General features: G+C 35.5%; 3 protein-coding genes and 5 non-coding genes across 8 annotated transcripts; 6 read left to right on the forward strand and 2 right to left on the reverse strand.

Moving 5' to 3' along the window:
- The first annotated feature begins 23,767 nt into the window (after window positions 1-23,767).
- On the forward strand, window positions 23,768-26,270 carry LOC146163121 (choline/ethanolamine transporter FLVCR2-like). Its single transcript, XM_083382895.1, has 3 exons — window positions 23,768-23,974; window positions 24,654-24,926; window positions 25,320-26,270. The coding sequence occupies exons 1-3, from the start codon at window positions 23,768-23,770 to the stop codon at window positions 26,268-26,270; spliced, it is 1,431 nt and encodes a 476-aa protein (XP_083239021.1).
- A 1,949-nt stretch (window positions 26,271-28,219) lies between these two features.
- Window positions 28,220-48,585, forward strand: LOC146163122 (glucose-6-phosphate 1-dehydrogenase-like). The gene is made up of 12 exons (XM_083382761.1): window positions 28,220-28,386; window positions 35,891-35,928; window positions 39,052-39,160; window positions 40,447-40,664; window positions 41,230-41,388; window positions 42,237-42,362; window positions 42,779-42,872; window positions 43,585-43,801; window positions 44,997-45,205; window positions 45,668-45,744; window positions 45,968-46,060; window positions 46,544-48,585. Exons 1-12 carry the CDS (start codon window positions 28,261-28,263, stop codon window positions 46,629-46,631), a joined length of 1,554 nt encoding a protein of 517 aa, XP_083238887.1. The 5' UTR covers window positions 28,220-28,260; the 3' UTR covers window positions 46,632-48,585.
- Window positions 48,586-50,260: 1,675 nt separating this feature from the next.
- On the forward strand, window positions 50,261-97,035 carry LOC146163123 (uncharacterized). The gene is made up of 51 exons (XM_083382896.1): window positions 50,261-50,419; window positions 51,288-51,469; window positions 51,713-51,828; window positions 52,084-52,202; window positions 52,411-52,499; window positions 53,062-53,237; window positions 53,678-53,822; window positions 54,118-54,272; window positions 54,661-54,931; window positions 55,592-55,790; window positions 56,393-56,536; window positions 57,401-57,580; window positions 60,363-60,544; window positions 61,160-61,323; window positions 61,953-62,295; window positions 62,937-63,028; window positions 63,679-63,882; window positions 64,428-64,616; window positions 65,396-65,514; window positions 66,059-66,215; window positions 66,807-66,938; window positions 67,813-67,951; window positions 69,143-69,280; window positions 70,109-70,250; window positions 70,677-70,842; window positions 71,347-71,534; window positions 72,019-72,210; window positions 72,733-72,979; window positions 73,707-73,866; window positions 74,772-74,900; window positions 75,555-75,642; window positions 75,923-76,042; window positions 76,659-76,829; window positions 77,336-77,476; window positions 77,817-78,002; window positions 78,732-78,894; window positions 80,744-80,910; window positions 82,312-82,532; window positions 83,956-84,110; window positions 84,831-84,961; window positions 85,643-85,826; window positions 86,559-86,686; window positions 87,615-87,723; window positions 87,861-87,992; window positions 88,904-88,977; window positions 90,138-90,323; window positions 90,730-90,813; window positions 91,314-91,493; window positions 92,006-92,190; window positions 93,491-93,629; window positions 96,082-97,035. Exons 1-51 carry the CDS (start codon window positions 50,291-50,293, stop codon window positions 96,304-96,306), a joined length of 8,157 nt encoding a protein of 2,718 aa, XP_083239022.1. The 5' UTR covers window positions 50,261-50,290; the 3' UTR covers window positions 96,307-97,035.
- Trnap-agg (transfer RNA proline (anticodon AGG)) lies at window positions 58,743-58,814 on the reverse strand. Its single transcript has one exon. It is a non-coding gene; the product is annotated as a tRNA-Pro (tRNA).
- Window positions 59,519-59,590, reverse strand: Trnap-ugg (transfer RNA proline (anticodon UGG)). The gene has a single exon. It is a non-coding gene; the product is annotated as a tRNA-Pro (tRNA).
- Window positions 60,004-60,075, forward strand: Trnap-cgg (transfer RNA proline (anticodon CGG)). Its single transcript has one exon. It is a non-coding gene; the product is annotated as a tRNA-Pro (tRNA).
- Trnap-cgg (transfer RNA proline (anticodon CGG)) lies at window positions 63,169-63,240 on the forward strand. The gene has a single exon. It is a non-coding gene; the product is annotated as a tRNA-Pro (tRNA).
- Window positions 64,964-65,035, forward strand: Trnap-cgg (transfer RNA proline (anticodon CGG)). Its single transcript has one exon. It is a non-coding gene; the product is annotated as a tRNA-Pro (tRNA).
- Window positions 97,036-144,179: the final 47,144 nt, after the last annotated feature.

Here is a 144,179-nt window from a genome sequence, read left to right on the forward strand (position 1 = left end):
TTGAAAACAAATATGTCGGAATAAAACACAAACTATCTGGCACTGTACGTATACTGCTGTGGGCTGTTGTCGAACACAAAATATGCCCACGGTCGAGTTTTTTTCGCAGAATATTCAACGTATAAACAAAGGTGCGGTTGACTGTACGACCGCTCGGGTTTATGTAAAAATACGGTTCGAATTATTGCAATCGCTTAGTAAATTCTAGTTCCCTGATAATAATGAATTTTAACACATTTGAAATTTTACTTAAAATGGCGTATTGAACGTTTGAGAAAAAATTTAATTTGTCCATAAACCGCGCTCCCAATGCGAGTGCTATTCGTTCGGACGAGTGCTGATTGACACCTGTCATCTGACGAGTGCAAAAATTGTTGTGCAATTACAGAATAAAACAGGCGTATGGAAACATGTTGTGAAGTCCTACATTTCGATAGGTCGGTGAACAATCGAGGTCGATCATATGATAAATGAGGTAACGAACCAAAATAGAAAGTCAGGTTAAATTATTAGTGAAAAGCAATTATTTTGAAAAAATTCGCAGACCAACATTTTTGGCAAGTGTTATTTCTTTTATGATTGATAAACACAGGCCAAATTTTAATTTAATAGCAACCCTAAAAAGACTTTAAAGGCATCCAAAGTGCTCAAAAAATATTAATATATAATATATATAAACTGGCTAAATTTAATACCACAGGATTTAATGTGTTTCTTGTAATATGTGACATAGAATGTTTCTTTGTATGGGAGGCAATTTTTTTTATGAAAACTTTGTTCGAACTTTTGTAATGTATGGTTACTAAAACTGATATACTGTTGCTGCCGGGCATTAAATAAAACATAATATGGTTCTTGTGACAAGATTATTATTAGGCTAAGGCGTTCCAAAGACCTACAGGGGTAGGTTAAAAATATTCTTTGGGGCAAGAAAAATGCAGCTTGCAAAGTTGTATAAACACTACAGCCAAACAACAACAAAATAATGAAACGAGGCAGCAATATGATACGCCTTCAACCGTATAGGTCAGGGATGTCCAACCTGCGGCTTTTCCGGACCGTGTTAAGGAAATATATCAGCCAAACATGTAAAAACTCAAATTTTCGCGCTTCGCCATAATAAAAATAATAAATAAGGTCGAGACTACTTTCATATTTGCGCGTGAGTTCTCTCTCGAAGAGCGGGGGTTTATAAGTTGGTTATTTTATGATGTCACGATATGACGTAACTTATGACGTCACCCCATTAAATTTAGAAGTTTTGCGGCCCATCGAAATTTTTAAAGTGACAATGCGGCTGCTAAAAGTTGGACATCCCTGGTATTGGTAATCGAAACGTCGGCATAAAGTCGCAATTTTTATGTGATAATAGTAACCGCGAAATTATTTTAGTAGTTCAGGTGGCGAGAGACGTGCTTTTAATCTAGCGCTAGTTCCGTGCATGGAACTTAGTAAACTGCGCTGCTGATAGTCCAAGCATTATTCTACAAAAATCAATCACATTTATTTTACCTATACTTGGTTCAGTTTTCGCCTGAACTTAACGATTGCACACTAAGCGGTTTCGCAGCTGCTGGACAATAATTGGCTGTTTCTGATTTTCAAGAGCTATGACCGACCAGTTTTTGAGAATGAAAGTATCAGTTTTAAATGACAATTTTCATCGTTTTGGTTTAAATAGTTGCAAAAATTCAACAACTTAGCTTGTTGTGGTTATCAATCACAAATTTGTTAAAAGTTGCCACAATCCATTTCTCCAACTAACCCAAGAGTTCTCTCATAAATCACGGTTTACTTAAACATATAAAACATTAAAAAATTACAAAAATAGCTTTTTAAAACCACCTTTTCCTGTGTTGAAGTTAAATACCCATGGATGAAATGCTGAAATTCATTTAACATCTGATCGGCACCGTACTACCCTATCATTGGACAAATACCGATACAACAAACTCATGTTGGTGATATGCTCACAAATCCTAATCATTAAACAACGCTGACAGCAAATTGGGTGTAAGAAAACATGCATGGAAGCAAATTACCTCGTCTACGTGGTTTTGATCTCCCAACATTTCCTTTTGAAGTGCTTTGATGTTTGACGTCATCACTCTTAGACGAAGCTTAACATTAAACACAACAATTAGTGACACAATTATGTTTAAAACTGAAGTGCTTAACCTAATCAGAGAGCTGCAAACTTTCTGCCACTGCATTAAGTTAGGTATGAGCCGGTTATGTTAGCACCTATTTACTAAACCTTCCCGAAAAAGATGTGGCGCCGGAAATACGTATTGGTTAGGGCCGACCATGGCTTTCGCTCAATTTTGATAGGGTTGCCACTGCAACAATGGCTGTATCCTTAAAAGGTTTTATTTTAAATGTGTATTTCGACGACCTATTTTGGACACGATACAGAACATTACCTTTCGGTTACATGTGACATTGCCACAACTTATTTTAAATCATCTGTTATAAAGCGAGATATGAGCACACTGACACGTTATGGGTCAACATAATATGTAATGGGGATTAACAGGGAACAACTTGATGGCCACCCAAGAACGATTTGGCACCGGGATTACACATTTTCCTTAAATTATGCCAATCGATTAATTGCTGCTTTCACACAGGCCGTTTCCATATAAGGTTTTACTGGTGTTGTGGGAAATATTTTGTATTTCGCAGCCAATCAGCGGCTAAAAGCATAGGGACGACCAGCTGCCAGTGCCATTGCTGTTTTACTATTTTAAGCTACTAAAAAAACACGTAATATGACATTTATTTTAGCGAACGTGTAGCTCCACGTAGTGCAACGATTAGGGAAATTAAAATGTTTAACCATTTTACGCACTATTTAGCACTCTAACCAGGATATTACGCTATCCGTAACATTATTATTTTGTGACATATTAAATTTCCTTTTTAAATTATCAGCAATAACACGCGGTTACGTTTGTTCATAATTCAGGACCGATAAATGTCACGGGTTTTCGTCACTTAAAAGTTGTATGATACGCTTAGCAAAGTGTTGTGTGCTATAGTCGAGTGTTTTGTCGTACCATTACAGAAACAACACAACGCCGCACTTTGTTTGCATCCCAATCTGTTTAAACAATCGACTGAACAGGCGGCTTCAGCAAACTTTAATACCACGCCAGTCAAGAAAGCATTTAGTTAAACACTTTCATTCACAATCAGTGGTCAATAGTCAAGGGACAATCATCGCATTTTCTGTTTTACAATGTACTTTTTCCATCACAGCAAAATAAAAAAAACACACTTCAAACATGATATGAAATTTATATTTACCGAACGTGTAGCTCTACGTAGTGCAACGTTTAGGCAAAAGTGAAACTGTTATGCGAATTTCAAACATATTTACATATTTATTAGCCCTCTGACGTTACTTGTGAATTGCCACATTCATTTTTCATAGACATGTTCTATCCACGAGGCAAACACATTTAAAAAAATCATCATTATGATTTATTTATGTGTAGGCCTAACCACGCAAAATTGAGATAAATTTCGCAAAATTTTGCGTTTTTTTATGCCCTGCTTTAACGCAGTAAACATCACGCCACTTTTGGCGCAGTAAACATCACGCCACTTTTGGGCATTGTGAGAAGTTAACGCTCACAAAAAATAATGTTGAATACAGCCGTTACGAACTGCCAATATGTGCAACCAATTAGCTAGTTGTGATGTAATAATAATGTTTGCGTTTGTTATCTCAGTTTGAACAATAAGAAGTTTATTTCAAACGGTTTACGGTGTTGTCTGACGTTGGACGCAGCCTTTTTCGTAACGGTAAAACTAAATTCATGCCATCACTTAGCTGTTTTTACTTTTAAACATGGATGTTTTTACAGTGTACGCCATTTGGCACCGGGATTACGTGTTTGCTTAATTATTACACAATTGGCAACAAATACTGCTACCAGTATTGACTCTGGTGACTTTGCGGCCCACTGTTGTTTGCATTTTCTTGTAATGACTCTTACATTAAACAATTTGCGCGACCCTTACACAGATAAACAGCTCAAAACTCACATGTTTCTTCCATTGTTACTGTGGGGGAATTTGGGGCTTCCCTAAATGGTGAAAGGAAACTTGACAGGCTTGTCAGTGGATCAGCTGTTTTGTGAGGTCGCCTTAACTTCTTCGAAAGTGCCCTTTTTTCTCTCTCCAATCGAGAATCATTTTCATTTAGGCTTTCCAAAGATTTTCCAACTAAAATGTTTAATACAGAAAGCATAATATAGTTACCGACTGTTACTATACAGATTGCAAAATACCTTCTATGGCAGTTGGTCTTTTTTTTGGGTTTCCATTCCAGCATTTCTTCATCAGTTTAGTCATAAGAGAGACGATGTTTCGATCTCTGTCGTTTGTCAAACAGGCTTCAACCTCTTCTACTTTGGCAAGATCTGGTTTGATGCCGGCTAAAATTTTAGGACCAATGATTGACAGCTTGGTTCCCGAATAGACTTTTGTTCTGGTCGTCAATTCATACAAGATCATGCCCAAACTGCCAATAACAATAGGAATGGGGTTACAACATTTCCTAATATGGGTATTTTTTAAACAAATTTATAATGTAATCAGGAGAAATAGATCTCTTAACGGGCACACGTCATGTAGGAATATGCAATTATGTTTTAACCGGGTATATGAAAAATTTCTTATAAAAATCTTACATGTTGATTCTTTATAACAAAATATAATTTATTCACTATTCAGTGTAGGATACACATACACTGTATAATGTATTCCACTATTTTGCAGACTTGTAAATATTTTATAGTACGCAATAATGATTTGTCAGATTGAAAGTACCGGAAAAAGCCTGTTTTAAATGATAGTCTCACCAAGAGTGTCCACGCTCGGACTGTTTATATGTAATATAGTCCACTCAAAACCCCTCCACCTGTGACTAACACACACTTAACAACCTGCCAACCTGTATATATCAGCAGGAGGTCCAGTGTTTCCACCTTTTATCACTTCAGGGGCTGAATAGCTCAAGGTATGTTGTGTTGTTGCTGCCACATCTAAAGTGGTTGATTGCCACCCACTAGCTGTGACCACATTTACAGAACCGAAGTCAGCTAATTTTACATTTAAGCGCTTGTCAAGAAGCACATTAGCTGGCTTGATATCTCCATGGTAAAAACTTTTACCATCTGGATGGTTGTGAAGGTATGTAAGAGCTGAGATAATTTGCGAGGCAATTAGGCGTCGTTGATCCCAACTTATCTCCTCACTTGATTGGAGTAAACCATCAAGATTTCCACACTCAATATACTCCAGGATAATGGCAAATAGGTTAAACCTCCAGTTTGTGGTGCCATATATTTTTACAATATGATGATGAGTCATTCGAACCAACACATCTGCTTCTCTTTTAAACGCTAACCAAAAAAAAAATGATTTTGACGAAAAAATAGAGGGTTTGCATTTTAGTAAAAAAATATACAAGGTATACACGGCAAGGCATTAAATGTGGAAAATAAACAACGGTCTTACTCATTGCGGTGTTTGTTCATAACGTCTTTTGTTCCTGTGATTTCGAAACACTTTGCCACAACTTTCCCGAGCTTTGGATGTTCACACATTCGAACGTTAGCAAAACCTCCGCAGCCAATGTAGTGAGTTTCATCTTTGCTGGTTAAAAACTCACTTGGGTCAAGTGCTGCAAGTTTGGAAGAGAATGATACGTTCTGCAAATATTAAAGTTATATCAGTACCAAACTAATACATAACGTAAGACTTAAAATAACAAATTTTAGATTACCACCGAAATAATAAATTGAAAAAAAAAATGAATTCAAAAGATAATGCATTAATCACACGGTAACGCTAAATTAAACACAAAATTTGGACACTTACTAAATTTTCCATGTTGAAATTATTCCGTCAAGCTTTTATAAACTTTTTCCAGCTTCTTAAAACTCATATTTTTATGTTGTTGTTAATCTAACACATAAGCACAAAGCAATAGTCGGCCCTTTACTTAAAACAAACTTATCGGTTAGTTACGCATTTAACCCAAAAAATGTTTCACTCAGTAAAACACTTCTGATTTCCATTAAAACTGCGGAGAGCCTAACGTTGTAAAGTTCGCCGTAACGCCCTCAACCTGTGTTCAGGCTGGCGAGCAAACTACAGACATATAGTGTTTGTTTTGCTATCAAACCATGGACGTCAATTATTAATAAATTGGGTGGATGGCACTAAGAACCCGGAAGCTATAGCCCAGGGGTCGGTAACATTTTGCTACTTGCGGGCCTGACCCAAACATAGAAAGTTCTCGACGCACTAAATGTTAACTTATACCTTTGTTACAATGTGTTGTTTTAGGCATTTAGTTTTAAGAACCGTGAATTAAGGGCTGACCTAGGATTTTTCTGTATTTAAAAATTGGTCTAATCACATGAAAAGTGTGACTTAAAAATCTCTACAAAAATGCAACGAATGATAAGGTTTCGTTTAAAAGTGAAGTATTTCGAACTAAGGGAAATATTTAATAAATTGAAAACAACAAGTCCTGGTGTATTTTGTACCATCCTGTAACACATGTAAATAACATGTAAGTGGCGCGAAGCAAGGTCACACCAAGGACAATAGTAAACAAAGTTTTGCTTAACAGATTAAACTCCAGTATTCCAGCAAATGAAGCTGTATGAGCGGAAATATTCTCGCAAGTTAGTGATTGTCTTTGTAACGACTAGCCCTACTATTAGAGGTTGTAGATTAAACCTTTAAATTCCTATGCACAAATATAACCACGTAACCTGATTCTGGTGTTTGTTCTTCAAAACCACCTGTTAATCACGCGAAGTGTCGCAATCTAAGCTCCCAACAAAACTGACAAGCTAATCGATTGCACTCAACAGTCCAAACTCCAGTATTCAAGGACGACTAAAGCTGTTTGCTTGAAGCATTCACGCAATGGAGTAACTTCCTTTGCAACCAATAATTAGTGATTTTGCTATTCTCAGTTTTTAGATTTGTAAATTGGCAAAGATCAAACCTAAGTACAGACAAAGTACATTCACGATTTTATTACCAATTTGATAAAAATGGTAGATACCAGCATTTGAAGAGTTTGACCTTTTATTACAATTACATTTAAGTATCTGTGGACAAAGATGTATTGACAACAATTTTTCAGTGCACTTTATGAGGCTTGTATGTATGAGATATCTACAAAAACTAATAAGGCATTTACCTAATTGTAAAGACTGTAAAGTAATACAGTTTTATTCGATTTTTAATAAAAAAAATTTGACAAATTTTGACCTAACGTGTAAATTTTGACAAAATTTTTACTTTTTTTTAAGTATTACTATTAAATACAGAATATAATAATACTTGACCCACCCACACCCAAACGCTAACCCGCACCCCGAAGCACGTAACAGGGCAGCGAAGTACTTTCATGTGTCACATTGCCAGAAGCACGGTTTCTAAACAAGAAACTCAACTGCTGAACAACGAACATAAACGTATTTACAGAGTAAATTAAACTTACCAATTATTTTTACGACGCAGGTCTATGCGATTGCATTCGTTTTTTTACATATGCTTATTTGTCTAAATTTCGTCAAACACAATTCCAACTATAAGTTACTTAACAAGGTACAGCACAGCTTACTTCTCAAACTTATTTAGTAAATGAGCGGCAAACATAGGAATTGAGATAACAAAGCCAATTCCAAAACCATTGTTACGTCGGGTTACTGTTACGTAGGCTACTAAACAACAACACTGGTATACCGTGAACGTGGAGATGTAACACTTGTTTACTTCAGGGCGCACTTTAATTGCTTGAAATTTTTTATTACATATAGTCTTCATAGTTACATATCTTAAAAGGCCCTCGCCCAGCCACCAGGACCGAATTTAGAACAACATCAACGTTGAAATAAAACCCAATTGGGAATAGGCCTAATAAGGTGTTGTCGTTATAGCTCTAAATCGAAATAAGACCTAAATCCGTCCGAATGACCTATAGAATAAGGTCTATATACCTTATTCAGACAATGTTAGATCTAATTCTGTTGTGGTTTTTACTGCGAATTTAGCTTTTCTATGTCGGTGATATTAATACCATGGATCGTATTATAGATTATTCTGGTTTTGATATTAATATTTTTGCTTTGTAGGTCTTATTATGTGTTCCCATTAAAAGTGTGAAATCGATGAGCTAAGCCTAATAGTAAAGTACACAATACATGTTTTATATATTCAAATATTTTTTCTCATTTTACCTTTTTTATTATTTACCTGCAACCCACCTGGCAGTCTTCCATAGCGCATCGGTGATGAATCGCTGTTGTATAATAGCAAAACTATTTTAACTTCCTAGGTTTAGTGCTTCTTTTGATCAGTTTTTAACGTTTGTCCTGCGATAGAGCATATAGTATCAGACGTTATAAACCGAATTTTCAACTATAGAATTCCCCTATCTTCCGTCTAACGTGAATTAATAATGACGTCATAAAATAGTGATTTTATTGATGTTATAAATAGGAAACAACTAATCAGAAAGAGACAATTGACGTCCAGCAAAAGCAAATCGTAAGACGCAAAGCGAACACGTGCCACGTCGACACTCCTGCCAGGCGCCAGCTGCGAAACCGCTTGATGAGTGTGCAATCGTTAACTTCAGGCAACAAACTAAACCAAGACGGCGAAACATGTGTGATTGATATGGGTAGAATCATAATTTGACTATCAGCAGCGCAGTTTTTCTGTTGTACAGGGATATACGCTAAATTGCAAGTAGGCTTTTGTCACGTGCAATACTAAACGAAAGTTGTTTTTAAACGAAGATCGGTGTTATTATGTAACGATGAGCGCAACATCTGCGCCGAGCCGTGTGGCAAGTCAGCAAAATACAAGCTGCTGTTGTGGGAAAATAAGTTGTGTCAATTAAACACTAAACACGTGGCCTTAGAATTTGCTTATAGAGAATAATTTTGCGGTAACACCATTACATAAAAATGGCGACTTTATACGCGCTCGACAGTTGACCTTCTTTAAAACAATTTGCTCAGACAGCGAACAACGAGAAACATTAGCTGCGCCCAACTCGACATTTTTAGAGAGAAAATAAGAAGGCTTGACTCAGCGTTTCGAACGCACACTTGTTAATCAGCCGACCTACGGCCGACCCTTGCGCAAACAAGAGACGAAAAACGAGCGTTTTGCGTTTGATTTTGGTTTTGCATTAGCTTAAGACGCGCGACCCAATTACATTAAAAACATGACCTGCCATTACTTTGACCAAAAAAAGAAAAAATGACAAATTATACGTTCAAAGTTAATATTTTGCCTTATTCAAAAGAAAGTTGAAGTAGGTCGTAACTTCAAACCTCACCACAGAGTAGTTTTACAAACCGGATGCTGTTGGTAACGGTGCTATGGTTGTTTCTCGACTCGCTCGCTCCTCTTTGAGCCTGTGTAGCTCAGTTGGTAGAACGACGGTCCCGGTATGACCGAGGTTGTGAGTTCGAACCTCGCTGCGGGCTAGTTGTTTTCCTAGCCTGCATTGCTTACATCAGTGGTCGTCAAATTTGGGCCGCAGAGCCTTTTTTTAATATTTTAGTGTTATCATAGAATTATGGGCCGCGTGATAGCCGTACAATACATTCATTGCACATAGCCGTACATTCATTTGCATTTCATTTGTTATAAATGTACATGTGGCTTAAAACTTTTATATTGTCTCAGCGTGGTTAGGCTCATCGCGCCAAATGTGGTCCTGAGCAGCCTACCTGTCGAACTATATTTCTTTACAACGCCAATTTTTAGCGCTTCGCTTCGGGCGTATAATGTTTGTTTCATACTATGTTTTACATTATGGCATGTTACTGTTTTGGCAATCGAGGCGCCACGTACTTTACCTTAAAAACAAATATCCTCAATCCGCCACTGTTTTCGTAGTGGTTTTACGTAGTGGGCCTTTAATAGCTCTAAAAAGAGTACTTTTGGCCGCGACAAAAAAGTTTGCCGACCACTGGCTTACATCAATGATCGACTGGTTCGGGTTAGTCTGCCATAGGCCATAGCTTCCGGCGTTTGGCTTTATTAGTGTTAATTTTGCACTGAATGTAAGACATATGAAATATCTTTGACCCATGCAAACAAAAGTCGACCATATCTTCTGATAAGTGACAGCATTGTTTTAGCAATGCTAGTAATTAAGGGTAGATATTTTATGTAGATGCCTGATCTTGATGCAAGTGTATAAAACTATACCGGTAAACAGAATTTTTTTGCCAGAACAATTCACAACAAATAAACGCCTCCGCTCCAATATATTTAATCAATTAATGCATTTACAATTAAATTGTGACAGAGCTTTTAAAATCTGTATACTGGACGTGTATTTGGTTATTTAAAGACCTTACTAGAACTTTGTGACTGGGAACATTTGAGGTTAAGTTATGTACTTGGTTTATTGTGTTGTAATACTACGCATTGTGACGCACAATGAAACTCGTCTGACTTAAACCTCCCACTTGGTTTGCTTCAATAATAATACGTGGGAGGTTCATCACAAGTCACTCTGAAAACATGAAAGAATTTATTTATTGTTGCAGGCAATATTAACAACACTTTTAATAGTTGCTAATTAACAACAACGTTAAACATTACTTAGATTAGGAACACATTTTATGTTTTCCATTAATTTATTGAAATAACGCGGATTTTAATCGTACAAGGCTTTACACTTTAATTAAACAAAAAGCACAAAAACAATTTTCGATTTAAACAGAAACAAAAGTTTTATTTAGTCATTATTAGATGTATCTAGTTTTTACTTATTTGGAAAAAAGGAAAAGTTGTAATTTATAGTACATGTTATATTTTATAATAAAAAAAGTGTCGATACTGCAGGATAAACACATAGTAAACCAGTGCGGTTGAACAAATGTTCCGTTGCAAGCCAATGACAAACAAAGCTCAGTGCATCTCAATACAGGCCGTGTGGATATCAGCAATCAATTAACGGCCTTACTGGAACTTTGCGACTGGAAACACACGAGGTTAGTAAAGTACTGGGTTTATTGTGTTGTAATACTACGCATTGTGACGCACAATACAACTCGTCTGACTTAAACCTCCAACTCAATAAATAACAAGTCAAGTCCCAGTCAAGTCATAATTAGAGCAAGTCAACAAAGTTTAAGATAAATAACCCAATTTAGACTAAAATTGCTTAATGAAAAAACTTCATTCATTTGTCCGAAAGACTTAAGTCAAGTCAATTAATTTGCTAAAAATACTTAAGTCAAATCAAGTCGTTTAAAAATAGTGACTTAAGTGATTACAACACTGCGAGTCACTCGTTTAGAATCGTAAATAATGCCTTTATTGTGGCAGGTAGATGATCACATTACATTTTGTTTGTATTTCTAGTTAGCAAAACGTTAACATTTTCCTAATCCTTAGCATGTGAAAACATTTGCATTTTTCAATAAAGTAATTGAAATAACGCTGATGTTAATCATACAAGGCTTAAAATGCTCAAAAAGCACAAAGAACATTTAGGAGACGAAAAACATAATATAGGTTTAAATAAACATTATTATCACTTTCCCCACTTTTACCAAGTGTTGTTAACACATAAATTTTTTTTTTATGACTTAACCGATTGCGCAATATTCGCGACTGTGACGTTTTTCTTGGCCCACCAAATCAACGTTGACGTATTGTACAGTCGTTTGATTTCCTGATGGTAAAAATATTGGTTTACAGATTGAGGGGCGTCGACAGTTTTGGAATGGAGGCAACATTAAAATATAATATGATGCGGGTTACATTTGTGGTTTTATGAGAAACAATTTTGTTATTTAGTTGTAATCTCCATAAACTACGCTATAAACAAGTAGCAGATAATCAGCTGCAAAATGCTAATATATGTGTTGCACCCACACCACATATTACGAATATGCACAATGTAAATTTCTAAGGATACCATAAATATTTTCCAAAGGAAACAACAAAATATGGTAAAAAGGTTACATGGACTACTTGACAAAGGTTGTTGGGGCTATACAAATTGTTCAATTATACGTAATTTCCTTAATTTTGTTCACCCCTGTTAAGTTTTAAAATGCATGTTTTTTTGCTGTCGCTTTCTTTTACTTTTGTTACGCCCTATAGGCCAACATACCCATCAACCAAGGTAATTATGTATTAGAGTACCCGGTACAGATAATGAAGTTTGTTGCAATAAATCACCTTTATTACTGTCTTTAGTCGGTTGGTTGCGAAGCGCTTTCAAATACTTCCTGGAACAAATTTTTTTTTTTAACTTAAATTAAATAAAGTGGAGATAAGCAGACTTTAATCCAAGGTTAGGGGCGAAATTTAGTTTTGCTTATTTTAACTTTTTTGCTTATTTTTTTAAAGTTTTGGCAACTTAAACGATTTAAATTCCGGTTAATGAAGGAGAAAGCGAGACTCGATGTAGATATTATTCCCAACAAAGGACCACTTACTTACTTTCTGTTATTACTATACTTCCCAACAAAACATAATTTACTTACTTTCTATAAAATAGAACAGCTGCAGATTGAAGACAGTTGATGAAAAGTGCCAGAATAAAAACAGCGATCCAAACGACGGAATCTAAAAATGTAAAGTATACCGACGTTTCTTGGGCAGATATATCAAACCAGTGGTGAAACGGCGTTCTGCTAAAATAATAATTGCCAGTACGTAACTAAGTGACGTCATCGCTAAAATATTCCTTGCGTTACAGTGAAATACTTTTATCGTATGAAATTAATCTACTTTCGCACCTACTTCCAGCATGTCGTTTTACATTTGAAAACTAATACTATCGCAAAACCAATTAAAGTTAACCCTTTAAACATATAGTGGTAAACCCTGTATTCACATATCTGTATACGCGTATTGAAAGATTCACTTAATCTCACTTGTTGATAAGAAATGTGTTTGTGTAGGTTGCTTTGTCTCATCCGGTTTAGTGTTCTTTGTCTCATCCGTTTTGACATCAATGGGTGTTGCGTTGGTTGGCATGACGGCTGCAGGGATTGCGCCAGTAGATGACGTCATCATAGAGGTTGTAATGTAATTGGATGACGTAGCACTCGACTGAGCTTTCATTACTCCAGTGGTAGTTGGTATTACTGTAGAAATGTAATGGAGATAAATTTAGGCCTTTTTTATTGGTTTGATCTAATACAATTTTATAAATGAGTGTTATTGGTTGAAATGGAAAAAAATAGTCCAATCTTACAATTAAATTTATTTAGTATAAAGTACATCATCTTTTTTGGGGTTAAACTGTTTTTTAACTCATATAATAAACTGATTCAAAGTCATTTCGATAAGCTAAAACAAACTAAACGATTTTTCGGCGCTCTTTCACTATTGTACGTAAAAATTAATAAAAAATTTTTTTTCTTCAAATGCCGCATACCACAACACATATTGTTTGGGTTAGGGTGCGGGTTAGCGTTTGGTTGAGGGTGGGTCAAGTTATTATTAATAATAAACATAATATTACTTGACCCACCCTCACCCAAACGCTAACCCGCACCCTAACCCAAACAATATGCGTTGTGGTATGCGGTATTATTATTTTTTTTTTGCATAACTTTTCACGTACAATAGTGAAAGAGCGCCTATTTTCCTTTAATAATAATTTATTCTTTCTCATAAAGTCACTCACCAACGCTTCTCTGACAAATGTAGGCGAATGTTATTCGACAAGGAATGTCATACCATAGGTTGCTACGCCAGTAAAGCCCAAAGGTGGCACAATCCTTACTACCACGATAGTTGTTTGGTTCACCCTCTTCCCACGCCCTATACACCAAAGCTGATCCATCCAACTATCGAAACTCACTACTATTTCCCACCCGCTTCAAGCCAATGTAGAACCCCTTGCGTGGAACTGGAAACAAAGATACGCATAGAATAAATATTATTACTTACAACTATTTGATCGGGTTCAAACCTAAGTCTGTGACAACCTAGTGGTGCCAAAACTTTTTACCTTCGCTTTCCTTTTGGAGGTTTTCCATATTTACACACCATCACTGGAAAACCAAGAAAATGTACAATAAACAAATGTAACGAATATCAACAGGGGTATTCATAGCCTATTGAGTTTGTCCAGCGAAAAGTTCACAAATAACATTTGCCGACTATGCTCGCAATATTTTAGACAATCCTGATCAAAACAATTATTGCAAGATCATACCTGTGAAGTTTGTTAGAAACATCTGAATCTTTGATGAGTCGACTTTAGCAAGAGTCGCATTCATTCCAGCACAAACAGAACGTGATCCATCAAAGTTCTTGGAATCATTAAGAGCAACGTAATATTCCAAGTTGTCCAACTTATGCCAAGTAACAGCAGCAGTTTCACCAGTTAGACCAGTCAGTAATAATACGATTAACAACATTTTTCTTTTCTAAAACCCAAAAGTTCAAGGCCATCCTTAATTGTTACTTTCTACCAAATTTTAGATCACTCAATTTGCATGATTGAAATAGTTCGAATGGTATGCTAATAATTATAAATCTAATCTGATTGTATACAACTAGTGGGAGCGAATTTTAGTTCCGATGTAAAAACAAGCAAATTTTAGTCATAGAAGTTAATTAAGAAGCCCGAAAACGCCAATTTTCGCCATTTACACTGCTTTGAGAAAATTTGCGACTAATTTCGGTTGATTCTTTAGTTTACTTGTAGTTTTAGTGAATTTGGTAATTAAAATTCGCATCTAATTTGGGAAACTTATTTTATTTCGAATCTAATTAGAAATGTAGAAAAAATGAAGTATTCTTACGTTCTCCTTGATGGATGACAGTCACTGATTAAACAAATTGGGTTTAAACGCTTTATTAAGTGCGTTGCAGGGTTTCTTTACGTATAGTTGCTTCCTTACCTTACAATACGTGGGACGTGGGTGAATAAAAATCTTTGCAGCAAAAATGGCCGCAATGTTGTGCTAAACTGTATTGAAAACAAATCTTTGTTTATCTTTACTTGGTACGTGTGGGATGAACAAACAAACCGTAGTCAGTCTTACTCGGAGATCTGCTAACTTTTATCACATGAGGCACAATGTTGGAGTTTAAATTCTTGCCAGCACATAAACAAAAATATATTTGAAACGACGATAAACGCATGGACCAATATCTAATGCAACTAAAGGCTAAGATACTTGCAATGCTCCTTTTATCATTACACCTGTGGGAGGAGAAACTGAATATGTAGTGATTCTGTAGGTCCGTTTATAACTACAGAGTTTATTCCTGTTGTGTCGTTTCAATTGCCTTTTTCTTATGACTTCTTATATGCTTTGTATCTAGTTTTCTCGTAAGAAACCGGCCTAGTCTCTCGCTAAGGCCAGAACACTTTCTCTGGCCTTTCTTGCTTCACCCCAAATCGACCTTCTGGATGAAATATACAACACAAGCAGACAACACTCGTGGTCGTCTATCTTACGCTTAAGATATGCCCTACAATTACATGCAACACAGCACATTCCTAGTTTTTAAGTTTGCCGTTTCATCGTCTTCCTGAAAAGTGGCTACGTGCTCTCAATGACTTTCACCACGCTTTAGCGATCACATGGTGGAAATTTCCACGCTATAAATCTCATACTATTGGTATTGGTGGAAAATTCCACGATTAGGTGTTTTATTTCTACCTTTTTTCGCATAATGGTGAAACTAACACCATTTTTTTTGCAAATTTCCACCCCAAGTGGATTATTACAACCTCCAAATTTTACAGTGTAAGTCTCATACGAGTTTACTCTGTTCCAGATTAGATAATACCAACCAAAATAAATCAAATTACAGTGCAAACGGAGGCCAGTAATTTAAAAAAATTGTTTATAGGTTTTCAGCATATTGAAAACGTTTCATGGCGTTCTATATACAATTTTACGGCCAAAGACTTGCCAGTTGCTTTTACTCACGCTTATGAGTTACGTTGCGGTGACAGTGCACCTGGGCGATAACGTTGTCCTATTCGTAATTATGGCACGAAAATATGCCGGGGCATGCCATGGAGTTAAAGGTGGATTTAAAGCCAGCTGAAACCAATGTTTTTAATATTATTATTATACTTTATGTCAGTGATATTTTTACGGCGAGCAATAACAGCAACACTTTTGTGACCCAATTTGCTTTCCGTAAGCTTCATAAAACTGTTTTTCAGTGAACTCAAAATATTGAGATAAATTCAGTTTAATCTAGAGAAGCACAAATAAAATTACGTTTGTTTTACATTTTCAAAACGTTTAATTTAAAAGGAGACTTGATGCATTAGGCTCATAATAAAATCCGCATATTGTTTGAAATCACAGCATTTATTGTATAATTCAACAAAAATTACACTTTGCAGAGTTTATGAGAAACATGCAGGAAAAGTAGAAAGGGCGATACGAAACAAGACTTGCAAATATATACAGGACGGTTATCAAACCGTTAATTTTTGTGTATATAGAGAGGTTAATACAATAACAGCACGATTGTGGTATCGAGGCATTTTTAAAAGCAAAGTCTTAGATTGCATCCAAAATTTTAACTAAAATAGGTTTAACGGAATATATAATAAGTAGGCTACGTTGTAAATGGATTCAAACAAGTCTCAGTTATTTTTATAGAAATTGCTTGGGATTCTCAAATAACCGGGTAAATTGCAGGAATGTGAAATGCGAAAGTTCACTTTAAATCCAATTTTTATTTTTATTTTTAGTGTAAAACATTTAAACTTTTTATGAAGTTATTCTATTTCTTTATGGAATTTTCTATTAGGTGAACATATTTTTAGTGCACACTATGCGACGTCTTCTCATAAAACAAAATTATTTTTGAACTGACATGTTTAATTGAAAGGGATTATATAAACAGATCTTTCAGGTGGTGGAATGACGCAATATTCTGCTGTTTGAAAATTTTGGCCACCCTCCAACTCAACGTCGATGTAATGTGGCGATATCTGAAGCTCTGTGGATTAACATTACGCGAATTGAATCAAGATAAACAAACAAGCAATTCTTTGAAAACATGCTTGAATTGACGTTGATTTTACCCTATCCAAGAGCTACATTTATTCTCAATGTCATACAAAAGTAGGTATCATGTTCAACGTTTCGATAAACTCTTTAAAAATGATTACAAATTTATTTTACATTTATTCAAAACGTGTAAAATGATATCTACTTTTGTATGAGCTTTATATTCTTGTTACAACCTCCAACCATTATGCTTCAAAATATTCACAATGGCATTCACCCTAAAAGAGGCGATCTAAACAGGTTAAACGTTGTTTAAAAACCGTAATTACCAGAGAAAATGTTTCTGGCTAATTTGTTCTTTAATTTTTTGTTAATATTACTCTCTACGTCTAAATCATTGTTTTACAACATTTTTACTCTAGCACACTAACTAAATTTAATAGAATATTTTTACAACCACAAAAATATTCCAAAAATAAAAACAGACCATCACACAATTTTTCTACCAACAAGACAAGTTGTGAAAGATTGCGCGCCTATTTTATACATGTTATAACGGTATTAAAAAATATAAAAAAATACTCCATTTTATCAAACCTTGGTGCTTTTCTCGTGCTACTTTGGAGCGCATTTCTTTTCTGCAACAAGTATATATGAAACAATTAGTTGTTTAAAAAAGTTTATTGCGGGTAATCAAGGAACATACTTTAAATTTTATTCCGATACAAATATCTTAAAAAAATGTACGATTAACCGATCGGGTTCCAAATAAGGTCATTACTATAATCAAATAGACAAATAGTTTAATTTGAAACACGCAAAACTATAATGACTGGTTTGTAAAACCTGGGTTTGCTTTGTCGTTAATGATTTAGTTATATTTTTTAGAGTATGGTAGAAATGCTTAGTTCAATGGAAAAACGTGGCTGAAACAACTACATTATTTTTATCAAATAAACAACATTGAAATTGTGAAAACTAGGAAACTTCAAACCACTAAGCGAGGGGATTCCCCGCGTACGTGCTACGGTGAAGAACCCCGGTGAATTCCCGCGCTATTTTGGGGGTGGTGACCACGGCCGCCATTGGGAACCCGTTCCCTATCCCCTTGGCCATTATGACGATGTCGGGGGTGACCCCGTGTGCCTGGAACCCCCAGGTGTGGGTCCCGGTGCGCCCGAACCCCGTCTGGACCTCGTCAGCAATGCAAAGACCCCCTCGGCCACGGATCTTTTGGAAAGCTCCTTTCAGGTAAAACTTCAAACTTTAAAGCACTAAGGCAGCACTAATACCACCCCATAATCAGACGATACAATCACTTTGTAACAGGTTAAAGATTAAATGAAGTACAGAACTTAATAAAGCGAAAATCAGTTTGTTTGGATGTCACGTGATAAATATATTTCTCTCTGAAAGCATCATCAATATCTTAATTCGAAAGAATGCTTATTTTAGTTCTGGAGACTTCTTGCTTAGTCTTTATCATTGATTTGCAACCAGAATCGTTTGTTTCACCATTCGGATTCAGGGAGAGTGTTATTCAAAGAAAAATTTCTGATTATTATCTGTTTCGGGTTATTTGATAAGATCGGACACCCGTCCTAGCTTAGCATAAACTACTCACATTCTATAAATGATGAAAACAACCAGTTGGATGCAGTTAATGACGAGGGATACGATCAGTAGAATGATTGGAAGGCTGATTTGTTCAGTTGTGACGCAATCACCTGAACAACGTAAAAAGTCACAAATGTTGTTGAATAATGCTAAACTTATGGATTTCTAAATTTTGCATTGATAAAATACTGTCGTACTTTATTCGCTAAAAAGAAAACAACGACCGAAAGAAATTTGTAAACCTAAAACTTGTCAATAGAATGGGAAAATATAATCCGACATCTAATAATGAAAGATATACACACATGTACAACAACTGTGATCTAGCCCTTCTGAAGCTTGCTTTTTGACCAAACGTTTACGGCTTACGTATTGTACACTAAAAATCCATATAACCAAACCTGTCGATCAAGAAGGCAGGCTAGAAAAACAAAATTTAAATATCTAAGATAAAAAAAACTTATTTGAACCAATCGCATTAAAAAACGAAAAACAGCTGAAATAGACTCGTATTACTAATAAATCAAATAAATGTATTTTTTTGGTAAATCCGTAAGTTATAAAATAACCAAAAATATATGAAAACCTCTTCACAAATAACTTTGAGCGAGCGACAGGAATCGTTTGAGTGGACATGAAGATTTATTGAGGGGATGACGTCACAAATATATGTCAAAATGCGACGTCATAAAGACATAACCTCAAGAACGCCCGTAGCCTACACTTGGATAAAGTTTAAGGCTGGAGAGGAATTACTTTCAATACAAAAGCTACGAAAAAGGGAGTGAGGTTCCAACTCACGACTTCGGGCAATATCGGGGCCGTACCTGTGTTAGCCTGTGTAGCTCACATCTAACAATTACAGTATGTTTATATTTAGGCTTTGTTAAACAACTTTTGTTTGGTTGGGTTTACTAGTCACATCCACAATAGCCTGTGTTGCTTTGTAAAGCCCTTGTTAAGAGTTCTTTTTACTGTGTGCAAGTAGCATGACGAGTTTCTGACAGTGTCGCCACTTTTATCAACGTCCTATTTATTCCACTGCTGCAATGAATGTGTTAAAAAGCACAAACTAAGGAAGATTTAACACCGATCAGATTTAAAAAAATAAATTGCATAGCTCAAACTTCCGAACAATTATTATTCATAATTTAGAGTTCAAAAAACATTTACTTTTTGTTTTTTGTAGTTACAATTGTTAACTATGTTGGTTTTTAAAGCACCTTTTGTTGGCATTGCAGAAGTTGATGACATCATCACAGAATCTGTGGGATAAGACGATGAAGCAGAAGTGGATATGGGCGTTTATTGCTTTGGTGGGTGCAGCGGTTTCTGTAGATGAGTCTAGGATTGACAGATAACAATTTATGTAGTTTTCTTTGTACGTTTCATAAGCCAATAAAAAATCTTCTTAAAACTTTAACAAAAAATCTCTGATTGTCGTTTTAAAAATGTAGTTTGCAGGGCTTATATTAAACAAAAAACGACGGTCATATTACAATTAAACAACATTGCAACCTTATTTCCTGGTTTCGTTTTTCAGTTCTTTAGTTCTCTTTCCTTGTATCATAAATGCTGAAGGCTGTACTTAAACGTCGAACGTAGAAATATACTTAAACGTATATTTGCCCGTTCATAAGTAGGTAGCATTCGACTAACTCAGACGTCCTAACCTTATTTGTAACCTGAAAGTTAGTAAAAACCTACTTTTCCACCGTGTGTCCTCGTGCAACTGCCCACGTATAGTTCTTAGTAAACATTCTAAAGCACCACTTTTTTTCTATCTAGATATAGCTGAAAAAAGTCGGCACAATCAAATCTGACTCTTTGTTGAAACTTTGTTGACTCTATACTGGTGCAAACGTCACGGTGCTTTTCGAACAGAAATCCCCGTTAAATATTTACATAAGTTTTCGTATTTACTTTACAACCGATCCGTTTTTACGAGAAACCCGTGATTCTTTAACCCCCGATCCTTTAGGTCTCCTGTAAAAGAATTGCCAGTATGGCATAGTGCTAAGGACTTAGCGTCTACGTCGGCCAAATCAGCCAGAAAAACCTAACAAATTGCTGCAAAATAAATTACAAAATTATTGCTAAACGCGTTCTTTGGTGCAAAAAAAAAAAACGCAGTGCCATAGACATGTTGATTGTTGAATGCTCATTATTTTACCACTACAAAAATTGGTAGACGGCTGTTTTCATTTTTTGCCTTGTAAATTTTATTCAAATATTTTAATTCTTAAGGTGACTATCGCTTGATAATTCAATTGTTTATCGCCTAAACATGGAAATGTAAATGCAATTGATATTGTATATTTCAACAAGGGGACATTGACTCCACTAAATCGAAACTATAACAAACTGCCATTGCATTTAAAAGTGCATATTGGCAGGTCGCTTATAGGTTTATTGTACATTCAAAAGTTCAGCATCATCCCGCTTTTAATAAAACAGCTTACTTCGCAGTAAAATGCATCTCGCAAGTAACGCATAATTTGGTGGCAAAGTTGGCAGTAGTGTAAAGACAGGTTGTCGATTTGTATTCAACAAAACAGTTGATGATGTGCTGATTAGCAAATTGTTGCCAAAAGCTCTGCTATTTAAACAGGAACGACTGTTTGCAGGGCAGTGATGTCAATATCAATTGCACCATCAAATACCTAAATACGCCAGTAATCACTATGGTGTATTGATAAGTACTCTTAATATAAATTGTTGTGATATGGTTTCTTGTGAAACTTTGTCTTTGCAATTACATAAACCTTCAGTGTGTTTAAAATCCACACCTCACGAAAAAATATCTAAAATGCTGCTAGTTTATAAAAAGTGTTCCAATAAAAACCCATCGTAAAGAAAACGGCGACATTATGCCTGGCATTTAAGTCGATGCTATTGCCTTAAAGGCCTTTTTAAAGTAACGAGTTTGCTCACATAAATGCATTCTTTAGTATATATTAGCATATCCCACTAACAAGTAGTTGTACATCTCGGCGGCTTTGGTTGTTTATTGAGGTCGATTGAGTTTAAAACACCAAATTTAAAAGTTGAATAGCGAGGAAGGATTGAAAGTGAATCGTTAAAAGCTCAACTCCACTTAATACTTCCGAGAAAAATAAAGTCGAATGGCAAATTGCGAATCACATGCACCAGCGTCCAGCGAATACTCTATCATTCTCTTTAATTTAACAGTTTAAGCTCAATGTACAAGCGCTAAACAAGTTCATAATCTAGATATAAATTGTAGTTCAGGAGTGCTTATTGTTGAAATATTAAAAACGAGTTATATTCGTCTGTGTAGACTGTATAGTGTAGTTTGGGGTAGATTAAAGTGTTTATGTTACTGTCAAATCTAATTTGGTTTTAAAAACGTTTGAAGAAGTGCGCTTAAAGTATAGCTAAGTGTGCTCAATTTTTTTTTAAATGTACATTGACACCACTAGCACTCTAAAATATATTTATAGTATTTTAGCGACAGTATTTTGAAGGTCGTTAAATTAGTTCAGACAATGATAACAAAATGCCACACACTTGTAAAATTCAGGTCGCTGACCCATTTAAAGCAAAGGGAAATATAAACAAGAGAAACGCAGCAATTTGTTAGATTTTAGTTACTGATAAAACTATAGAACAAGCTGCAATCACTAGTCAGTAGACACGAAAATGAGAAGCAAATGATTCAAAGGGACAATAAAGTTATTTTGTAAGCAAATTTACGACGTCAAACAAAATTTCAGGTTTGGAGCATAATAGTTGGAGGTTGTAGTAAGACGTAGTGAGAATATAAAAGCCCATACGGAAGTATTAAGCATTTTGAACGTTTTGAATAACTCTTTATTCATATTCAACATAGTCATCTCAGGTTTCCAATAATATTACTTGGTTCAGACATCCCGTTATGACGTAATTTTGTAACGTCATCTCTCAAAATTCCATGCCGTTCCGCTAAGAAAAATATTTAGCTTCTCAGCTAAAAGACGTACTTTTTTCGATATGTAGACCGAAAAAAAGACTACTGTAGTTAAGAGGGGACGTGCAGTGTGTTGGTATAAGTTTTAATTGTTTTCTGAAGTGCTAAAAGCTGTGTAACTGGGCGGTGAAGTTGTAATTGTACCGTGTCCATCACAGGGCACTCCTTATATGGTCTTACACCGACAACCCAAATCACTTGTTTAAACAAGATGAAGTCTTGGTTGTGCAACACGTTGAGAGAGTGGGTCAGCTCATGGGAAACCAAACCGTGCTGTGCTAGAAATGCAAAAAGCGTAAAAACGGCAAGACGAGAAAACGAGGTTTACTGTGCAATGCTGAGATTCTGTGTTTTCTGAGGGTTAGTAGTTAAACCAGACATGTTGATGAAGGTTTAGATGGCAGTTAATAGCGTTTTCACTTTGATTGTATGTTTTTATTTAGTCATTTTTCTTCGTATAAACTTAAATTTGATCTGGTTTGTTTGGTTTAAAGTTTATAAATAATATAAATAAAGAATTAAACTTAAATCGTCGTCCAATATATAAATAAACACAATAATAAATAATTTGTTATAATTTATACGTATAGCTCAACTACTTTATATGTTAGACTTTTCTAGTTTATTTGTTTGCATGTTTTTAGTTATTTTTATTCGTATAAACTTAATTTCGCTTGAATATTTTGGTTTGTTTGGTTTTAAGTTAAATTTTGCAACATAGCTTCGGTATATCTGTAGGTTCGTGTAACCGACTCTAAAACGTCTAGTTAAACAGATAAAAGTTACAAATAAGCATAACGTAAGAAATAAAAACAAAAGTATTTATTGCCTTACAAATGTTCATATAATATCATTAAATAAATAATCCTAAATGATCATATACAAATAAATACTTTATTAGCAATAATTTATTATGTGTAGCTTAATTATTTAAATGTTAACTTTTCTAGATAATAAGTTTAAATCCTAGTTAAAAATGAGTGATGATTTAATTGGAATGTTAAAAAAATGCCACCTACTTCTCTATGGGTTTTTATATTCATTCTACGTCTACCTACGACCTCAATTCATTATGGTCCAAACTTAAACTCCTTTTATTTATAGAAATATAAAGTAGGAAAATCGCGTTCGATTTGCTGCTTGAAGCGGCGGAATGACAACGGAAACCGGCAAATATGACGGAATGAACGGAAACGACCCAGGCCTACCTTTATTGGGGGGTTCCCCCAAGCTGTACAAGCGTCGCTGGGGTCTACTTCTTGCAGTTTTCGTTCTTCAGTTCTTCGGAGGCATTTCGTATGGAAGTTATGGGCAGATCAGCGACTTTTACGTCAGTTTCTTCCGCGTTTCGCATTCACAGGTGAATGACTGTAAAAATGCTCGTGATTATCAAAGTGTTTTTCTTGCGTCACATTATGAGTTATATAAAATCACGGCATATTTTTTTACAACAAGTGGTTAGTAAAGTTACACTATCCACTTATCTGTAATGTTGCTTTAATATGAATAACAAATCCAAATAAATCGACATTATCTTAAGAGAGACGTTTCGAGAACTTGTATCATCATCAGTTAGAATTGACTGTAATTTATGAAATGCACACTTATAAAAGATGTTTACTAAATAACTCACACTTGTTCAAAACACCACAATTTACTCGCAGGAGGATTGGAACATAAACTTGAATAATAAAACACAAGTTTTGCACCAACACCAACAATAAGAAATTTTCATAGCTTTTAATGGTAGTACTCCTATCCAAGTTCAAATACAAGTTTCCAGGGAGCAGCGAAAGACTGTTAGGTCATCAAAGTGAGCGAAATATCATCAGAATTGTAGGTAGCCTACACGGTTAAGAGTAGAATAAATAATTTGAGAACAAAGGAAAGGACAATAAAACAACAAAAATTTAAAACATAACATTTGCTCACAGGAGAATTCGATTGAAAAACAAGTTTTGAACCAGCACCAATAATTACATTTTTACGGCACTGCTATCCGAGTTCAAATATCATACTTGTTCCAAATTTACTCACAGGAGGATTGGATCACCAACGCTCGCAACATCAGCGCCATCTTCATCACTGCTCCCCTGGCCTGGCTCATTTTCCGTGGCTCTGTGCGTCTCAGGGGTCTCACCCTCATAGTGGCCGTCACATCGACCATAGGCCTGGCCCTGGTCACCCTGGCCCACGCGGACCGGCGCCTGATGGCCCTGATCGTCCTTGGCCAGGTTTTCTGCGGAATGGCTGAAACTGTGGGAGTGGCTCTGCCGTCTACTATGGCCGTTTTGTGGTTTCCCGAGAATCAGGTATAAGATTGACATTTCTTTTAATGTTTTTTTTTCGTTTTTTTACTTGTTTAAGTATATTTGTTCTTTTTACTTTTTTTTATTTTGTAGTGTGTTGTACCCGTATTTTTTGTCTCGTTCAAGTATTTTTTGACTTATTAAAGGTTTTTTTCACTTGTTCAAGTATTTCATTTTACTTTTTTAAATCTTTTTAAGCGTTTTAGGTGAGTTATGGATTGGGTCAACTTATTTTTAAATGAGTCAATTTTCTGCAATTTTTTTATTTAATTTTCACGCAATAATTTAAAAAAAAGCAGTGCTTTTTAGTTTAATATCGTTTAGTGTTCCCACTGTTTAAACAAATTTAATTTTAATAAAAACATTAAATTTCTTCCAAACTAAACTTTTTTCCAGGTCGGCACAGCCATCGCCCTCAACGTGCTCGGCATGTACCTCGGTAACGGGGTGGGAAACGTCGTTCCCGCGCACCTCATCTACTCCAACACAAGCGTCAACGCCGTAACACTCGATGACGTCACTCTACAAACTGGAAGCACGTCATTGATGACGATGTACGGCGGTTTTCTGGCCGTTTCGGCCGGCGCCTGCCTTTTTCTCTTTTTCTTTATGACGGACAGACCCCCTAGCGCCCCCACGCGGGCGCAAAAGATTAAGTCCGGAGCGGTAGAGGATCTCTCGGATCGAAGTTTCTTGCGAGAGTCCCTTCTTCTTTTAAAGAACCGCTCTTATGTTTTCAGCGTTCTTGCGCTGGGTCTTGTCTTCCAAATGGTGTTGCTTGATAATATGATGATGCCTGAGATAATTGGGCACGCGCGTATCACAACAAGCAGTTTAAGCAATGTGCGTTCCGATGTTCTAAGCGGGTATGTAGTGAGCCTGTACAGTTTGGGGGGCATTGTAGGCTTACTGGTCAGTGGACGCGTAGTTGACATGTGTAAGAAGTACAAGGAGCTAGCCTTGGGTACTATGAGCGCTGTACTGGTCTCTACAGTTGGATTAACCCTCGGGGTTTTGTTTAACGTCAACTGGTTGCTGTTCACAAGCATGGCTTTCTTCGGTCTTTTTAGCGCAACTGTTGAAATCGTGCTCATGGAGATTGTGACTCAGCAAACCTACCCAGTTGATGAGTCATTGGTCAACACTTGGCTCACCGGAGTGCAGACTGTGATTGGTTTGTGTCTTGGAGTCACAGGTCGCCTTATGTACCAGAGCTTCGGCAGATACGGGGTGCTTATATTTCAGAGTGTAGGCATCGCTATTAGCATTGTGCTGATTGCTTTTACTTCTGGGAGAAACCGTCGTTTAGAAGTTGAAAACCGTCTCGAGGGTTACTCTGAGATCTGATAGCGATTTGTTCATTTTAGGGTACGTGCCATAAAAAAGTCTAACCGTAGGCTGTTTAGAAGATTTGCGTTTTTGCCATTTATAGTCTTTAGGAAATTGTCCACTGATTGCAGTAACTCGGTCGTTTTTTTGCGATAGATGCTCAAACGTTTGCCTTACGTGTGCGTATATATCCGCTACATTGATATTTACTGCCAATAAAGTTTAACAGTGTTTTGAAAATATTACAAGTTTTTCTTACATTTGCTTTTTTAAAACGTGATTTTGTTTGTTTGTTATATTTCGTATAAAAGTGATCGTTTATTTGTATTAGTTTTTCCAACGTGTTAAGAAACGTGTATCTGTAAAAGGTAACACAGGTGGGGGCTATGATTCTTCTATGGATGATTTCTAATTAAAATTTTATTAAAACTACAGATCCATGTAAAGCTTATGGCAATAGATTGCAGACTCTTCAGAAAACTCATTTCGAAAAGCTAACACTAGCAGTACGAACGAGCAATTAGACCATTTTTAACGTTTGTAAACAACGTATGACAACACTCAAGATAAGGCCAACGGATTAAGGTGTGGCGTTATTTGTAACGGGACAGTTTATTGACTAAGTTTGTTCGCAGATCATAAGTTTATCCGCAGCGTGGCGCTGTTAATGTTTTTTAAATTGTTCCAAACTTTTAAATAGCGACTGTAAACTTAAATAACAGTCTATTTTGCCAAAATATGATTATGATTTTACATTTGAACATGTAGAGTAAAGACCTACACAAAAAAACAACTTAGTTAATGCCTAAATGTGATACAAGTTTGTATCAACAGACAAAACAAATTTTCCCGTGTCATTATGATGATACTGAAATAGCGTAGCGGAAACTGCTGTGTAATGATTAATAGAGTCGCCGGTTTAGCCGCAACAAAATACAACGCCTTATTCTTAGCAGTAAAACAGCAAAATTCCCAGCTCTGTGATTGATTCGATGTCCAGCCTAGCCTCTTTACGGCTGAACTGAAAGGAATGTAGCGTGTTATATAGTACTTACATCAACGTGTATAGGTTATATTTAGAGATTTCATGCTTCAATTGGCTAAGGTTGCGACTGTGTATTTATGCTGGAATTGCTAGGTCGCATTGCTAAATTACAGGTCTGGTATTTTTTAAATTGCACTGCTAGGTTCTGTGTTATTCGTATGCCGTAGCATGCGTTTATAAGTGAACACAAAACTCATATTTAATAAATTATTTCTCCTCTAAGCTTTTTTGATGTGGTGGCTTGTGGAAAATTAGCTGGTTTAAAACAGTTACTAGATTAGATTTAGGATGTAGTTAATTTATAAGATTCAGCACTAAACAAGGCTCATATAAATTAAAATGAAGCATGTTTGGTTTGTGTTTACAGCTGTTTTCAAATTCAATAGAATACCTTAGATAAGTTAAAAGGTTCTGTTACCTAAACAAGTGTTTTGTCAAAATTGTAGGAATACTATTGGTGAAAATATATATGTAGATGTTGTAGTAATAAAAACTTAGGCGATGGTCTAGAATCCTAGCACTTTTTTACTGTAATGAAACAAGTTGTCAAAATTGAAATTGCAAGCGGAAAATTAATTTGGGAGAACAAATATAGTAATAATACTTAAACTGTCCGATTGCAAACTCGCACCCTAACTCGAAGTCCCAAATATTGTTAGCAATATAAATCCCCAGATGAAAATGTGATAGGATTTTCTAGATCAGCGCAAAAAATTATAGTGTTGAAACATTTCTATTTTTTAAGATATTGTTTTGTATTTTATATTTAATAATTTTTTTAAATTCATTGTAGTTTGGAAGCTGATTTAAGCAAACTAAGAAACCGTACAAAATACAGTTATCTAAGAAAACTAACCACCATTTTTACTAGTATTAGTTTTTCAGTCAAAATTAAATTGATGTTTGTGTTTTCTAGCAGTTATTTACAATAATTTTTGGTTTTTAACCAAATTTTACCCTGCCATGTCTTACAACGCTGTTACCGATGCCAAAAAGTCAGCCTCAGTGGACATTCTTGCTCGATTCAAACGAATTCTCACCAAGGAATGGATTGGACAACTTGACGTCTTCATTATACTTGGAGCATCGGTAATTTGATTGTTGCATTAATGTTATGATAGTCATGAAATATTTTTAAAAAATGGATCTAACAAATTCAATCCTAAAAATGGTTAAACTTTATACTTGTACATCATATATGGAAAACTTTGAAATCTATATATATATATGAAGTCTTGATTAAAAAATGTTTAAAGCCCCTAGATTGAAAATATATATTTAACACATTAAAAGCAGAACATAGCCAGTGTTATCAACTTATTAGTCGGATAATACTAAAAAAAAATGTAAAATAGTGTTTTTAAACAACCTTATTTGAAAATATAAAAGTTTTGTCTCACTTAAAAGCATTCAGACAATGCAAACAGACAGCAAATGTACCTTTTTACTCGTTTTATTAGGTGCGTGGTTGTTTAGCAGGAAAGCCGGTATGATGTTGTAGCATCAATGCACTGATACCACTAAAAGTTGTGCATTTAAGACATGATTTTTAGTCCAATGCAGCTTTTTTACTCAAATATTACGAAAATAGTTTTTTTATATAGCATATGAACAATAAAAGTAGTTTTTTTTAACAAGCCAGAAAAATTGAGTTTCATATTTCAATATGATCAATTATTCCTATAAGATTATAGATTATTGGAATGACGTAATTTATCAAACGGCTATACTTTTTATCGAAAATATCAGGTATTAGTATTGGAATGAAAAATTAAGTATCAAACTCGGGTTTATGTCAAGTGTCAGTTTTGTACTCTATTTAAAAATGTCAGTGGTAATTTTCTCAATTCAACTGTATCATGCGTTGATTGAGTTTAATACATTTTTTTATTTTTATCACTATATTTATTTACACTTAAGAACTGTTATTTGCCTAATATAGGGGCTCCAAACTTTTCCATAAAGGGCTTGAAGACTCCGAGGCTTGGCAATGGCGGGCCAGGTGACTGTTAAGATTGGTAAAATACATAAAAAGGCAAAGTTGATTATACTTTAACGATTGAAATGTAAATGGCAATGCAACTAAACTGTTATGAGCTTCATAAATTGCAGTTTAAGTAGGAATTTCATCAAACTTTCGGTTATTAGAACTGCGCCCAAATCGTTTTAGATGTGTTATATATATCTTAGTTAGGAAAATATGCAACAACAACAAGCCATGAAAGGAACTCTGCAGGCCAGATTTGACCCATGGGTGATACAACCAAACCCCTGGCTTAATAAAAATTCACCAAATACAGTTTTCTCAACAAACAGCATTGACACAACTTTAAAATGTAAGTAATTGTCTACCACTAATTTGTTGTTACAGTAAATAGATTTATTTATTTACCGTCCGGGCAAACTACAAAAACAAATTAGATGCCAAACTGGTCACTTATGTGTATTTAAGTTAACAAATAAATCCATTACTCTTCTACTCAATTTTTGATTTTTTAATTCAGATTCTATAACATTTCATTGGAAACGTTATTTTTAAAAAACATTTTTAAAAATTGTGCTTTAATTTCGATGTTTAATTCGGATGCTGTAAAAATTACGTTGGAAACGTTAAACTAAAATTCGTATAATTGCAACATTGACGTCACATAAAGGTATTTTATTACTGACTATGGTTCCTATACAAACGTCAATCAAACCGCAAAATATCACTAGAAATCAAAAAATGTCTTTCTTATTTTGCTTTTAAGTGGCGTTCTATTTTTTCCATTCCATTAACGCCTTTCAAATAAACAAATTGCAAAAAATGTCGTGAATAAAAACGCACACAAAATATATTTAAAGTTAACTTTTTTAAAACATTGAGCTGCAAAAATTGCTGGAAATATATGAAGCATACAGTCTAAAAACTACTGAAGATATCCTTTACCAAACTATTTTAAAAATAGTGTTATTACAGGTCCACGAACTTAATTCGAGCAATCACAGTTAGAAAATTGTTTGTATCATAATACCAGCTGCTTTACGATAAGGTTGAACATATCTTTAGTGTGAGTTAAGGTTTGTTAATTCGCTTACTTATGGCTAAATTTACTTCAACTGAATTTGCTTTAAAACATGTGATACTTTTCACAAAAAATGCAGTATATAATCTTTTAATCACGAAGCTTGGATCGGAATTAGATCATTCAACCACCATGTCGCAAAAATACATTAAAAAAGCTAATTATCCCAACGCAGATATTGCTTTTGCCATGCACACAGCAATTAATTACGCAACGTGTATGACCGGGACTAAATTACATAATAAACATTTTCTAATAAACGCAATTGGCGCTTTGGGAATTTCGCTAGTATTTATTAAAAACAGCTTTAATTCTGCTTATTATATTGAATGTTAATATTACTGTGTTGGAAAATCGTGAATTTAAATAGATTGAACTAACATAATAAGTATTATACATATATTAAACCGATACTCACTTCTTTGCACGAATATATCCCGCGACCCGATACCGAATGACGTCATTCCTACGCTTGAACAGGCAAAATAAATAAACTTGAAGAACGTACTTTTCGGGGTATTAGGCCAAATTGTGTTTGGCGTCAATACGTTTTACTGATAGCATCGTAATATCGGACGAGTTCCGATTATTGAGTATCGGCTCCGATCTGGTATATAGAAGAACTGGGTAGCGTTTATAGGATTACTTATTTATGACGTCACGGTCAGATGTAACTTAGTGACGACACGTTATGACCTATCTTTGTGACGTCATCTATAAAACAAAACTATCCCCCCCCCAAACAAATCCTAGACCCGCGCCTTATTTACCGTTCAGCGTATTTTGGCGAAAGTTCACCAAAGAAGCGAATTCTCGTAAAGTCACAATTTTCTATTGTTGTGCAACAACCCATTGTCACGAAGCGAATATGTGCAATTGTTCTGTGCACAACATTTGACAATAGCTCGTGTGGCAGTTCGAAACAACGTGACTCATTAATACACACTTAGCGCAGTGTTTTGCAGCCTATGGGTCGCGCCCTAAACTTATATCGACGTTTAATCTGGCTGGGTTGCCCACCGACTGCAGCAGTTCACGTTGTTACATTTATTGAGGTTGGTCTGAACATGATTGCTCAAAAAAATTGAAAAAAATGAGTAATAAGAAGACATCAGTTATATAAATTAACTTCAAACTTATTATGCTATTTAACTTGCAAACAATCCAATTGTGTCGCCAAAGCTTCTACTTGCGCTAAAGTTTGGGTCTCCGCGAAAAAAAGGTTGAGAAACACTACGGTAGCGTAATTCGACCTCACTCGCGGTTTTGTGTTTCTTGCAAGCAAGGCTAAACAGCATTTAAGGTATTTTCCGGAACCTGAACTTTAACTTTGCAAATTTACCACAGACGAAGAATAGTAAAGAAATTATTGCTGTAATTTTTAGCATTTTTTACAAAAGATATCAATCTTTACAGGCCAAATACTTATAGTCAATTAAAAGTTATTACAATTCACGTAAAAAGGTTGCTTTTTTACGATAGAAATTCTTGGGATACGACAAAAGATGATTACAAATTGATATCATTAATTAGATTTTTTGCATTTTTACAGACGAAAGGTTTCAGTCAATAAAACAGAAGGAAATTTACTGAGAAAATTTGCGGTTTTAAACAGATTTTTTTAGATTTATTTTATATGTAATTAGTATTTTTTTACAGAAAGGCGTTGGTAATTTTTGCAGGGCTAAGTAGGCTTTTTTTAGTTCGTTTATCTTCATAACGATTAGCATATTTATCGATTTAAATTAAGCATCTTTATAGATAGCTGCTTGACGCAATTATGACGTATACCCTCGTCACAACGTGACATGACAATTGCTTTGTCACACCTACAAGACGAATGCGCAAACCTAGACGTTTATTGTGATAGCAATTGTGACTTTGCATTTTGTTTTTCCTTGTAACTGGCCTCACGCAAAAACGTGATTGTGACGCTGGCACTCTAACAATCGCCCCGCTCCGTTGCTCCTCCTTGTTTCTTTATTGCTCTTTGTCTCTCACTCCTCTCGTTTTGGAGGAGCACGTGGGTCGGCGACAAGGGTTGAATATACAAGGTTTGGAACGCGTGTGCTTTCGGCAGTTAGACTAACTGTACAAGTAGCCGGGTTGTGTTAATTTGAATTGAAGTCCTTATGTTAGTAACCAGTGTGCCTCAATTTAAATAGTATGTAGATGTTTAGCGGACAACGTTTTTTTATTGAAGAAATTGAAGTCCAGCATTACTTAGTTAAGAAGCAAGTCTATATCTTCATTTTGCCCTATTTGTGTACAATTTAACTAGTTCTGCCTAAACAGGATCAAAATACTAGAACAAACTGATTTACCGGCTGTAAAATTAACCAGTGTTGGTGCAAAATTAGCATAAATACCCTAAAAAACTGTTTAATATAGCCCTATTGTAGCCGTATAGTACAAAGCTTAACCGGCGAAGTGTAGCACACACAACTGACCGGCGCTGGTCTAGAATCCTACCACAACGCACATTATTTGGGTTAGGGTGCGGGTTAGTGTTCTAGGTTAGGGTGGGTCAAGTATTATTATTAAATACTGAATATAATAATACTTGACCCTCCCACAATAATTACCTGGGCGAACTTGGCGAGCCAGAATCGGTTTTGGGCAATATCTCCAAAAGTTGTGACGATATAAAGTTGAAATTTCTACACAGTCCTTGTATTGGTTACACCTTACCAGCAATCAAACTTTTGGCGAAAAATATTGAAAAAAAGTAATATTTAAAAATATGAATATTAATATTCAGCGACATTAACCCATAACTGTTGAGCCAACAAGTTAAAATTTTAACGATATAAACTAGGAGGCACCACCTTTGACAATAATTGTGGTAGGATTCTAGACCAGCGCCCAACAGACCTCACTACAACAAGGTGTTAAAGCCAAAAGCAATGTGTGGTGTGTATAACTTGTTAAACCACTGCTAACCTAGTTGGTTTGTATGCGGCTGCATCAATGACCTTAGGAAATGGTTGTCGGATTGATTTGTTTATCATTGGTTAAAGTCTAAATGTCATTAGTGGCATATCGCAGGTAACACATTAGTTAATTGGCAAGCTTACCTTTAAGATATAGTACAAGGTATTTATATCACCAGAATAAAACGTAGATTTATATATAAGTGGAATGCAATTGCGGTTTCTGATTTTAGCGAAAAAATTAAGGTTCAGCTTTAACTAAAACAATTGGTGCCTTAGTTAAGCTGTAAAGAGAAGGGTATTTCAGTATTTTAATATCGAAAGCCGACGAAAAAGCATAGTCCGTCGGATTCGCTGTAAAAACTAGACATCCATTGAAAAAGTATGAGCAAGTTAATTGCTTAGAAGTTGCAAAGTAACACTGAACCATTGTTTTACCATGTTCTGACGAACAAAGTCGAATACCTTATGTGTGCCTGTTTGCTGTAGGTTTGCTATATCCTATTTCTTTTTCCCCAGGCACTTGCTGTAACTAAACACCTGCTATTAATCTACACTAGTATCCACCGCCAGCGCAGCCAAGTTGTATATTGCTTCGCTGATTTTTTTCAGCGTCAGCGAAAAAAAATTGCCTCTACTTTGTTGAGTAATATTGTGGTAAACTTGAATCCAGGCGAATCCAGGCGTAGCAAAGTTATTTGCTAAAGACTTTATAAAAAAACGGTTAACAGCTGTTAGTTTTAACCAAGAAAAATACGTCAAAAGTGGTACGTTCTGATTCAACGTAATTCGGCCTTAAATTTCGGCCAAATTGGAATAAGTTTCGGCCAAAGTGGACAAAATACGCTCAAGAAAAGATGGTTTTGGCTCAAGAGACCGAACCTGTTGTTGGTTTGCCATCAGACAGCAACAATAACGTACAGAATGCAGTCAAGCCCGGCTACACAAACTACTCAGCAAGCACAACGAACACGAACTGCAGCAATCGAGAAGTGCCCGCAGTTGTAGTGCTCTGCGGAATTTCGGTACTTAAGCGTAAAAACTAGTTCAAAAGATTGATGTTAAAGTATTTAGTGCATTGTTTCCTATTGAGATTTAGTGCCTCTGCAATAACCATGTTACTTAATAACTGGTGGATAAAATACTCAAATCCGTTTTACAAAATATTGAATCGTTTAAAAGCTGTTTTACACGAACTGCATGGTTAACTAAAAGGTATGGTTTGCGTTATTATTGCGACTAAAAAAATTAAATCGTTAAAAAAGACGACATGATTGTTTAATCAGGAATCTTCTAGCGTTTTAAATCAGCACAAGATAAAAAGTACAAACATTAGGTAATATATGTCTGTTTAAAAAGTTGTTATGAAACCTGTATATCACGATTTCTGGCTTAATGTTGTTCGAGGTTCACAACATTTTACTCAGTATTTCAACGAGCGGTTTAAAGTAGCTGCTTTGAGGGCCGTTTGACGAAATTTCGATCAATAGTTTGTACGTTCGCTGTTTACGTATATACGGTATTATTAATAAAATTCGGCAAATAGGGCTTGCGTTGTTTTTGCGTGTGATTGATCTTTCCCACATGTTATGTAATCAATAGGATTGTTTTAAATTTGCTCAACCCGGATTATATAAACGGATTTTTCTGCTGGATGTTTCGACAGGCTTTACAATCTTCGTGTTTGGAAAGTAGCATTCCAACTTGAGTGAGATAAAAAATAAATCAGCACCGTTTTGTGAACTTAATTTAACCTAGTAAAAACTAAACCTTGAAAAATGTATTAAAATTATCCCAGTTATCAGGCTGTTGTTTTGTTTTGACACGAAACAAGTTGCTTGGATTCCAAACAAACACAACGTTCATTTCTACGTGTGTAGTTTTATAATTTATACCCTTCGGCAATTTTACGTTGCCCCAAAAGCAGCAAATTTTTTAGCGGTATTTTGCCCATTTTCATCCCATTTATACACTTTAATCTTCTAAATGTGCAAAGATCCCGTTTTCGGCGGGTTTTGCTGCATTCCCACCTTTTTGTCACTCCATTACGCCTCAAACCATGATCCGGACTCCCCCTAAAGGCGTGATATGCGCGTGCAAAGTGCGTGCGTGGAATTGCAAGTGGCGCCTGAACAAATCGACCTTTCGGGGAAGCGATGTGCGCATTTTCGTGCCAATCCACAACGGATCTATTTGCATGCTGGTTGGGCGGCGTTGAAGTCCTGGGCTACTGTTTTTTTATTTTGTTTTGTTGGGGGGTGATGTTTAGGACTTTCCTAAAAGTTTTTAAAGCACACCCCTAAAATAATATTTTTTTAGTCAACTTAAAAATTTTTTCCTTAAAAATGCCTTTGTATTATCCATGTCTTAAAACGTTTTTATCAAATCCCCGTAACATTAATGTTAATAGAAATGCTATAGGTTTTGGTTAATTTTTTTTTCTTATTTTGAACAGCATTTATCAAAAATGTTGTTCGCTGAATCGTATGTAGAAGGTAAATAAGGGACAAACTTTCAAATAGAGCAACCTTTGTTCAATAAACAACCCTTCACCTTTTGCTTCCGACTAAACCAATGCTATTTTTTTATTTTTAGGGCGACCTTGCTAAAAAGAAGATTATCCCCACTTTATGGTGAGTTTTCTTGTTAATTACGTCACTATTTCCGACGTTTCAACGAATGATGGAGTTTTTTAAAAAAATGCGATAATCAGTAACTTAAGTTATTCAGCCTTGTTGAAAACAGATGGAGCAACACAAGATATATTTTCCTAGGAAGCCCTGTTAAAGTTATACATTTTGTTGTATCGTCATTCGGTAAAAAAACACTTTTATTTAATCAATGTAGTACTAAACATGTATTGTTGGAAATTACCTGCTAGCTTTGTTAGACCATCCTGCTGTCAATCAACGTAATTAGACCTATTCTATTCTATATTACTTTCCTTAAACAAACGATTGACTATATTCCTACAATTGGTAAACGTCGCCCTTTGTACCTTAAAGTGTTTTGTCGTTTAAAGGTAATTGTGCCACGTCATAGCGTAACCTCGCAATCATGACGGCGCATATTTCGTTTGTTTGTTTAGTGAAAGGTTGGTCGACAGTACACAGTCTTTTCTTAGCGTGCCGATATCATACTGACCAGTGACTATACGCTTCAAGGTTGCTAACTTTTTTTTTGTTGTGTATAACTGATATGTAGAGCTAAACAACAGTTTTTTAATTGCAATTTAGATTGGTGCAAATGGCGTTTTCTTTCGTATATCCAAACGTGAGCAACGCGATACAGTTTTTTTTCGTATTTTATTGTCCTTACGAAATCACAAAGGTGCAGCACGTTTTCTGTTTTACGGATTCCTTTAGAATGCATTTTATCTAAAATTTATTTGAAAATCTAATCTCCCTTGTTTTCAACAAGTTTTTTTTTTTTTTTTTTTTTTTTTTTCATTGAATGTCCGTCCCGACCCGCGGTATAGTCTATTCTTAAAGATGAAGTTCATTTAAATGTTGCCGAGTGCAATTCAAAAAAACATTTGGATGGCAATTTCAACGGAACGGCAATTTATCTCAACAGTTTTTGTTGCATGGTTATTTATATTTCCTCGGTTAAACGATAATTCAGATAAAGTTTGACACAAAATTTTATACTCGCCCGTGTTCGCTAGACCTTACAGCTACCCGGCCCTTAATGAAAAAAAATTGACTCCTGCGTTACATAAATGCACTCACTGATTAATAACCTGCCAGCTGCTTCCTGTGCCTTTATTCCAAATTTTCTGCGCCATTGTTTTTCAAGTTTTACCAGGAACTGTGAAAGTTCAACCGTGACTTGAATCGTTTTTTGAACTGCGTCTCAGTCGTGTTTCGACTCAAAATACCGAGATTGGTGAAAGGTTTTTAATTCATTTTTGATGCCCGATGGAAGTAAATGACACATTAGTTTGAGTTTGCCAAAAGTTAAAAAATCAACATTGATTTTACTGTAAAGCCATTTCTTGTATTGCAACCGGCAATTGTTGTTTATATTTAAATTTAAGTTTTTTGGGGATGATTCGACTGAGTCTCGTTAGTTGATTCTTTATTCTTTAAAACTTCGCGAAATGTAGCAAAAAATGAATTCGTGATTATTTAAAAAAATTGTTTTTGTAAAATTAAAACATAGAAAACACAGCAAAACGTAGAAAATTGCTTTCAAACAATGACAACTTTTAATCACCGTATTCCTGACAGCAATTTTTATTTCAAAAAACGCAAAAAAAACTTGGGTTTCGCATTGGTGAGTGTTACGATTGCTAGAAACATCGGACGTTCGTTCGTATGCGTAATATTTCCGAAGTGTAATGCGCTCAAATATTTGCCAGACACATCAACAAATCGTTCCCCGCGTTCCGTAGTAGTTTTCCCGCACGCGCCCAACACGTCGCTGTCATGCGTCGAGCACGCGCTAAACATGCGCACTGCACGCGGCACGAAGCACGTGCTTTGCTGCAATTGCATCCCATGCGTTGTTTTAAGCGACGACGCCATTGGGCCGTCGTTTTTAAACGTTCGCAAATCACTATTTTCATTGTGTCTATCAGTGTAAGACAGTCCTATTCAGCAAAATTGCATCACGTTTCGGTCCTTACCGACGTTTAAATAAAAGTTTTCAAAAGTTTACAAAAGTTCACAATACAATGCATGTTGATGCCACCAAAGCAAATATATGCCCCACACAAATTTCTGACCTTGACGTTTAACACGTTATTTTATAATTTTAAGTTTAACTTGTTTAAAAACGCGTCATCGGGGCAGTGGTTGACAAGCAGAAACCTGCTTCCAATGGTTTTAGATTGCTTTTCCTCGTGCACCAACTACCCACGTTGCACATTAGTTTATTATTGACTGAATGCGCTAACAGAATCAACATTGCGAACCGCATAACTTGGCATCACTATACACACACGCACGCACGCGCGCACGCACGCATACAAACACACACACACGCACGAACGCCATGTCTCTTAATTTCTCGTAAATATGATACGCGCACACCACACGCCATCAAATGACCCTTTAAGTTGGTAAAAACTACATTACAGAGACACATTTCGCACGCACACACACTTATATGCATGCAAATATAACACGTAAAAGCACACACACTCACAAGCACGCCATGTAGCTTGTAAAACTGCGTTTTATCTTGTTCTACTCAACTGTGTATATTGCACGGATGACGTAGATTGTCGTTTTGTTATTCGATATTCGCACACATGTGTTCTACGATTGGTGTGTTGCGCACTGCACAGCTGATTTTTACAGCTGCACAACGAATATGTGTGTGTTTTCTACGATTTTCAGTTCGAGGAAAATTTATAAAAACTATTTTTGCCCTCCTCTCGTACTGAACCTTCAAAAAATCATCCTCATTTTCACATTATGTCAAAAAATATGTAAAAAATGAAAGCAGCCTGTTAATGTGTTCCATCTTAGATTTTTTTAAACCTGACAAAAATGAAATATAATGCATTTATAACTGACAAATTAGATAAGCATCCTAAGCGGTTTCCGAAATACAAAGGGAAATATAACAGAACAATTGAGGGCAAAATAAGTATCAATAAACTGTAAAACCGTTTGTATTATCAACTCGCCTGAAATTACCTTGAAAAAGTCCAGCGTAAAATTGAAGCTAGAAGACGAATCTAGCATCCTAAAAAAATTAGAATTCATGTTTCACGATCCTAAGCCCCTCTTTATCTTCCACTCCAGGTGGCTCTTCCGGGATGACCTCCTCCCATCCAACATCCGCTTCATCGGATACGCCCGGTCCAAGATGACTGTCGCTCAAATCCGAGAGAAAGCACATCCCTTTATGAAGGTACCGCATCAAAATATCACCACACAAGTTTTGTTATAACCTGCAACATGAGCTTTCATTTAAGTGCTTATTTGTTGCCGCTTGAAGTGTTTAAAAAAAAAAAGTGTTCCGATACCTATATCCAAAAGTGTTCCAATACCGATACCAGATATTTTAGACACGGAGTTCTCTTGTCCGGTACGATACCACATGACGTCATTAACACGATCAAAACGCAAAACAGATGAAATTGAAACAATGTAATTTTTTGCAGCTTATTTGACCAAAACGATTTTTTTTTCTTAAAAATTTACCTTTCAATGTTGGAAATGCTTCGTTGTATCGCAAACTCTAATTTAAATGGCTATTTTTGGAGTCGATAATTTAAACTCACGAACTTTGTCATTCCAAGATATTTTTTTTGTATCTTTCGCCGAATTTTGACAACGTTTTTGACAACCTCCTGTGTCTGTTACAAAGGTATCTTTCGTGTGGCTCTTAAAGCAATCAATTCGCCCTAAATCCAACATTCTTCCGTGTCATCACTTAACTTTCCACTCTCAACTAATTTGTTATTTTGAATACAATTGTAAAACAGTTGCTACCAAAATGAACAATGCGTTTGTTTTAAATATAGACATGGGGGATGCCCGATAACTTCGGTGCCCGATACGGAGTGTTAGTATCGCTACTCGTCCGATACTAGGGCAATATACGGCATACGCAAACCGGCAGAAATAACCACCAAGGCCTAGTTTATTGCAATAGGTTCAGCTCGAATTTCGTTTTGCTTTATATAGTTGTTTATCTCTGATTTGGACAAACGAATTGACCAGTATTTGCTGTCTTCCCTTGTCATTTGAAATTTTCCCATTTTCTATTTCGATGCTCATGCAGTCTTTGTTATTGCAATTATTTTTAACTTTTGGGCAATTAGCGGCGGTTTGCTATCAAATTATCACAGGAATATCATCATGATTTGCAATTCGACACAGGAATTCTGCCTTGAAAGGTAGAATTTGTCAAAAATTAGAATGGTATTGCTGAACAGATGGAGGTTACTAAAGTTCACGATAAAGCAAGTTTTAACTGACAACCTGCAAAAATTCGCCGTGTTTAAGAATAGTGATGACGCCGGATCACGATATTTTGCGTCTAATCTATCGAAACTCGGTATCGAAACTCGGTATCGAAAATATGTCAAGTATACCGGACATTTCAATCTGTATCATAATAATATTCAAGTATCGAACATATAATAATATTATCACCACACACACGTATTACGCATTTAACGTTCATCACAGGTGAAAGACAGCGAAAAGGAAAAACTTGAGCAGTTTTTCAACAGCATGAGCTACGTGGCTGGTTCTTACGTGGAACCGGACGGTTTCGGCCGTTTGGACGCCGCCATCAAGGCCCTGCCCAACGGCGCCAGTGCCAACCGGGTGTTCTACCTGGCCCTACCTCCCACTGTGTTCCAGGATGTTACCAGGAACATCCACAGCGTCTGTATGTCAAAATGGTCAGTTGGATTTTCAAATATGCGAAAAAATCTTAAAAAATCAACGGGTTTGTAGTTTTTTTGCGTTATTCATCCAAAACACCGTTATCGTTCAAAAAAAAAAAAAAAAAAAAATTCAAAAAAACGATTTCAGGAGAGATAGATTAACGGCATATATAAAAATCGAAATGGTCGGTTGATGGTTTTCTAAATATGTGAAAAAGTATATACCGACTCGTATATTTTCTCGTTATTTTGAAAACTAGAACCTAACCCAGTGGTTCTCAACCTTACATTACTTGTGGTCCCACTTCCATAAGCTCTCGGCCTATGCTGTCGCTATATTTCATATATTTTAAACATACATGACTCAAGAATCGGTACCACACTAGTAACAGACGAAATCGATATCATCAGTATTGGTCTTCGAATATAGCCTGATATTTTTATGTATAGGCTCTTTCAACAACATAAACTTCATCGCTACTTAGCGACAAAATGATTACATCAAAATTAAATCATTGTCCAAAGGTCGGAGCTACCATACCATTACCTTTATATAACCGTAGTTTATATTGCATTACAGCGGTTGGAATCGAATCATCGTTGAGAAACCATTCGGTCGCGATTTCGATTCCAGCGCCGAGCTTTCAAACCACCTCTCAAGTTTGTTCAAGGAGGAACAACTTTACAGAATCGACCATTACTTGGGAAAGGAGATGGTACAGAACTTAATGGTTCTCAGGTAATTTTGAGCTGAGACTTACTCAAGAAAACGTTGTTTTTTACTAGCCTGCCTTGCTTGCATTATCGATTCTTCAGTAAATGTTACCTCTAAATGTTAAACCGCTTAAAAAAATATCATTTTTACTGCGACCTGATAAAGCAGTTGCCAATTTAAGCAACACAATTTCTTTGTAGTAAACATTGTCGCTTAATTAACAACTATTATTTTGTAACGCCGAAAGCCACCGCAGACTCGTCGAATCTGTCTATCAATAATAGAAAAAACAACTAGCCTGCGGTGAGGTTCGAACTCACGACCTCCGGCGACCATTGCCTGCTGCATCCTGTTAGTATAAGAAGTTGATCAAAGCTAAATCAAAGAATTTTGTTGAATACATATGTGTGTATATACCAGTGTTACAATGACTTAATTCGATAACTTAATTTAAATCGTTTTGGTTAAATTACAGCATAACTTAGTCTTTGAGTTGAATGACTTTGGTTGAAATTAAGGGTTTATATTTACTATTTTATTAAAAAGCAAGTTTTGCACATAAAACGATTCGATTCCAAGCTGTTGTTTTGTTTATTTTTCGTTGAATTATTGCTCATAATTGGACGAGTTTACCAAATTTAATGGTTTATCGTTTTATTACCATTTTCAGTGGTTTGACTTGGAGATGGCTGGCTGTAAAATGACTTGACTGGGACTTGACTTGCTATATTTTTTTAAACTTTACTTGGACTTGAGTTATTTCAGAAATGACTTGACTCAGATTTAAGTAATTTCAAAATGACTTGTTTACAACACTTGTTTATACTATTATATTGTTACTTAGCATTATCAAACAGTTTACTTCCTTCCAGATTTGCGAACCGATTGTTCGGTCCTCTCTGGAACAGGAACAACATCTCAAGTGTCCTCATCACTTTCAAGGAGCCGTTCGGAACAAAGGGAAGAGGAGGTTACTTCGACCAGTTCGGCATCATCAGGTAACTATAGCAACAATGTCATTATTCTATTTTCGCTCTGCTTATTTAAACAATGGAAAAATGTATATACCTAATCCATTTAAGAAGTTAATAAAAATTTCTTTCTTTTTGGGTAAAATGGAATTTTTCATGAAAAAACTAAAATAAATGGTTCACTTTTAAGTAGTAGTTTTCTTGTTTAACAAAAAAATGTCATTATTTATGTTTAAATGGTCCTTTTACATGGTTGATGAAAATCAGCAATTTTTATGATTTATAGCTGTAGAAAAAAATCTATGGTCAAAATAATAAAAAGTTAGAATTTTGAAACGAAAAGTAGTCCTAGTATTATTATAATCCTACGAAAGAATCATTTTTATGTCCAGTGGGCGCGAATGAACCGATGTGAATAACAACTTATAATTTTTTATTTACAGGGATGTGATGCAGAATCATCTCTTCCAAGTACTTTCCTTAACAGCGATGGAAAAACCTGTTAGCAGCAGCGCTGATGACATCAGAGACGAAAAGGTGATTTTTGTATTATTTTATGCTGTTTAGGGGGTTCTTATTGACAAATAGTTCAAATTAAATATTTTTTTTTGGTAAAATATTTAGAAATGCCCACGTTGAGGTTTTTAAAAACTGTACAGCAACTACAAAACGTAAAAAGTAGTATTTTAATTAAAAAAAGGTAAAAATAGCCAAAATAAAAAAAAAATATAAAGTAATAACTTTGAAAGAAATAAAACGGAATTAACGAAACATTCACAGCAAAATAATCTAGCAAAGCTAGCAATTCAGGTCAGACACATTAACCAGATCTTAAAAATATATATATATATTTCGCCAACTAAGGCATCGTCAGTATATCTGAATAAAAACAAACGCAACAGTATAAGAATGAGTCAGAAAACATTAAAGTTTAAATAAAACGTTTTATTTTAATGTTTTCTGACTCATTCTTATACTGTTGCGTTTGTTTTTATTCAGATATACTGACGATGCCTTAGTTGGCGAAATATATATATATATTTTTAAGATCTGGTTAATGTGTCTGACCTGAATTGCTAGCTTTGCTAGATTATTTTGCTGTTACTGATCAGGAATTAAGGTCGACATTTATCTTGCAAGGGTCAAGGTGATTTCTATTATCACATATTCAGTGCAACATTAACGAAACATTTTAAGTATTTGGGACAAAAAATTGTGTATTTACCTAATTATTGTATTCTCTCAACAGGTTAAAGTGCTCAAATGCATCCGACCCCTGACCCTGGACGACATGGTGCTGGGGCAATATGCGGGGGATCCCCAGGGTGAGGGGGAGGCCAAGGAGGGGTACCTGGATGACCCCACTGTACCCAAGGGGTCAGTCACCCCTACTTTCGCGGTGGCTCGCTTTAATATTTGCAACGAGCGGTGGGATGGTGTGCCGTTCATACTAAAGTGCGGGAAAGGTAAATTTGATCTCTTTTTGCTCTTTTTTATTTTGAGTTTATTGTTTTTATATATGTTTTTCCATGTATTTTTTCTATAAATTATTTTGCCGTTTTCCCATTTTTTTTCTATACCACAAAGGCGAGTTTGTTTTTTAGGCTAGTTGTTGCTCCGCACTGCTCTCTAGCGGAAATGGAGGCAACTTTTTCGTTTCAAAAGTGTATTTAATATTAAGTAATACACTAAAGCAGTGGTTCTCAACCCGGGTGCCGCGGCACTCTGGAGTGCCATTTTTAATGCTCAAGGGTGCAATTTTTAAGAAACTTATTTTGCTTAACTCTTAGTTGATGTGTGTTGTTCCACTTACGTTTGTTCTGACATTCTAGTGAATTACCTACGGAAAATCTTATTAGGGTGCCGCAAGCCATTTAAGGTTGAGAAACACTGCACTAAGGTTTCAATGCTCAAGGCTTTTATGAAACCTTAAGAGTCCCCGTACTTAAAGGATTTCTTAGTTTATGAACCCCTGGATTAAAGGTTTTACCTTTTCTGAATTGTGCCGTTGCTCCTCAGTGACGTATAGCGTCGTCGTTTTTTCGCCGATATTTGACTTCTACGTAAGACGATGAATTTCATCTGTTCGTGCAGCACTTAAGGAGCGAAAAAAGATGCTTAAAAATCACAAAAATTCGCACAAAATAAAGTTACGCACGAAAAATTAACAAACAAAGCGTTAAATATGAAATCATGTGCCGCTATAGCAAAACTTGTACTTTTAGTATTGAATGACACCTATTTTCATCTGCTAAAATATACAAATGCGTCTATTAACCAGTTTACAAAATAAGAGCCTCAATATAACGACCCAACTGCCTCTCCAGCACTTAATGAGCGGATCCCAGTTTAAGAACTCCTGGGTTTAAACCTTGTACTTTTAGTATTGAGTTACACCACTTAATACTAAATACTTTAGTATATCAACTAGTTACAAAAAAGTCTTAGAATCACGAATGCCAACTATATCTCCAGCGCTAAACGAGCAAAAAGCCGAAGTAAGAATTCAGTTACGTAAGGTTCCTTGCGATAAAAAAAAACGATCTTGCAGCTCTATATGAAATCATGTGCCCCTGTCAAAAAATACTTGATTTTAGTATTGAGTGACACCTATTTTCAGCTACTGAAATACACAAATTCGGCTATCGACATTTTTTTTAGCGCTTAACGAGCGAAAAGCCGAAGTTCGGATCCAGTTCCGTGAGGTTCCCGGCGATATATTCACACCGGGGGCAGTGAAGCGTAACGAGCTGGTGATGCGTGTCCAGCCGAACGAGGCCGTTTATTGCAAGATGATGACCAAGACTCCTGGCATGAACGTTGAACCTATTGAGACTGAAATGGACCTTACATACAATAAGAGGTTCAAGGTAAAGCATTGACTATTAATTTAATCTGAGTAATAAGTATTATACATATAGTCAAAAAGGCTGTCATAAAATCACGACAATAAAAAAGCAGCTTACCTATACAATAAGAGCTTCTGGATAAGACACTGCTTCTTTAATATTACCTGAAATGCAAAAAAAGTATTCTTGAGACTTTTTTGTCATGATCAAAGCCTGTCATTTTACATTAGTTATTGCCTGTGGTTTGAGTACAGAGAGATATGTCGATTTTATCGGTTGATTTGCCTTTTTAATTAAGTTTATTTTGCTTCTGACAAAATCCAATCATTATCATTTGTTTTGTTATGACAAACAGAACTAATAAAAGTAATTATTTTAAGCGTCTAACATTTTAAAAGCTTGTTTTAGGAATAGCAAAAATTTAATATGAATTGACCCCAACTTGCAAATCTTGTGACACGATTTTTCCCTCCCTGCATTTAGGACGTAAAGATGCCCGACGCTTATGAGCGCCTCATTCTTGACGTTTTCGTCGGATCTCAACTCAACTTTGTGCGAAGGTAATAACTAATCAGCCGTTATTTTGTGTTGCTTTGGTATTTTTTACTTTAAATTTAATTTGGTGAAAATAAAGAGATGTGAAGTGTATTACTTTCAGATTCTAACACAGCGAATCTCCACTTCTAAAACTAATTAATTTAAAAAGAAAATCTTAATACCAATCATCCAAGTTTTTCTATTAGTTGTATTATGTTCGATAACAGCGTTTTACCTGCTTTACAGTGACGAGTTGTCTGAAGCATGGAGAATATTTACTCCAGTTCTGCACAAGATCGAGAACGACAAGGTCAAGCCGCTCTCGTACAAGTTCGGGACGTAAGTTACTCTTGGCTTATTCTTGACATTTCTAGTTACTTGAAGCTGTGTTACAGACCTTTTTGTGTGTCTGGAATCTCCATCTACATTTTAGCGCGTGGAACCTATTCATATACAATATAGATACAAATATTAATACAATTGCATTTAATGCTTTATTTTTTGTCTATTGTTGTGACCTGAATGTCAGACTCGATAAACATTTTGTGGTTATTCGATAACCCTTCGACCTTCGAAAATGAACAGTTATCACTTATCAGTTATCAGTTGTTAGATGGCCAGAAATATGAAGTTATTTTATTATTTATTTTTGCTGTTATAGTAAAATAAATTCCTTGTACATTCAGGGTCAACCGACTTAAAAGCCATTTTGTGGTTCTTCGTTATCCCTTTGCTGCTGTGTTTTGCATTTTCAGCGACAAATAAACATATAACTTATGTTAAATCACGCAGCGAAATTCAACATTGAAATTTTTTGTGCAGACGCGGTCCAGATGAAGCCGATGTTTTTGTGAAGAAGGCAGGCTTTGAATATTCGTCCACCTACAAATGGGTAAACCCCCATTTGTGAAACCCCGCACTCTAATCACTCACTATACACAAACAAAGCAATCGAACATAGCAATGAAACACAGCGAATTGAGACACACTGCAATCAGTCTGATAATTTGCAATTTTTCAAGCATTCTTTGAATTTTCTGTAATTACTTTTAAGCGTATTTCGTTTAGTAGTTGTTGAAAATCGGGAATCTGTTTATTTGTTACCTAGTGTTTCCTCTAAGACTTACCACTGGAATTTGGATAAATCGTGATTTGTTATCACAACAACATTCCTTTATGGAAATTGGACAAGCATTGGTCCTAGAAACGTCAATAATTGTCTATTTTTGAATCTTAAGATAATTCCATGACGTCACAGCTGAATGAAAAGTATTTTCAGCTAAATAAAAAGTTATTTTCTGCAAACAAATTTTCTAATTTGTTACTTAATGTTACTACAAGGCAATCTTAAGAGGGAACAGTGTAGGAATACTTGATTGAAATGTTTGTTTAAAGTTGAGTGAATGTGTTTGTTGTTTATGCAATCTTCACACCCGCGATTTCACCGAGTGTGTTTTGTTTCTTCTTTCCACAACTTTATAATTCTAGCATCACGGCGTCGCATCAGTAAAGCTAGACTCTTTGCGTTTGCATTCGCACGTTTTTCATGCCAACTGGAAACGTTGTTTGAGATAATTTTACTCCACTTAATTTGCGGTTACGTATGTTTTTAGGCATCTGTTTAACTCACTTTACTTAATATAGAGTTAACTATGTGAATTTTAAAATATTGGGATGTCTGTTCAAAACCGATTCGGGCGACATTTTAATTATTTGTTCACTCATTTGAAACAATACTAACAGTGTCGATCCTTTCAAATTTTGGCAAAAACTACGTTCAGTAATACTGAACAACAAAAAACTATGCTAACTTGTAAACGTTGGTAGGAGAACTGTAAACATTGAGGTAGGGGTACACTTGTAAAGCGAAGAGTTGCTTATATTTTTTGAATATTACAACATCCTGTTTTATGAACACTGCTGTGGGTTTTGTAAAATATCGAAATTTAGTATGATAATAGGATTTCGCCCTGCTATCGAAATTGCCCGGTTTGGTAATTAAATTATGCATGTGTGTTACCTTTATCGCATAATTTATTATGATACACTTTGCCTAGTCATTTTTTTTATTAACACCTAGTTTTCGAACACATTTAAAAACAAACCAAAACTTGTGAATCTTGTTTTTAACTGTAGTTTTGTAAAGGAGAGTTGAAGCTTATACGGAATGCAGTTAATTAAAAGCGGTACAAAATTTACGACCGATTTAAGCGTTCTGCTGTAAACTTTCGGGCACTCTTAGATTAACCCTTTCATTTAAATTCATTGACCTTTTGTTTGTTTGTTGATTGGGTAAAATATTTTAATTTATTTTGACCTTAATTCGAAATTTTGCGCCGCACAACTACAGTTAAAAAACTTGTAATTTCGAAGTGACTTGGTGTTTTTTTCTTGACAAGCACACTCCATATATTTACAGCAAAGTCAGTAAACCTGTTGCGATCTTGTACCCAGAAGAAACACCAGAATGTGACCTGCTTCATTTATTAGTTTCTAGCTATGTGTTAGTAGTATGCTCTTTCCATACCTGTACTGTATACTTTTCAAAACATCAGTTTTATTAGAAAATATTTCCCTTAAAATCATGATTCACTCACCAAAACGATTTACCTTGTTGTGACAATATGGTTTGCCTGCTTATTTTCGTTAGCTCTTTTTGGCGATTTATTTAATCCACCTTAACAAGTTCCTTCAATACATTGTTGAAATGTTGCAATTACAACTTTATGATCGGTATATTGCCTTTGTACAGTTGTATACGTATGTTGCACTTTATAAATACTTACTCGTGTGTTGTACTGATGGGTATTTACCAACTCCAACTGCTTTTTCCTATATAAATATATTTGTAATACACCAGTTGAATAAAAATCTTTGCCTGGTGATTTCTAAGCAGAAAGGTGAATGACATGTAGAGTAGAGTAGAACATATTATAGAGAATCGCCCTTTTTAAACCATTTGTTCTTACGTTTGGGTGTTTTTTTGGTTTCTTTACCATAAGCCAAAATTTGATGTGCTAACAAAAATAATAACGTAGGCCTAAACTTGGAATGAAACCTAGATATAAATGGCATAAAAAGGGTTAGAATGGTAGTCTGAATGTATTCAATCTTTGTTTTGTCAACACTAATTTATAGGGTCATTGGAGGAAAAAAATTAATGATTTTGTTAGTCACAAAAAAATCTGTTGCTAAGCAGGTCTATTGACTGTATATATTTTGGAGACGAATTTGTATCAAAATTAGAAAAATAACATAAATTTCAAAAAATCAATGCCGATGTGTGTAAATAACCTTTATGCAATAGGTTTGTTAAATAAAAATTGTACAACTGAGGCACTAATTGAGTAAAAAACAAAAGCCAGAATTCAATGCGAAAACGTATATATGTTTAAAAAAAAGTACGTCAAGGGACAAAGCTTATTAATGCCAAATTACTCTAATATATAAATATTTAATTATATAATGGTAAAAGTTAATCCAACTTTAAATTTGGATATCATAAAATAAATTTGTTTGATTTCTATGTACTTAAAAGTCATAAATCAAATATTCGTTCGAGCGTGACAAACCAAAGCTGTAACAATGGAGATCAGAAACACTAAAAGTAAATTTTACATTTCTTTCGTGTCGTCTTTCAATGAAAGTTCCTTAAATTTACCGTATAATAATATCTAACGCGATATTTTATTTAGACTTGCAGACGTTTCTTCAATATAGCTTTTTAGGTATTATTTACGAGTTTTAATTAAAAGTTTCCTAAATTGCTAGATAATAATAACTAACTTTATATTTTTGTTTGAAATTAGTGTTAGATACTAAAAAATTTGTTTAATTTGTCAGATATTGGTGTCTAAAGGGCGCTGGTATAAAGTCCTACCACAGCATTGAAACAATTATTAAATCAACGCACAATATTAGAGTTAGGGTGCGGGTTAGTGTTTGGGTGAGGGTGGGTCAAGTATAAGCCACTGTGGAAAGTATGGCAAGTGCACCCGCGAGACTTTTTCAACCTTTTTTGAAAGTGCACCCCGAAAAAATCTGAATTGCACCCGAAATATGTAAAACGCTTGTACGGAATACGTTAACAGTGCAATGTATGCAATACAGTATACATTGGAAATCATAAAGTGCACCCGAGGTGCACTTTTTTTCTCTTGGTTGCACCCGGTCACACGGATTTTTTCGGCCGTGCACCCGCAAGATCTCGTCAAGATCAGCCATACTTTCCAGCAGTGAGTATAAGTATACTCATTATTTAATAATAATACTTGACCCACCCAAACGCTAACCCCACACCCTAACCCAAATATTGTGCGTTGCGGTAGGATTCTAGACCAGCGTAGTCTGAAGCGTTGTTTTGTGTTTGAAGTTTGGTATTAATTAAGCTTCCATGTGCAGTTTCTTTAGTTTAGGAATAACAATATCTATTCTTAAATTTATTCCTTAAAGTTAGCTATTTATCATGTATCCCATTAACAGTTTCTCAGTTTGCCAAACACTGTTATCTAAGTGACATTTTTCTTAAGGTTAGGTAATATTATGTAAAAGTGTGTTAAAGTTGTTAAAATGAAGTTAGACGAGGATTTTCAATCCATGTTTGCGATTCTTGATGCTAAGAAGAAAGGTTATTTGTTACCAGACGAAATTGCAAGATTCTATGAAAACCTGTTCTTTCACAAAGTGGAAATACCACTGGTAATATTACTTGGTTATTTTAGGTCATTAAATTATTATTTTGTGATTATATTTATGCTTTTTTGCCAAAAAATTTACAATTTACTAATGAAGTGAAGTAAGGATGTCCATTTAAATAGGATTAAAGCTGATACCCGGTGTCAAGTGATAGTACTCGTCCAATACAAGGATGAAAGGTGCTGATGTAATAACAAATTATATAGGAATTCCAGCGAATGGTTAATGATATGAAGTGGCGATTTCTATGAAAAGGATTTCTATATAGTAATTTATTAAAATACTTCATGTTCGAAATATTGGGTATTGGCCAGATTGGAAACTTTGGATTTTGCGTGGGGGAGACGTTTGTGCCGCTTAAAATTGTGCGGCTGTAATTACGTTTTCGCCGAAATTTGCGCAGCTGTGATAACGTTATTTGTACCATTTTCACAGCTGAAAATGGAGTACTATACTGAAAACCGTTAGCTCCACGTAAGTTTTGCGCATTTGAGCAATTTTTCGCAGCTGGCCATTATTTAAGTTGATTTATCTGAAAATGCGCGGCTATGACCGCGGCTGAGCGGAAAACTGCAGGCCTTACTTTCCAACCTGGTGTATTGGTATCGCAATAAAATGTCATATACAAGGCATCCCTTTTAACAGACTAACGTGGAACCTAAAAAATTAAGTTAGCAGCCGGATTTTCCTATTGTTTCACAATCAGGTGCACGTTAATTATGTTGTGCACCCGGTCACACAGATTTTTTTTAGGTGTACACCCCTGAGATCTTGTCAAGACAGGACTTGTGTAATGTTTATGGTTTTATAATCTAACAAAAAAATCTAATTATGTTCAAGCTCAACTCTATATAATTGTACTTTATTCCAGGTTAATTCAGTTTTACAGAAAGTTTGCAACAAGCTTCAATGCTCTGCCAACAAGTTCCAGGAGGTTTTGCTGAAACTCGAAGAATCGAGAATCAAGGAATCTAACGCTTACTGGGATTTTAAGGGGCTGGATATTGATGGATCTGGCACTATAACACTAAGCAGTGCTTTACTACTGGCTAGGTAAAAATTGTTATTTAAAAGATTCAAGTCTAAATGCTGGTAAATTGTGAGTTTTAAAGATTAAATTTTGGACTCCGGAAGCAATAAACAGTTTTACATAGATCTGTACAAAAAGTTTTATATGGTAAAATGGTTATATTTTGCAATTTTTGGGAACAAAATATAGTCGGACTAGATTTATTTATTTAGGTTATTCTTAGTAAAGCTATCTATTGTGTTTGACTGTATATTAATATTATTTAGGTCTTTGAAGAGTTCAGAATTCTCCCTCCAGTCTTGGAGACAGTGGACCAATTCGAGGCAAAATGCTGGAAATGTTTCTTGGGAAGAATTTAAGGGATACCTTTATTTCCAACCAGGTCAGTATTAACAAAAACTCAACTAAAATCACTTTTTAAGATATAAAGAAACTCTGTGTGTTCAAATATTGTAAGCTTTGGTAAAAACAGTAAAATTAGCAATATAAAAGCTATGGTGCTGTTTTAAGGTCTATTTTTTCATCTTAATTTTATTTTGTATCCTGTAATATTCAAATAAATAGTATGTATACCCTTATTTGATTATTATGTTAACTAGAGTTATGTAAGAATGTAATTTAGAACATGTGTATTTAGGCACTTCTTTCAAGCCAATGAAAAACGACAACGAGTTCCGAGTAGAGTTTGATGCAGTTTCGAACAGGGCTGCAGAGGCCTCGTTCAATGATTACCAGTTCTACAAAGAATCACTTGAGGTATTTTGACACTCACATGCTTCTATTAATTTATTCCTTGTCCAATTTTTAATATTTGAAATGTTTGTTAAATTAATTAAAATATATGGTCAAATCTCTGTTAACATAAACCTGTTCAAAAAGTGCTTTTATGATATATAAATTGGGGATTTATAATGTATCGTCAGCTAAATATTTGTGTTTTTTAAAGCATTTATTTGTATTGTAGAACGATGAAAGTTATGCAACGGCACAACTAAAGGATAGACAACAATATCAGGATGATGTGCAATATCAGGCAAACAGACTTGCCAATAGGTAAGTAAACATGGAATCCAGTTAATTCTTGGCTATTACTGACTACCACTTATTATATCCAAATCACTAAAGAAATCTAAAATCAAATGGTTCAAAGTTTCTACAGTTGGTCCAAAATTTGTATATAGGTAAACTGTTTTTTACTCTAAACAGCTATTTTAATAAAGTTCAAACCAGAGATAGAAGTCTCTACTCAAATGGATTGTTAAATAAAATCAACAAAACTTGTTTCTATTCCCACCGAAAGGTATTTGTTGGTCAATGTTGGCAGATTACTTATAATAGAGCACCCCCAGTACAGGAGTGGCCAAACTTTTGTTTCTATGCACCAATTTTTTTCACTTTTTATTGAGATGCGCCACACAAACTTTTAGCCCACGCAATACTAAAGTGTAATAATTTGGACATATTTTAAAGTTTTTCATACCCTGTTCAATATTGTTGCAAAATAAAATAAATAGTCTATGAATAATAAAAAATATTGGTAGAAAAACACAGCTTGGCAAGCCCTGACTTAAAATAATGGTTTTATTGCTTGAAAATTAAAAAATCTTAAACTTAGATGGAATGTTGCCGGAGTGGAAGCGGTCATCCATGACGATGGCACAGAAATGGAAATGTTGGATAACATTTTGTCGAAAGATGAAGTTACCGTCACCGAACTTGTTTCTGCACTAGATGAAAAGTATGACTTGCTCAGAAACAAACTTATGTGGGAGATGGTGAAGCTACAAAGTGGTTAGTAAAATAAAATATTTTTTTAACCTTTATTTTTAATAAGAAACTTAGAATATTTATTTAAGTAGTTGTAAAACTAAACCAATTGTTTTTCATATTTGTTTTGCAGAATCCTTAAAATTTTGGTAATGTTTTTTGCAATGTTTAGGAACTCCTTGTAATTACTACATATATTTTTTTCATTGTGATTGCTTTATATTTGCAGTTTAAAATATTAACTTTATTTTTATTACTTTTCAAAACTAAAACTACTCAATAGATGTGTTTCAATGTTATTTTTACCATATTTTTTTCTTGTGATGTTTCTAGAATAACTTGAGTGTCACAATAAATGAAATTGTTTAAATATTTGATTTTTTGTTCGACAAAAAAATTCTGATTTAAATGTTTTATGTTTGCCTGCAAATAATTTTATTAACTTACGGATTATTATTTTCCAGAGAATGAGTCGGATCGTCGTAAAGTTTCTATGGCTGACATGCACGAAAAGTTTTCAGAAGTACAGAGCAAGGAAAAGGAATTGCGTCGTTCCGAAACTCTAGAAGAAGATGCTTCTTTCTTGTACGGAGGAACTCTGTCTTACAAGTAAGTTAATTAAACAACATTTTAGTTTTATTTATACCAAGGATGACAAAGATAATGCATTAGCTGTTTTTTTAAATAGTGGAATTTAGTAATATGATTTCAAAAATATTGATTGCCTCATTGCTAATTATAAATCGAATTATATGACAGTTTTAGACTTTTTTTAAAGAAAAATTAGTTGCCTTTCGCCATTCTAAGACTTTTAGTATAATGTCATTAAATCTATCTATATTCAATATGAAACTAAATTAAATTTTAAGATTCGACCCTAACCTCTTATATTATTGCTATTCAGCCACAGTCTTGGCGTTCTTATGGGCGACACTGCAGAGTCCTATCAGCTACAATGGGAAGAAAGCAAGAGAAGATACGATGACTTTGTCAAAGAGGGAAAGTCGTCATCTGAGATCAGAGAAATATTTGAGAGGGAAAATCTGGAGAATATGCGAAGTATGTAAAAAAATTGTTTGTTTGTTATTAATACCATTAAGCTTTATTTTAGGCTAAACAACTTTTTCTAAAGCTGAGTAACTTTTTTGTATTATTTTACTTTTTCTTGTTTGGTTTATATTTTACCTCTTGCCTTTTTAAAAAAACTTGTTTGTTTAAAAAAATATTTTCAAGCACTAACGATTGTTTTGTTTATATTTTTTTAAGACAAAATCAGAAATGTTTCTTTTAGTTTTTTGAACGCTAAAAACCTTTTTTAGCACCAAATAAACTTTTTCAATTACGTTTGTTCTGAGACTAATAAACTTGATTAGATAATTTTTTCTAATAAAAATAAAACTTTTTTTTTTAATTTTGCTATTAGAATTTCGTTCTTATTTTTTCCCAGATGCTTCAACCACGAGCGGACATCTCCTTACTGCCCTCTGGCGAAGACAGAAACTGGAGAAAGATCACATTCTCCTCCGACTCAAGAGCATCGCATCTCTTCCCAACGCGAACTCCGAGAAGATCGCGCTATTTGCTGCCCTCTACCGGCAGTCGGAGAGGGCACGTGAAGGTCATGACCTCGGGCCGGACTTGGTGCTCGCCATGAACTTTGACCCGGCGGCATCTGGGGTCGCTGTCGCTGAAAGAAAACAGGAATTTGACCCAACCAGGTGGGAAAGTGTGTTCTTGTTTGACGGTCTATTGGTCGTGAATTAGAAAGCACTGTTATAAGACTGGTGCAGGGGAATGTTGATGGGCCCGCGGTTAGCCCGGATTTTATGCGGCTCTTCCATTCATTCAGTTTTTGAGTTTTTTTTTAATGCATATTTTTAATTTAGTTTATTGAGTTACAGGATATTGTCCGTTACGACTCAGAGGTTAGCTCTTTTGTTAAAATCATGTCAAAAGATTTTAGAAGTTTTAACAGCGCGATGGTGTTTATTTACCTAATCAAACACAATGAATAACATTTCGCATTTAATGTTCAGCGTATCTAGCTGAGCAAAGACATGTCTATAAGTATAAAAATAGGAGATATGCATTTCTGTGTAATGTGGTTCTTTGCATTTAACTAAGTAAGAAATGCGGCTCATGGTCTCTGACTGGAGTATTAAACCATTAAACATACCTAATTCATAACTTCGTTTAAAAATAAAAGAATCGTAAAAAAGCATTGTATGTATTGTTTTGTTATTTTTTACCTAAATATTCAGGTCATACTAAGTTGGCTGTTGACACAGATTTGTAAATTGAGCCGTGTAAAAAAGTGTTTATTTTCTTCCGTCTCAACTGGCTTGTTATATATCAAACGCACAATCTTATAATCCCAGGTTTAGCGCCGACGAAGTTCGACAAGAGCGACTTGCAATTGAGCGCATCCGACTTACAAAATCCCAGCAGAAGCAGCACAAGGCTCCAGATGTGCTGGAACGACTTGCAGGAATCTCACAAGCGAAGGATATGGGACTTGTGGCTGCTTGGATGGAACTTGTGCGTTTGCTCGAGGCTGGGAACGAATTTGAGCGAGAGGTGCGTTCATAAAACTAACCTTTTGAAATTTTACAACTCGTAAGCTCAAAAGTGTGAAAATTTATTTCACTTTAACCCGTACATGTGTTTCTTTCTACAACGTAAAGTATGCAACTTTTCTTTACGCAACTTACCAATATAGAATGTTACGCTTTAGTTAACAGTGTAGTAATGGCTTACAATTACTCAGGTGAGTTAAACACTTTGGGGCAAAATGACGTTTTTTGGCTCAAGTGCACTTAAGTCACTATTTTTAGGTGACTTGACTTGACTCAAGACTTTAAGGCAAACTGACTTGGCTTAAGTGCACTTTTATAATAAGTCCTTAACTTCACAGTCAAGTAATTTGCATGACTTAAGTATAACTTAAGTCGTGGTGGATAGACCTTCAAATCAGTAAAAAATATAAGTATTGGTCAATCTAATTCATGCAAAGACAGTCACTTAAGTTAATTGATGTGGAACTTTGCTTCTTGCTGTTTTCATATGCTGATATTTTGTAGGCACGGATAAAGTTAGGCAGTAAAATCAATATCGGTGTGGGTAGTTCCTCAATATAGAACTGTTGCGGGCCTAATAGCACAACTTCTATTTATTTCCAGATGCTGATCCACTTCCTTCACAACAAGACAGAAAATCACACTCGTTTTCCGTCGATGAATGAAGAGGGTTTGAAGGGAGAAATGGAACGACTGCGTGAACTTTACGACAACTGGAAACAAGGAATGTTAACCAAATCACTTGCTGTAAGTAATGCTAAAAAAATACCAGCGCCTGTTTTTGTTGCTGTAGGCGCGCATTTTTCTTACATTTGTTTTTCTTGGTTATTTTTTTAAAGGTTTGATTTTGATGACCGCTAAGAAATTTTAATGAACCTTAACTTCTTCACCTAGAAATGTAAAAATAACCGTAATTTCTGCAGTTAGATCGATTCCTCAAACTTGAAATAAACGGAGCAGAGATACAATGTATTTTTTTAGTTTCTGTTAATTTATCAATATGTGTATTCCGGGATTAAACTAAAAACGCTTTTTTAATTATTATTAACAACTCAGTGTCAGTTCTTGTTTATCACCGAATACCTCGTTTTACAAGGTAAACATTTTGCGTTTATCTTATTTGGACCGATATATTTTACAGCATCATTGCAACAGTTAGACTAAAATTCCATATTTCTTGTTTGCGAAATTTTCGGGAAACGATTAGGCCGCTACATGTTTTGTTGTTTTGTTGTTTTTGAATTATATTGCTCATAATCGGACGAGTTTACCAATTTTAATGGCTTGTAGTTTTATTATTATATATCAGTGATTTGACTTGAAAATGACTTGCTCTAACAATGACTTGACTGGGAATTGACTTGGACAACTGATAACTTGACTTATTATTTTTTTTAAAGACTTGACTAGGACTCAAGTTGTTTTACAAATGACTTGACTTTTGGATTTTAGTTATTTCACAAACGACCTGTTTACCACACTTCAAAATTCTCTATTTCTTTTGGGAAATTTTCGGCTGCGAAAGAACACTTGAATCTATCTTCTGAGAGAAATTCTCCTATAACTTGCAAATTTAAATTTATTAAAATTACAATAATTGACTAATTTCAGGGTGATTCCAAGACTGGTCACCTCTCTGTGTTACACGAGGCCTGTGCAATCTACGTCCAATTGCTCCGCAAGCAACACAACAGCAAGAAGGAATCGGAATTATTCTCGGTTGTTCTTGGTCAACTACAAACTGTACAAGATTTACGCTACCAGCAGTTGACTGATAAAATGAAAGAAATGGTGAGAATATTTTAAGTGTGAAAAATTAGGTTTTAAGTATAAAAAGGTAAAAATTAAGTGTGAATTATATTTTTGGGGAATAATTAAAACCATTGTAGGACCCTAGGTCAGTGATTTTCAAACTTTTTCACCTTTGGCTTTCTTTAATTATTGAAAGGCAAGTAAAAAGTACTGTACAGTTTTAAGTTAGTTCACACTAGACGCGTTTTTGTTAACGGGAAACATTGACGCCTAAAGCGTAAAAAACACTTTCGGTTGCGGAAAGTTGAATATTTCAAATTTGACGCTTTCGGTTAGAAGCGAGAAAATTTGCCGTTAACGCTGGCAACGCGTTATGTGTGCATTGGACGACGCTAGCGTTTTGCGCCAGACGCCAACGCCAGAAGTAAAACACGTCTAGTGTGAGCCAACTCCTGCATCAATTCAGTAATTATACAAACGACAATATCCATACAGAATGAGTTAAATGAAATAGTTGAAATACCTCTATGTTGTGTAATGTACAACAGGGTTGTCTGTTTATGGTGTATTATTTTTGAGTAACCTACTATAGGATGGGATTTTTCTATTCATGACAAATTTCAGAATACAATGATTTAACAATCCTTACTGTTTTAAAGTTCTAACTTTTTGGGGAATGTTTTTAAACATTAGAGTTTATATATCTTGTTTCTAAATCAAAGGCAAACTAATACATGCAATAAACTTCGTTTTTTATTACAAAATGGTTAGAAATAGTCTTTAGTATGTTTAATCATAGGCGTACTCTCTGCAATTTTTTTCGAGCATTAAACATCAAAACACCTTTACGATAAAAGTTTTGACAGTAGATACCAGGTTCAAAAATCTTACTTAATATTACGATTTTGCACTTAAACGAGTTAAAGATCATTCGAAATGTAATAATGTTTGGTCAGCCACCTTATTTAACTCGTTTTTAATAATTTATCTGAAGAACTAAAAATTGATTTTCGTTCTTCTTTAGACCTTCAAAATTTATATTTTACTATTTTCTAAAGCTATAAAAGCTAGAATTTTTTGCAAGTTTAAGTATATTTAGATAACAGATTACAGAAGAAAAAACTTTGAAATTGTGGAGCCATGGGGCAAAGGAATTCTTTAACACTTTGAAAATTTCAATCAAAAGCGAAAAAGAGAATCAGGGCTCGTCCGGGATTTGAACCCGGGACCTCTCGCACCCTAAGCGAGAATCATACCCCTAGACCAACGAGCCGCACACTCAATCGCCGTGGATTCTATACTAGTTTCCTAGCCTCACTGTAGGCGGGATTGTTTGGCTTGTGTTTGCGTCACAGTGATGGTTTACTGTTTGCCTTTGTCTTAGCATTGTTTCGTCGTCAAAGACACAGTGACTGTTTGTCGACGACCGGTTTCAATATTTTGAATGTCGCCATGGCTTTGTTTGGCGATTGACGTCGGAATTATTTGCTTTTACACTTTGTTGGGCCACTGGAGTTTAATTTCTTCCCTCATACTTTGGGATACCAAGTAATAGTGAAAATTTATAACACAGCAACTGTCCCAGTATTTGCTTAATATTTTATTTTGAAATATTTCAAACCGGTGGTAGAAAATACCTTCAACTGAAACATAATAGTTTCATTTGAAGCTCTTTAAACCTATAAGTTTAGTTATATAGTTTTTTTTATCCTTCTAAGTTTATAAAATATCCCCTTTAGGTTTGCATTGTTACCTAAATATCATAATTTAAGTTAAACTGACTTAAAAGACATATAAAATTGCTCTCAGGCCGAATTGTATGGACAAATTGCTAGAATTTGGTTTGGTTTTCTAAGCGGATTTAAAACATGGACAACTGATAAATTTTTAGTAAATTTAGGTGTACAATTCGCTAAAGTGTAATCCCATTAAACCCAGAATTTACTACTGACTGTCATGATAAATTGGCAAAAGATCGGGCTCGTCCGGGATTTGAACCCGGGACCTCTCGCACCCAAAGCGAGAATCATACCCCTAGACCAACGAGCCGCACGAGTAAGTGTGTCTAAACCGACTATATATAGGACAGACACGATGACTCATTTACCGTCACTGAGAATGTCAATTTTTTGGATTCTATTAAACCTCCAAACCTTCTATTTGATTCTATATCAACATATTGAACAATAGGGTATAATAAAACCAAAATTCCACAACTTACGCTACTTTTTGTTGCCTATAGTATGTTTAATTAAGGTTTTACACGATTTACTAATCAAAATAACGCTGTCATAACCTCAATAATGATAAAAAATGTGTCGTGTAGCAAAATCGGTTTGCTAAATGTAAGTTACACAAACAAAAACATATACTTAGATTTTAACCCATTGTCCAATCCAGTAAAAGCCTTAGAGTTGGTAGCCAGAGAATATAGTGCGTGGTTCGACTGAGCTAGGGCGTGCGGCTCGTTGGTCTAGGGGTATGATTCTCGCTTCGGGTGCGAGAGGTCCCGGGTTCAATTCCCGGACGAGCCCGATACCTTTTTCTCATTTTAGGGGTCATATTTGTGCTTGGAGGGGTAAAATTCCTGTATATTTCTTTCTTTTTGGCTCTATAACAGCATGATTAAATATTTTAGACTGTGCTTATCGAAGTAATAGTAATGTAGCCAACAAAATGGATTTACTGTCATAACTCGCAAACTCGCCTTGCAGACATCGGACGAGTTGTCGTTAATTGACTTAAGTCACAACATTACTGATAACATCAGAGGCTTGTGAACTATAGATAGTCATGTATATAATTTAAACTCACCTTTCAGACACCGGACGAGTTGTACCGACTTCGCAAGTCCGAGTACCGAGTAGTGCGCGACCAAATGTTGAGTAGCATAGGTTCTCTACTCTTCCACGAGCCAGAACCAGCGGCAGTTGTACAACCTGCAGTTGTACAACCTGTTGTCAGCCCAGAGGAACAAAAACTACGAGACGTAATCAACAAAAAGTAAGTTTTGCAACATATTTGCTTTTATTGTATTTTAGTTATTAAGCCTATGCTAAATAAGAAGGAAGCTTTTAATGGTTCTAATTCGTTTTAGTTTTTGTGGTGTATCAACTTGGGGTGTGTAGGAACTAATTAACCTTCGTGACGAACTGCTTACTGGCATTATTAGAAGTTGATGTCTCTTACAATTTAAAAATGTCGATACTATTTTATCTAAATAAATAAAAAAATCTCAATAAGTGCCAAACGGTTTACTTTATTAGTTGTGCTAATATTACAATACCAATAGTAATCATTTTTTTCTGTAATTTTTAGTGTTTATTACTTGTTTTAAAGGGGCCGAAACGATTTCTCAAATTTATCTGACAACTTTTAAAATATAACCTAAATGAATAACTACAGAGACAATTATTTTTTACAAACCTAAATGAAATAGTTGCTGTCCTTCAAAATAAAAAAGCCAAACCTTAAACACCTTCTGTTATCTAAAATATCCACTACTGATATTTTGATGAGCATTTTTTTCAATTCTCATTTAATTTCCCAAATACTATTGGTAAATATAAGGACATCATTTCGTTTTTACTGTTAATCGTTGACGAACGTTTTCACCAGGTACGATGTTTTGCGAGCCAAGTTGTTCGAAGAGGCTTTAAAGCGAAGGGGAATCACCGAAAAGGAAGAGAGAGTCAGCGCCCTCGTGCGGTATATCGAGGAGGAGCAGGAGCTGAGAGGAAAAGAGAAGGGGCAGCAAGATTTCTATGACAAGCTCAAGGTTCGTGCTCTGGCTTGTGTTTATGCAAAAGAAGCAGCTCTTTTGCTACACAGTAACAAAATGAGCTGACTATTTAAGAATTATATACAGCATTAACGCCTGGCGAATAAAAAGCACGCTACTTTGTGATGACGTAATTATTAAATGTAAGCTTTTCAGTAATGCTTCTAAAGTGTAATTTATAGGTTAAAATATTATTATTAACTGCTATACAGATTTAAATAATATGTTATAATACGCTTCAATATAGCATCAAGGAATGTTTCAAACTTGATTACTAGCACTTTTACACCTGTAGACTGCAGCATTTTGAAGGACAACAATCGATTATTTGTAACTATATGTAGAAAATGTTCGTTTTGTTTGATCAAAAAACTAAAGATGAATTAATAAATTATTGGTCAGTTGACCTAATTAATTAATAAATAAATGATGAACAAAGTTGTCTTACTCCTTTATCATAGCAATTAGTTGGTAATTTAATCTCATTGGTCGAATAAATCGAATTGACAGAAAACATTCTTACACCAAAGACAAATTAGTACACAACTAAAAACAAGCACATTTCTTAGAAATAAGCACGGAATGGTAACATAATGTTTAAAGTATTCTTCTAAAAATTTATCCAGGTAGTTTATTCCTCTCTCGAGCTCTTTGGTCCCTTGCTATCTTCGTTCCGCTCGGCCGCCTCAGCCAATCAGGACTCAGAAAAGCGCGTCACGCTTGACGAAGCACAGCTCGCCGATGCATTGGAGCGTAACGTGATCACCGAACTGGAACGAAGATGCAATGACGAAATCGATCTGTTCGCAAAACTGGTCAAAGAATCCAATGACGTCATCGGTTTGACGTCGGCTGAAAGTGCCAGGCAATCTTGGATGACGTCATTGATCGACAGTGACGTCACGTTTGTGTCGGCGGCCGTCGAAATGGTTGCTATGGAGAGGAAGCTGATTGGCAAGGAGATGCGCGTCAGGTGATGAAAGTTTCCTAAATTTATAATTGTTTGGAATTAAAGTTTGTTGAAGCTTGAGAATGAATTTAAAGACAATAAGGCCGCGTATATCGATATCATTTTGATATATACATCTTAGTTAAGATGATACAAGTGCGTATAGAAACGCCTCAATCAAGATGCTGTCGTTCTACTCGACCTTTTTGGCTTTGCAATTTATTATCAAGCTTCATTATAGATCCGTGCATAGTTTACCTGAGTTTATTACTGTATTTTTTTGGTTTCTACTATGGCTTGATATAAATTTTAGCAAACAATTGTTTTAATCTTGTTTGAAAATGCATATCAGAATATTTTTATTAAATCTCTTTACGTAATACAATTTGCTTGCTATATTTTAAGATTAAAACGCCGATTTTAATATTTTTTTAAGCGCTATTTTTAGTCACAATATTCCGTGTTAAAACAGCCCTAAAAATTTCTCCTGTATAGAAATAAATTGAAAAATAGCGTCCTTGCTATAATACGCTCGTACTGAGGGCCAGATTACGTAGTTCTTAGTTGTATCAATTCATTATTTTTATTACACTAGTTATATACATCTTTTAATTCCACCGGTTCTGTTCTACGTGCGCGTTTACCGTGATTTAATTCCTTTACAGATTGCGGCAAGATATGAAACGCTTCATTCGATCAACGCAAGAAAGATTTCAGCTGACTGCTCCATTCAATTTAAACCCACAGATGGAATTCAGTAAGTACAAATTAGCTGCAATGTAAATCGCCATTCCGTGTTAATCCGATAATTACTGGTTCTTAAGGATTTTTTAAGTGCAACGAAGATATGGTTAACGACTTAACAAATATTTTGTAGCAGAGACTGTAGATCCGTGCGGCTCGTTGGTCTAGGGGTATGATTCTCGCTTCGGGTGCGATAGGTCCCGGGTTCAATTCCCGGACGAGCCCGTTACCTTTTAGTAGCTGACTACCGAACTCTAAAATTACCTTTTTTATTATATACAATATCCACGATTTAAAAAAAACTGTTGAAATAAAACTCTGTAAATATATTTTGTCAAGAAAATTATCACAATTAAAAAAATAAAAAAACTTAAAACGCAAAACTATAAAAAATATCCCCAGCTTAGTAATTACAAAAAAATTGCAAACCTTTTCTTAAATATTCTAATAATTAATTAATTATGCTTTAAAGCTTAACATATCCAACAGCACAAATTATAAAATAAATGCCCGTAGCCACCTCTAGATGCAAAATACTTGTGATTTAAATTTCATTACGATGTTTGTGTTTTTGTTAGTTTTTTAATCTCGTCAAATTTGCGAACTTTGTTTTTCATCTAAATTCTAAAGTGACAAAAATATGAATTGAACTTTTCTCTTAAGATTTGCCAAACGCCACCGCCTCAGCTGCGCAGTCGCGCTTGTGCGCAGCCTATCCCTCCGAGTGGCTCAGGTTCCGTGACCTTATGAGTGACGTCACTGCGCAGGAGTTGCGCGAGGCCGCGTCATCGATGACGTCAGAAGAGCGAGTGACGCGATTGGCGGAAATCAACGTGAAGCGACGCAACGTGGAGCTTGGAACAGAAGGTAACTATATTAAGACCTGTATTCGCATTTTCTTGCCAAACAAATCTTACAACTTTTCAGTTAAATTATGTTAAGCTTGGTCCTTGGTGTTATAGTCCAAACGTATAGTTGCTCTATTGTTACACATTTCAGTCTGGTCTTAAAGTTGCATTGTTTAAGCTGCGTCTTTTTTGTCTAAAGAAATGTTTTTAGGTGCTCTTCCACCTGATTAATTTTAAGTTTTATTTCGGTTGAGATGAAGTTCGATTTTCTAACCAGAATTGACCCTCCCTATTGAATAAATCAGTTTGTAGCAATGCTGTAATGACTAAAGTCGATTACTTGACTCAAGTAAAACTTATGCTAAATCAACTAAAACAACATGTTTCTTTAGTCGTTTCCTTAAAAAGTTGATTACATTTTAAATATACACCAACATTTCCATTAGGCCTTCATGGACCCCCTAAAATTAGTTTACGGATCCCCAAGGGGTCCATGGACCCAGTTTATGAACCCCTGGTATAACATTTTTCAAAAACCTCTTTCTACTTTAAAACACCTTTCAGACGGACAAGCCGATCTACTTTCACTTTTGGAAGAAGCATCCGCCATTAAGCACGTGGCAAGACAGGAAATCTTGCGAAACCTGGCCGATGACGTCACTGATGATGACGTCATAATCTCGCTGCTCGCCGATCTGCAGGAGGAGCAGCTCGACGACGCCATTAAGTGGCAGGAGAACCTTACGCAGGTAGGTGGCGCTAGATATTGCGATTTTATTTTTTGTGGAAATATATGTAAAAATTTAGTAAAACAACCAAAAAATGGTGTTTATTTTTGACACAAAATAACCAAAAAGTTATTGAAATGAAAAAAAAATCTTAATATTTCAAGAAAAAGGTTATTGAAATTAAAAAAAATTAAAGTAAGGTTATTGAAATCGAATGTTTTCTCGGCAGTGAACTGAGATTCTTGAGGGTGGCAAAACAAAACATTTCAATTACTAGAAGGACAATACTGGTCCTTAGGGTTTTTAGAAATACAACGGAGATCATGCTTGGCGACTTATAAATATTTTGTAGCAGTGATTCTGTAATCGTGCGGCTCGTTGGTCTAGGGGTATGATTCTCGCTTCGGGTGCGAGAGGTCCCGGGTTTAATTCCCGGACGAGCCCAGCACCTTTTGAGTTACTGACTTTCTAAAAATGATAATCTCGTTTAAATATTCCTAATATACACAATTTAATAAACATTTGAATTACTATTAGACATACACGCAAAATTTTAAGACTTGAATACGTACAATCAATTATATTTACCTTTGCCTTGTCATGAAGTATAGTAATTGTTGAGTTTGCTTTTTAGAAAATTTGTCACCAATTTTGTTAATTTTCTAAGTGATCTAACCACAAGTAATAACGGTTGATAACCACCGATTTGTTTAAGATCACGGATGTCACTGCTTTGTAGATCCCAACAAATGTAAATCGCCAGTTTAAAGGTTTATCACCTACTGTACCGTTATGTTAAGGGAGATGACTGCTTTGTGGATTCTGCCTCGGATAAGATTACTTCGCACATGGAAAGTTGTGAGAATATCTTCAACGTGCTTTGTAAATACGAGGGAATGGCAGACGATGACAGGCTGATGCAGGTATGCAGTATTTTTAATATGTCTGATTTGCTGGAGCTCCGTTACACCAAAATTCAGAATTTTACTTTAAATTTAGAAATCGCTAAGTTGTATTGAACCATGGCTGAAATTTTAGCTTAATGTCGTAACGTCAACCGTGGTATTTGACAATATGCGATACTATAATACCCCCAGCCAAATAATCACAAAGGATGATTATTACACTTAAACAATTAACACTATGTTGCGTGCGAACTTGACCATTGCACATTTTGAACAAAAATCTTAAAATTCGGTGTGTCAGATAAGATGCAAAAATCCATTGACAGTAATTAGTAGTGCTAACCGGTTCGCTGATCTCATAAAATTCGGTGAGACGGTTCTATAGAACCGGTGTGAACCGGCTGAATCCCACTGTTTGTTACCTAATATAAGGTTCTCCCCGATATTATCGGCCATCCCTAGCTTTAGCTTGTGAATGACTTGACTTAAGTCATTTTAAACTAAACCTGGAACACTCTCAAAGCACTATGCGTTTTTTACGTTCGAATTTTTTGACCTTCAGGCGCTAGAGGACAAATATGACGCCCTTCGCGACAAAGTTTTGGCTGATGCCTTGATGAAGCAGATCGGAGCAGAGCAGTGGCGTCGGATGAGCGAACGGGAGAGGCAAGAGCGACTTCTCAAACTAAAGATGGAGGAAAGAAGGCTTAGAAGAGAAGGTGGGAGTTTTGAGGGAAACAAAAAACATGTGCAAATAGTGGCTTTTGTTATGTTTATAGTTTATCTAAATTTTTTATGCAAACAAAAACCAAGAATTGACTCTAAAAATCACACTCTGGATGAAAGGTTGGGAGATTTTGTGGTTAATATTTCCTGCACTTTTCCCTTTTTAAATTGCGTTTGTAGGTGTTATGAACGCTGTAAACTATATTTGACTTCAAAGTTTAGAAAAATTGGCAGAACTAGCAGAAAACAATTTTCTTACAATATGTTGCGTTTCAAGTTATTTTTTAGTTGAGTTAATGCAAATAATCGAACTCGTTTAGCAACTTTATTAGTTTAATGTTAAATTTTTATGACAAAGACTTGACTTCAAATTGACTTTCTCTTATTATGACTTGACTAAGACTTGACTTGTCATTTATTTAAAAAGACTTTACTTAGACTGAAGTTCTTAAGTTGCGACTGGGATTTAAGTCATTTCAACATGACTTGTTTACAACACAGCAACTTGGCGAGATATTTCTTCATTTACCTAAATCCTCAACTATTTTGCTCGGGATTCAAATACACACTTTTACTTTCTTCAGGAAAATGGGACGAGCTGGCCAAGTTGCTGGGCGACGCATTCGCGGATGACGCTCGGATGAAGAGTTTGATGGGAGAGAGTAGAGAGGAATACGAGAGAAGGCTCAAGGAGCGGCTGGAGGCGAGGAAGAGAGGTGAGGAGTGGTCATCCAATAGAGCTCTCGAACCAATTATTTATCAACCACCAATAGCGCTGTGGACATTACTTCGTTTTTAAGTTACTTACTTTAGTTTATTATATGGATTCATGAACACTTCGTATCTATGCGAAAGCCTCATGAGTTCGTAAACGTTTCATTTTTGTTAAGGGCCGTATTTGTCTAATTCTAAATAGGGTAATCAGATGGCACTATATAAAGACAAATTGTATTGGACATTTTGGTAAACATTTCTTTATACTTTTACTTGCGCTTGTGCTTTTACGTGCATCTAATTTGTTTTAATTTAATTTGACCTGATGAAGCACGGTTGTGCAAAAGCTAGTGGATAATTCAATACAATTTGTCTTTATATAGTGCCAATTGATTACCCTATTTAGAATTAGACAAATACAATTTTGTCGCCACCTGATTATCCTATTTAAACTCTTCATGGGCCCATTTAAACACTGAAAAAATGATGTGTTTCTTGCTTTTTTGGTCTGATTTTTTATTAAATGTTCCTTACCCAATTTTTTATGTTCTATATCTCAAAAATTACAAAAATGCCGTAGTTCGCCACGTTTTTAAGCATAAATGCCTAACTTTAGAAGAAACTTATTAACGGCACATCACGACCGCTGGACGAAAAATTCATCTTACCAGGCCGCATAAGCCTTTCCTGACCTATGCAATAGAGACCAGACTTATCTCAAAAAACATATTTGGTATCTTAAGATTAAGATTTTCTCGAAACTACCTAAATGTTTTTTGTTCGTTTGGAGCATAATGGCTGGAGGTAATTTGAACGTTTCACATAGCTCTTTATACATTTTCCATATTTTTGTTCGTCTTCTTTCAAATCCGCCAGGCGAGTCTGTTCCGGATGACGACGACGATCTTCTGGGATCCCAAGGGGAAGGAGCGAACAATCCTCTGGAGGACCTCTCCTCCAGGTTTGAAGAGGAGCGGGATGCTCTGATGAGGATGCTCAATGGTCAGGATGGAAAGTAAGTTGAAAGAGGACTTGTGTTTGATCACAAAGTTATATATAAATCTTAGCGTTAACTAAATTACTCAATACGTATAGTTTATTGGAAACAAACAACAAGGGTTGGGTTTATAGCCAATTCGTTGTATAGACCAGTGCTTGTCAACTTTTTTTGGACAGTACAAACTTTTACGTTTACTGAAGAACTTGTACCCCCAGTCCACGCACAATGCACTAAACTTATAGAAACATACACCCTGGTGTGCTGTGAAAAGAAAAAAATTAACCGTTATCCAGAACTAGTTGAAAACACACAATAACGATTATTTATCAAGGGAAATATTTGGTTATGATGTCAAAAATAGAATATAGTATCCCACAAGCTTTTCGTACACTTAAATACATAGTGCCATGTATTGTACACTCCAGTCAGTGTGGTAATAAACCTGTTTATTTATTATAATACCTGATCTTAGGCTCATTGTAATGCGGTATCTTGTACACCCCAGTACCCCCATCAATGTGGTACACCCTTTAACAATTCTGGTGCACCCTGGGGTACAATACACCTGGTTGAAAAGCACTGGCATATACCTTGTTCTAGTCAGTTAGGTCATATTCCGATGGGTTTAGGTCTTATTTCGATTTAGACGTTATTCAGAATATTATAGGTATATGTCCTATATGATTTTATTGTGAACTGTGTTTTATTCCGACCTTAATGTTGTTCTAATTACGGTCTTATGGATAAAGTCACTTCTGAGCCTTTCTGAAGTCGTGCTTACCACTATTACCGAAATCAACCAACCTAGTCAGAATTATCCTACAAGCAAAGCAAGGCTTTTGGACTTGGCGAGATTCGAATGAGATCGCAATGATCTAAGACTACCTCTGAGCTTAGGAGCGCCAACTGGCCTTATTTGTCAAGCCAGGCTTAATAATATGTACCTAATTTTCTTAAAATTTGCGCATGACCACATAGCATTTTTACAAAACCACATACTAGACTCAACTCCCTATTTAACAGAGTTTTTTTTTCTTGAGGTTTATGTCTGAGAAGGAGCAAAAAACAGCTGGACAACAAATGATTGAGAAATAATCTGTGCTTAATTTTCTTTAAACCTCACATATGACCGCATACCACATTTCAGCAACCACAATACTAGCCTTAATTTCCTATTTAAAAGAGCTTCTGATTTCCTTTATTAAGGCTCATGTCGGAAAAGGAGCGTCAACTTGCCTTGGTTCGTTTGCGCCAAGCTCGCTTACGCGCCCTAGAGGAAGAAAGGTACGATGCAGCTGCTCTGGTAAGCGGTCTTATCGGCAGGGAAGCGAAAGACAGGGAGAGGTAAGATGTAGTGTGTGAGTGTCATTTGTTGTTGTACTTTTTTTATGGCTTGCTAAAGAATGCTAAAGAATTGTTAGCGATATTACGAAGCAATGTCTGTAGCTTTGTGTTTAATTCTGAAACCAAATAAAGTCATTAGGACGTAATTACGCTTGTCAAATAAGTGTTCTTTTTACAGATCTTAAACATTAAATTTGCAATATTTCTAATTGATTAATCCACTTTTTCATATACGTTAGGTAAAGTCATTTGAGCAGTGGTTCTTAACCTTTTGTCAGCCGCGCCACCCTGGTAATTTCCATGTGCCTTGCGCCCCCCTACGAAAAGCAATTCGGCATTTTCAATTAAATAGTACTGAGATAATTTGAAAATAGTGAAGACTGTTGTCGGCAAAAAAAAGGAGTTTAATTGGTTGAATTGGCGCTAAAATGTAAGTTCAGGAGGCTTTTCGCATTGGGCACGCAACATCGCGCGATTTTTGTCAGTTGTTATTATTATCCAAAATTTCCGATTTACATAAGGATTATGTGTTAATTTTCAGCATCATTTTGTGTCCTCAGTTAAAGTTCTAGCTTAGGGCGGCAAAATCTCAAACTTTTTGTTTATCCCGGTATCGATACCCGATATTTTAGGCAAAAGTGTCACTAGTTGATCTGATAACAAATAAGTCATTATTATGCTTAAATAGGTGTTTTTCTGGTTTAAAAAACAATTTGCCTTTTTTCAAAATAACCTCTTTTCAGCTTTTTGTACTTCAACTTTACTTTGGTTTGATATTTAATTGTTTAAAACGACTTTAATTGTCTTTCAACCTTTAAATTTTTTTAGATTGAAGAGTGACCGCGAGCGCCAACGTGCGGTTGCTCGCCAGCGTCTGATGGAGTTGAGGAAGAAAAGGTCCGGAGGACTTTACACCATCACTGAGGAGAATGAAGAGATTGAGAGGAGCGACGACCGGGATCTGCTAGAAGTAACTATGTTAAAAAATCAGAAAATAAAGAAAAACTTGTATTTTTGTTAAAGAAATTACTTTGTTGTAAAAAAAAATGTAAAAAATCTTTTTTTAGATAAATACAGAACTATTATGAATTTGGTAAGTTCGCCTAATCAGGCATCTGAATTTCTTGTGATCCAAGTCTTATACTTCAAAGTTAAACATTGTGGTATAATGTACTTTGCATTTTTTTATTTGCAGTTCAAAAACTTATGCCATATAATGCTGTCTTTACCCTAAATATAAATCGATTCATTTTCTCTCATATTTTGCAAGTACCCCCTGTTTGCTGAATTGTAAAGCAGAAGGTGATCCTTTTTTTGTTTTTTTTACCACCGTACAACCACAATAGTGGAAAAGCTAACTAGACGATGCTCGTAAATAATATTCTTTTAATTTCAGGATGCTGTTCTGAAGAAGATCAACATCCTCCATATGTGGGAGCGATCCTGGATGAGCGCTATGCTCGCCAAGAACCCAGACCCCCTCGCTCTGGGGGAGCAAGTTACTCCCCGGGCCATCAGGGACAGGATCAAGGACGCACGGTCAAAAGTTCCTAACGGAGAAGGTGGAATTTCAAAAACAAGAAACAATAGTGTTTTCCAACTCACAAAAATATTAGAGTTCTGTTAAATGTGGTTTAAATTGGGTCAAAATAAGCAAAAAGCCTAATATTGCCTTTGATTTTGCCATCTCTTTTCCTTGTTTGCTAAGAATGCACGCAATTCAACCGCCGATGAATTATTTTACTAAGGTTGTGCCGAATTAACGCAAGAGATTAGTTCATTAAAGAAATCGACAGTATTTGGGCAGGATCGGGATATAAAATAAAAAAAACTAAAGGCTATTTTTATTTGCTCGGCATTCACAATGAAAAACGTTGGTTAATTGCAAATAGAAGCATCCTATGATAAAGCTTTATTTTAAAATAAAACTTTGTTATAGTCAAATTCTTTATATCGATTTGACTTCCAACCTAGAACTGATCTTTAACATTTAGTTATCAGGTGACTTAACTGGTTAAATCTAAGCTTAAAGCTAACCTTGCCTTTTGTGGTTTATTTTCTTGCAGTTTCACTTCAAGAGCATTTCGGCCACCTAGCGGAAGCTGCACTCTACAAACAAGTGGGTTTAAGTCGCCGAGAGGAGTCGCTGCAGAGCTCGGAGACACGTGACGAGCTAGACGTGCTGCTATTGGCTGAGCTCCAGGACACGCAAGATGCGCGGGAAACGCTTTTGTCAAGCAAGATTCCAGCAATGGTAGGTATTTTTTTGGTTGAAAGAGTGCTATTGCAGTAATTTTGACTGATTTCTTTAAAAAGTTAGTTTTTGTCAATGGTTTTTTTCTTTACTTTTTGTTGTTAAAAAATTCTGTTAAAAATACTTTTAGTGGTTCAAAAATTATTCCATGTAAAGCACCTAATCATAAATGCACAAATGACCATTTTGGGTTCATAAATGCAATTAAGCCATTTATCATCATTTTCATAAATATTTATTGTTTGCAAATAATTAATTAATAAAGTTTGCACAATGTTTGTTGCATTTAACCAAATTATTGTTTAAGAAATGTCATTTATACAATGTCCCCAAACATTTTCTAACTTCACAAAATGTAAATTTTAACAATATTCATGACATGGGTTACTGATTACTGATTAACTAGCTAAGTACCTAAGCCCTAAAAATAGCTTTCACATTCCAGTGATCAGTTTATAATTTAAAACATTTATTTTATTTTTAGTCTAACGCCGACTTAATATCGGAACAAGAACGAATCGTCGCCACATTTAAAGCAGGAAGGTCGCAGAACGTTCCTGAAACCATTCTGACGTCAGATTCTGGTGATGACGTAGACGCTGACGTCACGGATGCAGTTAAGGGGAAGTTCGACGCGATTATCGAGGCAGCGGCTGCAAAAGCAATTTTGCTGAAGGTGAATTATGTCTGTGGAAACATTATCCAAAGCGAAAATATCGAAGTGGAAATATATGTTTTCACTTTTTGTTTAAAACTCAATCTTTTTTTATTTATTAGTGGACGGACTAAATCTTGCCAACTGTTTCATCTGAATTGCATTTTTTGAACTTATCACACTGTGACGTAACAACCGCATTATGACGTGTGCAGTTTGGAGATATAACAACATCAGCGGTCTTCGCTCTTTAAAAAGATTCCATCTCTTATTAATTAAACAGTGGACCAAATAAGTAAATTTGACGCGAAAAAAAAATAAAAATATAGATCAGTCTTCAATCGAAGTTACTATATTTACAGTTTTTAGATACTTTTTTCGTTGTTATTATTTAATATTTTATTAACGTTAGTTGCCCAAACAAAGTTTTTGGGATTTAAAAAAAAATCTTTTGTGAGCATTATTATTTAATATTTTTGAAAACAAACGTTGTTAATTTTTTTGAGAAATGTTTTAAAAATTTGACCTTTTATAACCTCTCAGGTGGGCGAATCCAATTGGGCGAAAATGTCGCTCGACGAGCGCGGGCAAAAGGTCAACGACCTCGCCTCCAAGGTCAATGACCTTATATCGGCCGGTCGTTATGACGACGCGCTGGCGTTGCTAGGCGACGGGCTCTCGGAGGAGGACCGCAAGACGATCACTGCCTTGTTGCTAGGCAACGTGGACGAACGAAGGAAGAAAGATCTTGCTGAGAGGCAGAAGAGAATGAAAGAGAGGATTGCTAATGGTCGGTCCTGTTGATATTTTATAGAAGAATACGCTTTTTAGTTAGGAAAAACTAAAACCATTAATTTAAATGATCGCGTAAATATTAAAGCTAAAAATAACACTACATAAATCTAAACAATAAAGTGTAAAAAAATGAATTCTAAACTGACGAAAGCACCCAAACAATAAACTAAAAACAATAAAAGGATAAAACAAAGAAAAGGATAACGATTGGCTTTACGTTCTCGAGCAAGACGTTTATTGGACAGCTCGACAATCAGTATACGGCAAATAACCATGCACACCAAGTGCTCGCATAAGGCTATAGCTTGCCTGTAACCACGAGATTGCAAACTGCTGTTGTGTCCGATTGTCTTGTTATCTAGACGACTAATGTCGACGCTATATAAACCAGTGGTTCTCAACTGCGGCACTTTAGGATGCCATTTTTAACGCTCAAGGGTGCCGAGAGATATTTCAAATTCTTTAGAATTCCAATTTTTGCTCTATTGGTAAACTTCTTGATACCATTTTGCGTGTACGATTAAAGTGCCAGAAGTTAATAAGTTTTTTCAACCTTGATGTACAGTTAATGTTCTGTTTCATTCTCGTTTATTGTAACGGTTAACCACTCAGCAAAAATGCGAGCAAGGGTGCCGCGAACTATAATTTCAGTAGGGTGCTGCAAGCCCCTAAAACGTTGCGAAATACTGGTATAAAGTTTAAACCTCCACTCTTCTCTCCAGGGATGAGCAAGGAAGAAGCGATGCGTTTGTTCGATGAGGAGGGAGTGATGTTCGAGGACTTAGAGAAGAGGAGGAGGAGAAACGTGCTGGAGGGACTCCACATGGACATCCAGGCTGAGAAAGGTGCGCTCATGAGATCGCTCAAGGATGCAAAGGACAAGTGAGGAAATATAGGCACTAAAAATATTGAAGAAATTTGTAGCAAAGGTTTTAAAATCATCAACTTAGACAGAGATTTGCAGTTAATTTGTTGTAAAGTCAAGATTTTGCTTCTTTCTATTCGTTTTCCATTCATAGAGAAAATATAAAATGAAGAATAGTTATATGAAATATGACTTGAATTTTGGACTTAAGGTTGTAGGGGACAAGTGAGGGAATATAAGATCTAACAATATTGAATCGATGAATAATGACTAGAAATTTGTAGCAAAGGTTTTAAAAACTTCAACTTAGACAGAGATTTGCTGTTAATTTGTTGTAAAGTCAAGATTTTGCTTCTTTCTATTCGTTTTCCATTCATAGAGAAAATATAAAATGAAGAATAGTTATATGAAATATCACTTGAATTTTGGACTTAAGGTTGTAGGGGACAAGTGAGGGAATATAAGATCTAACAATATTGAATCGATGAATAATGACTAGAAATTTGTAGCAAAAGTTTTACTGGTGTGGCATAATGAAACTTATCAATCACCGTTTAAGCTTTGTAAATTTGTTTAAGCTTTGTACATTTTCTACAGCTATTAAAGCCTTCAAGGGCTCCCATATGGCCCAACCCTTGTGTATTTCGAACCTCTTACCCAGGCAAATGTGACGCACCCACAACTTAAACGCCCAACAAAGTGACAAATAGTGCACTAAGGCGACGAAGAGGTTTACTTTAACCTATTTTATTATTCCTAATCCTAGCTTCAGAAAGAATAAATTCCAGCAATATTACTCGCAATAAAACTATCGTCGCTTTTCCAGAATGAATTCCGATTCATTTCTGAAATAAATTTGTGTATTACGAGCAACGTGTGATAATTTCAGCAACCTTACAGCTAAACTTTATTTGTTCCCCAGAATGGATGCAGAGAGAATACGTCAGGCGTATCTCGCTAAACTGCGACTCCAGGAGCGACAACTTCGTCGCGAGAAAAACCTCGATTCTGTCGCACTTCTGCTCGCCATGTCACGTGGTCACAACGAGGCGTGAGTTCTACACTTGGTTTTACTAAACATACTATAGGAGTTAGTAGGACTATATCAAAAACTTGCTGTTTGAAATTGTTATTCGAACTGAATTTTTTTGGAAGAAACTTTGCTAGGAAACTCACAACTTTTTAACCTTCAGAAAAAATGGCTTATCATTTAAAAAAATGACAATTTTTTTATTAACAGGTGCAATTTTTTAAGTTTCGTCAAAATACCTGTTCATGTTGATATTAAACGTACACGGCACAATGTTGCTAATGTATTTAAGAGAAACGCTGATATCTTACTGGGGTAAAATTTTGTCAAAATATAGTTTTGAAGGAAATAATATTGAAAACAATAATCTACTTTTAGGGTCAGAAGCCAATAATGTGTTGCTTTCAGTTTCTAAGAAAAGTCCTTAAAAAATTCCTTGAGTGCCGAACAAACGTTTTTGCCTCTGTTAATAAACTCAGAACTACAAAACGCGTTTTCATTTCATATCAGTATATATCTAGTCCAGAAATTTAAATATTCAATTGAAGCTTTACGTGTTTCTTAACATAAAGGAACTTTTTTATATTGTTCGCCTTGTCAACTTTTTCTTTTCCAATTGCATTTTTTGAGTTTATCGTACTGTGACGTAACAAGCGCATTATGACGTGTGTATAGTTTGGAGAAAGACAAACAACGTCAACTTGCTCTCGCCCGTGACCGCTTGGAGGCGCACAAGCGCAGAAAGGGGGACGGAACTTTGGAGGTAATTTAGTTTGTTGTTATTGTTTATTTGTATAAACATAAATTTAAAAAAATCGAGAAAAAAAGATATTAAATCAGTTGCAAAAAAGTGGGAGTATTCTAGCCTCTAATGGTGTATTCAGCTTCCAATTCAAAATTCTGTTGTTTGTTAATTTCACGCGATAATAGTAAATAAAGTTTACCAAATTTTTCGTCATATATATTTTTTTCTTTTTTATAATTTAAAACAAAAGCACAAGTTATCTTGCTGCTGTCAACCGTTTTTTGTTGCAATTTTAAAGGAAAACGACAAGAGTGACTCTGACCTTGATCTTGACACTGATGACGTCAAACTCCTTGCTGACGTAGTTTTGAAGGAAATGGAAGCGAAGCATGCAAATGAGAGGAAGACTCTAATGCAGGTGCGAGCTTATAAAAGGTTTAAGTTAAAAAATATGTTTTAATTTTCACTGTAGAGCAGTGATTCTCAACCTTTTATGGCTTACGACACCTCTCAGAAATAACAAATTGATTTTCGGCACCCCACTTAAAAGAGTATTTACTGAAAATGTATTTTACTGAAATGTCACTCTAAATGGAACTGGAACAACACAATCAACTTAAAACATGTCGAAAAATGTCAATTGATATAATGGTCTCTAATCGTGACACAAATTGTTGTATCAAGAAGCTTACCAATTAATAAAAATCAGATTATTAAAAATTCTCAATTACCTATCGATACCCTTGAGCATTAGAAATGGAACTCAAAAGCGCCGCGGCACCCCGTTGGGAACCACTGCTGTAAAGTTTTAATGCGTTTTAATTGGTTTTATTCCCGATTCCAATATCGAGATATTTGAAATGTTGTTGTTGTCCAATGGCAACCCGCATTCCATCTTTCTCAGATCTTCGAATCAATTATTTCACAAGAAGTTAAATTAGAAAGCAATGATTTCTGAAGTTACCACAGCTACAAGTATCGGCTATCGGTGTACTAATTAAGTACGATAAACTCTTCTTAATCTTCCTCCTCAGATATTCGACTCTACCGGACCCGAGAGTGAGATGCGTAGAAGAGCAGGAGCAGCATCTTCATCCGGGAGGAGGGATCGTGTCAAGGACCTCCGTGAGATGAGGAGGCAGTGGAGGAATGAGGACCCGGATACGCTACTGGAGACAGCGCAGGAGCAAATGGACATCCTCCAGGTTGAAGGAAGATGTTTGTCAAGTGTACTTTATAAGTTCGCGCCTTTTAAGTATTTTCTTTGAAAGTTTAGATTCCAGGTGGCACTTTTTGGGGTATAAGCTTTCACTTGAGTGTGTTGTCGGCTCGTTTGCATAATTAAAAGGCTCACTTTTGTAAAAGTTTGTTGGTAGCTGTATTTGTTTGATTCTAAATGTGGGAATCAGGTGGCACTTTCGAACGACAAGTTGTATTGGAATTTTATCATGCTTTTGAACAACCTTGCTCCATCAGGTCAAAGCAGAAGTTTTCTACTTTGACCTGATGCTTGTCAACATTGCACATCAATTTCTCGTTGATCAGTGTCGCCTGACTACAGAAATTGAAGATATTTTCAACATTGATGTTGCTATTTTGATCCACTACCCTTTAACAGAGACTGGTTGCTGAAATGCTCGGGCTTAATTTTCTTTCGTTATGCTCAATGAAAGTACCAGTTACGATCTGAATTTTTCTTCTGTTTTTCCAGGAAGCGTCTGCCTTACAAACCACCTCACTCTGCTTGGACCAGAAGCGCTCAGAAGATGAAGCCAGGGCTCTCATATTGGCCGATCTGCAAAATGTTCAGCTTAAAGAGGAAAAGTTTCTCATCGACGGCTTGTTTGGAAAGGTGAGATCTGGTAATGAAGTGTTGTAATTACTTGAGTCATTCGCTTTACCTAAGTCACTGTTTTTCAATGACTTGACTTGACTTAAGTCTCTTCGACAAATGACTTGTGTTAAATTGAAGTGTTTTCAGTAAGCATTTTTGTATAAATTGAGTTATTTATGTTATTTGTTGCACATAAAACAATTTGTTTGGTATATGCTGCGTTTTTCTTATTTTTAGTTAAAAAAAGTTACAATAGCACTGATGTGGTTTAGACTTTAACGCAAAAATTATTTATATTTTGGAAGCACACATACATTTAGGCCTCTCATAGAAACCTAACACATCCCATTTTCTGCAGAGCCCGGTTGTTCTCCGCAAGTTGGCGCAAGTGCAGCGGCAGGCGCGCGCACACGGTTGGCATGACAACGTGGCCGGCTCGTTGCTAGGGCTCGAGGATGCCACCCAGCGACAGGAGGGCGAAGCTGAAGTGATGAAGGCTCTGGACGAGAAATACGACGCACTTAAGGACAAACTGCTAGCAGAGGTGAGCGGAGAGCGATTAATTTAATAGCATAAAAAAGTGTGGAAAATTTATCAAGTGTGGAAAATTTATCTTTAAAATTGTGTTACTACTTTTATTTACGTTATAATGATAAACAATTTCTTATCTATTGGATTCTTTTCGTTATTACATTGTTTTGTTTTTGTGCGACAACATTTTTATGTTCATATATTTCTGTTTGCGAAAATAGACATGGATAAATTATAAAAAAGCTGAAAAGGTAATAAACGAGTATGGAAATAATAGGGGAGCAATTTGTATTTGTTACTGAAAACGTTTATAAAATCTATGCCAAAAAAATAAATGAAACTATCGTATTTCTTTTTTTTTTAATTTTTCTACTTACCCTTCTGTGTGCCCAAGTGTGTAAGTAAAAAAAAAACTAAATTTCTACATATCCAAAGGACATTTCCTATATAATGAAGAAGTAGGGTAAGCTGTATTTAAGCATTCATTGGTTATAAGCAACCGTATCTTCAATTGCCAACATTACTCCCCAATCCTCTTTTCCAACCAAATGATGTACTTTGTAGGCGTTAATGTAGAGGTTGGGAGAGAATGGGTAGCAAGCTCTCTCGGACCATGAAGTGTTGATTTTCCTTTAATAACCATACCTTGAATTGCATTAAGTCACACCTACAATTACCAACAGTGTGCCTACAATTACCAACAACTCTTTTGCCGCGTTTAACCAAAGGATGTTATTTCTAGGCGTTAATGAAGAAGTTGGGAGAAAGTGAGTGGCAAGCTCTCTCGGAGCGGGAACGTCAGAAGAGGATCGCTCAGATCAAACAGCATGAGAAGAAACTCCGGATGCAGGGAAGACACGATGACGTCGCGAAGCTCTTCAAGCAACTTGCAATCACTGAAGAAGGTAAGGATCTAGTGTTACATTACACAATACATTGACCAGAAAGATTCACAAGAAAGTTTTTGACCGCAACTTGAAATCACTGAAGAAGGTAAGGATTAACCTTTTGCCCGAGCTTTGAAGGTCTTGTTTTCAGTCTGAACAATTTTAGGCTTTCTTTTATGAAAACATTAGAAAAAAAGTTTCATTAAAAGTCAAAATATTTAGAAGTGAAAACATCACCAAAAAAAAAATTAAATTTAAGTCTAATTATTTGCAAAAAACCATCAAGTATAAGTTAGGTTATTTAAAATAGTTTAAAAGTTAAAACTCAGCAAAACATTTTCAAAAAAAAATGCAAATTATTCGAAAAATACTCAAGTTCGAGTCATGTCATTTGAAAACAAAAATTTAAATCCAAGTCATTGCGAAACATTTAGCGACAAATATTTTCCAAAGTAGTTTTTATTTAAAAATAGTTTGTTTATTGAAAAGCAGAAACCCCTTTGTCAATATATCTGATAGGAATTCGTACTAGTGTAACTTACAATAGTAAATGTTATTTGGCAATAATTACAGAGATACCGTTTCACATGACGAAGTTATTTATCTAGATATTTCCCGTTTTCGACAACAAACAGATGCAGGTTTGATATATTGTTTGGTTTGGTGATGTTTGATGTTGCATTGTCGGGTGAATTGTTGATTGAATGAGTTACTGCAATTGGTTTGTTCATTGATATATTTTTCTATATGTCTAAATCTTTAGGGTAAGCAAGGCATGACTAGAAAAAGTATAGCCTGTGGTGAGGTTCGAACTCACTACCTCAGCCAAACAGGGACCGTCGTTCTACCAACTGAGCTACACAGGTTCAGAGGGGAGCAAGTCGAGAAACAACCATAGCACCGTTGCCTGCTGCAGCCTGTTCATAAAACTAGCCTGTGGTGAGGTTCGAACTCACGACCTCGGTTATACCGGGGCCATCGCTCCGCCAACTTAGTTGATATGCGTGCCACGTTTGTTGGCCAGTACTTAGTTGTCCGATGATTGATATTTTATTACGATACCCGATTTTTTTGACAAAAAGTACAAAATCGCAACCCGATCCAAAAACAAACGTCACTACAATACCCAAGCAAGCAAAATAGATCTTCCAAGTTATCTGGCTAAACTTTGCTTTAAGTTTAAGAAGTTTAGCCAGTTGTTTACTTATTATTTTATCATTACCTTTAAAATTAGAAATCGCCGCGTTGGTGGCTGAAATACTTCTATTAACTTGGTATCGGGTCGGCACCGATCCGACAGTTATTTGGGGAATCAATTTGTTATTTTTTATTCACGAATGTTTTCTCTTTTTTTGATTGATTATTTTTGTTTTTATATTTTCAATTGTGCTTGGTTGGTGTGCTTAATGTAATGGATTGATTTGGATTGCAATTAAATAATTTTTATTTATTATTTAAATGGCGGTTATTTAATCGTCTTAAGTCAGTGGTTTTTAATTGAAGCCGGGCTATGTAAAATGTTTCAGGGGAGTTTCGAGAAAAAAATATCAATAATTCAAACGAAAACAACAAATTAAAAAACTCCTATGCTCGAGAAAAAAATGGTTTTAATTTGACAGTTTTTGAATGGAATTCCGTTTCGTAAATCAACAGAATTAAGTAAAATTAAGAAAAAAGCGCAAGGTTTTCCAAATAACGCAAGGTATCATCAACCTTGGACATTATTTTTGTCGCATTTATTTAAATATCATTAAAAAAAAAAATGGTTGGGAACCACTGGTTTAATTGATGGATCTTAATTTGCTTTTTTTTTATAATTGGAGTTTTACCTATTTTTGAATTTGTTGGTAATTATTTCTTCCTCCAGATGTGTCTCGTCTCTTCGGGGATCAGCGCGAATCCCAACAGGATCGTATCAAGAAGAGGATCGAAGAGCTGATGGAGGAACGCAAGCGGAAGGGACTCCCGGTGGATGACAATGAGATCGAGAAGCAAGTCGAGGAAGAGGAGAAGATGATGAAGAAGAAACGAAAGGTGATGCTTGTTATTTATTTTATATTTTTAGCATTTTCTGAAATGTTTTATTATTATTATTTTTTTTTAAATAAAATAAATAGCGAAAAAACGAACAAGAAAAAGAAATCAAAATAGTGAAGCTCTCAAACAGCTTACGACCATTTAATTTTGTGTTTTGTCATACTTCCTCTTTTAAAAGCCGAATATAAGGTTTTCTTATTTAGGCCAGAGGTTCCCAACGTGGGCGGTACCGCCCCCTTGTGGGCGTTGGCGAGTTCCAACGGGGCGGTTTGGGTCGTTTTGTCATATTTGGGCGCCAAGCGAACATCAAGGGGCGTTACGTAAAAGTACTTTGCGCAAAATCTTATAAACAGTTTACATAAAAACAGTAAGGAAACAATCAAGTGTTTCTTCCTTAGTTAGAGTTTAACTTCAGAAAAGCCGGATTTTAATTTTTTTTTTGATTTGTTGTGTGGTTTGAAATAGTTTACTAGGTGACTTACAGAAGACGTTTAAGAAAAGTGAGAGATTGCGAGATTCGAACTTACAACCTCGGTATAAATGTCGACCAAATGTTTCTTCATCACTTTTAGTTAGAGCTCCGTACAAAGGCGGTTTAAAAACGTTTAACCGAAGAGTAAGAAAGATGTTGTGGCTTACATCAAGGTCGTTTTGAAACTTGAAAACTCGAGTGGAACGCGGACACGACGTTGTACAAAGAATATATATATAAAAAAGTGATATATATGTCATAACAGGGGCAAGTAGCAACAAGTAACGTGTTTCCTCAACATTTTTATGCTTCAAATCCGAAAACCTGTAAAGTGCTACTTTTGTTGTTTTAAATAAAACATTTTTAATAAAAAAAGGTACAGCATACGAACTGATACCTTATTAGTTTTCTTACGTTTCCAATAAAAGATGAAGTTGAGAGGAAACATGTGTATTTCACCTCACCTTTAAGCTAACAATCCCCCCCAAAAAACTTAAAATATTCATTAACCTCGATTATTTTAAAATATTACACCGAGTGCCTTGGGTAAGGTTTACCAAAATCGGTCGATATTTTACGATTTTTTTGTTTCATCTAAATAATATTGTTAAAACAGTAGCTTGGAAACGCATGATATAGAAAACACAATTTTGTTTACTGTCTATTTCGATAATAGCTTACAGTTAAAAAGGAGTTGTAATACTATCCTCATTACCTTTTATTGTGCTTTACTGTAATCTAATCGACTTCCCTTTCAATTGAAACCAACCAAAAAATAAAAAAAAAAGTCAAAAAGTGTAATATAAACAAAAAATGTTAAAAATACTTATAAGGCTCAAACTGAAGATTTAGCATCTAAAGCGCAATCTTGCTTGACACCCATATCAATTTAACAGACTTTAAGAAATTTTATTTTTCTCCCAAAGAACGTTCTTCTCTCGTTGGACCGGAACCTTGAGTCGGAACGCGAGGCGCTTCTGGCCACATTAAGGCGCCAAGACGAGGCCGTTAGCGAGGAGCGAAGGCGCCAGCTAGCGTTGGCCAAGCTGAGGCGCGATCGCCGCCAGATGGAGACAGAGCAGAAGTACAGCGCGGTTGCTCTGGTGTTCCGAGCTGCAAAGCAAGATGAAGCAGCACTCAATGCAAAGTGAGTTTAAATGTTCTGTTAACGCTTGTTTTAATTTCATAAACCGAAATTCACGGAGATATTTTTGTCATAATAAACATTTTTTTGGGTACACTATGCACGGATCTGTAATGTAGCTTGATAATAAATTTCAAAGCCAAAAAGGTCGGGTAGACATCATCTTGATTAAGACGTTTCGATACGAACTTGCATCATCTCTTGAAAAAAAAAAACGTAATCAAGATGCTGTCGATCTACTCGACCTTTTTGGCTTTGCAATTTAAACATTTTTTTACATTTAACATTAACTGATGATCACACGAGTTGGTATCGAAACGTCTTTATAACTACAAAAACAACACGAAGCAGCTCTTAACGCAAAGTGGATTTTATGTTTCTGTTATCGCCTGTTTATTTCCATAAAGCGAAATTCACAGAGAGATATTTTTGTTTAAATGAACATTTTTTTAATATTTTTAACATCGATTTATTCCACTTTTTTGGCCTTGGTATTTATTTTCAAAGCTAAATACATGTTATAACTAAACAATTTTTTTGATTTTGTATAACCGTGGGTCATCCTATATATATCGTAGGAAGAAATATGACAAGGCGAAATACAGGGTTCTAAAAATAAAAAAATGTAAACAAGCTCAACATAAATTACTTCAACTTTTCCACTTGCGCTTCTATTTAATCAAATTGCAGCAGGCCACTTTAAAATGAGAATTTTAGTCACCTGTCCCCAAACAACTTCAGAACCATACTACTGCTCTCGATTCTAATGTAGTTTAACGAGCACTCATTTTTTTGCATTCGAAATAGACATATACGGTTGCCAATAAGATTGACTCGTGATACCCTTGTTAGTTTCGTTTTTTTTTTTTATTATTGATTCAACGACAATCAGGTGGCAGTCTTACGACTGAAGAAAACCTTTTGTCACGACACCAATTATAACGAAGAACAAACGGTTTTAAGGAAGAACACGTAATAACTAAATATTGGACACTAGAAAGAATTTACACCAAAATCTACGAGAAGCTAACAAAAAGTCATGTACAGCGTTAAATAAAATGAGAGATTCAGAGCAAATTAAATCAGGATGTCCGAACAGAATGTAATTCAACAAAGTAGCATTAGACAAGGAATACAACGCAGTCGGTGACATTACAGAATTATCGACAAACAGAGAACAAATTGCGCTCATTAAAACGGACCTTTCGGCGGTTAATAGTGGACACTCAAAAAACAAATGTATTGGAGTTTCAGAAGCTCCGCAAAAACAAGTACGAAACGTATATGTTATATTCAGTGGACTGTGGCCTAATCTCAACATACAAAGAAGTGCAGTAATTATCGAATTCTTTCCGTAAAGGTGGTGTGTAGTTTCGTTGTTAGAAATGCAATTACTTATAATTTATCACGCTTTTACAACCCATAGTTTCGCTGAGGCCCGCGCTCGTCAGAAGGAACTTGCATCTGTTCGACTCGCCGTTCGGAAGCAGCAAAAGAAGAGGAAAGAAGCGCTCGCATCTCTCACCGATCCCAACAAGATACTCGAGAAACTAGAGGCAATTGCTGCAGAGAAACTACAAGGTCTGGAACACTGTAAAAAATGATATATATATATATATAAACACCAATAGGACTAATACATGGGTGGTATTGCTAAAACGAATATTTTTTATGCTAATGTTTGTGTTATTCGCTTACAAATTTAAATCAGCGCCGCAAGTCAATTGCTTGTTAATTATATTTATCTTGCTGGTAAGGTGAACCTGGCAGTTTTGCAATTCCAACTTCAAAGTTGATGATCTATTAAATTGTAGCGAATTGTGGATGAGGTGCTGGAAGTTAAGTTTTTTTACGCAAAATACCCTGGACTTTCTGCAAGGCAGGTGCTGGTTTCACGCAAACCTCACTCGTTTAACTTAAGTATAGTAGAAATGGTTTGGTCCTTAAACTCGTTGTTTCTATCTGTATGTTTCAATTTAGCGTTTTTAGGCTCCCAGCACTTTTGGACTACCGTCAAGTATTTTTGAACCGCTTGATTATCTTGCTTGCTAAACCCCTTTACCTTCTGCAGTAAATATTGTCTAAGTCGATAACCAGGCTTCTTACATGACTTGCGCCGAAATTATCTTCATGCAAGGATAACCACTTAATGCATTCATGGCCTTCTATTGCTTTTCCAACAGGATTGATAAATTAATCAAGTCGTGAAACATGCTTATTCATCCACAATCAATTGAATTGGAAGCACAAGTCTCATCTAAATTAAAAAAAATAGTCTTTAAACTCCCATTGTTCCTCCAGGATCTTCAGCGGAGCACCTCTTCCACGAGATCGAGATGCGCCAGGAGGAAGAACGTGAGACTCTGATCCTGCTCCTCCTGGCCAGCGACGATCCCAAGGAAGCGGAAGACATCGGAAAGATGAAAGATGAGGTAGACGAGCCTGGGATGATTGTGTAATCTTTAAATTTGGGGTAAAATAGGCTTTAAAGCGAAAATATTTTGGGACTTTTTACCTTAATATGACATTAGAAACACACAGAACTTTGCAACTTTGTGATTATTTTCTCGCGTTGCATTGCGCATGCGCAAGGCACCGTGATGAACCCGAAAAATATATAACTATTCTATGTTGTTATCGTGGAAGTAAAGTATATTTTTAACTTTTTAGTTATTATCTTTATGCATTACCACTAAATCATGATAACTACTGTTAATTTGCATAATTGCCATAATTCAACAAAAAGTAATTCCTATTTTGATTTGTTCATCAAAAAACATCGCTATCCCCATTTACACATTGTTAACTAAAATAATTTCAAATTTTCTGACAAATGACTCGATTTAGACTTGGGTGCTTTTGTGACTACAACTTGCGAAATTTGTCTGTTGTAAGATGCGTTTTAGCTGCTTGTTAAACAATAAATTGCCATAAATCGAATAATGTATTACTTAATATTGTAAAAAAAAATTTTTTTAAAAAGGTAAAAATTACCTTTTTGACGATTTCAAAAAATTAAGTTTCATTTTTATGCCAACAACTTAACTTAGTCATTAACAAACCACTTCACAGTCTCTTCAAGAGGTTTTACTTAAGCGCTTGCTTTATTTAAGGCCCTGCAAGCTGAAATCGTTGCATTCCGCGAGCGACGCAAGAAATGGCGTCAGGAGCGGCTTCTTCGCGCTTTAAACGACGGTAACGACCGCCCTCTAGCGGACGATGAGAGGAAGAGGTTGTCGAAGTACGTGGCTGAAGAAAACAAAGCACAGATAAGAACAATTGCGCTGCTGCTGGAGGGTACGTAACAACTACTGCTGTTGATGTTGTTTAAAAGGCTTGGGTTATACTGAACAAATTGATTTAAATGCCGTAGGTTTAAAATATTTTAATTCTCTACAATATTATTTTCGAAATTATTTTGTCTTAAATGACCAAAAGCCGGTAAAAAATGCTTTAAACGGTTTTTGAATCTGTTGAATTTTAACCGATTTTGAAATGTTCTTGATAATATCGATTAAAACATCTAGTAAGAAAAATTGGTTCCAGGAGAATTAAAAGTCACTTAAAATAAAATATAACAAAATAATTGGTTAGGAATGCTTACATTTTAAATGGAGGTAAATGAGGAAATTATGTGTTCGCCAGTTTAAACTAATATAATTATATCAGACAAAAACATCGTACTCAGATATAAAACTCTGCCTTAGATTGCTAATAGTGGCTCATATTCCGACGTTAATTAAGCACTAACTTAAAATCGGGCAGTAACTTAAAAATGATCCTATATTATCAAACTATTTTAACTTTGATAATTGTTCTTAACTATCGGTAAAAATGAAACCTAGTGCTTGGCAATTACTAATACTACGGCCTGGTATCGGTTCTGATCCGACATTATCCGACATCTCTATGTGTAACCCCTGCTTTTTATGCTGTGGCGTTTTATCTTAGCTATAGTGAAAAACCTATGGGCAGTTACTTTACCACTTAATATTGGTTCCCATCCAATATTATCGGGTGTTTTTTCAGCCAAACGTCGTGAGCTTTCTTCCGACTTGAATTCTGCGAGGGAAAGCACCTCGATTGATTGGTTGGCTGATCTTCAACATAACCAGGATAATGAGACGACATTTACTACCAACGTGATCGCAGACAAGGTAAGCTAATGGTATCAATAAAACTTTACTAGCCTCTCTGCAGTGATTGGTATGCTGTGCTATGCAATGTATGTCGTTATAGAGAACGTGGCTAACTTGCATAATAGAATGAAAGAGTGGTTCTTTTTTTCAGCTTGCGGCCTATAGTTACCTATTTAAGGTAGCATTAAACCAAATAAAATGAACCCCAAAAACAAGTGCAATTCCTTTATGGTGCGAAACCGTTAAAATATTGACTGCAAAAGGAAATGGAAACTGTAAATGTGCTGGACCACCATTCCCAACTTTCTCTTTTCAAACCAATTGCTTTAACCTTGTCTTTTACCAAAGGTTTATATTTATTAAGTAACCATACTTGGCAAAATTAAAAGCATATTGCGCTTGCGCACTGTTGGTTGTCAGGGTGACTAGCAAGTAGTAGAACAGGGTTCGGCAAACTGTGGGCCGCGGCCAAGTGTGGGCCGCAGAGCCATTGCACTTTGTTTTAAAATTCGGCGTGGCATAGAACTTTTATATTGGATCAGCATGGAAAGGCCCACGTGACAAATGTGGTCCTGAGAGCCTGTCGAACTATGTTTTTGTTAACTTTAACTATGTAAACACAAAAATTTTCGCGCTTCGCGTGTACCGTATTGTTTTCGTTTCATAGTATGTTTTACATTATGACATAACAACGTTTTGCCCATCAAGTCGCCGTGTAATATTTCAACTTTAAATACCCTGTATCCGCCACTGTTTTCGTAGTAGTTTTACGTAGTTGGCCTTCAATAACTCTAAAAAGATTCTTTTGGGCCGCGACAATAAAAGTTTGCCCACCACTGTAGTAGAACTAAATTAGGACGTTTAGGTTTTTTCTTAATGGCGAGTTAGCCAAGCTCCTTATGGTTACTAAGCTAACACTGCGCATGCGCTTGTGTCTTGTTGCCAGGGCGACGAGTACGTGGAGATATTGTCTGACAACCAGAAGCGATCTCGGCGTGAATGTTGGAACGACAACATATGCAGGGTCGTGTTTGGGATGGCTCTACCCTGGCAAGGTGAGAACCACACGATAGCCTTGGCTCAATATTTTTGTTTGTGGGAAATTCAAAAATATTGTGCTCCAGCTTATTTGACTTATCCTACTACTGAATTTTCCTCATTCGCTCTTCCTTATTTGCTCTTTCTCATCCAGACACGGAGCAGCGTCCTCCTTCCACCGGGAGCATCGACCAGGAGTCGAAGGAAGCACTTGAGAAGATTGAGGATGAAATGAGCAAAGTGGAGGATGAGCTGGAACAAGAGAAGAAAGACCTGGAGAAAAAGAGTGGGTTGTGATTGTGACGTAACTGTACAGCTATTCACACTCACATTTTAAAAAATAACAATGTTTCAGTGACGTTTAAAAACATCATAGAGAACTGTTATTGGTCGAAGATTCAACCTTTAGCCGACAAATACAAATAGTTACAGGGTTAATAGTATGGCTGACACTAGGTCGTTAGGACAAAAATTGAACGATCTAATCCAATGCTTTCTTTTGATACTGAAGGTAAGCAATTCGAACAGTTAAAATTTGGACAGGAAATTTTCATGTTAGTATTTAGTCATTGTTTATCTGTGCGGTAAATATTATGTTTCACCACGTATTAAGGTAATATTACCGGGCAACAGTAGTGGGGATGTTCGATACTCACTATTCATGCTACTCTTCGGGGTTTCTGATACTTAACACTTAACCCGATACCGATACTAGGTAAGTTTTAGAAATCTGATACCAAATGACGTCAATAATAAGCTTAAACAAGCGAAATAGATGAAATTTAAACATCCGGAGGTATTTTTTTAGGTTTTTTAAACAAAATTGCTTTAGCGTTACAAGTTTTTTTTTTTTAATAGTTTTACCTTCCAAGGTAGAATTGGTGTTGTGGACGTGGTTTTAAAATCATGACTAAAATGTCTATTAATTTGGTATCCGATCGGCACCGATACCAGCCTAGTATCGAACGATGCCGATGCTACCAGTTGGCATCGGCTCCGATCTGATGTTATCCGACATCCTTAATTGTAGTCCTGGATAGCAAAGCTTTATATACCAGTCAACAAATTGTATAATTGGAAATCGTTAACACCCTGAGAATCTAACTTAAGTTGTTACAGGATTATATATACTGCTGGAAGAGCAGCACTCCATTATATTTTAAGTTGTTACATATTACGATTGTTTTATGTTTTCAGAGGCAATGGGCGAAGATGTTGACACCGAAGCCGCGATGTCGGCTCTAGAAAGACAATACGCTGCTAAGAAGGCGGTAGGTTGACATTAAGTTCATTGAACTATGCCTGGAAATCGTGGGTTCGAACTTCACTGCAGGCTAGGTGTTGTTTCTGGCCTGCCTTGCTCGTTGATCGACAGATTAGTCTGCAATGGCTTTTCGGTGTACTATGTTACGTGTGCCATTATCGTGGGTCAAAATTCCACTTCAGAAGTGCTAGATCAAAGTTGTTGAACAGTTATGTGTGTGTATCTTTTATTTATTAGACAAGTTGCTTTGTTAGTGCTAATTTTTCGCTAATCTATTCAAATTAGACACACCGAAATCCATTTTAGGTTTGATAGCTTTCAACAAATGACAATTAAAACAAGTTAAGCCTTACATAGAACACCTAAACCAGCAGTTCCTTAACTTTAAAAAAAAATGCCTGGTCGACCCCTTTTGCGAATATTTCACGGCCCTATAAAAACTCAAGGGTCAGTTGTCCCATGTTTATTGTTGTACACTAGTGCAGTCACGATTCTTTGTAACGTAACAACTTTCTAACTAATGCGAACGATTCGCTGATAGCACCAGGTTGTACAGCATAATAGATGCTTTTTGATGTCAAAAAGACACCATAAAACGCTATCGAATAATAAAGCATAACTTAAGACTAATAATGATGACAGATAATGTTTAAAAACATTCGTTAAGACCCAATGTTAAAAATCTAAAGGCTAATTCTCTTTGCGGACCCTCTGGAACTGCTGCACGGCCCAGTCTGGGAAACAGCTGTTCTAATCGCATCATAGAAACCAGATTGTGACATCTTTTTCTACGTGGAACACGTGGAGACCGGTTACCACGGATTTCCCCCCCCCCCAGAAAAGCGATTAAGTGACGTAACAATCACTGAGGAATAGCAAGAAGACATGACGTCACATCTCGAATGGCCTTATTTTATAAGATTCGCGCAACTGCACGCGCGCCAAACCTTTGTTCTGTCATAACTTTAGTTGTTGTGCGTCACAAAGCAAGTTCACGTCACACAAGGTTCACACGAACTTACAAATGTTGAAATTTGATCAACATTTTGCAAGATTTTGTAACCCGTCCTAGAAATAAGACCAACAACTGGCATTAAGTCGAGATGCGCCCCCCAGTAAAGCGCTTTTCAGGGGTGTACGCAACTGTACTACTTTTTATTTCTTCAGGCTCTATCCTCCGACCTTGAGGCACAAAGAGCCAAGATCCGTGAGAGGATTCGTGAACGGAAGCAGATGAAAGATGAGTCGGAGTATGATGCCCACGCAGCAGCCGGGATGGTGCTCCTCGCAGATGAAAGGATGAAGAGTAGGAAGACACAGGATGAACAGAGAGCAACATCCATGAGATCAGTGGTGGGTAAAGTTTATTCACTGAGAAACAACATACATATTTTTATTATAAAATAAAAAATCATTCTTTTATGATTCTTTTGTCATGTGAAAAATTTAATTCGTAGTTCTTTGTTAAAATGAAAACTATCATAATTTATAATTCTTTAACGAACATTCAGCAGCTTTTTTTCGTAATATTTATGATTCGTTTGTGAGACAAAAAATGCATCTTCCATGACTATATATATTCATAATATTCACAATTATTTTGTGAGAGAAAAGAAAAGAAACTACAAAAAGTTCTTATGTTCACGTTATGCTTTAAAGTTAAACCCTGCCTTCTATCGGCATACTTACACGGAGACTGATAACTTTTGAATATTACTATTTCTTGGTTTGTAACGCTAATCTTCACTTTAAACTTTAGATGGAAGAGAGGCTTGCCGCGCGAAGAGAAAAAAGACGAATCGCGAAAGAGAAGGAAGAAGAAGAAAAGAACGTCGAGGCGAAGGTGAAAGGGAACGCTGTGTTATGTTGTTCTAGTAAAGCGTTTAAGATCTTCATAACTTGCTAGAAACGAATAAGTTTGTGTGGTTAGCAAAGTAATATTTTCTGACGTCATAAAAGGTGCTTTCTCTTTACAAAAAAACAAACTCGAAAAGTTTTTATGACGAAATAAACTTCTGTTTTCTTCAAGGGCGATGATGATTTTTAAATGTAAAATTTCCCATTAGGTTATAAGCTTTTCCGCAAAGTTCTTACAACCAGATTATTTTCAGCCTTTTCTAAATCTAATTATCTGTGTGTTTCTGTAAAATACGTTTTAGTAACAGTAAACTTCTTCCACAATTGCCAGTCCCGCTTTATCGTATTATATATAGTCACCAAATTTTCATGATAATCAATAAATATATTTATGTACCTCAAAAAAGCTTTAACTATCCGAGAAAAAATTGGTGCCCCGATTAACTCAAACCATTAACGTTCTTTTCTCGTCCAATCATATCACAGCGTTCCGCTTCGCCGGCTCCGCGCGATCCGTCCACTCGCCCGTCGTCTGGTGGCGCCAGAGAGTTACTTAAACTGGTTGTTCCCGAGGAAGACAAAGAGAAGCAACTGAAGGAAATCTTCCGTAGGTCGCAGCTTCTCGTCTCAGCACAGGAGAAGGCGCAGAAACAACAGAGGGAAAATGTAAGTTGCTGATCTTGTTGTTTGACGGGATTGGAGGGTTTTAACAAAGAAAAACGAAACTTTTTAGTTTAAAGTGTGAATTAGGCTGGAACGATTATATTTTTTTTTGTTCTTTGTCAAGTGTAATTTTTCAAAATATCTTGTTAGACAAACAACATACACACATACAAAACACAGAGTTAAACACAAAACACACACGAAAAACATTTAAAATAGTACGTACTGAACGTACACATACCGAAATACAACAACACGCACACACGTTCACACAAGCAAACAAACAAACAAACACAAGCACACAAACACACACACATTGAATCGTACGCAGGCAAAACATTTACAATAATGAATACAGAACGTACATACAACCACACCAACACCTACACACGCGCACAAACAAACACAGACACCAACAACACTTCAACCATACTCAAAAACCCACGAAACTAAATCATTTTTCTCCTGCCTTCATTGTTCTATTCCTCCTTATCAGTCTTCCCGTCTTCTTCCAGATCCAACAACGACTGAAGGATCGCAAGAACAAAACGCTGCGGGAAGCGGATGAGCTCTTCCAGATGCACGAGCGGGAAAAGACGAGGATGGATCTGAGGATGAGCAGACAGAAGACGATGCTAATCGAGCGAGTGAGCAAGATCAGGACTGAGAGGACCATGACTATGAAGGAGAAGGGAACAAAGTTAGTCTTCCTTTTAAAGGCTTGTGGAGTTTAAATTAGCCTGGTTGTCTAAAATTGCTTTTTATTAAAATCCATTAGTTTTAATCTATTTGTCTTGAATAGGTTCTACAGCTCAAAGTTGTTTTTTTTATTTTAATTTTGCTTAGAGAAATGATCAAAGTTCGTATTCTTTGATAAAGTCTTGTTGAGTTTAAATTGACCTGGTTGTCTAAATTTGCTATTTATTAAAATCGGACTGTTTTTGTCTATTTATCTTGAATAGGTTCTACAGCTCAAAGGTATTTTTTTAACGCTGAAACACATTTTATCTAACAAACGTTACACTTTGACATGATAACTTATCAATTGTTGCTTATTTTATCACAATAATGGCGGATCACAATGCGACATTTTTGCACCAAAATCAGGTTGTGTTGCTATACAATCTTTGAATTGATTTTATGTCCAGATTTAATGTTTTGTGTAAGAAAGAGCCGTTAAAAAAAGTTAATCGTGTTGACCATAACTTTTATACTGTTTTGTAAAAAAGAACTTAAAGAAAAACAATTTTTTTTAATTTTTTTAATTTTTTTTATATAATTGAGTGGCAATTCTGTATTGGCGATGTGTGAGTAATAGTGGCGCTGTCGGGTTGTTTGACAAATGCTGCACCGCGGTCCAACGCAGGTTAGCTCTTAAAGGTGGACAGAGGGGATATGCCGTTCTAAATTAACCTGCCAGGTTGCAACATTAGAATTTACGGGGTTACCGCAATATATGTTTAAAAATCTTTGAGATGATTTGTGACTTGAAAAGTCTTTGAAATCTCTATGTTTTTCTAAAAGTTTAAAGTTAAAAAGTCGTGGAATTAATTTGAAAAAAGTTTTGGACGTCCGTGAAAACTAGTGGTTCCATTCCATTCCGATGCCGAAGTGTTTATCAGTATGCAGAAATTATGACAATTTTGTTATTTAACAAAACATCATTGTCAAACACTTAAGATAACAAGGTGAGCTTACACAAATGTGCACAACTACATTGCCAAGGCACAAGGTGCTCAGTGACCTTTGACCTCAATACATAGAATGCTTACACAAGTATTTAAGTCATAAAGCACTTACACCAAAATGCTCAAGGTGAAGAGTCCCTATGAAATTCAAATTGAACCACAATAATCTCCAGGAAAGCGAAGGAATTTCAATATTTTACGACTATTCGGTTCTACTGCAAAGGTAGCTTCAGGGCGAAATCACATTTTTAATTTGTGCATACTATAGTATCTTTATTAATTTTTGGTTGATTAAACCACAATAATCTACAGGAAAGCGGAAGACTTTAAGGCGATCCTTGAGAGGGGAGAGGACGGGTCTAAATCAGGGATGACGGATGATCAGAGGATGAACAAGATCGCTGAGAAGCTTCAGAAGAAGTTTCAGGAGGAAAGCCATCAGGAGAAGAAGGTAATGTCCTCTTAAATAAGTCTTGAATTTAAAATTGGCCAACCTTTTTTTCTAGTAACAAATTAATTCGTTAGCATTACGGAAAATCATTAAAGGACATTGCTCCTGATGATGTCTTCTCTCTGAAGCGTTAGACGTTTTTTAGCCATCAGGAGAAAATAAAATGCACTTAATGAGTATTTGATTTCAATTTGGCAAATCTTTTTTGCTGGTAACAAACAATTACTGAACATTACGAACATCATTAAAGGATATTGTACCTCATAATTTATTCTCGTTGAAGGTTAGAAGTTTTTTTAGCCACCAGGAGAAGAAGGTAAATTGCTATTAATGAGTCTTTAATTTAAAATTGGCGAACCTTTTTTACTAGTAACAAATTAATTCGTTAGCATTACGGAAAATTATTAAAGGACATTGTTCCTCATAGTTTATTCTCTCTGAAGCGTTAGACGTTTTTAGACATCAGAAGAAGAAGGTAATGTCCTTCTCAGTTAAAATATGGCAACAAATTTAAATTGCTTAAGAGCGTTGAAATTTAGTGAATACTGAAATAAGGTAACTGATCTTGACTGCAGTGTATTAATTACACCCGAAATAATAGCATTTTTACCGAACACAAACCACTGATTTTCGTAGAACATTTAAAAAAAATATCAAAGTCAGAACATTTGTTAAAATCGACTTTTGGGTTAAGGAGGACTTTTGGGATAAGGGACGACCAAATTCAATATAGTCCTACGATATTTAGCACAACCTAATAGCAAAAATCGCAAAGTTGCCCTTATAAATATCATTCTACTTTGAAAATCGGTTGTTGTAATATCAAAACCTCCAAACATGACCAGCAATTGGAGAGACGTCGTGTTCAGTGGAATCTTCCCGCCATCTCAGAAGATCAAATCATGGAAGAAGAGGTTTTCAACCTGGCATGACACTAAACAGGCTGTATATATAATGTATGCAATGCATATGCATGGTTGCTTACATGTAGGCGACAGAGAAGACTCTTTGCCACACTCTAACTTTCAAACTTTATCACGGATCGTACTAGGACATAGTTCTTAATCGGGTGCTGTAATAAATTTGGGACTTCTTAAAAATAAAGCTTTGGCTATTATTGGCAAGCCTTGCGATACAACTTTTTATATGTGATTAACAACAATAAACAAAATTTTATTTACTGCACTTAGAATTGATTTGGGTTGTCCTAGTTTGGTTTATTGTGGCTAAACAGTAAACCACTAAACTAAATTCTAGTGTGGTTGTGCCGCAGTATATTTATTTTTTTCGGGTTTGTCGTAAGCCATAAAATATTGGGAACCACTGTTCTAGGATTTGGTTCTTAAGGGCCTAATGCATGGGTGTTTTTTTAATCAACCAGCAAATGACTTTGTTTGGGTGTTGAAGTACTTAAATGTCCCCTAATGAATAAATAAACGTGATAAACAAATACCAAAAATAACGACCTTAAACCGAATTCATGTTTTTACACTTTTTTTTTTTTTTTTTTTTTTTTTTTTTGTTTTACAATAAAAGGAAAACTTGTATTGGGGTTCTTTGTGAGGGGATCGAGAAATATTGAGGTTCAGAACCACTTGTTTTAGTAATAAACTGTGAACACTAGTGTTTTCGGAGCATGTGAATTGGAGTTAACTGCTGGCTTGAACAACAAATCGCATTTCTGTAGTGTTCTTACCTCGCATAACGTGAATGTGTTGTTGCTGCCAGGCATGGTATACTAAAGAGACGCCCTAGTCTATCGGTTATTTCTTTGACTTTTTCCTACTTTTTGTTTTCCTATACTCACATAACGTACTACAAAGACGCGTAGTGTTAAATACGCCTTCATTAACGACCTTCTCACACGCCTATTGTCCTTATTGCATGTTTTCCAACTGAAGCATGGATAACATTGAACGAAAGGCGAATTGTCGTAGCCGAGTTCGTAGTGTTTCGCAGTCTACTTGATACGCTTTGTGGAAATAGCAAGGCGTTGTTATAAGTGGTTGATGACATTTGATAGAAGAAGACTTGTTTTTACCGTTTTGCAAATATGCATACTTAATACATTTTTAGATTTAACCCCCTACATTGGTAAGAGTCGCTTGGAAGCAATATTAGCCGTATTATAGAAAAATAGTTCAACATTTATTATATTGTTTTCTTTAAAAAATGTTATTTATCTGCTCACTACGTATCATACCTTCTTAATACTGACTTCATCCGGCTTGTCATGTCATTTGCAGGATCACCCCATGGCGAACATAATGCATACTTCTGGCCAACAAGATAAGCCAAAAAAATGGAATAACGATTGGTTTTTCATATTTCAAGTTAATATTTTCAAGTTTTAATTTTTTTCTTAAGTTGACAGCTTAAACTTTTTCTCAATTTTTGAGTAGAATTTCGTTAAAAACAAATAAAAACTAGTTATTTATTTGTTTAACCATAGGAAGAAGAAGCAGAAGATGACCCGGAAGTCCCTTCCTCATCCAAAGAGCTCAACATGGCTCTCGGAGTGCTTCCAGGAGGAGGAAATGAAGAGGATGTTGCTCCTAAGAGCACATCCCAGATGCTGGACAAGTCGGCTCAAGAGAGGAAGATAAAAGAGAGAATGCAAAGACAAAAAAAGAAAAGAGAGAAGGCCTCTGCTGACACGGATCAGCAGGATGGATAGATGTTGTTTTGGTTCAAATTTGTTGATTGTATTTTCAATGAAGAACGTTTGTTATGTAGAACATTCACAGAAAGTTTCACACTTTTGTAATTATTTTCCAATTTGTAATGTGGAATAATTTAATGCACTTGTGTTTCTTGATCAAATCTAAGTTTGGAAATATTAGTAAGCTTTTGTCACGCTCATTTTAATGCCATTTTTAGCACTTTTCTTCACTGATTTAATAAGAATGTCTTAACATTCCTTAAATTCAAAAAACTTTGCGTATAACTTAACCGTTAAACACGTATAATAAAAAAGTAACCTCAATTTTCGAGCAAATTTGTTCGAATTAAAAATGATATATCTAAAACGTAGCAATGTTGGCTGCTGTTTTAAACAATATTTTCGTCCAAGCCAAGCGTACTCCGTCAAGCAGTTGGTTTAAAATCCTGAAATTTATAATTGACGGCCACACAGAAAAAAATACACACACAGTTATTTATTTGAAATAAATATTCGTTTACAACCATAGCAATTGTTATAGTTTGCTTATATATATTTTTTTGGTTTAATTTGTGGTATAATGTTCATTGGTATAATTTGTAATATAATGTTTAGCATTATTCTGTTTAAAATTGTGTCTTGATACTGAATCATATTCACTGTTGCAGTGATGTCACTGTCACTATATCACTGTTCTCCAATCGCTATTTCTCTTCAAACACTTTGCACTGGTCTTTATTTTTGAGCTTTAAAAGTATTATTTGTGATTGTAATTCCTTGTAATTAAACTGACCAATCGACACACGTACTTTTTCGTTTGCAGTAGTATTTTACCCGTGTTAAAAATAAACTGTAGACGCACATACATTGGGTGAGATTGATCTTTATTAAGATGCAGCAATACATATCCCTAAAGTTTCTATGACATTTTTCTCGAGAGAATTATGTTCTGAAAAATTTCCAAGCTATTTAAAAATAATTCCCAGAAAAATGCAAAAATGGAAAACTCAAATTTCGGTAGTCCTTATTTTTATTTTTAAGCAAAAACTAGCCTTGGCAAAATTTCAATTCTGTATCTTTTTTGCTTCAAAATGCATCAAATTCTACCTAAAGCCAGTTTTCAATTGTTCGAAATGGTTGCTTAGGAAAAATTAACTAAATTCTTTAGAAAAAGTATAATTTTGAAAAATTAAAAAGACAACACTATAGCATTGCCAAAATTTCAATTTTAAGTCAAATATTTTTTTTTGCTTTAAAATTCATCAAATTCTACCTAAAGCCAGTTTTCAATTGTTCGAAATGGTTGCTCAAGAAAAAATTAAGTCTTTGAAAAAACTATGTTTTTTTTTAAATTAAAAAGACAAGAGTTGCCTTGCCGCAATTTAATTTTTTTACAAAACTTTTTTGCTTCAAATTCTACCCAAAGACAGTTTTGAATTTCTCCCAACGGTTGCTTAATAAAAATCTATTAAATTCTGAAAAGAGTAAGGCAAGATACTATAGCCTTCTTTGAAAAGTAAGTTTTTTATTTCTGCAGAAAGAAATGACTAAAAAAAAAAGTTTTTTTTCAAGTAATTTCATATTAAACGCAATAACAGCACATGAAACACTCACACCGACGTAAAAAAATCCAAACGGTAATTTGCAATATATGAGAGGCGATAAAAGTAGTTAGTAAGAAAAAATAATAAAAGTTGGAAAATAATTGTTGTTTAATGCTGAAAATAACGGCCCAAATAGACGTTAAAAGCGACATGCTTTATTTTCAAACGTTTCGGCAATTTCGAATGCCATCATCAGTGTCTATTTGGGCCGTTATTTTCACCATTAAACATATGAACAGATCCGTATATAGTGTTCCAAAATTGTTGTTTTACACGTTTTTTTCCTCTTTACGTCACGAAACGTCACACTAGATGTTTATACGATCATAATAAAATTCAAATTAGTTAAATAGTGAATAATTAAAAACAGTAAGGAAACCTAGCCCAAGGTCCCGGTTAAGCCATGCTCTCGATGAGAAAAAGCTGCCAGTGTGTACACCGATGATATGACGTCACCAAGATGACGACATCCGAGGTAACGTTGTGGCAACTAGCGCAATGAAGGTCCAACCGAAGATGAGATGTATCAGCAGCTCGACAAGATGTTCACATGAAAATACAAAGCAAGGTGTTAGAACAAAATAAGGCAAGTTTTTTTCAGATTTATCTTTTTTAATAAAAGACTATGTTTGTAAATAAACTCACGTCACTATTTTCTATGAATAAACACTGAGCAATATGACTGGATTCGTAGCCCCTATTGAAGTTCTAATGTTTGATGTTGGCTCTTCGCTAACAAAGAAAGAGGAACTATTGCAACATGTACCTAGCGGGGCTTTTGTGGGTGATGAGATATATATGACACCCCTATGAGGAGATAGTTGAAAATCCACCTTAATTTAGTTGCGTAATTGGGTGAAATAAAGGCTGTAGGGTTGCAGCCGGACTCAGAATTGGACAAAATCGTACATTTGGGCGGAGTCGGACTCGGGAGTTGGAGTCGGGTTATTTTTAACCGACTCCGCAGGCTTCTTTATAGATAATAAAAATAGGAGCCTGATGTAATAAAAACTGCCAGCAAAAAACAAAATATCCAAACAACGTTAGCAGTCGACTCGCTCGTCAAGTGCGCCGCCAGGTTTTGAAAGGTTTACAAGTGCGCCTTGGGGTGAAAAAGGTTGAGAAACACTGCCTTAAACCCTAAACAAAAGGTTCGGCCCTAATCATTTGACCATATGTGTGCAAAGACACTGCTGTTGTTTTCGTTTTGTGGTAGTATAATTTGCATTTCTTGTTTTTTCTTATATCAAACCTCAAGAAAACCAACACGAGAAAAAAATACAAAAAAAATACCCGCATAAAAAAAAAACGTTGAGCAAAAAAACAACAGAACCGAAATACCTGCAAGAAAAGGGTTAAACACCTGAAAAAAAAATCCTGCAAATAACGCGTTAAATTAGAACTGCTCATAACACGCTATTCACAACAACGGAACGAATGGTTGAAGAGTTCAGCATTTCGAACAACTTTCCTTACTCATTTGCCAAACCTGTCTTACCGCGCGCCTTACTAAATCGGCATCATAAACAAAGTGCAATCTGTCTCAAATGTGTTTTTATTTGAGTTCGTAACTGGTTGGCCGATAATCCGTCTTGCTTTAACTTTTAGAAGTCGTATTTTACCAAATCATGCAAATTACCATAAGCACGTGCTTAAAATATATACTGAAAGATAAATTCCTCCGTCCTAGATTGCCCACAACTTATGTATCTGGAATAAATGGGATGTTAAAATACACATTTGGTCGCAATGCTAATATTTCAACACACTAGATCCGATAAGAAAAGTTCGGATTACGAAACAAAAATGCCTTTTCAGCCAAAGTGTATCTTCCTTTTCAAATTACCACCTTTAAAAAAAGATAAGGGATGAAATATGTGTTCTATGTTAACTATGATAAAACGGCCGCTATTCTGAGAGCTTATTTTCTTAATACTGATTGCCCACGTCTTACGTATTTGGAATAAGTAGGAGGTTAAAACGCGCATTGAGTCACAATGTTAATATTGCAACACAATAGATCAGTGCTTATAAACAGTTTGTAGTGTGCTGAGATCTTTAGTTTAGATATTGTTGTATTGTTAAAAAAAAAGCAAAATATGAAATAGACAAGGAATATGTTAGGAGCGATAAAACATAAACCAAAATTACCCAAAGGACACGAATAACAAGTAAATAGTCAATATTATAGCCAGAAAGGTCCAAAAAAAAAACGAATAGAAAGTTGTTTTACCATTTAGAAAACATAAGAGATAAAAACCCAACCTCGTCATTTAGTAAAAATGTTGATGGTCGTAATACTACTGAGTTGTCTGCTTACTGAAACTGCTGCTGTTACTTGGCATAAGTTGGACAACTTGGAATATTACGTTGCTGTTAATGATTCCAAGAACTTTGATGGATCACGTTCTGTTTGTGCTGGAATGAATGCGACTCTTGCTAAAGTCAACTCGCCAAAGATTCAGATGTTTCTAACAAACTTGGCAGGTACGATTTTAGATAAATGACTAATATACTTATTACATATAGTCCGGAAACGTAATGCATATCGTATAATGTCTCCCGTAATGCGACAAGGATTGGAAAACCAACATGGTTTCAATAACGATTTTAAAGTTTTGTAAATCCATGTTTAAATTCGTTCCAGTTCCATACAAGGGATTCTACATCGGTTTAAAGCGGATCGCAAGTGGCGGTGAGTTCCGATGGTTGGATGGAACAGCTTTGGTGTATACATCATGGGGATCTCAGCAACCTGACAACGGAGGAAATACTGTTGTTGAGGAGAGTTGTGTCACCATGGGAATGTCGTGGAGTACCAACTTACTGTGGTATGATCTTCCTTGTGGTTCAAAATTCGGCTACATTTGTCAAAAAAGCGTTGGTGAGTGTTTTGGAAGAAATAACGGCGCTGGTCTAGAATCCTACCACAACGCACACTGTTTGAGTTAGGGTGCGGGTTAGCGTTTTGGGTTAGGATGGGTCAAGTATTATTATTAAATACTGAATATAATAATACTTGACCCACCCACACCCAAACACTAGTAACCGGCACCCTAACTCAAATATTGTGCGTTGATTTTATAATTGTGGTAGGATTCTAGACCAGCGCCGAAATAACAAATATGTTACAAAGAAAATCGTTTCAGGTCGCGCCACTTTAAATAAGTTTATTATTTGGGTTTACAAAATAATGTCAAAATGTTTTGTTTACTTTTTTATTTAACACAAACAAGTTTTATTGTTTTATTGAACTAATTTTTTCGTATTTAGAGAATACAACTCATTTATCAAACTTTCTTAAAATGAATAAATATTTGGTTTTAATATTTATCTCCATTACATTTCTACAGTAATACCAACAACCACTAGAGCAATGAAAGCTCACTCGACTGCTACGTCACCCAATTACGTCACAACCTCAATGATGACGTCATCCACTAACGCAATCTCTTCAACGGTTGTCATGCCAACCAACGCAACAACCAATGATGTCAAAACGGATGAGACGAAGAATACTAAAACGGATGAGATAAAGAAACTAACACAAACACATTTCTCATCAACAAGTGAGAGTAAGTGAACATTTCAATATGAAAAATACAAGATTTTATCACTATATATTTATATGATGATGTTTAATTAGTTTTACGTTAGCATCTTTTTCATTGCATTCAAAGTTAAACATGTTTTCAATGCAAAGAAAAGTGTGTTTTGTGTTATATTTTTAGGTACCGTGGTCGCATCCACACAAGTCAACTCAACAACCACGATATTGAGTGTTCTTCTTGTTCTAACACTTCTTATCATCTGTATTCAATCTGTAGCCGTTGTATTTTATAGAAAGTAAGTAGTTTGTTCTCGAAATTAGAAAAACATCCTTTTCGTCAACATTTTATTGTATTTAGACTGTGAAAAACTATATCGGGAAACAAATATCAAATTTCTTCAAGCACAGTATGTCGGTTTACGGCATGCACAAATGAACACCAAGTGCACACATTATGTAACGGAATCCAACCTTCAAAATGCAACACAAGCACGTGGATCTAGGCAGCGCAAAATATATGGGAAATCAATGCGTTACACGTGTAATTAACGTAATCTAAAAAAAGATTCATTAAAGCAGACCTTGACATATTTTCCATAAAACATTTTAGGAAAAAAGAAACATTGATGATTTTACTAAATGTTTAGAATATTCTATTTATTAAATTATTATAGCTAGACAACCTTATGTTTCCTATTCTTAGCAGATTGTCAAAACAACTCTACCCACAACTTTCTTAAATAAATCACACTCTATATTACGTAGGCTATATTTCAGATTATTTTTTCCCCTGGAAATTCAACATACATTTTGATTCTCATGCGGTTCCCGTCAAAATCGTCGCATAAGAGTGATTTAAATCAGACGCTACGGACCACAAGAAAGCTTAACAAAAGTTGGGCCCAATTGATGTGCGCTCACTAAATACGTGATATAAATGCACGCCTGCTTTATTTGGAATAACCGCAAAATTATAGTATTCCTTTTTATTCCAGGAAGTATTTGGAAGGAATTCGCACCAAGCGGGCTAAAGACAGTTGCGAAGGTCATTTGATATACCTGTTATTCTCTCTGTCCTAATATTTCAACAAATAATTACACTTTTGAAAACTCAGACTGATAACAATTTCGTCCCATCTCTTATAAGTGATGCTTAATGTGCTTCTCAGTCACATTCAACTGAAGATGATACAAGTTCGTATCGAAACGTCTTAATCAAGATGCTGTCGATCTACTCGACCTTTTTGGCTTTGCAATTTATTATCAAGCTATTAATTACACTTTGTTTTGATTAGTGTATGATGACAATTAGGGCGTTTTAAAAGTAAATATGTCGAAAATATAAACAGACGCCTAAACGATTCGCCGATGCATTTTGCGTGTATAAGAGAGGACAAAATTGGGAAATCTCGTGTATATCTAACACTAACACTTTAAGTGAATTTCACACTAACATACTGTCAAACAAAAAGCGCAATTCAGTTGTCAGAAAGTTGTAGATTTTCTCTAATTATGCGGACATTTATTACTTGTTAAATATTAAATAATATATACAGCGTTTTAAATAAGCTAACCCAGGCCTAAAAATCTGAAAAAAGGTCAGTTTTCTAAATAGCCTGTGTCTTGCCTATATGCTTAAATATGCTACTCAGCATATCAACGTTTTCATGTGATATACGTTATATGCATAATTTGCAATTACATGAGACGTTAAAATGGTAACTGATTTATACTAATTTACGTATTATATCCAATCTGTTATGTACCGTACAAGTATGTTGTAAAATACGCTGCAATTATTTAATGACAAATTTGACAACTATCAAGTATATAAAAAAATAATGTTAACTTGCTGTGTTTATCTTAAGGAAATCAAACGACTGTACAATACGTCAATGTTGATCTGGTGGGCCAAGAAAAACGTCACAGTCGCGAATATTGCGCAATCGGTGACGTCATTCCACCACAAGACGGATCTGTTTATCAAAACGTCCCAAAGTAAACATTTAGTGTTTTGTGAAAACACTGGAAATGTTTTCTTTAGTAGTCGTGTTTCTTTAACGATCATATATTAAGTAATCATAAAGCGTTTGTCGATTAATTATGATTTGTGCAACTTTAATCAATAGCATTTATAACTGCAGCGTGAAGCGAAAAGTACTTTTCGATTATCAAATTTACGAAAGATTTTAAAGGCCCATGTTTAAAATAATGTGTATTTTTTAATTTTTTTCTACTAAAGTCAAGAGTCAGTATTTCTATAGAGACAACGGTAAAAAATTTATCCATGATCACTTTTTACTCAAAACTAAAACTTAAACAAGAAATGTTTGGTTTAACTCATATTTTGCTCTCCTAACTCAATGTCTTTCTTTATCAGATAAAAATGAATTTATTTGTATAATGTAGTAAATAATAAAAATGTTATGTGTTGGTATCCACAACCCACAAGGCGTATTCAGGTTGAACGTGGTGATACCCTTCCCCAAAACCTATTTGAACTTATACGTAAACTATTCTGAATTTTATTTCTAGCATGTCTTAATCCATTTCGATCAAATCGTTTTAGCCCCAAAGCGCCTTCCATCTCATCGCCTCATCGAAAATGAAAGTTTGACAACTTAAACCATATAAACGCGTTTTTGCTTTGAAAATAACACCTATCCAAGCTAAAACTTTATCAAAGTAAACGAAATGTGTGGTGTTCTTAAGGTTATTATTCTATGACGTCATATTTCGACGTAATTATTGTCAGCTTTTATTTTTTTTATGCACCCCTAAACTAAAGTGCTGCTAGGCGCATTTTTTAACTCTGCTATTTTGGTTTTTGCTTACACATTTTCACGAATTTCGCAAGTTCTACTATTTTATCCTTTTGAGTTTTTTTAGCGTTGTGTAAATGAACCTAAATAAAAGATGTGTTGTTAAATTTAAAAGTTACGTAAAACTTTTTCCAGCCTTTTAATTTATAACAAAGATCGAAATAAAGTAAGTTTTATGACAAATAATAAGTTGTAACTAATAACAATGGCAACTATATTGGAAGCGTACTTTCTGATATTATTTGCCCACGTCTTACGTATCTAAGTAAATGGGAGGTTAAAACGCACATTCAATCGCAATGATGATATAACCACTGCTTCTAAACAGAGAGTGTTATGGGTTGCTGTTTTTATTCTAACATAGTTAAAAAATCACAAATATATTATATTGGCATTAATATGTTAAGTTAGAGCTATAAAATCAAATTAAATATCCCCCAAATGACATAAAAGTCGCTGCAATAATTTATTAAGTAAATAGTTAATCTTTATGCCAGCCAGACTAGAAAAAAAAATTTTTGACAACCAGAAATAAATAGAGAGTTTAGGAATCCAGCGTCGTCATTTAGTAAAAATGTTGCTAGCCCTAATACTTCTAAGCTGTCTTTTTACTGAGGCTGCTGCTGTTACTTGGCATAAGTTGGACAACTTGGAATATTACGATGCTCTTAATGATTCCGAGAACTTTGATGGATCACGTTCTGTTTGTGCTGGAATGAATGCGACTCTTGCTAAAGTCAACTCGTCAAAGATTCAGACCTTTCTAACAAACTTGGCAGGTACGATTTTAGGATTATGGTCATCATATACTAGTGGGAATCGTATAATCTCCCGCATTGCGCCAAAGATTGAAATAACATCTACTTCCGAGTAAAACAAATTTGGATTATAAACGTTACCTCCATCTTACACTAGACTTTTAACTCCAAACAAGCCAAATCCGGTTCCCAAACACTAGCGTCAAACCGGCCAATACATCAATCTAACCAACACTTAAATGTTATTTAGACGACCTAAGATTTCGACGGATTTAGGAGTTATCTTTTGGTGGAATATATTCCTGAGCTTTTGGTTTAATTAGGGCGTAGGTTTGTTTAATGAATATTACACCCACGAATTCGTTCTAATACTTTGCGCTCAATACCGTTGTTTCTTAATGTGTATATCTTTATCCACTGTAGATGTTATTTGTCGTAGTACGTTTTTATAGATAAAGGTTTTATTATTTTCACTGACTGAGTTGTTTGTTGCGTTGTGTGTATAGACATCTACGCGTGTATAGTATAGCTTGTTCTGTTTTCAATGTTTATGTAGCCTATATTGGTCTTAATGCTGTGGTTATCATGGATAGATATAATATTGGCATTATTGCATTATACGTCTTATTCTTATTCTCTCTTATTTATTTTCAGTTCCAAAAAAGGGATTTTTGCAAAAAAATAAAAAAGGTTGTAATTCACAAAAAAATGTTGCCCCGAGAGATTCTAAGTGTGCGAAAAGCATTTTGCGAAAATGTTGGTGTGAATACCGACGAAGAGAGTTAAGCAAGAAAATATGCGCAGGAAAAATTGTTCGTCACATTTTTAAGACAGAAAGTGATGAAAGACATCACTAAATATCTAGTTGTTCGAACAGATACCTTACGGTTGGCATGTTTGAATTGAAGCAATTCTACTTGATTTTAATCATAACGGTAATAATTGCAGCAAGGTAGAAGGAAGTAGAATGTTACAAAAGCCCATACAGAGGTAGAAGGTATTTTGTGAACGTTTGGGATAAATCTAAAGCAAATGGTTGGAGGTTGTTTTAGGCGAAGAAGGATTAGCAAAATATATCACTAAATATCTAGTTTTTCTTACAGCTAACGCAAAATATATCCTTTATATGTTTGCAGCAAGTCATACAACAATATCAGCAACAGGTTCTAAAAGCACAACTTTATCTTCACATCCCACAACCGTTGCAAAGATTACATCGTCATCTTTCAATCCCATAACTGCTACAATGATTAAATCGGCTGCTGCTTCTTCTCATTCCACCAAACCTACAATGACACAACCTACTCATCAATCAGAACCTGCTTTGTCAACAAACACACACAACGTAAAGCGTGTGGGTGCTACAAGCAAACCTCAACAAACAAAAGTCTTGACAAGATGCAATGGTAAGTTAAATGAGAGGCCACAGTAAGTTAAAGTAGTATTGGTGACAACAACGATATTAGTAGAAATTTTTAAACACAGAATCGCATAAATAAAATTTCTTTAAAAGTCTAAAACATACATAGATAAATCACTGCTTGTTAAAAAGTCTACTAGAAAAAATAAAATAAACTAGTTTTAGGAAAATTGTAAGGAGCTTGGTCGTTTCGTCGTTGTTGTTTATACATAAATCTCTAAAAATCAAATTTTTAAAGCCATTTTTAGGGCAACAGAAGTATATATTATTATTTTCTTTAGGCCTATCTAAAATAAACATGTTCAAAATCGAAACATTTAAAACGTGCTAGGTATACTTCTGTATGAGCTCTAATATTCTAACTACGTCTTACCAAAACCTACAACCATTATGCTCCAAATAATGTTTGTTCATTTTTATTTTATCTGGTTGCTGTTGATTTACAGAGTTTCAGATACCGCCGCAATACGCTAACGTTGATAGCAAAACAAGGTTTAAATATGGATTCAAATCGTAGCAAACCGAATAAACATTTCACACAGTAGTTTTTATTCATGACTTACACTTAGTTTATTACCACAATATTTTGCCATAGGTTTGTGAAAATTACGCATGGAAGTTTTTATTATAACTGAAAACACTTTTATTATTTCAATTATGTACAATATCTTCCAGGAAAAGTTAAGCAAATTTAGTTTACAGAACTACACTGCCAGAATAACACACATAATCGTTAAAAGTTCTTAATTGAAAGAAATATATACTGCGTTTGTGAGTTGCTTGAAATAACATGTATTTGTGGGCCGCGTGTTAGTCGTACATTTACTGCACTACATTTTAAAAGTTGGTGTGGCTAAGATTTTTTATATTGTCTCAGCGTGGTTCAGGCCCACTTTCCAAATGGCTTTGAGACTGCCTGTCAAACTGTATTTTTTGTCAACTTTAACTATATGTTAACGCAAAATTTTCACGCTTCGTGCGTATATTCATCGTTTTATAGTATATGCTTTACATTATGGTATGGCGTTTTTTCTACATTAAGGCGCCGTGTAGCATTTCGCCTTTTCTTGGTGTCAAGAGCCTAGGCTGACGCTGTGTGAACTTAGACTCCCTGCTAAATGCAATTTCTACTAAAATATATCTAGTTAAATATAATTTTCTATTTAACTTTGCAATATGGCGATTGTAACATGAGAAGAACTTCTATTTAAATTTTAACACAAGATTAACGTAATGTATTCCTCTTACGTGTGTCTTGCGAACGAATTACATGATTGCGGGTGCCGCCATCCAACCAAGGAGATGATATAGTGTTAATCTTTTATGTATTAGGCAAGCGATTATTAACTAAAAACAAATAGACGCAACGTTTTTAGTTACTTGTGACGTCACATGTAAGGATTTTTATGTACTTTAATAAGTTTCATACTTAAATCTATTCAGCCGAAAATCGATGTTCTATAATTTCTTGCGTCGTGTGACCCATAACTGTACAGTCCAACTTCTGTTAAATTATATTATAAATTCCGTTATTTTAAACAATATTCGACTCCTTTGTGGGCCATATACGTCACTTACCTTTTAATCGAAGTTTTGTAAATTTAAAACTCGTCAATCCAATTTTTTATTTATTTTTTTTTCTGCGACAATTTTGCGCACGAGTTCGTTTGAGAAAAACAAGTGTTTCTAAGTTTGTGACATCATTATAATGACTCTAACTTAAAACATATATCCTTGCACTGCTTTCATAGTGGTTTTATGTGGCTGGCCTTTAATAACTCCGAAGAAAGTACTTTGGACCGCTACGAAAAAAGTTCGCCGACCACTGGTCTAACCGGTTTTAATCATCCATGCTGTGTATGATTTTATTTCTCGCGTAGACTTAAGTGTCTGCACAGGATATCCAAGCTTAATGTAAACACAAAGAGTTTAGAAGAGTGCTGGACACAGCAGTGAAGTGTTTGAATGATTCGGCATCTTAAAACAGAAATGTGTATTTTTAACACAACCGCAATTTTTACGTTAAGGTCTTGAGAATATGTGCCTCATGACGTCACACGTTGTGATGTCATCGTTAAAATTTCCACGACTCGCCCCAATACAAAAAACATTAAACTGCCGCGGGCCCCTGCCAACGCAGCCTTAAAAAAAATGTTTGCGCAGTGGGAGATTTTCTTAGAAGGAACACCGGTTCTTAATGTTGCATCTTCCAACAAAAATTTTTTCAATACAAAAAGTGGTAATAAAGCTAAACCTTAGAAACAATTTATTAAACAAGGTTGTCTAGTTAAATATTTTACCAATTGGTTTATAAACCAGAGAAGTTTTATTCGCGAACAGCATAAAAAATTTAACAGTTATCAAAAAACATATTTCGCCAATTCGTTATAACGAGAAACATTGCGTAACTAAGACGTTACTAAGGCTTTCTACACGTGCAGTCAACCGTATCATACGACCAAACCGAAATAAATTGGTTTAATAAGGAAAATAATAACCTAACTATAGAGTTGCCACTTATTTGTTTAAATATTTTATATATTTTTACTTGTAAATCTTTCACGGCATTCTTCCTTTAATAATAGTTTTTTTGGGTACTGTACCTTTTGCTGGCGAAAAAGTTTTACTGAATGCTGAATCGAAGTAAAATGAGGAAGTTCATGTTTTCGTTCTACTCCATTATTGGGGTTTATTAAAGTTATATGAGCAATGGAAGACATAACAATGATGACTTGTGGTTAGTTGATGCAAAGTTAAACAACCTTTCAAGATGGCTGACCAGGTATGTTTTGGTATTAACAGTTTATTTTTTTACTTTAACCAGTTTAAAATCTTCAATAATCCTGTACTTTTAAATCACAAACAAATGTTAAGTTAAAGCCTTTAGAACACCGTTGTTAATCCTTTCACAACTTTTCTACAAATTAGGCCTTTAATTTTAAGATGCAACAGGACCCAAAACAAAAAGTGCACTTTGTGTGCAAATTGTGCAACAAAAAGTGTTTTAATGCTGAGTATGTGGTGCCTGTTATGCAGCAACAAGAAAATACTTTATATTTAAACAATTTTTGGCACTTGTCTAGAATCCCACTTTTTTACAGTAATAAAACAAAGGTATACAGCTACTGGGTTACTGCATATTGTTAGTGAAAATACATCCAATTTTCACCTTGGTCCAGATTTCGTTAAACCTCTTCAGTAATTAACTTTTTGTATATTCGTTTTAATTGTCCTATTCAGTTCATGCTGTTAGGTCTGATTTTATGCTGTCCTGTGTATACACATGTCTAGTTCACTAAATTCACATGTTTTGGGGATACTGATTTTTGACAGTTTCTCGGTATTGCGGTTATTTTATTTGTATTTACTTCCTAATATGACTTTAAGCTTTATTTATTTCGACCTCTGTTGTTCACAGGGTGCAACCAACCCAAATTATCTATGATGCCGTCTAGCAGCAACTGTATTTTACAAAATGGTTTTAAATCTTTGTCATGCAGGGCTGCCACTCTAAATTTTCATTTTTCCCTACCACACATGCAAGTTTTACCCTACGTTTTCCCTACGCTATAGCGGGTTGATCTAGGGGCTCTATAACGACTCTATTGACGTAAGTAGGCTAAAAAACAAAATAGGAAGAGGCAATTTGCCTGGCAACCTGTTGCCGTACTTCAAATTTGAAGTTATTTTTTTAATTTTCTATTTTTAGAAAAATGAGCCGGTCCCCAAAGTTCGAAATTTAAAGTTTGGTAAACGGCTAGTGCCTTCTTCTGCACAATATTATCTCGTTGTCGTAAGATTCAGGGGGTATTCCAGGTCAAATCATCAAGCCCTTGTAACCACCCGTCTCAGAATTTCATAATATTTACGTTGTGGAAAATATAGCACAAAAAAATAAGTTTGCAAAAAAAATTTCGAAAAAATTTCAATCCGTTAGGAAGTTATGGCATTTTGAAATTTGGCCACTAGAGGGGGTTTTCGGACATACCGAAAATGGAAATTTACATTTAAACTCTGTAATTTAAGTAAATATGGAAGTAAAAGTATGTTTTCTACCATTTTTGGGGTCAAGGAATCCATTTTTCGAGAAAAAAAAATTGCAAAAATTGCATTTGGATAAAGTTTAGAGGCCTTAAGGGGCACTTAAAAAGAAAAAAAATGTTTATGTTCCGAGCGAAATGGTGAAAGGCTGCAAATATGTAGAAACCCAATTTTTTATTTGTTTATACTTTATAGCAAGATCTCTTAAATAAGCTTGAAATGAATCTTTAGACTTGTTGGAAAAAGTTTTTATAGCCAAAATGGAACTCATGCTATTTTGGTTACAATTCCCCTGATAAAAGTATATTATTATCTGTGCTTTTGTACTTATGAAAGCTCTTTTTATATTTTGTATGATTTTTTAGAAAGGATTAACAGAATATGGCTCTCCAGGAGACATTAGGATGAATTTTGCAGGAAATTTGTTTGAGCAACATGATTCAGCTGAACAAAATATTTTTTCCAAAAACTATTATTTTGGCCCACATTGTTAGAGCTGTTTAATCCTTAAGACTAACCACCCTTTTTGTCCTAGATTTGTATTTACTTCATTGATACTATCTGTCTATTGCTTCAATGTTTTTTTAAATTGTTACTTGGTTACCTGCGGCAGCCTATATACTGATTTGTGAACAATTGAAGATGAAACCTGCTTCGGTGATTTCCTGCATCGGAAAAGCTACCAGGGATGGCTGTCACAAGTTGACATACACTAAGACTAAGGGACTGTTGAACATTTTGGATATTGATGAAGAAAAAGGGAAGTGATTTTGTGGAGAGCTGGGTTAAGAGGAATAAGCACTTTGCTAAGACTGTATGAAGCATCACCATGCGATGTTTTATGAGTGTTTTAAAAAAAAAATTTCTTGCTGAAAATATGGAAAGGAAGAATTTAAAAACAAAAGGTATGGAAATTACGTGCCACATGCTACAAGCAGCTTTTAAGTGACACCTGTAGTTCTTCTAGTTGCTAAAGTTTGAAAATTCTGAAAATTTATCGGTTTCAGCAGTCACAGCCATTATAACGCGTTGGATGACAGTTTAAATTCAGATACACCAAAATATCTTTAGCTTTTTTATTGACCAAGATTGTGGGGTTAATGCTAGCACCTGTATTGTTTTTTATGGCACTGTGGATAGTTTTTCCTTCAAACAGCATTTTCATTAAATCATTGAAATATTCTTCATGCTGAGAAATAGTATTGTCAATCACAACCATCTATTCAAAGAACATAAGCAAGCAAACTTTGCAAGCTATGTTTGGTTGCGTGAAGTTTTATTTTCGCTTTACTTAGTCTTGCATATTTTGGCAAGCTATGTGTTTTAAAAGGAAACACCAGTTGCATTTAAACTGTTATTTAATTTGTTTGACTTGCGTAAGTGTGACACCGATAAACAATGAAGATGATTTTTTAGAACTTAACGCAACTAGAACTACAGGTGTCGCTTAAAGCTTAAAAGCAGCTTGTAGCATGTGGGACATGAATTCCAGGCATATTTTTAGCAAGAATCAAATCAATCTTAACAGTGCCCTTGGCTTTTATTTTCCCCTTCTGCAATGAATATGGGTTGCAGCACTTAGCTCTTTTTCTTTCAAAATACTTATAAAACATTGCATGGTGATGCTTACATACAGTTTTAGCAAAGTGCTTATTTCCTCTTAACCCAGCTCTCCACAAAATCACTTCCCTTTTTCTTCATCAATATCCAAAATGTTCAACAGTCTAAGGGACTGTCTTAGTGTATGTCAACTTGTGACAGCCATCCCTGGTAGCTTTTCCGATGCAGGAAATCACCGAAGCAGGTTTCATCTTCAATTGTTCACAAATCATTATATAGGCTGCAGCAGGTAACCAAGTACCAATTTTTTTTTTTTTTGAAGCAATAGACAGATGAATCATATTGCTCAAATAAATTTCCTACAAGTCATCTTAGTGTCTCCTGGAGAGCCATATTCTGTTAATCCTTTCTAAAAAATCATACAAAATATAAAAAGAGCTTTCATAAGTGCAAAAGCGCAGATAATGAATACATTTATCAGGGGAATTGTAACCAAAATAATATGAATTTCATTTGGGCTATAAAACCTTTTTCCAACAAGTCTAAAGATTTATTTTAAGCTTATTTGATAGATCTTGCTATAAAGTATAAATGAATAAAAAATTAGGTCTCTAAATATTTGCAGCCTCTCACCATTTCGCTCGGAACATAAGCATTTTTTTTTAAGTGCCCCTTAAGGCTTCTAAACTTTATCCAAATGTAATTTTGACTCCAAAAATAGACTCCTTGACCCCAAAAATGGTAGAAAACATACTTTTACTTCCATTTTTACTTGAATTACAGTGTTTAAATGTACATTTCAATTTTTGGGGTGTCCGAAAACCCCCTCTAGTGGCCAAATTTCTAAGTGCCATAACTTCCTAACGGATTGCAATTTTTTCGAAATTTTTTTGGGAAACTTATTTTTTTGAGCTATATTTTTCACAACATAAATATCACGAAAATCTGAGACGGGTGGTTACAAAATTTCCATTTTTGTGATGATTTGATATGGAATACCCCTCAGACCAGTGCCGAAGTTTTCCCATCCGTTTATCGAACTTCAAAATTCGCACTACCGTACTGTAACTGGATCTGCAAAATTACATACGATTCATTGCTAAAGCTGTTTACAGTATGTCGTAAACAAACTTTAAAATTTGCACTACTGTAAACGACTTTAGCAATAAATCGTGAGGCAATTTTGCAGATCCGGTTACAGTAGTGCGAAGTTCGGTGAACAGGCGAGCCGGGCAAATAGCCTGTTTCAACAAATAGGAAAAAGACAAAAACAGTAAAAAGGATTCGGAATGACGGATATTTGCTACGACATTTAGATAGGAGTAAATTTACAAAAAAACATGAAGCCCAAAAACAATCTCGGCACGCCAAGTTCGCCCAAGTTGAAACGGGGTTCCAGTTATGCTGGATTATATTCTCAAATTGCTGTTATGGCGCTTATAGTTTGGGTGAGGAATTTTAATATTGAATAATATTGCTTAACCTAACCGAACCCAAACGCTAACCCGCACCCTAACCCAAATAATATTCCTTGTGGTAGAATTTCAGACGGGCGTCACGGTTTCTATTTAAAAAGGGTAAAAACGCATAATATCATTAACCTGTATGATGCAATTTTAAATAAGTCGTCCTAAAAAATGCAAAAATCTTAAATTTAATACAAATAACAAGTTGTATAATTTAATAGTAGGCCTACTTGGTAAATAACTCCATTGCAAGTGTCTGATCACCATAATTTTATTTTTACCAAAATACCCTACTTTTCCCTACAAAGTACAATTTATCCCGTAGGTATTCCCTACTCCCTACTTTAGGCGAAAATACCCTACCGTAGGGTAATATCCCTACGAGTGGCAGCCTTGATCACATGTCTCACCATGCCAAAATGCTTCGGTTCACATAAAATAAATCTAATAGGCTACAAATTCTCCAGCTCATATTCCTTGCTGCCCCTCAATGTGTTTTGTAAATTTAACTATTGTTAATTTTTTTCACTTGAGAAGGTATGGCATATCTCAACAAGATCTCGTAGATTCATGGTTAAAAAATAGTGGGTTGTCAACACATGTTCAATAAACTTTTCCAAAGTGTCACAAAAAAATTAGAAATCACTGGCTTAATTTACCCAATGCACAGACTTTAATAAAAACATATTTATTAAATGTCATTTTTTTTATAAATAAGGGTATTCAGTCATAGTAAACCCAAAGCGTGATATTCCTAAATAAGACCGACCCTTCTAAAGAGCCATGGTTGGTAGGCAAACTCAACCTTAATAGGGCTTAGTCTCTTTTAAGTATTTGGTTGTATCATTAATGATTATGAAACTAACAAGGCAACATTTGTATTTACAGAACCTGTCATTCTCTTCAAAACTTACAGTATTTGACCCAAGTGAATTTTTAACCAGCAAAGATTTAACTCACTACGTTGGCTGCGGAGGTTTTGCTCATGTTCGAACTTGTGAACACCCAAAGCTCGGAAAAGTTGTGGCAAAGTGTTTCGAAATCACAGGAACAAAAGACGTTATAAACAAACGCCTCAATGAGTAAGACCGTTGTTTATTGTCAACCTTTAATACCTTTGTCGTATTTTTTCCCCAAAACCGCACATCCTATGTAATTTTTCTATCAAAATGCAAACCTTATGTTTCTTTGTCAACCATGTTTCATTTTTTTGCTCAGCGTTAAAAGAGAAGCAGATGTGTTGGTTCGAATGACTCATCATCATATTGTAAAAATATATGGCACCACCAACTGGAAGTTTAACCTATTTGCCCTTATCCTGGAGTATATTGAGTGTGGAAATCTTGATGGTTTACTCCAATCAAGTGAGAAGATAAGTTGGGATCAACGACGCCTAATTGCCTCGCAAATTAACTCAGCTCTTAAATACCTTCACAACCATCCAGATGGTAAAAGTTTTTACCATGGAGATATTAAGCCAGCTAATGTGCTTCTTGACAAATGCTTAAATGTAAAATTGGCGGACTTTGGTTCTGTAAATGTGGTCAAAGCTACTGGGTGGGACTCTACAACATTAGATGTAGCGGCAACAACACAGAAAACTGCACGTTATGCAGCTCCTGAGCGGATGGATGGTATTGAAGCCAATGAAGTTGGTCCTCCTTCAGATATGTACAGGTGGGCAAGTTATTTAAAAACATATTTATGTAATTTTTGTAATTTTTAGGAAGATGCTTACAGTTTACCAACGTAAAACAAACTTACTAATTCTTCTAAAACAAATACCATTTTAACTTTTAAATACATCAAAGTAAGATAGTATTGTAATTGACCAGGTTGTTTTTATTTTGTAACTTCATAATGGTTCGACTAACAGAAAACTGATTTTCATGTTTGCAGTTACGGCATGTTGTTGTATGAGATGATCTCCAGAACCCCGGTCTACAAAGGAGCAAATTTTAAAGATGACTTCCAGCTTTCTTATCATATTTCCAAAGGTGGGAGACCTCTCCTGAACAAAGTAGAAGAGGTTGAAGCCTCTTTGACGAACGACAGAGATCGAAACATCGTCTCTCTTATGATTGAACTCATGAAGAAATGCTGGGATGGAATCCCAACAAAAAGACCAACTGCCATAGAAGGTATTTTACAATCTGTATAGTTACAGTCGGTAATTAAAAAATGCTTTCTGTATTTAAAATTTCAGTTGAAAAATCTTTGGAAAGCGTAAATGAAAATGATTCTCGGTTGGAGAGTGAAAAAAAAGCAATTTTGACGAAGTTAAGGCGACCTTACAAAACAGCTGAACAACTGACAAGCCTATCAAGTTTTCTTCGACCGTTTATGGAAGCCCCAAATTCCCCCACAGTAGCAATGGAAGGGAAACGTAAGTTTTGAGCTATTTATCTGTTTAAGGGACAGGCAAAATGTGAATTGTAAGATTCATTGAAAGAAAATACAAGCCACCGCTAACAACTAACATTCAAGACTTAATTTGATTTTTACAGTTACGAAATAAGTCCAACGTCAGACAAAACCGTAAACCGTTTAAAATAAAAATTGCTTATTGTTTAAACTGCGACAATAAGCGCGATATTTCGTGAATTCTGCTTAAATTTTGCGTGGTTAAACACACTGAAAATGTTATTTCTAATTTAGTTTGTCGCGAATATTACCTAAACCATGTGAGTTTATAATTCGAGTTTTAGATTAATTTAACAATAAAAAAATATCTGGACAATCACAGCATTTAACCCAATCCAAACATTTAAAAAAAAGTTCTTACAATCAAAACGAAAAACATAGAATCAAACCGAGATAGCTGCCCAGAATCAACTGAACTATAGACAGAAATTTCATACAATATATACACACAATCTAACCGCTTCTCCATGTAATCTTACACAAAAATCAACGGTCTCAAGAGCGTCAGTTAATAACGGTCTTTTCAAGCGTCATGCGAGAAATATCTCCACGCGTCCATAGATTGAAAGGGCAACTAAATATTTACACAAGAAATGGGTCGCATTAGGTACATTAATTACCAGCGCCCCCACAACAGACTGTTCGCAAATTATGGGCGAAATGTCAGATCGGAAACGCAGTGACAGTACTTAACGACAACTCGTGACCACACGCAAATCATTACTTCATAAAATGCACATTTAAAAATAAAACCTTTCAAGAATACAGCTAGTGTTGTAGTGGCAACACTATTAATAATTAGCGAAGCGATGGTCGGCCCTAACAAGTAACAAATACGCATTTCCGGTGCCAATTATGGTTTAGTAAATAGGCGCTAACATAACCGGCTCATATGTAACGTAATGCAGTTGCAGAATGTTTGCAGCTCTCTGGTTAAGTTTAGCTCTTCTGTTTTAAACATAATTGTGTCACTAATTGTTGTGTTTTTCAAAAGGAAATGCTTGGAGATCAAAACCACAGAGTCAAGGCAATTTGCTTCCATGCATGTTTCTTACATCCAATTTGCTATCAGCATTATTTAATAATTAGGATTTCCGAGCATATTACCAACATGAGTTTGTTGTATCGGTATTTGTCCAATGATAGGGTAGTACGGTGCCGATCAGATGTTAAATAAACATTATGCAACCAATAAAACATTTAACTATGCGAAAGCTAGAACGCGCTGGTCTAAGATCCTATTTATCTATTTTTAACATAACTTAGTGATAATAAGAACTCTGAGATATGGCTTATGGCAATTGCTCGATTTAGGTGTTTAAAGTGTTAATGGACACGTAACAGTAAGAAGCCATTGAGCTTTGGCGTAAAACACTAAAATTGTTTTCGCGGATCAAATGTTTAGGATACGACCCGTGGCGTGTATAGTAGCACTATTTGTTCGAATTGTGTGATAATTAAGCAAACCCGTAATCCCAGTACCAAATGGCGTACAACGTAAAAAAATTCATGTTTATAAGCAGGCTGGCAGAATATTGCCAGGTTTCTGGTGACAAGCATTTTTTGCCTAAATTCTTCGGTTTTTGTTAGCGCCCCTAAACTAAAAATGATGTGGTCGTCTAAGAAATGTATTTTGCTTGCCACGTTGTGGCGATAAACAAGGCTATTATTAAGTGAACTAGTAAACAAAACGTTGCGCCAAAAGCGCAAAATTTTTTTTGACAAGGGACATGCGAAGGTACAACCAGGGGCCTGGGGGTGTACATGTCTACTTTTCTTACAAAAATGTAAAAAGTCCCTCGATGTGGTTATAATGTAGACGTTTGTATGTTACAGCCTTTATATAGTCCAGCTATATACAAAGCACATAAATTCCTGAAAGTGCGTGACATTGAATGAAATGATTACTTAAAACGAACAAAGCTCTATTAAAAATTGTTTATACGACAATTTACACCAATACACCGCTGAATATTTTGTAAAATCTTTTATTCTTGGAAACTTTTTTAAAAAAACGTTAGAGCTCAATTTTTTAGGTGTTTAAAACAAATTGAAAAAAATATTATTTGGATTAATAAGGATAAATTTCCAATTTATATTGCACGAAATATAGATATTGTTACAGTCAAAGTGCAACTTGCCACATTGACACATAGTATGCATATTACCCTTGGGATAGATTTGTTTAAAACAAAGACACATAAACCTATTCTTTCCCACAAGTAAAGTAGGATGCGGCCCTTGTGAAAGCAGCAACAATATTAGGCCCGACATATTGTCAAAGGCGCTGTGTCCATAACAAATATTTCCCGGCCAAACATTTCTCGAGTATAGGTTGAACATAAATGTAAGATTCCATCAAGCTGTGGCCTCTTTATAACTATTACATATTATGTTGTACCCTGCGTCATTTGCTTAAACCACGTGTTATTGCTGATGATTTATAAAAGGCAACTTAATATGTTACAAAAAATAATGAACCACTGGAATAGCGTAATATCCTGGCTAGAGTGCTAAATAGTTCGTAAAATGGTTAAACGTTTTAGTTTTCCTAATCGTTGCACTACGTGAAGCTACACGTTCGGTAAAAGAAATTCCATATTATGTGTTTTTTTGGTAGCTTATAATAGTCAAACAGCAATGGCACTGGCAGTTGGTCGTCCCTACGCTAAAAAGTTGTTCTTTGTTAACCACCATTACATATTATGATGACCCATAACGTGTCAGTGTGCTTACATCTCGCTTTATAACTGATGATTTAAAAATTAGTTGTGGCAATGTCACATGCAACCGAAAGGTAATGTTCTGTGTTGTGTCTAAAATAGGTCGTCGAAATACACATTTAAAATAAAACTTAAATTTCTCTTTTTGTGGCAATTTTTGTGTTTTTGTAAATTTTTTTGGCAATTTTTGTCTTTTTGGGAGGTGGGGCAATTTTTGTCTTTTTGTATTAGTTTGATCTTTTTTTAACATAAAAATTATGAATCTTTTAAATATAACAAAAAATGCCTAAAAAAACTAGATTTCATTTGGATTTTTCTTAGAAAAAATAAAATCCAAAGAGGTTCAAAAAAAGCCTAATGTTTTCAAATTTGGCTTTAAAAAATCCTAACTGGCAAACCTACATAGCTCTTGAGTGCCGGGTTTTATGCTTTGCCTGAACAGGGGCGTATCCAGAAATCCCAAAAGGGGTCCGTCCCGAATTTTCGACTTAGGGAATTCCGTACTTTCCGTCTGACGTTAATGAATAATGATGTCATAAACAGGGTAAGAATAATCAGAAACACCCAATTGCAACCAACAAAAGCGAACCTTAGACGGAAAGCGAACACGTGCGTCGTCAACACTCCTGCCAGGCGCCAACTGCGAAACCGCTTGATGTGTGTGCAATCGTTAACTTCAATATACGTGGTTTCGAGACTGACTATCAGCAGCGCAGTTTCAAAAAGTTCTATTTACGGACAACGCTAAATAACAATCACACCTTTCGTCACCTGCAATAAGCGAAGAGCGTTTTTCCCGGGTGTTATTATGCCACAATTAGCGCTAGGTTGGGTAATTGAACACTAAACACGTGGTCTTAGAATATGCTTATAGAGAATAATTCTGCGGTAACTATCATTATATAAAAATGGCGACTTCAAAACGCGCACGACAGTCACAGTTATACCACGTTTTAAGTTGAGAATCTTCAGTTAAAAACTCAACGTTGTTACTCAACATCGGATATTAGCGCAGACAGCGAACAGCGAGAAACATTCGCTGCGCCTAACTCGACGTTTTAAGCGAGAAAAAAATAAAAAAGGCTTGACTTAGCTTTGTAAATTTTCGAATACACACTTGCTAATCAGCCAACCTTAAAGAATAAGGAAAGATAAAAAATATCCTGCGTTTACGGTCGACCCTTGTACAAACAAAAGACGAAAAACGGCGTTTTGCGTTTGATTTTGGTTTCACTTTAGCTTAAGACGTGCGACCGAATGACATTAAAAACATTGCCGCTTCGTACAGTGAGTTGAGCCCTGATAAAATCGATAATATCACTTACAAAAATGGGGGCGGGTCCGATAAATTTGTAGTTGCCCAAGTGTGTAGTGTTAGCGTATTACGCAACAATTGGGTTTTCGGGTTTTAAGATATAATTTGTTGCAGATCGAACAAATTGAGTCCAGTAGGTCTGATAACAACAATTTTTGAACTCGTCAGATCACAAAGTGGGTCTCAATCAGCACTCGGCATGGGCGAACTGAACTCGCATTGCGAGCGCGGTTTATGGACAAAGTTCATTTTCTTTTAAACTTTCATCACGCCATTTTGAGTAAAATTTTGAACATGTTAGAATTCACTATTACCAGGGAAACCCGAATTTTATAATTACAAATGTAACCCCGAATTTTATAGAACCACCGCTCTTACTTTGTTCCAACCAAGTTTCAAACCCGATGTTCTTTTCAGATCCAACGCACTTTCTCCAGATCGGAGGTGAAGGGTACAAGACTGAACAAGACTGCACGAAGTATGACGTCACCAACAATGACATCACAATAATGCCGGTAACATTTTGTAGGTTATATGCTGAAACGATAACCTCTATAGTGAGTGACTTAAGGTTATTTGTCTCGTTAGTAAAGCTGAAAACACCGTAATGATCGATTGTAAACTCACCCAAAAAGTCATAACAGGCAAATACACAGTTTTAACACTATAACCAACCATATGGGCAATAATAAAATTCGAAATTGATTATTCATTTTAAACTACCAAAACGCAGGGTTTCACTTAAAAAGTTCATTGAAAGTTAATTTATCCCGGTTAAAGGTCAAGTTTTTGTAATATCGCCTTCACAAATAGCTCATTTATCGAGATACAAGCGTCATTGTAAATGTTAAAACGATTTTGAGCAGAAACTAAACGAGGGAAGGTTTGGATCAACTTCGGTGAAGGTTGGGGATTGCGTTTTCACATGCGGGGGATCTCATGGTGGTAAGACAAGTATCGCAAGTTGTGAAGTGCTCAACCTTATCACTGGACAAAGTTGGGAGTTCGTGGCTCCAATGCCCGAAGGTCGGTGTTGGGCCGCATCTGCTGTTATCAACGGTGAGACATCGTTTGTACTAACTAAAGTTTTGTAAATTTATGGGTTTAATGTAAACATACTTAGATTATGTGAATCCACCACAACATAAGTGTGGCAATGTTAAACTATGTACGTCCGATAAAAATACAACAACATATCGCCACCCCTTTACTTAAGGGTAAACACATCAGTATTATAACGTTACAATTACAAACCAATGGCGCTAATTTAAGTCACTGATTTGATTAATGTCGAACTCAAAGTTAGCTGAATGAGTTTTGTTGTGACCAAAACCACCACTCGCTTCTCAGGTTCAATCCTCGTCTCTGGTGGTATTATTGTTGGGGACAATCGTCAATCCACGTGCTTGCTGTATGACGTCACACGAAACTTGTGGTCCAGGTCACGTGACATGAATACTGCGAGGTCACATCATGCAATGGTGACTTTGGATGGTGAGATGACTGTTGCGTCATAATTTAACTTGATCTAAGCGAGTAACCGGTTTAAAATATTAAAGGCAGGCTTAAGTCGGTTCTAGAAGTGTTGCTCTTGACTGCAGTTCTTTGTCTGGTTTGGTTTATTTTTTTACATTATTATCCTGGTTTCGTGGCATTTGCAAGCCTACCTGTGAAGCCAGGAAAACAACTACATTCGAAGTCTACTTTGTTCTCCAGCACAACGCACTCCCCGTTTAGGCAAGGCTTCGGTTTGCATGGATCGTAATCTGGAATGGCTGTGAAAAAAACACACTAAAATGCAGAAAAAGTAGCAATGGTAAAATACTTCAGAGCCGGGGTATAGTCACTGTACGATAAGTTGTGGGTCGCCGATAGAGATAAGGCCCATTCACGTGTCTTACTTATAAAAAATAATAGTGGTATGGAGGCTTGGTAAGGATACTCACGCGTTAAAAAACATATAAGGATAAAGCGAAAGAACCTTTAAATAAAAATATTAATTTAGATTTAATATATGATTATACATAGGGCAGTTGTTCTAGGATGCAGCTCTACGAACCTCCCAAAATACTAGATTTTACAGGAAGATGCTTGAATAGTGCCAAAAACATCTCTTCAGTTGGTTTCCTAACTAGGACCACCTTAAAGAACGTATAACTTTTGAAGACCTGACAAAGAACTCATTAAAAACAGACATTCAATAAGTCGCTAACACAAAAACATTGGGAAACACTTGTTCAAACAATAGAGCAATGGTTCTTTAAACTGGGGTTCACGAAAGCCTAATTTAGATGTTTGTGTATAACTTGAAAAAACCCCATTTTTTAAAAGAAATTATATAATGAAAAAATGCTTGGCGCCTTCTCTTAAAAATGCAATCAGACAATAATTAAGTTTTACTAAAAATAGATAAATACGCAATACAACTGTGATTATTAAAAAATTAAAAAATGTAAACCGTCAAAATAAAAAATGTTAATTAAATTCTCAATAAATAAAATTAAAACATTCTAAACAAGGCCAAACAATCTACTATATCTATGTCATACTGAGTAATTAAATGTATATACCGATGCTTTCATTATTAAAACTTGTCAACGTTGGTTTTGCATCACTTCGGTTGAGATATATCTGGTTAATGAGAAACGCGTTTGGCGCGCGGTCTAAACCACATTTACTTGGCCACTGGTTTTAAAAGTTGCCCTAAAACATGTTCTCGTATCACCAAGGGGTTCACCAGCTCCAGTTCAAGAATCCCTGTTTTAAACAGAAAGCGACAATATAAATAATTGTTTACCGAAAACACAATAAAAATGCTTTATGACATGAGTTTGTGACGTCATCTCTAAAAACGTCCTGCCTACCGACACCGTGGTTTATGCGAACCAAAAAATGTTTAAGGGGTCCGCGTTGAAAAGAACCTCTGTAATGAACCTCTGTAATGAGCAAAACTAAAGGTGATAGCATTGGCATTAGTCATGTTTCAATTTAACTCTGTTCATATCTTTACGTGGGTTCCGTGATTTGCTGGGAAGCTTGTTGTTCTTTTTATTTGGATTATGGTAAAATTATTATAAGGTCATGTTAAGTTAGGTTGAAACCATGGATGCGGAGTTGGTTAAAAATAACCGGAGTCTAAAGCCGGCAGAAAAAATAAATCGCAGCCTTGGTTTAAACTAAGGTAATCGATAAAGTTTACCACCATAAAGCCCACAATGTACACATCAGGTTAAGAGGGATTCATACACATCGAAGGTTACTGTTTGTAGTATAGTCAGCTACAGTGTTTTTGGAAATAAACTACCAACATAAGACATCCATTTGTGGTCGTGTCACAATCGCTGTCACAACGTGACGGCATTATTTGTCCTTTTAACTCTACATCTCTTGTTATGTAATAAAGCAGCATTGTTGCTTGTTTCACTCCCAGATGTTGTCTATTCCATTGGAGGGAATGCCTACTCAGTCCTCAGTTCATGTGAGAAATACCAGGACGATCGCTGGTTGGAAGTTCCATCAATGAACAATGCGAGGGATGCATTAGCAGCTGTTGCATTCGATGGATGCATTTACGCAATCGGGGGTAAGCAGTGTGTACGCAATAAGAACTAAAAAGCAACAATACCTAAAGCAGAAAAGTCTATAATACCATAGTAATAAAACCAAAAGTCATAACAGAGCCATATACGCAGTAATATCCACGACAGAATAGGACATAAACTTGCCGGATTGAGTTCTAAATTCATCGGAATAATTTGGTTTGTTCCGAACTCAGTTTTATTCCGACCTTGCTGTAGTTTTTATTTCGAGCTTATGAGTCATTTGTAGCATGTTAATGAGATCTCTACAAAATCAATTTGTTAGTATTAGAGAAATAATATTAATGTCTATATATGGTGATGATATTTTTACTTGTGCTCATCAAAAGGAAACATTTGTTGTCATTTGTTTATTTTTCTGAGCCTACATACACTTATTTTAGATATCTTAAATTGATAAAAGTATATTACATTTATTGCAATTATAACGTTATCCAGTATGTTTCTAGCTGGTTTAGGTTCTCCCAACAACGACACAGTGGAACGTTACGACCCAAGAACGAACAAGTGGAGCGAGGTTGCATCAATGAACGTTAGACGTTATTTTCACGGAGCTTGCGTTTTGCAAGGGAAGATTTACGCCGTGGCTGGGTGAGAAACTTGTTTCAGGATTAAGTGTTTATAGATGAGAAAAACCTAATGAGAAATTATTGACAAAGTAGCTTTCAAATATGAGTCATAGCTTTTTAGTATTATTATGTTATGGAGTCTACTATACGTTTAACCAACCACATAATCGTTTTTGAAGAAATTAAATGCCGACACAATAATGCGTGATTTTGAATCGACGTATTACTCTCGGCGTTGGAAATTTGAAAAAAAATAATTTGTAAATTGCAGTTTTGTTATTTTTATTGTGAATATTTCTATGTAAGCCCAACATAGCTAAGTTGTATATATTACAGGTGGGGCAAAATATCCGTTGAAGTTTACGATCCACGCGCAGACAGATGGACTCATTGCTTCGACACACAAGATGCTCGAAAGTTCTGCAATGTTGTGGCCGTTTAAACTAAACTTTGTCAAAGTTTCGTTCGCGGAAGACACCAAGTAACATTACTAGTGTCTATTCAAAATTTATCAGTGATTTGCGGTTAAATGGTAAAATAAATATTGCGTAGGATTCACGTTAGGTTTCTTATATTTTTATGTACCCCAATCGCTGATTTGAAAATCTTTACTGTTTTATATTGTTCTTTAACGGAATCTTCGTTATAATTTTGCAACAAGGAACATCCAACATTTTTTTTTTAATTCGCCCAAAGTGCAAAGTTTAATCGAGGATATTTGTTATAAGCTACCACAGTTCTGTCGTGCCTATAACTCAACCTTATTTGTTTATTTATTATTTTCACTTTTTTCGTCCCCTTTGAATAAAGCTAAATCGAGGATATTGTCGTTGTACCACAGTTTTATCTGGCGTATAACTCAAACTTTTGATTATTTTAACTTTTTTGGCGGTTTACTTTAATTTTTTGCCCCCCCTAAAAACAACAGAAAGTGTTGCTTAAAATGTTTGTTATTTCTTTTCTATTTATCAAAACAAAGGACGTATTCATTCTAAAAGCGTATACCTGATTACTGTTCTGTCATTGGCCACGACTTACGTATGTGGAATAAGTGGGATGTTGAAATGCACATGTAGTCGCAAAGTAAATATTGCAACACAACAGGAAAGTGGTTCCAAAGAGCTTTGCCGAATTGAGTTCAGAAAGAGTTGCAAGCATATTTCAACAATTCAAAAAGGCTTTGCAAAATGTTAAGTTTGTGCGATGAAAGAGAACCCAAAGTTAAGTGATACAAAAAAGTCTATATTTAAGCAAATAGCTAACCCGTTTAGGAAAGCAAAGCCGAAAAAATGATAAATATTTTTATTTTCGACTAAAGTTGAGTCTTGTCATTTAGTAAAAATGTTGTTGGTCGTAATACTTCTAAGTTGTCTGCTTACTGAAACTGCTGTTGTTACTTGACATAAGTTGGACAACTTGGAATATTACGTTGCTCTTAATGATTCCAAGAACTTTGATGGATCACGTTCTGTTTGTGCTGGAATGAATGCGACTCTTGCTAAAGTCGACTCGTCAAAGATTTATACCTTTCTAACAAACTTGGCAGGTATTCGTTTACAACAATGGATTGGTCAGGATTGTCTAAGATTGCGAGCATAGTCGGCCACAATATTATTTATTGTTTATTTTTTGTTTTTTCATCTAAGGTATGTATGTAAAAAGAATAAATGAAAGACACACACAAACATATGTGTTTAATAACATCTGTGATCTAGCCCCTCAGAAGTTGCTTTATGACCAACGATTACGGCTTCCGTATCAATAGTACACCGAAAAGCCATCGCAGACTCGCCGAATCTGTCGATCTATGATGCAAGCAGAGCAAGCCAGAAAAACAACTGGCCTGCAGTGAGGTTCGAACTCACGACCTCGGTAATACCTGTCGCTCTACCAACTGAGCTATGCAGGCTCAGAGAGGAGCGAGTCGAGAAACAACCATCCGAGGGGCTAGATCACAGATGTTTTTTAACACATATGTTTGTGTGTGTCTTTCATTGATTGATACGGACTGATGATCCCCCAGTGTGAAGTTGCTTGTACGAACAAAATGTGCAAGTATTGGCGCATGGTTGTTTCTCGACTCGCTCCTCTCTGAGCCTGCATAGCTCAGTTGGTAGAGCGACGGTCCCGGCTTGACCGGAGGTCGTGAGTTCGAACCTCACTGCAGGCCAGTTGTTTTTCTGGCTTGCTCTGCTTGCATCATAGATCGACAGATTCGGCGAGTCTGCGATGGCTTTTCGGTGTACTAAAAAGAATAAAGTTTGGCATCACTAGATTGCCACTGACGTAGGTTTGAACCCGACTAAATAGTTGCAACTATTAGATTTATTCTATATGTGATTTCATTTCCAGTTCCACGCAAGGGATTCTACATCGGTTTAAAGCGAATCGCAAGTGGCGGTGAGTTTCGATGATTGGATGGAACACCTTTGGTTTATAGTTCATGGGCAAATCGTCAACCTGACAACGGAGGAAATACTGTTGTTGATGAGGATTGCGTCAACATGGGGGTTGGTTGAAGTGACAACCTACTGTGGTATGACGTCTCCTTGTGGAACAACAACATTCGGCTATATTTGCCAGAGAAACGTCGGTAAGGGTTTTGTGAGAATAAATTATATTTGAAACAAAATTGTTTATAATGGCCGCACCACTTTGAATTAGTTTTAATAAGTTGAAAAGCACGTTCAAAAATTTATTTTTTAATATTTTCATTTAACCGAATAAAAAAATTTTGCTAACCTTGTTATTGTATAAACTTTAAATTTCTAATAGATTTTTTTTTCAATTTTAACAAATTACACTTATTTAAAAAAATCATTTTAGTTTCTGACTAATAAATAAATATTTGGTTTTAATATTGATCTTCATTGCATTTCCACAGTAATACCAACTACTTCTGGAGTAATGAAAGCTCAGTCGACTGCTACGTCATCCAATTACATCACAACCTCCATGATGACGTCATCTACTAACGCGATATTTTCAAGCGTGGTCATGCCAACCAACGCAGCACCCACTGGTTTCAAAACGGATGAGACAAAGAGCACTAAACCACATGAAACAAAGCAAACTACACAAACACAAATTTCATCAACAAGTGAGAGTAAGTGAACATTTTAAATATGAAAAACCTTTATGTAAATATCAGGTTTTATAAATACGGGGTTTTAGCACTATATACTCAAATGCGTTTAAGTTTAAAGAATAATTTTCTCACAACTGCGTAAAAATATTTAATTACTTGAACGCAAGAAATATTTCAGAGATGACGTCACAAATTAACGTCATAATGGGACGGCCAAAATAAATTACCTCAGGAAACCTAAAGGTTGTTGCTCGATGTTGTAGAAAAATGTTCAGCTAAATGTTTTAAACTGGAAATAGCACTTTTACGGCGTAGCGAAAATATTTACTAAAACGCTGTTTCAGGCTGTAACGGTTAAATTACCTACACCGCTGGTTTAAAGCATCTGCCCATAAATGTCAGTATATTTTACATTTTAGATTCCGTCGTTTGGATCGTTCTTTTCATTCTGGCGCTTTTCATCAACTGTATTCAATCTGTAGCTGTTGTATTTTATAGAAAGTAAGTAAATTATGTTTTGTTGGGAAGTATAGTAATAAGAACATCATTTTCGCCAATATTTCTGCCACTATATGAATATCTCCTACTTAAGGTGTGGCCAACCAGTCACAGACCAAGAGCCGCATTTATAACTTGGTGAACCGCAAATAGCCGCATCTTACAAAAGGAAGGCAACTAATATCACTCTGTTTCTTTCACACTCACTTACAAAACTGTTAGACTTTTTCAAATGTTGCACAACAATATAGTTAGTAGGTTACAGTGACATGCGGTGAGGTTCCTAGATGGTGAGGCACTAATTTTTTCAAGCCACGCTTTTCTTTAACAATCCCAAAAACGGTATCGTACTAATAAAGATAAAAAAAAATAGCGGCATGCTTTCACGTTTATTAGAAAAATGAAAACAAGAAACAGGGAAAGTAGAAAAGGCGATTTTTTTTAATCACAGCCACCGGTAGCGTAGCCAGTCAAAAATTTAGGGAGGTGGGGTCTGGGCAAAAAGTTTGAACTTTTGTTGTTTAGCTTTTGCCGTTGTATGAACTGCGTATCGAACACAAATAAATACGCTAGCAAACCGTTTCGAGCAGCAACTTACTGAGTTTAGCGCAATACTCAAAAACCATTCAAGGAGCAAAAACAAAATGACTAAAAAGTAAAACTACATCAATAAGTATAGCGAATTTAATAATAACTAAATCGTTGATGACGTAACAGTGCATGACAATTGAAGTTCTGGCATGCCTGTGATAAACTTTTGTGGTACTGCTTATAATGCTACTAAACAAATATCATTAAGAGTACAATATTTACAAATTTTTAGGGGGTCATGGCCTCTGTGCCCCCCTGGCTGAGCCTATGACAGTCACACATCGACTTCTTTTTTTACCAATCTCCTTGAAAGTTGCGTGTTATTATTTTGTCCAGTCGTCTGATGCAAACCTTTTAAATGGGAAACAGATTTGCCTTTATTTATGACTCTAACTTTAGATTGATTGAAAGTGTAAATTTTCCTCCATTTTAGTTAAATTTTATAAAAAAAAAAAAACTTTTACACTGCAAGAAGTCAATGTAGAAATGTTCCATAGCTGGGACGTCACATTTAAGGCATGCCTCAAATCCTAGCTAAATCGTTTATCATGTTTTCCGAGAGAATTGGGAAAGAAAAAGGCACGCATAATGCAGTACATAGAACTTTTGTGTCAGCTTGTCACTGCCTCTCTTCGCGTATATCAACGATTTTGAACACTTGATAACGCAACAGAAATTGGAAACAATAACGCTTTAGGTATAGAAACGTAAAATTTGCGGGAGAGGGAGTATGGACTACAGGAATCAAATTGAAGACAATGCACTCTAACAGTAATCTGAATGGATTCCTGTTGGTCCTTTGTTGGGGAGCAACCGCAAATAGCCGCATCTTACAAAAGGAAGGCAATTAATATCACTCTGTTTCTTTCACACTCACTTACAAAACTGTTAGACAAACACGTGGCCATGTCACCCCTAACTGTATTTCTTCCTAATTTAACTACGTGTGAATTTTCGTTTCGCGAATAGAAGTCATATTTGTATGTTAAACGTTTTACAAACTGAACCACCTGTGTGACGTTACTTTTTCGTCATGACGTTTAGTTTAAAAAATGTGACATCATGCTGTGCCGTAACTTTGAAGCGAAATAAAACTTTCATTCAGTATAATTTTAAATTTACATTTTTTAGGAAGTATTTGACATCGCTTCGCACCAAACCGACTAAAGACAGTAATGAAGGTGATTAATTGATATGTGCTTAATTCTTTGTATTGCATTTTTATATATAGTTACCCTGGTTTTAAACGGGTACATTGGCCTATAGGGCGTGCCAAAAGTAAATAGTAAGCTGCAGCAAAAAAATGCATTTTAAAACTATACAGGGATGGCCAAATAAAGAAAGTTGCGTATAATTGAACAATTTGTATAGCCCCAACAACCTTAGTCAAGTAGTCCATGTAACCTTTTTAGCATATGTTGTTGTTTTCTTTGCCAAATATTTATGGCACACTTCGAAATTTATACAGTGCATTTTTGTAATATGAGGTGTGGGTGCCATACATGTATTAGCATTTTGCAGCTGATTATCTGCTACTTATTTAATGTGTAGTTTAGGGGGATATTAACAACTAAATTACAAAATGTGTTTCTCATAAAACCACCAATGTAACCGCATCATATTATATTTTAATGTTGCCTCCATTACAAAACTGTCGACGCCCCTGAATCTGTAAACCAAAATTTTTACCATCAGGAAATCAAACGAATGTACAATACGTCAACGTTGATTTGGTGGGCCAAGAAAAACGACACAGTCGCGAATATTGCGCAATCGGTGACGTCATTCCACAACAAGACGGATCTGTTTATCAAAATGTTCCAAAGTAAACATTTAGTGTTGTGTGACAACACTGAAAAGTTTTTCTTTTTAAGTCGTATTTCTTTAATGTTCCTATACTAAGTAATGCGTTTGTCGTTTTCTGGAAACGCGAAAATTAACTAGCTATAGTTTTTACAGAGACAATTGTCAAAAAGTTAAATACTTGAAGTTCTCTAAAATCTTTGTTTTTCAACAATTTGAATTTTGGTTAAAATCATGTTAAGCAGTTTGCCTGCAATATGTTACGTTCTTGTTGTTCCGCTAAATGATCGGAAGAGTTTAATGAACAGTTTTAATAGTTAAACATTTTATTTTTGTGAAAACGACTTGACTTTCTATGATGACTTGGACTGGGAATTGACTTTGACTTAAGTTATTTGCAAATAATTTACTTAAAATGATGTGTTAACAACACGTTAAAAGTTGGGGGAATGTTTATTTAAACCTTTATTATGTTTTCCGTCTAAATTCTAACTGTTCTTTGTGCTTTTTGAGCAATTTAAGCCTTGCATGATTAACATCAGCGTTATTTCAATTACTTTATTGAAAAATGCAAATGTTTTCACATGCTAAGGATTAGGAAATGTTAACGTTTTGCTAACTAGAAATACAAACAAAATGTAATGTGATCATCTACCTGCCACAATAAAGGCATTATTTACGATTCTGAACGAGTGACTCGCAGTGTTGTAATCACTTAAGTCACTATTTTTAAACGACTTGATTTGACTTAAGTATTTTTAGCAAATTAATTGACTTGACTTAAGTCTTTCGGACAAATGAAAGAAGTTTTTTCATTAAGCAATTTTAGTCTAAATTGGGTTATTTATCTTAAACTTTGTCGACTTGCTCTAATTATGACTTGACTGGGACTTGACTTGTTATTTATTCGAAAATACATGACTTAAACTTAAGCAATTTCAAAACGACTTGTTTACGACACTGGTCACTTATGATTAAACTTCCGCGTATTGAGTTGGAGGTTTAAGTAAGACGAGTTTCATTGTGCGTCACAATGCGTAGTATTACAACACCATAAACCCAGTGCTTTACCTAACCTCGTGTGTTCCCAGTCGCAAAAGTTCCAGTAAGGCCGTTAATTGATCACTGATGGCCACACGGCCTGTATTGAGATGCACTGAGTTTGTTTGTCATTGGTTTGCAACTGAAAATTTGTTCAACCGCACTGGTTTACTATGTGTTTATCCTGCAGTATCGATACTTTTTTTTAAGAATTATAACATGTACTATAAATTACAACTTTTCCTTTTTTCCAAAAAAGTTAAAATTACATCGAATAATGACTAAATAAAACTAAATTTTGTTTCTGTTTAAATCGAAATTGTTTTTGTGCTTTTTGTGTAATTTAAGTCTATACCCTTGTACGATTAACATCAGCGTTATTTCAATAAATTTATGGAAGTGTTAAGTATGTTTAACGTTGTTTTTATAATTAGCAATTATTAAAAGTGTTGTGAATATTGCCTGCAACAATAAAGGAATTCTTTAATGTTCTCAAAGTGACTTGTGATGAACCTACCACGTATCTACATAACGAAAGAGAAAGTTTGTAAGATGTAAGTGTGTGGCAAGATGTTCGCCCAGTCGGTGATGATTATAATATGAAATTCGAGTAGTCTAACGTTGCGCCGCTTTAGCTCACTGGTGGAAAACTGTTGTAATGCTGACTTTCAATTTATGCAACGTTCCAAGTAAAGACTTGAGTTTAACAATAAATGCCAAATTTAGGCAGAGTTCGCAAAATATCGCGTTTGTTGTCGCAGTAAGTAAAAGATGGTCCAAGTTTAATTTACCTGCCGGGAAATAAAAAAAAAACTTTTTTCCTTCATAAAGTGAAATTTTAAAGTTTCCAACTAAGACTATTATTATGTTTAGGAACTTTTTGATGCCTGTTTACGCGTAAAAATTTAGGTAGAGTTCGCAAATTTAGGAAAAATTGAATTTTTATTTTTAAGCCGTTTGTTACCGATAGTGATTGAGGCCAAAGCCTAATGACTTCTTACAATTTGTTTACACCCACGCAATACTTCGCAGAGTTCGCGAAATATTGCGTTTAGTGCAGTAGTTAATAGTAAGCATTTTTCTCACGTTTACGTTTAATGCAGTTTAGCACCGGGATTACGTATTTGCTTAAACATGACGCTATCAAGCAAGTCTAAGCAATTGCTGCTGCAACCTAAAGTTTTACGTTTGGGAGTTATTCTCAATTGACAAACGTCACGGGTTTTCGTTACTTCGAAGATGTATTGCATGCTTAGCCAAGTGTTGTGCGCTATAGTTAACCGACTTCACATCACATGATTTGAAATTTCTACGTAGTGACACTCAGTTCAAACGTTTAGGCATAAGCAAACTTGGTATGACATTTAAAAAAATATGTTTGCATTATTTATGTCATTTACAAAGATCTTACGAATAAACGGTAAATATTCTTTTGGATAATACTAATTTACGGAATGATGAATGGTCGGAACGCTCACTAATTTAAGTGTTACCCCGTTAAAACAATTATTAAACCAACGCACAATATTTGGGTTAGGGTGGGGCTTAGCGTTTGGGTGAAGGTGGGTCAAGTGTTATTATCTTTAATAATATTACTGTGAGCGTTCCGACCATTCCGACCATTCATCATTCCGTAAATTAGTGTTACCCTATTCTTTGTAACCTGGGCAACGCCGGGTATTTCGTCTAGAGATGTGTGTGTGTGTGTGTGTGTGTGTGGCAACATGTTCGCCCAATGTTACGTCACACTGGAAATGTTACGTCACACTCAATGCGATTAACAACATGGTACAATGTTACCATTTACAACATGTTACAATGTGATTTTATCATTTGCCAAGACTGTGTTTAAGCGTGTATCCCAGGCCCCAGCGTTAGTTAATTTAATATAGGTATATTGAGAAGTTTTTGTGGACCCCCTGAAAACGTTTTATGTTTTTTTAAATCATCGGCTATAACATGCGGCTTCAGCAAGCTTATACAATGCTGGTAACACGTGAATAAATGATTAAAAATGGTCACAGTGCGTTCGACGGAGACAAAGAATTAGATCTTTAGAGCCACGCAAATAAGTCACATATTAAATACGCGATTCCGCTTTTACATTAATGTCGCTTTCACACAGGCTGTGGGGTGATACTCTGATTGTGGAGAAGTATTAGGTTAACCGACTTTAGACACGCGATATGCCATGGTTTGAAACACATCACATGATTTGAAATTTCTATTTAGTGACACTCAGTTCAAACATTTAGGCATAAGCAAATTTGTAAGACATTTAGAAAAATATGTTTGCATTATTTATGTCTTTTACTAAGATCTTACGAATAACCGGTAAATATTCTATTTCACCTCGGCAACGCCGGATATTTCGTCTAGTTATTAATAAAGCAAACCAAGTTGGAGGTTTAAGTCAGACGAGTTGTATTGTGCGTCACAATGCGTAGTATTACAACACAATAAGCCCAGTACTTAACTTAACCTCATATGTTTCCATTCGCAAAGTTTTAGTAAGGCCTTTAAATAACCTGATACACGTCCAGTATACAGATTTTAAAAGCGCTGTCACAATTTAATTGTAAATGCATGAATTGATAAAATATATTGGAGCGGAGGCGTTTATTTGTTGTGAATTGTACTGGCAAAAAAGTTATACACTTGCATCTAGAGCTCCTTAATTATAGAATTGCGGTCACTTATCAGACGATTTGGTCGACTTTTTTTTACAAGGGTCAAAGATATTTCATATGTCTTACATTCAGTGCAAAATTAGCACTAATAAAGCCAAACGCCGGAAGCTATGGCCTATGGCAGACTAACCCGAACCAGTCGATCATTGATGTAAGCCAGTGGTCGGCAAACTTTTTTGTCGCGGCCAAAAGTACTCTTTTTAGAGCTATTAAAGGCCCACTACGAACACAGTGGCGGATTGAGGATATTTGTTTCTAAGGTAAAGTATTACACGGCGCCTCGATTGCCAAAACAGTAAGATGCCATAATGTAAAACATATTATGAAACAAATAATATACGCCCAAAGCGCTAAAAATTGTGCGTTTACATTTAGTTAAAGTTGCCAAAAAATATAGTTCTACGGGTAGGCTGCTCAGGACCACATTTGTCACGATGAGTCTGAACCACGCTGAGACAATATAAAAGTTTTAAGCCACATATACTTTAAAAAAAATGCAAATGAATGTACCGTACGGCTATGTGCAATGAATGTATTGTACGGCTATCACGCGGCCCACAATTCTATTATAACACTAAAATATTCAAAAGTGACTCGCGGCTCACTAAAAAAGGCTCTGCGACCCACAGTTTGCCAACCACTGATGTAAGCAATGCAGGCTTGGAAAACAATTAACCTGCAGTGAGGGTTGAACTCACAACCTTGGTCATACGCTTGACCGCCGGTCTGCCAACCGAGCTACCCAGGCTCAGGGGAGAGCAAGTCAAGAAATAACCATACGCCGTTGTATGGTACATTGTGTTCGTGAAACTGGCCTACGGTGAGGTTCGAACTCACGACCGCGGTCATACCGGGAACGTCGCTCTACCAAGTGAGCTTCACGGCTCAGAGGGGAGCAAGTCAAGAAACAACCATAACACTGTTGCTTGCCGCACCCTGTTCATAAAAACTAGCCTGTGGTGGGGTTCGAACTAACGACCTTCGTTCATACAGGGACCGTCGCTTCACCAACTGAGATGAGGGGAGCAAATCGATAAACAACTAAAGCACCGTTGCCTACTGCATCCTGTTTGTAAAACTACTCCGTGGTGAGGATAGAACTCACGACCTACTTTAATGTGCTTTTAAATAAAGCAAAATAATAACTTTAAACCTATAATTTGCCATTTTTTATTTTTTTGTCACAGTAATGACAGGCGATGTTTTTAATGTAATTGGGTCGCGCGTCTTAAGCTAATGCAAAACCAAAAGCAAACGCAAAACGCCGTTTTTCGTTTCTTGTTTGCACAAGGGTCGGCCTTAGGTCGACTGATCAGCAAGTGTGCGTTCAATGAATGACAAAAGTCAAGCCTTCTTTCTTTTTTCTCTAAAAACGTCGAGTTGGGCGCAGCTAATGTTTCTCGCTGTTCGCTGTCTGCGCAAATGTTTGATGCAACGTTTTTTTTTTAACTGAAGCAGATTGTTTTAAAGAAGGTCAACTGTCGAGCGCGTATAAAGTCTCCATTTTTATGTAATGATAAGTTTAATGGTGAAAATAACGGCCCAAATAGACGTTAAAAGCGACATGCTTTATTTTCAAACGTTTCGGCAATTTCACTGATTATGGCATTAGAAATTTTCACCATTAAACTTATGAACAGATCCGTATATAGTGTTCCAAAATATGTAATGATAGTTACCGCAAAATTATTCTCTATAAGCAAATTCTAAGGCCACGTGTTTAGTGTTTACTTGAAACAACTTATTTTCCCTCAACAGCAGCTTGTATTTTGCTGACTTGGCACACAGCTCGGCGCAGATGTTGCGCTAATCGTGGCATAATAACACCGATTTTCGTTTAAAAAAACGAACTTCGTTTAGTATTGCAGGTGGCGAAAGACGTGCTTGTAATTTAGCGTATAGTCCCCGTACAACATAGAAGCTGTTCTGCTGATAGTCGAATTATGAATCAATCACACATGTTTCGCCGTCTTGATTTAGTTTCTCGCCTAAAGTTGACGTTTGCACACTCATCAAGCGCTTTTGCAGTTGGCGCCTGGCAGGATTGTCGACAACGCACGTGATCACTTTACGTCTTACGTTTCGCTTTTGCTGGACGTTAATTGTCTCCCTCTGATTGTTTTTTCTATTTATGACGTCATTAAAATCACTATTTCATACCCATCATTATTCTATGACGTAATTATTCATTCACGTCAGACGGAAAATTTCTTAGTTGAAAATTCGGGCTCCCTCCTTTTTTATTTTTGGATACGCTCCTGACCCTATAAAATAGATGTATACACCGGCTGTTTTGTCTCGCAAAAGTGAAACGCCAATCGCCGCCAACAAAAACTCAAATGTTGCAAAATGTTTCCCAAACTTCAAACCACACAAGAATACTCTGCTCGGCCACACTTACAGCCATAAACCTCCACCGGTTTCGAAATTAATACCGACAGGTGCTAAAGATTATAACGTCTGACACTATATGGCTCTATCGCAGAACAAACGTTAAAACTAATCAGATGAAGCACTAAACCTAGAAAGTTAAAACAGTTTTGCTATTATACAACAGCGATTCATCACCGATGCGCTATGGAAGGCTTCCAGGTGGGTTGCAGGTAAATAATAAAAAAGGTAAAATGAGAAAAAATATTTGAATATATAAAACATGTATTGTGTACTTTACTATTAGGCTTAGCTGATCGATTTCACACTTTTAATGGGAACACATAATAAGACCTACAAAGCAAAAATATTAACATCAAAACCAGAATAATCTATAATACGATCCATGGTATTAAGATCACTGACATAGTAAAGCTAGTCTTGCATTGGAAAACACAACAGAATTAGATCTAACATTGTCTGAATAAGGCATATAGGCCTTATTCTGTAGGTCATTCGGACGGATTTAGGTCTTATTTCGATTTAGAGCTATAACGACAACACCTTATTAGGCCTATTCACAATTGGGTTTTATTTCAACGTTGATGTTGTTCTAAATTCGGTCCTGGTGGCTGGGCGAGGCCCTTTTAAGATATGTAACTATGGAGACTAGATGTAACAAAAAAATTGCAAGCAATTAAAGTGCGCCCTGAAGTAAACAAGGTTAAGTGTTACACCTCCACGTTCACGGTATACCAGTGTAGTTGTTTAGTAGCCTACGTAACAGTAACCCGACGTAACAATGGTTTTGGAATTGGCTTTGTTTTTTTAATTCCTATGTTTGCCGTTCATTTACTAAATAAGTTTGAGAAGTAAGCTGTGTTGTACCTTGTTAAGTAACTTATAGTTGGAATTGTGTTTGACGAAACTTAGACAAATAAGCAGATGTGAAAAACCGAATGCAATCGAATAGACCTGCGTCGCAAAAATAATTGGTTTAATGTACTCTGTGAATACGTTTATGTTCGTTGTTTAGCAGTTGAGTTTCTTGTTTAGAAACCGTGCTTCTGGCAATGAGCCACATGAAAATACTTCGCTGGGCGCTGGTCTAGAATCCTACCACAATTATTAAATCAACGCACAATATTTGGGTTCGGGTGCGGGTTAGCGTTTGGGTGTGGGTCAAGTATTATTATTTTCAGTATTTAATAATAATACTTGACCCACTCTATCCCAAATATTGTGCGTTGTGGTTCTAGACCAGCGCCCTTCGTTGCCGTGTTACTTGCTTCGCTGTTACTTGTGTGTACTGTGTGAATTTGGCGTCAGGATTTGGAGACTGTCGTCATTGTGCGTTAGGGCAAGGTGCGGGTTTCACCGTGACAACCCCCTTTGTGTGACTTTGCCAGCAGGTCGCCGTTCAGAGTCTACATAAAGAAACACTGGTTAGTCCAATGCGTTAACTTCTAAGATCATTTTTTCGCCCTTCGTGGAATTAACTTAACTTCAGTTGCATATTTTTATGGCTCCATAAATAAAAATCTTAAATCCGCTTCTGGTTATGCACACTGTTGATTCTAAAGTTTTAAAGCGAAACAAACCTGCGTTATAACGAGGGCGATTATTTTTTGAACTAAAAAATACAAAATTTTGACAAATTTTGACCTAAAAAGAATTTATTTTAACAAAATTTTGACCTGTTAGAAATTCATTGATTTAAACAAAATATTGTTGTTTGAAGTACTGCATGAGTGTCTTGGTGTCCTCAATTATAGTTCTTAATGTATTACTGACTACAAGTCGAACACAATGTTCAGTTTTTTTGCGGTTTAATGCAAAATTCATGACAATACTTAGTTGATATTTTTGTCATTTTTAAACGACACACAACTATAAAAATGCTAAATTAGAAAAATGTGATGCGTTTGAAAAGCAACAAATAATTAAAAAAAAAATAAAAAAGCAGAAAATTAACAATCACAAGCAAAAAATACAATTGTCCAAATTAAAGAGGCCTTGGTGGTTAATTCTGCTCGCGTATACCGTATATTGCTCTAATTAAAATATAATAATAATGTTTAAAATGTCGTTGAATAGAAATCAAAACTAAGTTTGTTTGTTAAAATTTAACTACAAATTAAAAAAAAAAATTAACGACAATTTAAAAAAGCTGACTATATATATTTTTTTTTATTTTGTAAACGTTTTATGTGCATTTTTATTTGATTCTGACTTAAATAATTTTACAAAAAATTTTGACAAATTTTGACCTAACCTAAAAATTTGTCAAAAAATAGTCGCCCTAGTTATAACCAATATCTATTACTTTACTACACATTAAGTAAATGCGGTATCAGTTTTGGTAGATATCTCATACATACAAGCCACATAATGTGCACTGACAAATCATTGTCAATACATCGTTGTTCACAGATACTTAAATATGCCATTGATAAAAGAAAAAAACTTTTAAAATGCTGATACCTACCATTTTTATCAAAGTGGTGACAAAATCGTGAATGTATTTTGTCTGTAGTTAGATTTGAGCATTGTCATTTTACAAATCCAAAAACTGAGAATAGCAATATCACTAATTAAGCGTTTCAAAGGAAGTTACTCCATTGCGTGAATGCTTCAAGCAAATAGCTTTAGTCGTCCTTGAATATCGGAGTTTGGACTGTTGAGTGCAACCGATTAGCGTGTCAATTTTGTTGGGAGCTTACATTGCGACACTTCGCGTGATTGACAGGTGGTTTTGAACAACAAACACCAGAATCAGGTTACGTGGTTAGATTTGTGCATTGGAAACTTAAAGTAGTAGGGCTAGTCGTTGCAAAGACATTCACTAACTTGCGAGAATATTTCCGCTCATCAAGCTTCATTTGCTCGAATGAGTTTAAACTGTGACGCAAAACTTTGTTCACAATTGTCCTTGGTTTGACCTTGCTTCGCGACACTTACACGTGATTCACAGGTGGTTCAGGATGGTACAACATACACCAGGACTTGTTGTTTCAAATTAATTAAATATTTCCATCAGTTTGAAATACTTCAACTTGACTTTTCAACGAAACCTTATCATTCGTTGCATTTTCGTAGAGATTTTTAAGTCACATGTACAATAGGATTAGACCAATTTACTAATGCAAAAAAATCCTAGATCCGCCCCTGATTAACAGTTGAATATACAAAATGCTTAAAACAACACGTTGTAACAAAAGTATAAGTTAACATTTAGTCGGTCGAGAACTTTTTGTGTTTGGGTTAGGCCCCCAAGTAGGAAAATGTTGCCGACCCCTGGGCTATAGCTTCCGGGTTCTTAGTGCTATCCACCCAATTTAATTAATTATCGACTTCCATGTCTCGATAGCAGTTCAAACACGTTATGTCTGTAGTTTGCTTGCCAGCCTGAACACAGGTTGAGGGTTTGCGTTACGGCGAACTTTTACAACGTTAAGTTCGGCGCAGTTTTAGTGGAAATCAGTTGAAGTGTTTTTACTGAGTGAAACATTTTTTGGGTTAAAGGCGTAACTAACCGATAAATTTGTTTTACTTTTATTTATAAAGTAAAGGGCCGACTATTACTTTGTGCTTATGTGTTAGATTAACAACAACATAAAAATGTGAGTTTTAAGAAGCTGGAAAAAGTTGATAAAAACTTGACGGAATAATTTCAACATGGAAAATTTAGTAAGTGTCCAAATTTTGTGTTGAATTTAGCGTTGCCGTGTAATTAATTCATTATCTTTTGTATTTAATTTTTTTAATTTAGTATTTCGGTCGTATTCTAAAATTTGTTATTTTATATGTTATATTAAATATCTGTTTGGTACTGCATAACTCATTTGAATATGGTGACATTTATATTTACAGGGCGTATCATTCTCTTCAAAAATTGCAGCATTTGACCCAAGTGAGTTTTTAACCAGCAAAGATGAAACTCACTACGTTGGCTGTGGAGGTTTTGCTCATGTTCGAATTTGTGAACATCAAAAGCTCGGAAAAGTTGTGGCAAAGTGTTTCGCAATCACAGGAACAAAAGACGTTATGAACAAACGCCTCAATGAGTAAGGCCGTTGTTTATTGTCAACATTTAATGCTTTTGTCGTATTTGTTTATAAAAACCCAAAAAATGCACACCCTATATAATTTTTCTACCAAAATGCAAACCTTTTATTTCTTTGTCAAAATCACATTTAATTTTTTTGCTTAGCGTTAAAAGAGAAGCAGATGTGTTGGTTCGAATGACTCACCATCATATTGTAAAAATATATGGCACAACAAACTGGAAGTTTAACCTATTTGCCATTATCCTGGAGTATATTGAGTGTGGAAATCTTGATGGTTTACTCCAATCTAGTGAGGAGATAAGTTGGGATCAACGACGCCAAATTGCCTGGCAACTTAACTCCGCTCTTAAATACCTTCACAACCATCCAGATGGTAAAAGTTTTTACCATGGAGATATCAAGCCAGATAATGTGCTTCTTGACAAGCGCTTAAATGTAAAATTGGCTGACTTTGGTTCTGTAAATGTGGTTAAAGCTACTGGGTGGGACTCTACAACTTTAGATGTAGCGGCAACAACACAACATACCTTGAGCTATTCAGCCACTGAAGTGATAAAAGGTGGAAACATTGGACCTCCTGCTGATATATACAGGTGGGAAGGTTATTAAGTGTGTGAAAGTTACAGTAGGAGGAGACTTGAGTATGTTACATATAAACAGCTGTCCGAGACTGGACACTCTTGGTGGCACTATCATTTAAAACAAGCAGTTTCCGGTACTTTCAATCTGACAAATCATCATTGCGTACTATAAAATATTTACATGGCTGCAAAATAGTGGAATACAAATTATCAAGTGTATGTGTATCCTACACTGAATAGTGAATAAATCATATTTTTATAAAGAATCAACTTGTAAGATTTTTATAAGAACCTTTCTATATACCCGGTTAAAACATAATTGCATATTCTTACATGACGTGTGCCTGTTAAGAGATCTATTTCTTCTGATTACATTATAATTTTGTTTAAAAAATACCCATATTAGGAAATGTTGTAACCCCATTCCTATTGTTATTGGCAGTATGGGCATGATCTTGTATGAATTGACGACCAGAACAAAAGTCTATTCGGGAACCAAGCTGTCAATCATTGGTGCTAAAATATTAGGCGGCATCAAACCAGATCTTGCCAAAGTAGAAGAGGTTGAAGCCTCTTTGACAAACGACAGAGATCGAAACATCGTCTCTCTTATGACTAAACTGATGAAGAAATGCTGGAATGGAAACCCAACAAAAAGACCAACTGCCATAAAAGGTAATTTTGCAATCTTACTACTAACAGTCGGTAATTAAAAAATGCTTCCTGTATTAAAATTTTTAGTTGGAAAATATTTGGAAAGGGTAAATGAAACTGATTCTCGATTGGAGAGTCAAAAAAGGGCAATTTCCAAGAAGTTAAGGCGACCTTACAAAACAACTGAACAACTGACAAGCTTATCAAGTTTCCTTCCACCATTTAGGGAAGCCCCAGATCCCCCCACATTAAGAATTGGAGAAAAATGTAAGTTTTGAGCTATTTATCTGTGTCAGTGTCGACCAAATTGTTTAATGAAAGAGTCATTACAAGAAAATGCAAACTACACTGGGCCGCAAAATCACCAGTATCAATATTGTCTGTAATGTTTTATCACATTGGCATCAGAGTAGGTTCATAATATGCCACAATGTTTCATATTTTATCCTTAAGTGTTGTATTAAGCCATTATATGTAATAACACAACTATGTACTTGTATTCCCAGCTGAAACAGTTATACATCCGACTCTATCAAACCTGAACTTCAATCAAAGTATCAACATACAAGAAAGTACCAACATACTGGAAAGTACCAACATACGGGAAAGTACCAACATACGGGAAAGTAGCAACATACAGGAAAGTATCAACATCCAGGATAGTACCAACATTCAGGAAAGTACCACCATACAGAAAAGTGCTGTCGCCGACTCGCACATTGGAGTACAAAAAGCTGGTAAATACCTTGTTTTATTGTTGTTACAGGATGAAATACCCAGCGTTGCCCAGGTTAAATAGATTTTCTAACTGATAAAGGACTCGTCCTTTATGTATAGTTGTGTACGTGCTATATAAATACATTCCACCCGCAATACGCGCGATAATTTGTGAAATCAACCTGACTTTTGCGTGGTTTAACAAAATGAAGCAATCTTTAATGCTGTGGGCTCTTCGTCACTATTACATATCACTTTATTCTCGGGTAGGTTTAATGAAGAGGCGGTAACGCAAACTGCTTCAACATATATCGTCTTTAAAGGTGCACTACATTACACGGTCAGTAAATTCCACACAAAATAGTTAAGCTTGTGCACCTGCTATATAAAATACATTACACCTGCAATACGTGCGATAATTCGTTAAATCAACGTAAATGATACACGGTCAGTAAATGGACATTTGATATTATGACAGAGTCATTTTTTTAAGCCGTTTATTATAAGCTACTTGAAAAGCTACCACTAACAACTAACATTCAAGAATTTAATTTGATTTTTACAGTTACGAAAAAAATCCAACGTCAGACAAAACCGTAAACCGTTTGAAATAAAAATTGCTTATTGTTTAAACTGCGACAATAAACGCGATATTTCGCTAATTCTGCGTAAATTTTGCGTCGTTAAACACACTGTAGTGTTTCGGCTTTTTCGTTTTCTAATTTAGTTTGTCGCAAATATTAGCTAAACTAAAGCCGTATGTGAGTTTATAATTCGGTTTTTAGATTAATTTAATAATAAAATAAATATCTGGACAATCACAACATTTAATCCAGCCTACATTTTATTAAATATTACCGCACCTTAGACAATGAGTACGAATTAAACAAAGTAATGTATAATCTAAACTAAAAACATAGAATCAAACCGAGATAGCTTACTAGAATCAACTGAACTATGGACAGAAATTTCATACAATATATACACACAATCTAACCGCTTCTCCATGTAATCTTATAAAAAATCAACGCTCTCTTAAGAGCGTCAGTTAATAACGGTCTTTCAAACGTCATGCGAGAAATATCTCCACGCGTCCATAGATTGAAAGGGCAACTAAATATTTACACAAGAAATGGGTCGCATTACTCACCTTAATTACCAGCGCCCCCACAACGGACTGTTCACAAATTATAGGCGAAATGTCAGATCGGAAACTCAGTGGCACTACTTGACGAAAACTCGTGATGACACGCAAATCATTACTTCATAAAATAGTACATTATGCAACCAATAAAACATTTGATTATGCGAAAGCTAAAACGCGCTGGTCTAAGATCCTATTTATCTATTAGGAACATTAATGATAATAAGAACTCGGAGAATTGGCTTAGCCTCATAAAAATGTGTTTGCCTCGTGGATAGACCATTACTATAAAAAATAAATGTGGAAATTCGCATGAAACCAAAAAGTGGTGTTACGGATTCGTCAGACCGCTAATAAATATGAAAATATATTTTCAAATCGCATAACAGTTTTACTTATGCCTAAACGTTGCACTATACGCAGCGCTACACGTTCGGTAAATATGAATTCCACAACATATTCGATGTGTATTATTTGCTGTGATAAAAAAACATGTAACATACATTGTAAAACAGAAAAGGCGATGATTGTCGTTCGACTATTGACCACTGATTGTGAGTGAAAGTGTTTAACTAAATGCTTTCTCGACTGGCGTGGTATAAAAGTTTGCTGAAGCCGCCTGTTGAGCCATTTGTTTAAACAGTTTGGCATGCAAACAAAGTGCGGCGTTGTGTTGTTTCTGTGATGGTACGACAAAACACTCGACTATAGCACACAACACTTGGCTGAGCGTGTAATACAACTTTTAAATGACGAAAACCCGAGACATTTATCGGTCCTGAATTATGAA

Source organism: Ascidiella aspersa, chromosome 2 (genome assembly GCF_963924565.1).
Source record: "Ascidiella aspersa chromosome 2, kaAscAspe10.2, whole genome shotgun sequence".
Classification (NCBI taxonomy): Eukaryota; Metazoa; Chordata; class Ascidiacea; order Phlebobranchia; family Ascidiidae; genus Ascidiella; species Ascidiella aspersa.

What these genes read in the sequence shown, in the direction of transcription:
- LOC146163121 (XM_083382895.1), top strand. Translation starts at nt 23,768, where the DNA reads ATGACAACGGAAACCGGCAAATATGACGGAATGAACGGAAACGACCCA. An exon ending in TCCGCGTTTCGCATTCACAG is followed by an intron (nt 23,975 to 24,653) that starts GTGAATGACTGT and finishes ATTTACTCACAG; the next exon opens with GAGGATTGGATCACCAACGC. An exon ending in TGTGGTTTCCCGAGAATCAG is followed by an intron (nt 24,927 to 25,319) that starts GTATAAGATTGA and finishes ACTTTTTTCCAG; the next exon opens with GTCGGCACAGCCATCGCCCT.
- LOC146163122 (XM_083382761.1), top strand. Translation starts at nt 28,261, where the DNA reads ATGTCTTACAACGCTGTTACCGATGCCAAAAAGTCAGCCTCAGTGGAC. An exon ending in ATGACATCAGAGACGAAAAG is followed by an intron (nt 42,873 to 43,584) that starts GTGATTTTTGTA and finishes TTCTCTCAACAG; the next exon opens with GTTAAAGTGCTCAAATGCAT. An exon ending in CTCTCGTACAAGTTCGGGAC is followed by an intron (nt 46,061 to 46,543) that starts GTAAGTTACTCT and finishes TTTTTTGTGCAG; the next exon opens with ACGCGGTCCAGATGAAGCCG.
- LOC146163123 (XM_083382896.1), top strand. Translation starts at nt 50,291, where the DNA reads ATGAAGTTAGACGAGGATTTTCAATCCATGTTTGCGATTCTTGATGCT. An exon ending in AAACCCACAGATGGAATTCA is followed by an intron (nt 63,029 to 63,678) that starts GTAAGTACAAAT and finishes TTTTCTCTTAAG; the next exon opens with ATTTGCCAAACGCCACCGCC. An exon ending in AATACGCTGCTAAGAAGGCG is followed by an intron (nt 88,978 to 90,137) that starts GTAGGTTGACAT and finishes TTATTTCTTCAG; the next exon opens with GCTCTATCCTCCGACCTTGA.